The following is a 125,141-nucleotide window of genomic DNA, read 5'->3' as shown; positions in this document are numbered from 1 at the left end:
AACTTCTATTGAACCACGAGAGATTTTTGCCATGTTGAATCTGTAGGATTGCTTAATCTGGCTTTGTGCAGCGGTCTCCAGTTACTGAGTGGTCAGTGATAATATTTACGTACCTGATTCTGTTTCGGAATGAAAGCAGCCTTGCAGGTAGATAGGGTGGTGAAGATGAAGTTGGGCATGCTGGCCCTTCGTTAGACAGGGAACTGAGTGCAGGAGTTGGGAAGTTATGATGCCGTTATACAAGACCGAAGCGCCACTTGGAATATCATGTACAATTTCAGTCACCCTACACCCTATTATGGGAAAAAGTGGATTCTGGGGTGGAGATATGTCTGGATCAAAGGAGGTGTAAGGTGCTCCTTCCCTCCGTTAGCCTACCAGTCACCCTTGGGCAAGATGTAGCGCCTGCTTAGCCCCCCCCCCGATCAGGGTCACATGAAGCTGTGGGAGCAGGTGGTGGACGGTCATATGAACAGTTGGTGCATATCATGAAATGCATGGATAGGATCAAAGCACATAGTATCCCCCCACCCCCAATACAGGGTGCTAAAGAACATAAGCGAGAGAACATGAGCTTCTTCACGCAAAGGGTGGTGTGTATTTAGAACAAGCTGGAAAGAGATGGAGGCAGGTACATTAGCAACATTTAAAAGCCAGCTAGCTAAGTATCTGGAGAAGCTTAGAGGGTGATGGGCCAAACACAGGAAGATGACACTAACTCGATCACTGGGCAAGTCAGCATGGACTAAATGGGACGAAGGGACTGTTACCATGCTCTATGACTCTATGGTTAAAACGTGAGATATTTGGCATCGATCCCAATTTCACACAGACTCTCAGCTCCATCTCTACATAGAAGATAGTATAGAACACAGTATAGAACAATCCTGGCCAACTGGTCTATGTCAATATATGCTCTCGAGCTTACACCCCCACCCCCCCCACTATTCTTCCTAATATTCATCCCCATCCTCTCATCATCCACAACTTTGCTGGTTCTCCATAAAAGGAAGTATTTCTTCACCTCAGTCACTTCCTGTGGAGGAAAGATCCCAATTCCCAGTGAAAGGTGTTTCTCCTGAATTCCTTTGATTTGGCAGTGATTTCCTTATATCGATGCTTCCTAGTTTTACCCCTCAACATGCAGTGACGCTTTCTATCTAGATCAGAGATTCACAGCCTTTTTTATGCCATGGACCCCTACCATTAACTGAGGGGGTCCATGGACCCCAGGTTTGGAACCCCTGGTCTAGATGGCCCCAACCATCCCCTTAATGGAAAAGCAGTTACTCACCGGAGAGCACTAAATTAACGAAGAATCGACTGTAACAGCTATGAATGTATTCCTGAGGGACACACACAGTGCTGTCTGGTGAATGTCTGGGTGCTGAAAGTTATTCTGTGCTTCACTACTAGTTTATTAAACCACATTTAGTTTACTGATCAATGAGAAAAATGTGGAAGACCACTGAGTTGTGCAATATTCCAATAAAGCTTTTTACTATTGAGAATTATTAGAGATGGCTTATTTACACTCACATAATCTTCGGACTTGGGAGTCCTCATACAGGATTCCCTGAAGGTCAACTTGCAGCTGGTAAGGATGGCAAATGCAATGTTAGCATTCAAGAGGAATATAACACAGAAGCAAGGATATAATGCTGAGGCTTTATAGGGCATTGGTCAGACCATATTGGAGTACGGTAAGCAGTTTTTGTCCCCTTAGCTAAGAAAGCATTGGAGATGCAAACACAAGGAATTCTGCAGATGCTGGAAATTCAAGCAACTTTGATGTGTGAAGCATTGGAGATGTTCATGAGAATAATCCCAGGGATGAAAAGGTTAACATATGGCTCTGGGTCTGAACTAGCTGAAATTTACAATGGGGGGGGGGGGGGTTCTCATTGAAACCTATTAAACATTAAAAGGTCTGGATACAGTGGATGTGGAGAGAATGTTTTCTGTAGTAGGGGAGTCTAGGAACAGAGGGCACAGCATCAGAATAGAGATGAGGAATTTATTTAGCCACGGAATGGTGAACCTGTGGAATTCTTCGCCATAGACCAAGTCATTGGGTGTATTTAAGGCAGAGGTTAATATGTTCTTGATTAATCAGAACGTCAAAAGTTACAGGGAGAAGTTAAGTGAATGGGGTTGAGAAGGATCACAAAACATAATGGAATGGTGAAGTAACCTCAATGGGCCAAATGGCCTAATTATACTCATGGGTCTTACGGTCTTTAATTCTAGCTGTTTCCTCTCTTTCAGTCCAGACAATTTAAATTGGATCAAGATGTAGATCCACATGTAATGGATGAAGAGGGGTTGAGGAAGGAAGCTAGCCTGTGTCTCTGGACTTGCACAACTTAAAAGAATACATGATACACTGGTCTGTATTAGAAGTCACTCAAACATCTTCCACCTTTCTCCAAGGAAGTTCCTCTTCACTTGCATTACATAACATTGGGATTAAAGACAGCTTGTTCATAACAATCTCACTTGCAGTCCATTGTCCTGACAAAGAAAAATAATTACACAGCACCTACAAGGTCATTTGGTTGTTATTTCTTGAAGGAAAAACCAAAGAGCTCAATTAAAATAAAGAAGTACATTACTTCTGTGCTTATATCAAAGTGTTTGGAGACAAAATCTACATTATTAACTGGCCGGAATGTGAATGTGATAGATATCAAATTTACACAGAGGAAATTATATTACCCTTGGCTGATGTAATTCATACTAAAGGAGCTTTATTGGAATTCTATTCTCCTTGCTCTTCTTTCCATCTGCTGGCAAACTGTAAAGTTTGAGTTCGCAATGATGGCAATTATAGAGCATTAACACAAATCCACACACACACTTGAAAATGGCCCAAATTCACTCAACTTAGCTCCAGATAAATCAAAATGACTAAGAGTTTGGTAAGTCAGTAGTCTCTAAACTGTAAGCTATATAACATTGTTCACGTGTTTTCTTGAAGTTGGCATTTTCTCAGTACCCTGCATAAGCCACAGATAGTGTAAACACAAACAGACTTTTTGCACTGAAGTTCAGTGAAACTAGAACTAAAGATCATGGGTTGAGTGAAAGGTGAAATACTTAAAGGGAACATGAGGAACTTCTTCACTCAAAAAGTGGTGGGTGTGGAACAAACTGCCAGTGCAAGTTGTGGGTGCAGGTTCAACAGGGAAATGTGAATAGGTACATGAATGGGAGGAACTAGACAGCCCAATAGTTTGGCATGCACTAGATGGGCCGATGGGTCTATTTCTGTGGTTGGATATGGGTTCCATTTCAACATTTAAGAGAAATTTGTATAGGTACATGAATGGAAGGGATATGCAGGTCAATGGGACTAGACAGCCCACTATTTCTGCATGCATTAGATGGGCCGTAGGGCATGTTTCTGTGCTGTAGTACTCTACAACTCTATAACCCTTACAACACTCATTTTCAGCTGCAAGATAAACCCAAGCTCCACCCAGTGAGCAGACAGAAGCTCTGAAGCAAATATGCAAGTGAATGAGCACAAATTTCTTTGCACATGAAAATAACACAAGGAGATCCGATGTTGAGATCAAGTTTCATGGAGCCCAATAATGTTCAAGTGAAGATCTTTACTAGACCAGAAAGCACAAACATTATAAAAATCTTTCTTCAAACAAAAAAAACACTGGATTTTAAAAAGGGGAAAGAGAAAATGTGTTCACAAACAGGGAACCGTTCTGCCACGTTGAAAAGTAAGATCCAAGTTCTGCAAAGTAAGGACTTTTACAAAGTTGTACTGATTTCTGAGACCTGCTCATTTATTCCAGGGGAAATATGAAATAGAAACAGAAAATGCTGGAAATACCTTGCAAGTTGTGCAGCCACTTTGCAGAGAGAAACTGCTAATATTTATACTCAATGATTTTGCAGCAGATCTGATGATAGGCCATCAACTAAAAAATTAAACGTGAAAAAAATGCTGACTCTGACATCAGGGAGACTGAATTTAGAGCATTGTGTGAAATTCTGGTCACCTACCTACAGGAAAGACGTCATTAAGATTGAGAGTACAGCGAAAATTTACAAGTTGTTGGAACTTGAGGAACTGAATCATAAGGCAAGGTTGAGTAGGTTCTCCTCTGTGATCTCTGCTGCCTTCCAAATCTTCAGCCTTCTAGCTTGTCCTCCTTCCCCTCTCCGTCTTTTTATTCTGGCATCTTCCTCACCCTTTCCAGTCCCGGTGAAAGGTCCCTGTCCAAAACGACGACTATACTATTTTACAGCGAGGTTGGATACGGCTACAAGTCATAGGTTAAGGGTGAAAGGTGAAATATTTAAGAGGAACCTTACGGGGAACTTCTTCAGAGGGTGGTGCAAGTGCAGAATGAACTGATTGTGAAAGTGGAGGATGCTGGTTCGAATGCAACATTTAAGAGAAGTTTGGATTAGTATTGATGGGAGAGGTAAGGAGGGCTATGGTCCAGGTGCAGGTTGATTGGACTAAGCAGAATAACAGTTCAGCACGAACCAGATAGGCTGAAAGGCCTGTTTCTGTATGCTCCACAACTAATTCCAGTTTAAGATTTTTTTTATCATATTTCCAGCACCTGTAGTTTCTTTTCCTCCCAAGTGAAACACATACTGAGTGTGAGCATAGGGCAGTTTATCATGTGCTCTCTAACTACACACCAAACTGTTAGTGCAAACGTTATCAGAAGAGAGCAGCATGACTGTGTTAATCACTACTTTTATTACATCTTACTGGCGCACTTTCACCCACTGGTCTACAGTCCCGAGGCTGCCACATACCTTTCCCAACTACTCCCTCAGAACTGCTGCAAAAATCAGCAACGATTAGCTTCCAGAACACAAACCTCACCCTGGTATTTGAAAAGGTTATGGTTTATAAAGATGTCATCATAAAGAAAAAGTCAACAGTTTTGCAGGGAATTTGTTTTAATAAATTTCCAAAACTCACTTAGCACAATTTAGGCAGCACCGCACTGCCTCCCACAACCCCAACCCTTCTGTCCTACCCCACTGCTCTGTTTGAAAGTCAGGCAGTGGGACAGCCAAACACTAAGGTGAGGTATGTTCAACAAGGAGCTATGGACTCTAAGAATCAACATTCAGTGGATCATTCCCAAGCTTCCAAGAAATTCCGCAGCCTGGTGAACGTTGATGGGCTAAAGGGAAACCGCCTTTGCTGTTGATACCGGCGACTGGACAGGTCAGAAGCAGAGCAGTGAAACAGGATATGTCACAATGAGCTCTGGAACTTGGGAAGCCTACTGCTCGCCACTCTCGCTCGCTTCTGCAGAGCTGTCTGCAATTCTTAAGGTTCTGATGCACTTAAAACCCACCCCATTGTTTGGTAAAACAGTCCTGTGACAACGATCCTCAGTTCCCATCTTCTCCCGTGGTTAGGGTTTAGGCTAGTGTGCTTTGGCACGGAGCTGTGCTCGTTTCCCGGTGACGGCCTGGAAGCCGGTTTTGATGCTGGCCACAGAGCAACGTGAGTGACAGGTTTCACACTGCAAGAAATACAGACGTGTGTCCTTCTGCAAGATGGTATCCGGCGACCGGCAGGTATGGCAGGTAACATACTCCTCTGTGAATCGGGGTGTGGGTGTGAAGGAAACAAAAATACAGGTCAGTCATGTCGAAGAGCTCACACAGAAAATCCAAATCAATGTTAATCCTTTATCTGCTGTACATTTAAAAAAAATAATTTTAAAGTTCAGTTATATTTCAGAATATATGTGGGGGCAAACAGGACAATTAAAATCAGCTGGAAAGAATTCTCCCCGGATGAGACTGGAGGAACAGCTTTAGATCAAGGAATATGCAGTTTAGGTCTGAGAGCAGGAGATATTTCTTCACTCAAGAGTTCTGACTTTTTGGAATTCTGGAGGGTAGTGGGGAGTCAGTTATTGTGTTCACTGAAAACTAGATTAATAGATTTCTGGACTTCTAGTGTATCGGGGACATAGGAAGACTTGAGTGACAGCAGATAATAGAGTCGGGTACAAAAAAAACAAACTGAGAATCTCAGCAGCTTAAATCATATGAGCAGATGCAAAAGGATGGAGCACACAGGAAAATAGTCATGAGGTAGAAGTAACACAAAATGCTGGAGCAACTCAACATGTCAGGCAGCATCTATGGAAATGAATAAACAGTGAACATTTCGGACTGAGACCCTTCATCAGGACTGGAAAGGTAGGGGGAAGGGGGAAGAACAACAAGCTAGAAAGGGAGATCTGGTGGGTGGGAAAGGGAAAAGTCTGGAGAAAAAGGCATCTGCCTTTCCAGGTGAGGCAATACTATCTGAGAACCTGTTGGTCATCTATTGTATCCGGTGCTCCCAATGTGGCCTTCTCTATATTGGTGAGACCCAACAAATTGGGGAACTGTTTTGTTGAGCACCACTTGTCCATATGCAAAATGCAGAATTTTCCAGTGGCCAACCATCTAATGGTAACTTCATTATCATTCCAACAACATGTTGGTCCACGGACCCCTCTCTCACCCTGATGAGACCCTTCTCAGGTTGGAGGGGCAACATCTCATCTTCTGGTCTAGGGAGCCTCCAAACTGATAGCATGAGCATCCACTTCTCCTTCTGAAGAATTTCCCCCCTTCCTCCTCCTCGCCTGCCTTCCACATCTCCCTGGCACACCTCCATCTTCATGAGGCTATCTTGCGCCACATAGTTTCCAGATCAGTTTTCAAGATCCTCGATTTGGACCCTCTGAAGACCCCCAGACCATGCATTCAATCGACTGCTTCTCCTGCCACATTCGACACACCACGCTTTCCGCCATGAGAAGATACCTGGGGACCTTATCCCAGTCGCTTCCACAACTCCGGGATTATCTCTCTGCCCCCTGCAATGGACCGGTCTGATACTTTATCCTCCATCGGATCCACGCTTTCAATTGCCAGTTCTTCCCCTTCCTCACATCCAGCAAGGATCGGAAGATCCGCTGCCTTCAGACTGTAGTACCTGCCATCTCCAATGCCAGCAGCCATGGATGTCTCCGGATCACGATCCCTGCTGCCAACCTCAACGGTTCTAACAATCCCAAGCAGATTCAGAACCCGGACTCCATTGCCATCGATACAGGTTCCAATGATCTCAGAAACCAAAGTGCCTTTTGCACAAATTCCGACTCTAATTCCAGCCTGGACCTTGACCGACAGCACCTCCGGGCTGGGTATTTACGTGCTGCGGCTAGAACCCCAGTCTTCTTTTCGCCCACCACCACTCAGGTCCCAATGCCAGCTCTTGGGTCCTCGGAGACTCCATCTTCCTCTCGCCCCACCTTCCCTGAACACCCCAACTCTCCCCTCTCCTCAAACATTCCCAACCCTCTTTCCTCCCTCTCATCCATGCTGGGTCTTCACAATTCTCTCTGACCTTCCCCTCTCTAAGGCAGAATATTCTGTCCTCAGTAAGGGCCCCACCTTTGTCCCCCTGCACCCACACCTCAGTGAGTTTCACGCCCACCATGATGCTGAGCTATTCTTCAGCTGTCTCCAAGCCTACTTCTTTGGCAAGGACTCTCCAGAATGCGCTGATGACTCCTTCTGCCATCTCTAACTCTCCTCCTCTTCCTGGACATCCCACTCTGCTCTTCTACTTGCTCTGGATCTTTTCATTACTAACTGCCGATGAGACATCAACCATCTTGACTTTATTACTCCTCTCTCCAATTCTAACCACACTCCTTCCAATCGCATTGCTCTCCACACTAATCCTAACATCACTATCAAACCCGCAGATAAGGGTTTGCTGTATAGTAGTCCAGTGAACCGATCTCTACCTTGCTGAGACCAAGCGACAACTGTCAGACACCTCCTCTTACATATCCCTCCAACAGGACCCCACTAAGGCGTACCAAGCCATTGTCTCTCACACCATCACTAACCTTATTAGCTCTGGGGATCTCCCATCCTCTGCCACCAACCTCATAGTTCCCTCTTCCTGCACCTCCCGGTTTTACGTCTTCCCCAAGATCCATAAACCTGACTGTCCAGGTAGACTCATTGATTCTCCTTGTTCTTGCCCCACCGATCTTATATCTGTATACCTTGGCTCTGTTTCATCTTCCCGGTTCAGTCCCTTCCTACCCACATCTGTGACACTTCACACATTCTTGATCTTTTCAATAAGTTCAGGATCTGTGGCTCGGTCGTCTCATCTTCACTATGGATGTCCACCTCCGTGCCCCGTCAGGAAGACTCAAAGCCCTCCGCTTTTTTCTGGACACCAGACTCATCAGTTCCCCTCCATCTGGCCAAACTGGTCCTCTCAATCAATTCCTCCTTTGGCTCCTTCCTCTTCCTTCAAACAAAAGGTGTAGCCATGGGCATTCACATGGGTCTCAGCTAGCCTGCCTTTTGGTTGGCTACACGGAACAGTCTATGTTCCAAGCCTACACTGGTATCACTCCCCAACTTTCCCCTACACTGCTTTGACAACTGCATTGGCACTGCTTTCTGCACCCTTCATCAACTTTCCCTCCAAATTCCACCCTGCCCTCAAGTTTACCTGTTTCATTTCTGACACCTCACTCGCCTTTCTCTATCTCTAGACAGTTTATTAATATCTTTTATATACCCACTGATTCTCACAGCTACCTAGACTATACCATTTTCCAGACCGTTACTTGTAAAAATGTCGTCCCCTTCTCTCAATTCCCCTGTCTCTGCCGCATCTGCTCTCAGGATGGTGCTTTTCATTCCAGAACTAATAAGATGTCCTCCTTCTTCAAAAAAAGGTGCTCTCCTTCCTCCACCATCAGCGCTGCTCTCACACATATCCCTTCCATTTCGTGCTCATCTGCCTTCACCCATCCTCCTGCCACCCCATCAGGGATAGGGTTCCTCTTATCGTCACATACCACCCCATCAGACTCCTCACTACCATTCAGGGCCCCAAACAGTCCTTCCAGGCGAGGTGACACTTCACCTATGAGTCTGGTTGGTGTCATCTACTGTATCAGGTGCTCCCAGTGTGGTCTCCTGTACATCGGTGAGACCCGACATAGGTGCTTGATGGAGGGTCTACGCTCCATCCGCCAAACCCAATCCAATTCTACTTCCCATTCTGGCACGCCAATCCATGACTTTCTCTACTGATTCGATGAGGCCACACTCAGGTTGGAGGAGCAACACCTTATATTCCTTTTGGGTAGCATCGATTTCTCTAAGTTCTGGTAACTGCCCCCTACCCTTCTCCTTCACGATTCACATTTCCCTCTCTCACCTCATCTCCTTACCTGCCCATCATCTCCCTCTGGTACTCTTACCCCTTCCCTTTCTTCCATGGTCTTCTGGTCTCTCCCATCAGATTTCCCCTTCTCCAGCCCTTTATCACTTTCACCAATCAACATCCCAGCTCCATATTTCACTCCTTCCTCTCTTCCGGTTTCACCTATCACCTACTACCTTGTGCTTCTTCTTCTCCTCCCCCCCCCCAACCTTTTTACTCTGACTTCTAATCTCTTTTCCCCCGTCCTGATGAAGGGTCTCAGCCTGAAACATTTATTCTTTTCCATTGATGCTGCCTGGCCTGCAGAACTCCTCCAGTGTGTATTACTTTGATTTCCAGCACCTGCAGATTTTCGCTTGTTTGGGCTTTTCTTCCTGTTCTTCTATGGTCCATTCTCCTCTCCTATTGGATTCCTTCTTCTCCAGTCTTTTACCCTTCCCACCCCCCTGGCTTCACCTATCACCTTCTAGATTGTCTTCAGTCTCCCTCTCCCCACTCCCCACCCCTTCTTTTTTTTAAAACTCTGGCATCTTTCCCCCTCCTTTTCAGTCCTGGAGAAGGGTCTCAACACGAAACATCAACTGTTTATTAATTTCCACAGATGTTGTCTTGTCTGACGTGCTGAGTTCCTCCAACGTTTTAGAAACATAGAAACATAGAAAATAGGTGCAGGAGTAGGCCATTCGGCCCTTCGAGCCTGCACCGCCATTTATTATGATCATGGCTGATCATCCAACTCAGAACCCCGCCCCAGCCTTCCCTCCATACCCCCTGACCCCCGTAGCCACAAGGGCCATATCTAACTCCCTCTTAAATATAGTCAATGAACTGGCCTCAACTGTTTCCTGTGGCAGAGAACTCCACAGATTCACCACTCTCTGTGTGAAGAAGTCTTTCCTAATCTCGGTCCTAAAAGGCTTCCCCTCTATCCTCAAACTGTGGCCCCTCGTTTTGGACTTCCCCAACATCGGGAACAATCTTCCTGCATCTAGCCTGTCCAATCCCTTTAGGATCTTATACGTTTCAATCAGATCCCCCCTCAATCTTCTAAATTCCAACGAGTACAAGCCCAGTTCATCCAGTCTTTCTTCATATGAAAGTCCTGCCATCCCAGGAATCAATCTGGTGAACCTTCTTTGTACTCCCTCTATGGCAAGGATGTCTTTCCTCAGATTAGGGGACCAAAACTGCACACAATACTCCAGGTGCGGTCTCACCAAGGCCTTGTACAACTGTGTATGTTGTATGTTGCTCTAGATTTCCAGCTTCTGCAGAATCTTTTGTGTTTCTGAGGTACAAGGTAGCCACCCAGAAGGCACTGAAATAACTCATTGGGCCAGACCACTGAAGGAAATCGACTGTTGATGTTTTGGATCGAGACCCTTCATTATTACTGGTGTTCCATGAAGCTCAAATGAATGGTCTCAGCCCAAAATATCAACTGCCCCTTTCCTCCACAGATGCTGCCTGACCTACGGAGTTCCTCCAGCACCTTCTCTGTTACTCCAGATCCAAGCTCCTGCAGTCTGTAACAAACATCTACAATGCTCGAAACATGGGGTCTACAGACCCCCTCCATTAACGGTTAGACTCCGTGGTATAAAAAAGGTTGGGAACCCCTGATCTACTGGATGTTTCCCATAGTGGAGGAATCGAAAACCAAAGGGGACAGCATCAGAATACAAGGATGTCCCTTTAGAACAGAAATGAGAAGGAATTTCTTTAGCCAGAAATTCATCGCCACCAGCAGCTGTGTAGGCAACGTCACTGAGTATATTTAAGAAAGAGGTTGATAGGTTCTTGATCAGTAAGGGTGTCAAAGGTTACAGAGAGAAAACAGAAGATGGCGGAGCAGACTTGATGGGCCGAATTCTACTTCTATGTCCTATGGCCTTGTGTCTTTTTAAGAAATTCATGATGGTGATGCTCCACAAGGTAACATGGATTTGCATAACCACATAATAATGCTCATTTGCTATACTCACTGATGTATCTCCTCAACACATTTTCTATTTGTTTTTGCTGAAACCTTCCTTTGATTACGAGCTGGTTATTGCCATCAATGGATCCACTATTAAAAGAAAAAGAATAGCTCAAGTTACAATCAATAGGTACCTCGAATCAGGTTTAATATCACTGGTATATGTTGTCAAATGTTGTTTTGCAACAGCAGTACAGTGCAATATATAACATAAATAAGTATTTAAATTAAATAAGTAGTGCAAAAAGAGAGCAAAAGGGGGGGGGGAAAGGTGTACGTGTTCATTGTCCATTCAGAAACCTGATGGCACTGAAGAAGCAGCTGTTCCTGTTTGAAAGTAGCAAGGAGCAGAGGGCATGCCTTGAATGATGGGAATCCTTAATGATGAATGCAGCCCTTTTGAGGCATCGCCTTTTGAAAATTCCCTTGACGCTGGGGAGGCTAGCGTCCATAATGGAGCTGGCTGAGTTTACAACCATGTAACAATTACAGCATGGAAACAGGCCATCTCAGCCCTTCTAGTCCGTGCCAAACTCTTACTCTCATAAACCCTCTGCAGTTTTTTTTCTGATCCTGTTCAGTGACCCCTCAATACCAAATGGTGATGCATTGATTGCTCTCCACAGTACATCTGTAGAAATTTTTCAGTGCCTTTGGTGACATATCAAGTCTCCTCAAACTCCTAATGAAACATAGCTGCTGACCTGGTGAGTTCCTCCAGCAATTACTTGCAAAATCAGTAGCTGAAGACAGGTAAGAAAAAACAGATACTGCCATGGATTTTGGTAGGAGAAAAGCAAATTGGAACGATCCCCTTAAATTTCAAGGACTTCTAAGGACGAAGATGGAAAAACACATGCAGGGAATTACTGGAGCAAGGTAGGCTGAATATAGGCGAGGGTGGGACTGTGGTGGGGAACTGAGGTGACACGTTGCAAGAAGGCCAAAGTCAGTCTTGGGGACACAATGCAGGTCCTCAAAGAAAATCTATCAAAGTACGTATATGTCACCAGATACCACTCTGAGTTTAATTTTCTTGTGAGCATTCATAGTAGAAATACAATAGAAACAATGAAAACCTACACACAAAGACTGAGAAACAACTTATGTGCAAACAGCAAAGTGTGCAAATACAATGTTTATCACAGAGTTTTCTCCAATGTATGGACAACACATCCTGTACACCAAATACAGTAAACTTGCATTAATGCAATAGTATTTAAAAACACTGAGATTAGTTCGCTCAGTGAAGCAGCAAGCTCTTCCAGATTATTTACAGAAAAAAACAGGTCCTTTCAGCTCTACGAATCGCACTGCCCAGAAAACCAGCTATTTAACCCTAGGCCAACCAGAGGACAATTTACAATGACCAATTAACTTACCAACAGGTAAACATCTTTGGAATGTGGGAGTAAAGCAGAGGACCTGGAGGAAACCCACGCGCCCAATGGAAGGACTTACAAACTCCTTAAAGAGGACATCAGAATTGAAGTCCGATGCCCAGAGCTATAACAGTGTCACACTTACTGCTACACCACAGTGGTGGTCATTGTCGCTCAGGATCAGGGATAATGGGCTTCCACTCTGGTTCTGTGGGTTCTGAGGAATGACGAAGTCAGTGTGGGGACTCCAGGTTCTTCTACAGATAGGGGCAGGTAGCAAGCTCCTTCAATTGGTTTCAATGGGCTTCTGTGCCCCTAAAGCACTGACACGAGGTTCACAGTATGATCAACAAAACCTCTCTCCCCACTTTGGACATCAGAACTTGCAATACTTGCTGCCAGCATTTGGCCTAGTACACTGCAACTGATTAAATTTACTTGTTTATATTAAAGAAATCAGTCACGCAATTCTGCTTTCAATGCTCTGCTGGAAACTACCATCTGCATACATTTTAGAGAATTACAAAATCCACAAAGTTCTCATAGATAATGGTAAATACACGGACGATTTATTACAGTTCATCACATTAATTTCTTTCATGTGCTCCAGAGACATTCCACCTCAGTTTTTTGTTTATCCTGATGACATTTAAAAGCAGCTTTTTGGCAAGATTTGTAAGCTTTTTTTGGCTTGTTTATGGTGCTGTCAGGGTGAAACGCAATGATTTGTATCAAAGGCCAGCATGGGCAGTGAGCAGATGTTTACTGGTACTCTGCAGGCTTGAAACAGTTTGAACCTCAGCTCCTTTAATGGATTCTGGGAGGTAGCTAGGAACAAGTTGACTGCTCCCGAGGGTCAGATATATGGCATCCAGGATAAGCTAGCCAAATAGATACAGAGTTGAATGATTGAAAGAGTTAGATGGATCATGGAGGGTGGTTTTACAATAGGGTCTTTTAAGGGACCTTTAGATAGGTACATGGAGCTTAGAAAAACAGTAGACGATACAGTATTTCTAGCAGTTTCTAGAGTAGGTTACATTTTCAGCACAACACTGGGCCAAAGGGCCTGTAATGTGCTATAGATTTCTATGTTATAAAATGGAGGCCTGTGATCTGCAGTGTGCCACAGAGAACAGTGCTGCCCTTCCCTTGAGAAAGTTCTAGAACCAGAAATAGTGTTGACCGTGGCATCAGGGATGCAATGTACTGTCCTGAAATCTCACACACAGTAACAGAATCTGTGTTCTCCTTAAAGATTAGGTTCTTAAATATTAAGCTTTGTCAGATGTAAAACGAAATAGAAAAGTGAAACTTGCAATTTGTATCAATGACCAACACAGTCCAAAAATGTGCTTGGGGCCAGCCCACAAGTGTCACCATGCTTGCAGTCCCAACATAGCATGCCCACAACTTATTAAGACTAACCCATAAGTCATTGAAATGTGGGAGAAAACCAGAGCACTCGGAGGAAACACACACAGTCACAGAAGATCATAACTTAGAGACAGCGGCGGGAATTGATCCAGAGCCATTGGAGTGTTGTGCAGTAGTATCCATAACAGAGAAGGAGATAAGGTAATAAGAAGAGTCACAGCCGAGAGATGTCACCCCAGTGCTAAGCAAGATAGATTGATGAGCGTGCCAGGGAGAAACAGTGGCAGACAAATGGAAGGCAATTACGATTCTGGGCATAAAACGAGAATGTCAAAGGGAGGTTTACATCTAAAGCACTGGGGAACCAAGAAAATAAAACTAACAGCTAGACTGAGTAAATACAAAGCTACACTTTTGGATTTTAGAACTTTATGGATAATGATCAAGTCACAAGATGGACTTCATCCCTCCTCCCACACCCACCCACCTTCACCTGGTCTCAACCATCACTAGTCAGCTTGTATTCCTCCTTTTAGAAAAAAGGTACAAACAGAGAGAACAACTGTTGACAGTTCAGTTGTCTCCTCAGACTGTCTGGTGTGTTGTGTACCATTTACATCTTTAAACACAAATACAAGCCAGCATAGCTATTGGAGCACTAACGTTTTGAAAGTTGTAAGATGTGTCTGGCCTATCATTACAATCAACTGATACTGTTTTTGAACTAAGAAACCTTGTAACACTCTAACTAGCAGTATGGTAGAAGTTCCAGGTGCCAGGGTCACACATCCTGCACACCAAATGTAGTAAACTAGCAAAGCTGTTGTATTTCTTTGAAGTAGTAACAAGCAGCACAGATAAAGGAGAATTGTTTGATGTTGTGCACTTGGATTTTCAGAAGGCATTTGACAAGATGCCACATGAAGCTGCTTAACAAGCTATGAGCCCATGGTATTACAGGAGAGATTCTAGCATGGAGAAAGCAGTGGCTAATTGGCAGGAGGCAAAGAGTGGTAATAAAGGGAGCCTTTTCTGACAGTCACTAGTGGTGTTCCACAGGGGTTGTGTTATTCTTTTTATGTTAGATGTCAATGATTTGGAATGATAGAATTGATGGTTTTGTTGCAAAGTTTGCAGACGATATGAAGATTGGTGGAGGGGCAAGTAGTTCTGAGGAAGTAGGGAGGCTCCAGAAGGACAGACTGATTAGGAGAATGGGCAAATAAATGGCAGCTGGAATACAGTGTCGGGAAGCATACAGTCATGCACTTTGGTAGAAGAACTGAAAGGGTTGACTATTTTCTAAATGGAGAGAAAATTCCAAAAAAACTGAGACACAAAGGAACCTGAGTGTCCTTGTGCAGGACTCCCTAAAGGTTAATTTACAGGATGAGGAAGGCAAAGGCAATGTTAGCATGAATTTCAAGAGCACTTGATATAAAAGGAAGGATGTAATGTTGAAACTTTATAAAGCACTGGTGAGGCCTCAGATGGAATATTGAGGGCAGGTTTGGGTCCCTTATCTTAGAAAGGTCGAGCTGAAACTGGAGAGCGTTAAAAGGAGATTCACGAAAACGGTTTAAGGATTAAATGGCTTGTCATAAGAAGAGCGTCTACTGACTCTGGGCCTGTATTCACTAGAATTCAGAAGAGTGAGGGGTGACCTCATTGAAATCTATCGAATGGTGGAAGACCCTGATAGAGTGGTTGTGAAAAGGATGTTTCCTGTGGTGGGAGAGTCTAAGACTAGAGGACACAGAATAGAATCAAACTGGGTGGCAGGGTGGAAAGAAGAGGAGGTGTGAGGTGCTCCTTTTCTCACTAGCCTGCATGTCTCCCTTGGGCGAGGTGTAGCAGCTGCTTAGCCTCTCCCCTCTGATCAGGATGATGAGAAGCTGGTGCACATCACAAGTCCTGGTTATGCGACCACTGATGCCAGGCAGACAATCTTTGAAGAATATTGATAATAACTGGTGTCACCCGTCTTGTAAAGACACAGTCCAGAAGGAGGAAATGGCAAAAAATTTCTGTAGAAAAACTTGCCAAGAATAACCATGGTCAAAGACCATGATCGCCCACGTCACACAACAAGGCGCATAATGATGATAATGAATCTTTAACCTTTCCACTAAATAACTTACCAAAAAGTTAGCAAATTGTGGATAAGAGTTATTACAGATACAAATGGACGATTTCATTGAATGACCGCAAACACAAAACACATACTACCCCTAACTGTTTTGTGCACTGCAGCTGGTTTTATTTTCATCAGAGAAGCGGCGAGCATAAAAGGGCACCATTGGAGGAGGTAATGGGACAGAGTAGAATGCCGAGACACACTAATTGTTGTTAACTGAAGGACAGGGTCTTTTCCCCCACCCAGAGGTATTCTATAGGGCCCTTAGCATTGTCAGGGATCCCTCTCAACCGTCTCATAATCTCTTTGATCCCCAACCATTAGGCAGGAGGTACTGTGGCATTAGGACAAGGACTTTAAGAATGGGAAACAGCTACTTCTCTCCTGGCTGTGAGACTACCAAACTCCCTGCAACCTGGGTCTTATCGTTTATGAAGTACAAATATCATTAAACTGTTTAATTTTAAATTGTGTCAAAAATGCACCTTATGCTAAAAGTCAATCATCTGGAATACATTTGATTATTTTATTATTTGTGGTAATATTACTTTGCGTTGAAGTGTGTGAACTGTATGTACTGTGCTGTGCATCTTGGTCCGGAGGAATGTTGTTTTGTTTGGCTGTATACATGTGTGCAGTTGAATGACAACAAACTTGAACAACAAAGGGATCAGTCATTAGCTTCGATCATTCCTTCAAGCTGATTAAAATCTCTGAATTCAGTCAACATTTTCAGTAAAAATAGCCTGGAGTGTATTGCAGACTCAAAGGGCTAGAGTTTCAATATTTTGGTCAAGCTTCCAATAACAGAGAGAGCTCATTAAGATTTGTACCTTTCCTCCAGTTAATTAATCAATTACACATTTATTAAGATACACTCTTACCTTGTACCCAACTCAGCCAATAAAAATGCCAGGAGATGTTTAGGTTGACGATGTAACCTAGAAACAGAAGGGGAAAAATTGCGATGTTAGTTGCAAATCTTATTTCTACACTAAAACAAGTTAATTTTAAACACTAAGGTAATAAAACATTATCTTTGGTAAGTGGGTAACATTTCTGCGGCAAAGTGACAAGGAACGTGATAATTTGTGCTCCCCCAAAAATTATTGCAAAATTGAGATAAGAGGAACTCTGCCATGGATGGTTCCAACCCTAGCTGTGAGGCTCCATCACTGTATTATCTTCTAAATTATGTATTGCATTGAACTGCTGCTGCTAAGTTAACAAATTTCACGACACATGCCGGTGATAATAAACCTGATTCTGACTCTGAGGGGAAGAAGGTTGAGCATGGGACTAGCAACCCCCACCCTGTTAAAAACCAGAGCTACAAAAAAAAACCAACAGAAACTCCAAAGACCTCATCCTTGGGAGAGGAAGGATACACCGAGTAGATGGGCTACACCTGGAGACGTGAAAGACTGGCACAGGACAGAGGAGTCTGCAGAACTACTGCCAGTGGCCTATGCCCAGTAGGGGCAATGGGGTTTAAGTAACAGTTAACAGGACCTATAGAAAAGAGAAGCATGTAACAATATTGATATGCAACATCATAATTATTCCATAGTTTGCTTTTGTTTAAAGTCTGAAGAGCACACACTCACCAAAGCCTCAATAGTAAAAAAAGGATAAGCAGCTTCAAGTTCCTAGGTGTCAATATTTCTAAGAATTTATCACAGGCCCAATACTATGAAGAAGGCACACCAGCAGCTCTATTTCATTTTTATTAATGACCTGGATGTGGGGATAGAAGGGTGGGTTGGCAAGTTTGCAGACGACACAAAGGTTGGTGGTGTTGTGGATAGTGTAAAGGATTGTCAAAGATTGCAGAGAGACATTGATAGGATGCAGAAGTGGGCTGAGAAGTGGCAGATGGAGTTCAACCCAGAGAAGTGTGAGGTGGTACACTTTGGAAGGACAAACTCCAAGGCAGAGTACAAAGTAAATGGCAGGATACTTGGTAGTGTGGAGGAGCAGAGGGATCTGGGGGTACATGTCCATAGATCCCTGAAAGTTGCTTCACGGGTGGATAGGGTAGTTAAGAAAGCTTATGGGGTGTTAGCTTTCATAAGTCGAGGGATAGAGTTTAAGAGTCATGATGTAATGATGCAGCTCTATAAAACTCTGGTTAGGCCACACTTGGAGTACTGTGTCCAGTTCTGGTCGCCTCACTATAGGAAGGATGTGGAAGCATTGGAAAGGCTACAGAGGAGATTTACCAAGATGCTGCCTGGTTTAGAGAGTATGGATTATGATCAGAGATTAAGGGAGCTAGGCCTTTACTCTTTGGAGAGGAGGAGGATGAGAGGAGACATGATAGAGGTGTACAAGATAATAAGAGGAATAGATAGAGTGGATAGCCAGCGCCTCTTCCCCAGGGCACCACTGCTCAATACAAGAGGACATGGCTTTAAGGTAAGGGATGGGAAATTCAAGGGGGATATTAGAAGAAGGTTTTTAACTCAGAGAGTGGTTGGTGCATGGAATGCACTGCCTGAGTCAGTGGTGGAGGCAAATACACTAATGAAGTTTAAGAGACTACTAGACAGGTATATGGAGGAATTTAAGGTGGGGGGCTTATATGGGAGGCAGGGTTTGAGGGTCAGCACAACATTGTGAGCCGAAGGGCCTGTACTGTGCTGTACTATTCTACTACAAGTTTGATGAGAATTGGTATACCATCACTCTTGCAAATTTCTGCAGATGTATGTTGGAGAGCATCCTGACAGGTTGTATCACAGTCTGGTAAGCAGGCTCCAATGCATAGGATCGCAAGAGATTGCAGAGAGTTGTAGACTCAGCCAGATCCATCACAGGCACAAACCACCCCATCCTCCACCATCAGATTTCCGAATGGTCCATGAACCCATGAACACTACTACTTCATTATTTTGTTCTCTTTTTACACTATTTATATTTCGTATTGCACTATACTGCCAACACAAAACAGCAAACTTCACAGTGTACTGCTTCTACTAAAAAAAAACAAATTTCACGAGGTAATAAACCTGATTCGGAGCAGGCTTGACAGGCCAGATGGCCTACTCGGGCTATTTCTTATGCTCTTGTGTAACACTTCAAGAAAATAACAAGAGAATTGAAAAAGATTGTTTTGCTATTAATGTTTCTGCATTTATCATTTAATCAACCCTATTACCAGTGTCATACTTAAACAAAAACAGCTGATGATACCTTGGAGAGATAGAAACACAAAACTCTGAATTAAATAACTGTTCAGGCTTAAAGTCCCCTGTGATTACAACTGTTTTATATTTTATAATAGTTCTTAAAAGGTTTACCTCTGGCTTAACTTCCAGTAATATCTGGGAACTAATTGCTTTCAATTATTTCATTTTCTGTTCTTTTAAATGATAAAAAATAATCTTGATCATAAGACATTTTTCATATTGTTACTAACGAAGTATTGTAACAGATTTATAAGAGATTCTGCAGATGCTGGAAATCCAGAGGAACACACACAAAATGCTGTAGGAACTCAGCAGGTCAGCCAGAACTTATGGAGAGGAATAAACCACCATAATTTCGGGTTGAGGCACTTCATCGGGACTTGAGGAAAATCACCAGCATCTGGCTTCTTCCCTCTTCTTCTCCAGTCCTGAGTAGGTGTTTCAGATGGCGCCGCGGATGGCTGCCACGGTACTGCGCTCTCTGGTACTGTAGCTGTTTTTTCTGATTTGCCCTGTCTCCTGCGATTCCTCTCTGATTACGTACAGCCGAGAGGAACTTCTAAAGATTAGTGAATCTGCCACCAACTGTTCTCCACCGTTTATGGATAGTTTTACGGAGGTGTTGGTTCGAGGTGCTGCAGCAGCTCTGACTGGTCTGTGCGCGAGACGCCGTAGAGGGAAGCGAGCCGGCGCACTCATTAAACTGAGACGGCGGGGATTTCGATCTCTGCTCCTGTCGACTCACCTGGCAAATGTCCATTCTCTTCTCAACAAGATGAACGAACTGCTGCAACTCAATAAAACTCGCGGCCACTTTTCCAGATCCGCCGCTTTGTGCTTTACTGAAACTTGGCTGGGTGAGCACATCCCAGACAACTCGCTACAACTTCCGGGATTCCACCTCTTCCGAGCGGACCGAGATGCGGAACTCCCAGGGAAAGGGAGAGGAGGTGGAGTCTGTTTCTACATAAATGAAGTTTGGTGCACGGAGGTCATGGTGTTAGGAAAACCATGCAGTCCACATCTAGAGACAATTCTTATAAACTATAGACCATTTTATTCACCTCGGAAGTTCTCCTCACTTATTCTGGTCGGCGTCTACATTCCACCTCAGGCCTGCGTCAGGGAGGCGCTACAACACCTGGCTGACCAGAAAACTGAAGTGGAAAACAAACATCCAGTCTTCTTGCTCATTGTTCTTGGTGGTTTTAACAGAGCAAATCTTGGCCGCGAATTGCCAAAATTTAGACAACATATTAAGTGTCCCACCAGGGACACTAACATACTAGACCACTGCTACACGACAATAAAGGATGTGTATCACTCTGTTACACGGGCGGCATTGGGACTCTCCAACCACTGCCTGGTTCACCTTCTCCCGATATACAGGCAGAAACTAAGATCGGTTAAACCCGGTGTCAGGACAGTCAGGAGATGGATCAACAAGTCAAAGCTGGAACTTCAGGCCTGTTCCAACTGCACGGATTGGAGTGTCTTTGAGGCTGCAGCTACAGATCTTCATGATCTGTCTGACATCGTGACCTCAAACATCAGTTTTCGTGAAGACATGTGCAACCCAACAAAAACCTTCTGCACATTGAACAACAACATGCCCTGGTTCACATCACAACTCAGGCAGCTTTGTCGGGAAAAGGAGGAGGCGTACAGAAGAGGGGACAGGATTCTGTACGAGCGAGCCAGGAACACACTGACAAGGGAGAATAAGGCAGCGAAGAAGTGCTACATTGGAAAACTGCAAAACAGGTTTTCAGACAACGACCCAGTGTCAGTGTGGAAGGGGCTCCAAGAGATCACCAACTACAAGACACCATTCCCCCAGGCTGTGGAGAACCATCAACTGGCTGACGATCTGAACAAGTTTTATTGTAGATTCGACACCTTCATTCCCCCCAGCCAAAACACAGACCTATCTGCAACCCCCATCATCCATCACCCCGACATCTCAGTATCCGCTTTCTCACCCCACATTACAAAAACTGCTCCCCCTACCCGCCTTCACTTCAACCCTCTTGTACCTGCACTCAGGATCTGTGAGAGGGAGGTGAGTCAGCTGTTCCGGAGGCAGAAGACCAGGAAAGTACCAGGCCCAGATGGCGTGTCACCCTCCTGCCTGAAGACCTGCGCTGATCAGCAGGCCCCCATCTACACACGGATGTTCAACAAATCACTGGAGCTGTGTGAAGTCCCTCATTGTTTCAAGCGCTCCATTATCATTCCAGTCCCTAAGAAACCCACTATCAAGGGACTAAATGACTACAGGCCTGTTGCCTTGACATCTGTGGTCATGAAGTCCTTTGAGAGACGAGTGTTGGCTCACCTGAAGGACATCACAGGCCCCCTGCTGGACCCCCTGCAGTTTGCTTATCGGGAAAATAGGTTCAGTGGATGATGCAGTCAACATGGGACTGCATTACATACTACAACACCTCGACAACCCAGGAACTTCTGCGAGGGTCCTGTCAGTTGACTTCAGCTTGGCGTTCAACACCATCGTCCCAGAAATCCTCCACTCCAAACTCACCCAGCTCACTGTCTCCCTTGCCATCTGTCAGTGGATCACAAGCTTCCTGACTGACAGGGTGCAGCAAGTGAGGCTGGGGAGCATCATTTCTAGCACCCAGACAATCAGTACTGGAACCCCCCAGGGATGTGTGCTCTCCCCACTGCTCTTCTCCCTTTACACTAATGACTGCACCTCACAGGATCCATCTGTTAAACTCCTGAAGTTTGCAGACGACACAACTGTCATTGGCCTTATCCGAGACAGTGATGAGTCTGCATACAGACGGGTGGTGGAACGGCTGGCCCTCTGGTGTGGTCAGAACAATCTGGAGCTAAATACGCTCAAGACTGTGGAGATGACAGTGGACTTCAGGAGGAGCCCCCCACTCACTATACTCAACAGTATTGTCTCTGCTGTGGAGACCTTCAGGTTTCTGGGTGTCACAATCTCCCAGGACCTGAAGTGGACACCCAATGCGGACACTCTTATCAAAAAGGCTCAGCAGAGGTTGTATTTCCTATGTCAACTAAGGAAGTACAACCTGTCTCAGGAGCTGCTGATTCAATTCTATTCAGGAATAATCCAGTCTGTTCTCTGTTCGTCCATCACTGTCTGGTTTGGATCAGCTACCAAACAAGATAAGAATAGACTCCAAAGAACCGTCAGGGCTGCGGAAAGGATTATTGGTGTGAAGCTGCCCTCGATCCAGGACTTATATGCATCTAGAGTCAGGAAGCGAGCAAGCAGCATCATTGTAGACCCATCACACCCTGGACATCACCTGTTCCAACTCCTTCCTTCTGGTAGGTGCTTTAGATCACTGTATGCCAGGACAAATAGGTACAAGAACAGTTTCTTTCCATATGCCATCAGTCTTATGAACACTTGAATTTTAGTCTATTATAAACCAAGTCCACCTGTACATACACAGGTATACCTCACTGTATATAGTTCACGGTTATTTGCACTATTGTTTTGTTTGCTTTTTGATTCTGTACAGCGAGAGCTCAGGGAAACCGGCATCAAATTCCCTGTATGCGTCCACATACTTGGCAATAATAAAGGATTCTGATTCTGATTCTGATTCTGATCCCTCTCCATAAATGTTGCCAGACCTGCTGAGTTTCTCCAGCATTTTGTGTGCGCTACTTTGGATTTCCAGCATCTGCAGAATCTCTTATCTGTGTATTCAAAGATTCAAAGTACATTTACAGGCAGTCCCCGAGTAACAAACATCCGACTTACGAACAACTCATACTTACGAATGGCCTGCCACAAAGCCTATTATATTGAAAATTCGAGTTAAATACAATGGTGCGTAGAAACGAACGCACACACTAATACCAGATTGCCTGTTCCGACTGACGTGCAAATCCAACTTAAGGATGGACTCAGGAACAGAACTTGTTCATAACCCAGGGGCTGCCTGTATTATCAAATTATATATACAGAATACAACTCTGAGATTTGTCCTCCTACAGGTAGCCATGAAAAGACACCATGGCACCTATTCAAGAAAATATCAAACACCCAATGTGCAAAAAGAACAAAGAGTATAAACTGAAAAGCAAGCGAACAACACATAGAATATCACACATCAAACCAATAGTATTTCATTTAATTTAGTTCAGCACCACACTGCTAGCAGGCTGCATGCAGAGCCATTCTTCACCAAAGCATTCCAGTCTGAATCGATCAAATTGTTCAAAAGTAGTAAAATAAAAGAGCAATCAGAATCCAGAAATGCATGCACCATGAACCTCAACATCCCACAAAACGAGTCCACAGCCACGCTAATCAATCCTCGCACAATGAACCAAAGCCTCCTGCACTTTCCTCCCACAGCAGCTAGCGAGACGGAGAGAAAGACCAGTCACACGCAGGCACACGCGCCAAACACCCGCCCGTCCTCCATGACTTCAACCTTGCTGAACACGTCAATTGGAGAGAAATAATAGAGTCGATGACGGGTTCATGTCCTGTCTCCAAGATGCACACTCTGCTCCAAACCTCATCGAACCCCTCAGAGTCAGCAGAGCGTCAAATCACGCAATCAGTTCCCAAAACACATCGAAATATAACTCACAGGTTCTAATTGCACACAGCCTAGTAGAATTATATTTGAAAGAAGAAATGAAGTAGTTTTGTGAACTGCCTGCATGACATCGCCATTGGTTACATGGTTTACTGGTGCCATCTTGCCTAACTACAAGATATTTTATAACTACTGGGTATCTCAATCTTTCGAACTGATTATTGCATTTTGAAGTCAAAGTCACTATTTTAACAAATCAGCCAATCTCTGAATAACAGGCTTCCACACACAGCAATAAGATAGTAACCCACATTTTGTGTGAAGTGAAATCTGTTACACACTCTGGCCAGGCAGATCATATTGCCTTTCTTCAATTTTCACCCTTTAAAAGAGAGCTCTGCACACAATCCCAGATTCTGGCATACAGTTGCGAGAAAAAATTTGTGAACCCTTTGCAATTACCTGGTTTTCTGCATTAACTACTCAAAATGTGGTCTAATCTTTATCTAAGTCACAATAATAGACAAACACAATCTGCCTAAATTAATAACACTCAAACAATTGTACTTCTCATCAATACTGAATACACCAATTAAACATCACAATCTAGCTTTATAAAAATATTTGAACCTCTGGGGTAATGCCTTCTACAAAAGCAATTTGGAATCAGGTGTTCCAATCAATGAGATGAGTTTGGAGGTGTGCCCTGCCCTATTAAAAAAACACTGCTTGATCTGCTGAGTATCGCCTGTATTTTCTGCTCTTACTTCATATATTCAGCATCTCCAGTTTTTCTTGATTTCCAAATTGCAATTGACACAGACACGGACAATTTTGTTCCCTTATAGATGCGTTCATAGATTAGTTGCCAATTACCTGGATTTCTGGATACACTAGGCAAGCTCTTAGCTTTGACTGGAACTGCTGAATTTACAATTATGTTCAATGCTGCTTCCTCCCATGGTAGGAAGAGTCAGCCTACAATTTTTCTTCTTTCAGTAAAATGCCTTGGAAAATTTAAAAGATATGACATAGTAGTTAAATATTTCCCAGTCTTTCCATTGTAATTCATAAGAAAAAGAGATGCCAGGAATCCAAAGCAACACACAAAATGTGAGGGAACTCAGATCAGGCAATATCTACAGAGGGGAATATATAGTTGACATTTCGGACCAAGACTCTACATCAGGACTGGACAAAAAGAGGAAGAAGAAGCCAGAATAAGGTGGGGGGAGGGGAAAGAATACAAGTTGGCATGTGATAGGTGAGAAGCTGGGAGGGAGAGGTGGAAGAGGTAAAGGGTTGAGAAAAAAAGAATTTGATAGAAGAGGACAGTGGACATGAGAGAAAAGGAAGGAGGCAGCGCACCAGAGGGAGGGGACGATCAGGTGAGGAGAGTGCTTTCCCCCTTCCTTTTCATCGTATTGAAGGGTCCCCTGATGGAACGTTGATTGTTTATTTACCCTCCATAGATGCCGCCTGACACAATGAGCTCCTCCAGTGTTGCTCTGGTTATGCAACTGCAATATTTTCAGTCCCTTGAGAATTTTAAGCAGAAAAGCTTGCTTCACCTGCATAGCAATGGTGGGGAGATTTTAGTAATGCTACACAACCCCAATATTGACAAACTAATAGGAGTATTAAGATTTGTAATGAGGCAGACAAAATAAAACATGTCCCTTTAATTTTCAGTGCTGGTAGCACCTGCTTTATTTGTCTGAGGCAGAAATCCAATGTAGATTCCAGATGCATTAACCGGAGCTCCAGCTGGTTGGCAGCAGTTTATGGGACATGCTTCATCGAATTATTACCATAAAAAATTGTCAGAAGTTTTCACTTCCTATATTGGCAGCATACAGGACATTTCTGGGCAAAACTCTCCTTCAATCATCTTTAAAAACGCAAACACGAGGAAATCTGCAGATGCTGGAATTCCAAGCAACACACATAAAAGTTGCTGGTGAACGCAACAGGCCAGGCAGCACCTCTAGGAAAAGGTACAGTCGACGGTTCAGGCCAGGACCCTTCGTCAGGACTGAAGGGTCCCGGCCCGAAACGTCGACTGTACCTCTTCCTACAGATGCTGCCCGGCCAGCTGCATTCACCAGCAACTTTTGTGTGTGTTGCTTCAATCATCTTTTATTGCTTTGAATTTGAAGCTAGTGCGAGCAGGGGGAAAAAACTCAGCACCCCTTACGCCAACGAAGAAAAAATGCAAAGGCACATGTAGACTGGGCAGGGACGAGAACAGCCTGCTATGATTCCTTTGAAAATGGCTGGAAGAATTGATCTGATATGGTAACTGGAGTGTACTGTGCCAGGTCGGGAAGTATCAATCAATGCACAGAACAGAATAGCCTACAGAAAGTGGTGAATGCAGTCCATTCCATCACAGCCAAAGTCTTCACCACAATTGAGCACATCTACAAGGAGCACTGACACAAAGCAGCATCCATCAGCATCAAAGACCCCCTGCATCATCCAGGTCATACTCTCCTCTCACTATTACCATCAGGCAGGAGGTACAGGAGTCACAGGTTCCACACCACCAAGTTCAGGAACTTCAAGGATATTCAAGTGGCTAATTTCACTCACCTCAACTCTGAACTAATTCCACAACCTACAGACTTACTTCAAGGACTCTACAACTCATGTCCTCAGTATTATTTATTCATTTTTTATTTGCATGATTTGTCTTTTTTCACATACTGGCTGTTTTTCAGCCATTGTTTCTGTATAGTTTTTCATAAATTCTATTTATTTTCCTGTGAATGCCAGCAAGAAAAAAGGTGCAAAAGTCCAAGGCAGATATATAGAGCTAGGATGCCCAAGACATTTATATTGTACTGTCTATTATGTCTTTCCAGTTACCAAATAACACTGAATCCTACTGAACTAATACAAAGCTAAGTACCCTTATTTCTATTTCCCAACCACTATCCTAATTTAACCAATATACAGTACTGTGCAAGAAGTCTTAGGCACCCTAGTTATATGCATACGCCTGAGACTTTTGCACAGTATTGTATGTGGTGACGCACATGAACTTTGATAACACATTTACTTTGAACTTTAAAGTCCCGGGTTAAATACTCTGTAACTTGGTACATCAGCCAGAACAGAGATGCTAGAACTAGCCACAAAGCTATTAAGCCAAGGAGAAAGAATACAATGATTCTGCTGAAAAACAATGATCCACTTCCTACAATATCATCAGCTTCAAGAATCACACCTTCCAGACATTGGTGCCTCGTGATTTGAGTGTTAACAACTTCCCTCTGAGCACCAGTATAGGACCATACCTTCAATCAACAAGCTTCAAGTGTTAAAGAAGAGGGCTCAACAATACTGATAAAGGACCACTTAGCATTGGTATCAGAATAGATATATTATTGTCACATGTACAAAGATACGATAAAAGACCATAAAACATGGGAGTAGAATTAGGCCATTCAGCCCATCGAGTCTGCTCCACCAAGTGAAAAGCTTGTCTTGCATATTGTTTATTCAGATCAGTTCATTACAGAGTATTGAGCTAGAATAAGGTAAAATAATGCAGAATAAAGTGTAAAAGCTAAACTTCGTTCTGCATCATTACCGTTGACCTTATTTGAGCTCAATGCACTGTGTAATGATCTAATCCATACGAACAAGAAAGCACAGTGCAATAAACTAAATGCAAAATCATAACAAGCTAGATTGTGAGGACAAGAGTCTATTCAATCGTCTGATAACAGCGGGGTAGAAGCTATCCTTGAGCCTGGTGCTTTCAGACTTTTGTACCTTCTGTCCGATAGGAGAAGAATGAAGAGAGAATGTCCAGAATGGATGGGGTCTGTTAAGAGTGATTTTTGGGTTGAGGTCATTTCCATTTAGCAAATGGCTCTGGCTACCAGTCTTCTGTTCCTTGAAAATGTATTGTGGATTTAATTTGGAACAATGCATTCCCAGAAGCTGTGAATCCCAGTCCACAGACCTGCTGGCATCTGTGGGATGGATGTGAATCAGAAGGTGTGAAGTTTGTATGCAGCTTCATACTTTGTAAATATGGATTGTCCTTTGCGGTCAAAAAATAAATATTGGGCCAGCAGACATTTCCACCGAAAGCATCTCCATATGAATCCTGCTGTATCTTGTTTTGTCAAATAAAGAAGCTGCTTTCTATCTACCAGTAACTGTCTCCTGTGATTTCATTCACGCAACAACAGGGTCTTTGATTATGCTGCCTGCTTTATTGAGGCATCAAGTGTAGACAAAGTCCATAGAAGGGAGACTGGTTTCTGTGATGTGTTGAGCTGTGTTCACAACTCCCTGCAATTTCTTGCGATCACAGGTGGAGCAGTTGCTATACCAAGTCATTATGTATCCAGACAGAATGCTTTCTATGATGCATCAATAAAAATTGGTAAATCAACAGGGACATGCCTAATTTCTTTAGCATCCTGAGAATGTAGAGGTGTTACTGAGCTTTCTTGGCTGTGACATCAACATAATTGGACTACTGGTGATATTCACACCTACAAACTTGAAGCTCTCAACCTTAATACTACTGATGTATATATGTGCACTGCTCTAACCCCCATTTCTGAAGTCAATGACCAGCTCTTTTGTTGACATTGTGGGAAAATTTGTTGTCATGACACAGTGTCACTCACTAAACTCGCTATCTTCTATCACCCGCCTGTACTCTGACTTATTGTTATTTGAGATGTGCACTACTACAGTGGTATCATCATCCAACTTGTAGATAAAGCTATAGATGAAGTTAGTCCTGAAAGCAATGTTCAAAGTTCAAAATTTCAGAAAAAAAGACAATAGAATGACCTTGGGAACACGAGAAGAACAAACTGCATTTTATGCTTTTGTAACGCCCGGGTAAAGATTTTACTGCTAATATTGTAGGATATTTCATGTAATGGTTTACTGTAGAAGCAATGCATTCTGCTGGTACTGTTTGGGTTACCGTCAAAGATAAGGGATGCTTAGGTGTGTTGTATCATCCAATCAGGATGGGGGACCTGGGAGAAGGTTCAAGATAACACTGGGGAGAGGTTTTGTGACGGACACTGAGGTGGATTAAAGTCTTTTTTTGGCAGGAGATTGAAAGAGAGAAATTTGATAGAGCTCAAGAGGGGGAGTTCTACTGGGAACAGGTGAATAGCTGTTGGTGCCGTCAGTACATTGGACACAACAGCTTTTGGAAGATTTGTGCTCCAAACTATTTTAATTATGATGGGCCCTTGTGTTTTTTTCCACCTTTCTTTTCTTTAATAACTCTTTGGTTAAGCTAACATTCATAAATGTACTTTCTTTATACACCCTATCCTTGTTATATGAGTCTTCAGACTATGCGGATTCACAGTTATGCGAGGAACCTATTTCTACCAATGTCTCGTTATATGCGTCCAAAACTCAGTTATGCGAGGAGCACTGCCTTCCCACCAATACAAGTCACATGCGCACGTCTCACAGTCTCACTGTTGGGATGAAAAGCACCGCTTTCCCGCCAATACAAGTCAGGTGCGCGCGCCTCACGGTCTCACTCCTGCCAGTCTTGCATTGGTTTTGGCAAGGTGTGGATGCGCGATCTTAAACTTTTGTTGGTTTTACCTACGGTGCAGTGATTTTGTGCTTGAAATATTTAATTATGCCTCCTAAGCGTCTGATGTCATGTCTTGGGCCGTCAGCCGAGCGACAGAGAACCGCTTTAACACTTGAAAAAAAGTTGGAAATTATAAACAGCGCGGCATCAGCTGAAGGTAACACAGCTTTGGAACGCTATTGCCAGGAACAGAATCCTGCCTTTAAAGTTCTTTTGTTGCTTGACAATGCGCCAGTCCATCCTAAACATCTGGACAACATTCATCCTAACGTAACTGCGTTTCCTGCTGCCCAACACAACATCGCTGATTCAAGGTGTAATCCACGTTCAAGGAGTAAGTATTTTTTTTTACCACGAACTAGCTCTCAGATGCTGCAAGCAATAGACGATTTTGAAAATCCCGGGATTTTACCAACAGTGAGGGAATGGTGGAAGTCAGAACACTTGGCACAAACGATGATGGACATGGACCCAAGTTTAGAACGGAGTCAGCATTTCAGTCGTTCCCTGCCGTCAACCCTTCTTCCCTACAAGCTGAAAAACAAAATGCTGCCAAGCAAACAACCCTCACCACTTTATGCAAATAGCTGTAATCTTCTGTGCTGGCAGTTCTAAGAGTTCTGTGGGTCTTCCCTCACCCCTTGCTGTGCTTAATATTATCCTGATGACCACAACCATCCACCTTATCCATGTAAAGCTGCCCGACACCACAACAACCACTCATCTCCCGGAACGAAGACACCTGCCATTGTTAGTGAGTGCTGTGCACCACAGGATGTTAACTTTCTATGATTTATTACATTGAATATTACCTTGAATTGATTAAAAATAATACAAATGTTATCTTGTAGTACTGCTTGTGTGTCATATTGGTATAAAAATGTGAATAAGTTACAAATAAAACATATTTAGGAAACCCTCTGGAACGCATCCCTATTTTCTCTAGTTAAATTATTATTCACATTATGTGTCAACTTCAAGGAACGTATCCCTCGCATATAACGAGGATAAGGTGTAATTGTATGCAGCGTATGATCTGTTATTTCTTGCCGCCAGGTAATTGCATGGGAGCAGCAAGTTACACAGTATTCACACAAAACAGGGTTTGTGTAGGCGAGACATCCCAACCTCACAGATTTGGCGAGACACAAGTCATATCTACCCTAGACATATGGAGTCTGATAAAAGTGTGTTTCTTACTTCTGAATCCGGTGGCTGTTAGTGAAGGGCTAACGAGCCACATCTCTAGAGATGCCCAGTGAAAAGGGCATCCAAATGATTGGCCATGATGGATTTGACCTTCAGGCTATAACATGTAGTGCTTAAGTAATTATAACATGGTGCTTGTATAGTAACACAACTTGTGAATCATGGATTTGGACAAATGGACCTCCAAGTACAAGGTGAGTTTCACCTGAAATTGATCTTTACCAAGTGCTTCAGAATCCAATCAGAACCTCAAAAATCACATAGCACTCATAACTTCAAAAAAAATTATATGCCAGCCTTTCAACTTTAGATAAGGTGAACTTTAGATAATAAACACACATATAGTTAATTGAGCAATAAGTGTGACATGGCACATGGGTGTCCAGAAAGACTTATGGAGGACAATTATGGCTTCTTGGTCTTTTCCAGATTATCTCATACTTGCTCACCGCCCCCTCCCCCAATCAGCTCAAAACCTCTGTTAAGACTGTAATCATTTCAGTAACGGGACAAAGAGAAAATAGAAGCAAAACATTTTCCAGTGAAATCAAAACAGACAGGAGACAATACTTATAAGCTTATGTTAAGTGGAAGATGATACTTCACAGTGAGTATGGAATTATAACCCATCTAACTTGTCAGCATAATTCTCTATTCCCTTCTCCTCTGTATACCAGCCAGGACCATTTTCACAACTATCAACATTAAGCAGTTTCTTTTGAATTCCCCATTTGAGCTTTTGGTTAATATATTTACACTAGAAGGGGGAAAATGGCAAATGTCAAATGGATATTATCTTTATCTATTTTCATTGAAAGTAATATAGTTGAAAAAAATGCAGCAGCCTGAAGATGGTGAAGTGTTTAAATGAAAAAGGATTCGAGTCACAGAACACTACAGCACAGAAAAAGACCCTTCAGCCCATCTAGACTCTGCCAAACTGTTGATATGCCCAGTCCAATCAACCTACATCTGAACCATTGCCCTCCATACCCCTCCCATTCACGTTTATCCAACTTTCTCTTAAATGTCGAAATTAACCCCATATCCAGCACTTCTGCTGGCAGCTCGTTTCACTTTCGCGATCCTCTAAGTGAAGAAGCTCCCTCTCATGTTCCTCTTTCACACTTAACCCATGATCTCCAGTTGTAGTCTCACCCAACCTCAGTGGAAAAAGCCTGTTTACATTACCCCATCTATATACCTCAATTTTGAATGTCTCTAATCAAATCTCCACTCATTCTCATACTCCCCAGGAAATAAAGTCCAAATCTATTCAACCTTTCCCTGTAACTCAGGTCTTCCAATTCCCAGAAACAACATTGTAAAACTCCTCTGCCCTCTTTTCAATCTTAGTGATATCTTTTCTGTAGACTAGGTGACCAGACTGCACACAGCACTCCAAATTAGGCCTCATCAACGCCTTAAACAACTTGAACATAACCTTCCAACTGCTGTAATCAATACTTTGATTTATGACGGCTAACGTGCCGAAAGCTCTCTTTATGATCCTGTGACACTACTTTCAAGGAATTATAGATCTGTATTCACAGATCCTTCTGTTCTACCGCACTCCTCAATACCCTACTGCTCATCGTGCAAGTCCTATCGTGGTTTGTCCTCCAAAGTGCAACACCTTACACGGCTGCATTAAATTCCATCTGCCATCTTTTCAGCCCATTTTTCCAGCTGGTCCAATCCATGAGAGTCTTTCTTGCTGTTCACTACACCCCCAGTCTTGGTGTCAACCACAAATTAGCTGATCCAGTTTACCACATTATCAAGGTCATTGATATAGATAACTAACAACTGATCCCTGCAGCACTCCACTGGGGTACTATGCGGCACTGTTATTCTACCATGTCCTCTTGAAAACATACAAAAGACAACAATAAATCTCTATGATCTGGTTGTTTTATCAAGAGAATATCAAAACAGGAGAGAAGTTTAAGCAGTAACTTTCTACTTAACAAACAGATCTTTGTGATCTGTTCACCATTCCCATCAAATTTAAATTAACTTGGCCAATTAAAGTCAGTCTTTCAGCTAAGATGAAAAAGGGACTGGAAATCTATGACCTATGATCAAGTAACGCTGAGAACTTACAGTTTGCAGATATCAGTGAAATTCACAAATGACGTCTTCTTAGTTCCCACTCTGACCACCTGAGGTGGTTTCATAACAAACTTTCTCTTCTCCCCAGCCACCATATCAGGATTTTTTTCTCGCATTATATTAAATACACGGGTCAGCAACTAAAGAAAAAAAAAGGCATATAAATACTTCTGTCCTGAGCAGGACTTAGAAATATTCAAGATTACTTATATTTACTCTTCAGTATACAAATGCAAAGGAGAACAAATTGCTTGTTACTCTGGAACTAACACACTGCAAGAACACTTTGCAAGAAAACACAAATATAAATAAAAAAGCAAACCTATAAAACACACTGTACAAGAAAATGAATGCTATCGTATATACATACATTTACATGCAAGCTGCACATGCAACAGGACAGAAATATAACACTGTCTGAAGATTTATAAGACACATGCCTAACAATTATATCAATAAAGACAATAAGACATAGGAGTAGAATAAGGCCATTCAGCCAACTGGGTCTGCTCCGTATCCACCCCCAAAGCTCATTCTCCTCACAATCTTACTAATCAAGAACCTATTAAAATCTTGGCTTTAAGTACACCCAATGACTTTGCCTCCTCAGCCACCAATTCACCACCCTCTGGCTAAAGAAATTTGTCGCTAAAGGCACTTAATTCTATTCTGAAGCTGTGTCCTCTGGTCCCAGACTTGCACACTATTGGGGAAGTCTCTCTCTCTGTCCATTCTGTTTAGGCCTTTCAATATTTCTGGTTTCAATGAGATTCCCCATCCTCTAAACTCATGCAAGTACAGGCCCAGAGCCACCAAATGTCCCTCATATATTAATCCTTTCATTTCTGGGATCATTCTGTGAACCTCCTCTGAACCCTCTCCAATGTCAGCACATCCTTTCTTAGATAAGGAGGCCAAAACTGTTCACAATATTCCAAATGCACATTATAAAGCCACAGGAATAAATCCTTGCTTTTACATTCCAGTCCTCTTGCAATAAATGCTAACATTGCATTTGGTTTTCTTACTTCTGGGCTCAACCTGCAAGTTAACCTTTAGGGCATCTCCATGGTCCCCCAAGTCCCTTTGAACCTTGGATTTCTGAATTTGCTCCCTGTTTAGAAAATGTCTTTATTCATTCTACTAAAGTGCACATCTATCTGCCTCTGTGAAGTCCTCTCTCCAACTTTAAACTTGTCCTTGGAGCAGTCAAATCACACCTTATTTTATGGATCCATCTCCCCTGGTACTACAGAGCTGGTGAGCTACACTTGACACAAGCTTGGCCAGGCAGAATGCCATCATTGACTTCAAATGCCCTGCGACCAGGCAAACAAATTTCTCCCCAAGTTATTTTTAGAAAATAAAAGAGCATGTCCAAAGAATAACAATTACAAATACTACCTCCTTGCCTTCTTGCAGTTCTTGGGAGTTTGCAGAATGATCCCAGATAGCTAGCAGCACAAGTTGAAGGGCTAACAGATGGGGAATAGATGGGCCATACATATTCAGCACAGCATTGTGGGCCGAAGGGCCTATATTGTGCTGTAGTTTTTCTATGTTTCCAGAACATAGACATGACATGATTCTAACCCCACTTTATATTCATCACTCAGGAATTCATGATCAAAATATAAAAATTCCAGTCATAACACATATGCAAGAACCCAGGCAGTACTTAATTATAGCAGCAACATTATAATTCTTCCAGTGGCAAGTAATTAAAGTACAAATCCATCCTACAATAGAAACTCCTTGAAAATGAAGCTATTGGAGGTTGCGTTAGGTAAAAATATATGATTCGTGTGAGTGAGCTGTGGCACACTGTATTGGCTTCAGAAACATAGTAACATTTATAGGCTGCCCAGCACAATCCTTGCTGATTTGATCTGACACAAACAACGCATTTCACTATCTTTCAATGTACATGTGACGAATATGGCCAATCTTTTTTGATAGAATTAGCATCTGAATATGACAGAACATGTACACAGATGTCATTTCATATGTGCACACATTTTGCATCAGATTAGAGTCAACTAAAATGTCAAAAACTGTCCAAATGAAGTTAACATTTATTTCAATTCAATTACTATGTCAAGTATAAACTGCTTCAGCTACAGTGCGTTCCTGCTGTGAAAACACAAATACGACAAATTCTTCAATAAACCACTCAATCTGGTTTCAGTTATATTATTTATGGCTGTAAGACAGAATAACAAAATTATAGGGTGCACATGGGAAAAGTTTCTTCCAAAATAACATCCAGACTCTCTTTTGACTAAAGATGCACTGCTAGCCAGGTTAAACCTAGCCAACTATAAGCTAAAAGCAAGCTGAATGTTTGCATCAAAGATTAGTACTTCTAAGCTGTTTTACATTTGCAAATTAAATGGCTAGGACAAAGCGAGAGTTTGTGCACACGCAAGTGTGCTATCCTGGAGAATCACAACTAAAAACTACATGACACTAAATTTTTTTGTAACAAATACAACCTACAACATAAATAAATTGTCAGGCAGCCAAAACAGCCAACAGGCACAATGGGAAAAGTAAAAGGAGGCTAAGAGTGGTTGTAGACGGGTCATATTCTGCATGGAGGTCGATGACCAGTGGTGTGCCTCAGGGATCTGTTCTGGGACCCTTACTCTTCATGATTTTTATAAATGACCTGGATGAGGAAGTGGAGGGATGGGTTAGTAAATTTGCTGATGACACAAAGGTTGGAGGTGTTGTGGATAGTGTGGAGGGCTGTCAGGGGTTACAGCGGGACATTGATAGGATGCAAAACTAGGCTGAGGAGTGGCAGATGGAGTTCAACCCAGATAAGTGTGAAGACATTCATTTTGGTAGGTCAAATACGATGGCAGAATATAGTATTAATGGTAAGACTCTTAGCAGTGTGGAGGATCAGAGGGATCTTGGGGTCCAAGTCCATAGGACGCTCAAAGCAGCTGAGCAGGTTGACTCTGTGGTTAAGAAGGCACAAGGTGTATTGGCCTTCATCAATCGTGGAATTGAGTTTAGGAGCCGAGAGGTAATGTTGCAGCTATATAGGACCCTGGTCAGACCACAATTGGGGTACTGTGCTCAGTTCTGGTCACCTCACTACAGGAAGGATGTGGAAACCATAGAAAGGGTGCAGAGGAGATTTACAAGGATGTTGCCTAGATTGGGGAGCATGCCTTATGAAAACAGGTTGAGTGAACTTGGCCCTTTCTCCTTGGAGCGACAGAGGATGAGAGGTGACCTGACAGAGGTATATAAGATGACGAGAGGCATTGATCATGTGGCTAGTCAAGAGGCTTTTTCCCAGGGCTGAAATGGCTGCCACAAGAGGGCACAGATTAAAGGTGCTTGGGTGTAAGTACAGAGGAGATGTCAGGGGTAAGTTTTTTTTATGCAGCGAGTGATGAGTGTGTGGAATGGGCTGCCGGCAACGGTGATGGAGGCGGATACAATACGGTCTTTTAAGAGACTTTTGGATAGGTATATAGAGCTGAGAAAAATAGAGGGCCATGGGTAACCCTAGTAATTTCTAAGGTAGGAACATATTTGGCACAATTTTGTGGGCCGAAGGGCCATGTATTGAGCTGTAAGTTTTCTATGTTTCTAAAATGTTTTGACTAGATGGCATCAGCCTTTAGCAGGTTGACAGTTTATTATCAATCAGCTGCCAACTTCTATTCTGTGTTTATTGTTACAATTTGTAAAAGTGCTACAACTTCAAATACCAACAACGTAAACACGTTGAAGCTCTAAAATGCTTCAAAGTAAAGGCTGTGGTATGAAAATTTATGGATTATATTTATTAACACCTAATTAATTACAATATATTTCACAATTATATTAACATTACATAAACGAAAACTCCAGCTGTGCGGTAACAAAGACAATGTGCACAGGAGCATTTCAGTCACTGCTTGGCCACACAGCTCTGAGCGAACAGTGCTTACTGCATTTGCAGGTAGCATCAAAAGCTTCACCGGAGGGTTGTCTTTCTGACTGGAAGCCTGTGAACAGTGAAATTCTAATTGCAAATGTGACAAATGTCGCAGATACACTTGATTTCTAAGGGAGAGAAGGAAAAGACTGACACCTCCATAACCCAACTGCAGCCCAGAAGGCAAATGGGAGCCGGTAAGAGGATTCAACATTGCTGGAAGTTCACTTCTAAGTTAACTCTCTAAGTCAGAAAGTTATCATGAACCCTGCACTGTAGCCTTCAAGCAACCCGGAATTCCTAACACCATGGTAGTCCCTTCAAAACTGTGGCAGTTTAAAATGGCAGCCCACCACCACTTTCTCAAGGTTAACTGGGAGGTGCAAGAACTGCAGCCCTTGAAGACTCATCTCAAATTATGCTCATAGACAAGCGGACAAAGCTTTTGTGATGAGTATAAATTATGGCACAATTTGTGCTAGTTGGCAAAAAAAAAAGGCAACATTTCATTTCAGTTGGAAATGTTGTTAAGACTCAAAACAAACCATGCTTCTTGCTGTTAACAGTCATAAGTAGCCAGAAGATTAGAAAGTGCAGTGGATTTGACACTTAAACTTAACTGATTTAAGTCAGCCTTTCAGCTGAGATGAAAAGGGGACTGGAAATGGGATGGATGGGAAGTGTATGGAGGGATATGATCCGTGTGCAGGTCAGTGGGACTAGGCAGAAAATGGTTGGGCACAGCCAAGAAGGGCCAAAAGGCCTGTTTTTGTGCTGTAGTTTCTATGGAAATCTACAACCAAGTAGTGCTGAGAACTTAAAAGGCCTGTTTCTGTGCCGTAGTTTCTATGGAAATCTACAATCAAGTAGTGCTGAGAACTTAAGAGTTTGCAGATATCAATAAAATTCGCAAATGATATCTTCTTGGTTCCCACTTTGACAACCTGAGGTTATACTCCATACTAATGAGAAAAGCAGGCAAGTACATGCCCACCCCACCCACCAAAACAGATGAACTAGCTTTGTATAATCTAATCTAAATGAAAAGTTTAGCTTTATTTGTCACAAGTACATCGAAACATTCAGTGAAATGTGTCATTTGTGTCAGCAATGAATACAGTCCAAGGATGTGCTGGGGGCGGCCCACAGTTGTCACCATGCTTCCCAAACTAGATGCCCAAAACTCACTAACACCAACTCAATTATCTTTGGAATGTGGGAGGAAACTGGAGCACCTGGATGAAACACATGTAATTTTAGGGAGAACGTATAAACTCCTTACATTGATGGAGATCTCACAGATGGTGCAGTAAAGCATTATGCTAACTGCTATGGTACTGTGCCATGATAACACTGCATGGATGGTCTGGTAAACATCCCAATAATATGAACATTGAAGACATAGGTTTTTCATAATAAAGAATTGAGCAAGACAACAAGGTCAACAAGGTCCAGTTAAAGGAATGGTTACCAGAACAATTAAAATAAATCATAATTGCAAATGGTAGTTATCCACTGATTCAGCTATACACAGCATAACTAAAACCCCGTGTGTAGCACTGCATAAAGTATTCGTGAATAGACATCATTGCATTGAAAGCAATTCAGACAAAAATATTACCTTTTAGAGATACAGCAGGGTAATAGAGCCCACACTGCCCAATTACACTCCTGTGACCAACTAACCAGTACATTTTTGGAATGTGGAAGGACACCAGAGCAACCAAACAAAACCCACTGAGTCAGAGGAGAACATACAAACTCCTTACTCCTCAGTGGCTGCAATTGAACCCAGGTTGCTGGCACTGTTACAGCATTGTGCTAACTGTTATGCTAATGTGCCACTCAAGAGTAACAGCAGAATTGGGAGACAAACTAAAGGGAAAACACTGAATGAGCAAATCATAAAGAGGTGTGGGAAATCTTGAGACAGACAGACAGACAGACACACACACACACACACACACACACACACACCCACACACCAAGGCTGGAGGAACTCAACAAGCCAAGAAAGCATCCTACGGAGGGGAATAAATAGTTGACATTTGGGCTGAGATGCTCTATGAGGAGAACAACAACTTGAATGCATTGAAATTTAGAAGGAGATTGAAGCAACATGCTGGACACAAAAGAGCAGTAAACAACCTGCTGGATGAACTCAGTGGATTGAGCAATATCCGTGAGGGAGGAAGGAAACTACAGCTATCCAAGTTGAAGCACTGCATAGAAACTGACAAAGGAGGGAAATTGCCAGTATAAAGAGGAAGGTATAAAAATGTCAATAATTCCACTCCTCTTCCCCTCCCACCCCCACCACAACCAAAGATGCTGCTTGATCCACCAAGTTCCACCAGTACATTGCTTACAGCTTCACATTCCAGCATCTGCAGTTTCTTGGATATAATGAAAGTGTTTCATTGAGGGAAAATCTGGAACTAGGGATTACATTTAAAGACAAATGAGATGTCTATTTTCTCTGATGTTTACGAATCTTTAAAAATTCCTTCCTCAAAGGGCAATGGAAGGTTAGTTTAATACATTCCTTGAATGTATTTTAAAAAGGATGGAAATAAACTAAAGAATAAAAGTCTCCACTCTTTCACCCTGAAGAAATTGTGTTTCTTCACCTTCATTCCACGAGAAGTGGACAATGGAAAGATAATGAAGTACAGGTCAACACGTTAGGGCAGTGTTGACCTGTACCTCACAGGTCAACACTGCCGTAACACACTAACACACTATACTTCACAACAACACTGTCACAGTTCGGGCTGTTCTGGACTTGGTAGATCGATTCTGACGCCATCTGTAAGGAGTTTGTAGGTTTTCCCCATGAACTGTGTGGGTTTCTTCCAGGTACTTTGGTTTTCTCCCACAATCCAATTCATACCAGTTAGTAGGTTAGTTGGTCATTGTAAATTGTCCTGTAATTAGGCTAGGATTAAATAACTGGGTTGCCAAATGGCGCAATTGTTAGGCTGATGGGGCCTGTTCCATGCTGCATCTCTAAATAAATAAATAAAATATAACTAGTAGCCACTTTTACCTCATCATAAGTGTAGTCTCGTTCTGATCCTGCCCAAGCTGGGCCACTCGAAGAGGAGAAAGTAATACCATCATCCCTTTTGTTTTCATCGTCGTCCATTACTGTAGAAATAAATCACAAGCTTGAGGAAGATGTTAACCTCCAAAACAACAGGGGAAGAAAGGTGGAGAGGCTTTCAGTAAAACTTTCTCCTCAAATGTGGGCAATACTGTGTAAGTATAACATTAAGTATAAATAGAGAAACAGGTTTTTAGCCCATCTAGTTTATGCTGTACTATTAATCTCATCAACCTACACCCAGTCCACAGCCCTACATATCCCTCCCATCCATATACTTAGCCAAACTTCTTACATGTTGAAATCAAACCCGCATCCACCAGTTCTGCTGGCAGTTCATTCCACACTCTCACCATCCTTGAAGATCCCCCTCATGTTCCCCTTAAACATTACAGTTTTTATCATTAACCTATGACCTCTAGTTCTAGTCTCACCCAATCTCAATGGAAAAAGCCTGCTTGCATTTACCCTGTCTATACCCCTCATAATTTGACTCAAGAAAGAATAGCATCAAGTGAACTTGAAGGAAAATATGTTAAATGTCAGGTTTCATTGAAATCTAAGTTCATTCAGTGCTGTACCAGCTAATTAGCATGCAGGTAACAGCAGATTGTTTGTTAGCCTCAACACCTCCAGCTTAAGAGAGGAAACTGAAGCACCAGGGCTTATTTCTGGTAATTAATTGCCAGATGATGCTGGAGGATGCTAGGGCGTATTCTGGAGCAATAGTGTATCACAAATACCAATTTCAACAGCAACTAGCAGATTGCAGATTGAATTTAAAATGCGGCTCTGAACAATGGTCTTCCTGGAGCTGCAGACTGGGGTTGATTGGAAACCAGGAAACACCCATTGACCCGAGACACCTGCACATGTATGAATGCAGCTAGAGTCAGTGCGGATAAGCATTCACTTTGCGTGTCTGGAATGTTGGTGTGAAAATGGAGGTGTTTGAAAAATCAAAGCACTGTGTGGATACTTTGTAACTATGGGATTTGTCCTGCTGTTACCTTTGGCCTTTATCATATAAAAATGTCATGCAATATTGGGTCAGGGAGGCCTCTTCTTTCAAGAGTGATTCATGTATGATGTCTGCTGCTTGTTTTGCTGAATAAAGACTTCTATATCCATCAGCTTCAGTTGTCTCCAGTGACTCTGTTCAGGCACAGCAGGAGTCTTGTGTGGGCATAAACATGCTAGACTAGTTGGCTTGAATGGTCCACCTCTGCTCTACAACATTGCCATTTCATACACATGCACAGATGTAGGAAGACTGTGACCAAGTAATCTGGAAAAGAAAGGCCATGCGGACAAGTACCCATGTCTGTAAATTGATGCCTTCGAAAGCTCTTTCTTGGGGAAAGAAAGGGAAGGAAACTCAGGCATATGGAATGATTCACTAGATTCTCAATACTTAATGCAATAAATTCTTGGCTTATCATAAGTGTCCTGGGCTCTTCAAACTACATATGGACTCTTGGCTTCAAAGAAATCTAGTGCTTATATGAAAAGTATGTTGAGAATTCCAGCAAATTAAATTATCAAGCAACAATTTAAAATCCGCACTACACGTCAACATTCGAAAATTAGTTTGCATATTTTAGTTCTATACTTTTACTTTGTTAAAAAGCATTAGGTTTGTCAATCTTTTGAGATCTCCTTGGATAACCTTGAGGGTTTTAATCTTGGAAAAGTAAAGAAACATTTGCAAATGAGAGCTCATTCAGTGACTTTGATTACCAAGATTACATAGTATAAATACGGGGAGACTTATATTATCCCAAGTATAAACAATTTAGAGGTACTTCAATACTTTGATGTCAAAAATAATTGATTGCAAGCAAACATTTGAGTGTGCAGAGATTCCAGGTAATCTTGTCATCGGGAGAAACCCACACCAGTGACAGCAATGTTACACATGCACAGTTTACAATGACAATAACAGTGCACCAAGTTTAACTAATGATTGAAACATGTTTTGAATTCATAGTGCAGATTTGTGCTAACTACCTGTAGTAGTGCAATCACTCAAGTCGAGTATGAGGTTCTCCTAATGGATTGTTTATTGGTGGGTCTTCAAGTGGTGGTAGAGGCTGACCTAGGATCCATATATCCTGGTGCAGTGTGGGCTTCCAAACCTCTCAGCCCTGCCTCCTTTGCCACCTGCTGATCACTACGGGACTTAGTCTGTGACATTAGTGTGCATTCTATTAATAGAAAACACTTCTGTGAGACTTTGTTTAATGTGGGAAGGCTGCCCCACCACGGTCCTTGACAGATCATGGTTAGGGTCCAGTTCATGGAATGCAAGACTGCGACAGCCTTCCTCAGCCACTGAGATGTGTCATCATCTTCCGTCAGCTCCACGGCTGAGGTCTTGGCTATATTGCCATTTGTCTGGACCCCCCCCCCCCCCAACCGACCTTACCACCACAGGTGACACCACCAGCACAACATGGCTGTTGGGATCTCAGGAACTCACAAGCCTTCCCACCACAGCAAGATGACTACCCTTGAAGAAGTGCTACCAAACTAATTCTAACTAAGACCTCAAGTTGATTAAGATCTGTACTAATCTACAGTTAGTACAACTTTGGTGATCTCAGCCAATAGTGTTTCTGACTGCTGACTCGCAGACGGTTCTTGAAAAATTCCTACTGTCCTACCATTTTTAAAAAGATCAGTTGCTCTATTCAGATGATTAGCAAGTTCTTTCTGTGGTCAGACTACTCTCTTCTCACTGCTGCCATCAGGTAGAAGATACAAGAGTCTGAGGACTTGCACCACCAGGTTCAAGAACAGTTAATACCCCTCAACCATCAGGCTCTCCAATAAAAGGGGATAACTACACTCACTAGCCCCATCACTGAAATGCTTCCACAACCAATCATCTCACTTTAAGGACACTATCTTGTTATCTCATGCCATCATTATCTATTGCTATTTATTTATATTTGCATTTACACAGTTTGTAATCTTCTGCACTCTGGTTGATCTTTCAATGATCCTGTTACAGTTACTATTCAATAGATTTACTGAGTATGCCCATAAGAAAATGAATCTCAGGGTTGTATATGGTGACATATGTATTTTGATAATAAAATTAACTTTGAACTTTTGACCAAAGTGTTTTCAACACTAATCTGTATTACATTTCCCGTTGTTTTCACCCCGCCCTATCCCACCCTCCCACTTTCCCCAACAGGGCTCTGTTCACCCACCACAATCCAATCTTCTTATGTTTTACCTGATACCCATGACATGTAGGGGATTGGAGAGGGTGGGGAAAACCAATAACAGTAGCTTGTACTCACAGCCATCTGTCCTTTCATTTACTTTCTCATCCTCAAAGGTTACAGGTTTTGGTTTCTTCTTTTTCATCATGCTGATGTCAAAAGCGTCATCATCATCTTCCCCTTGCTCAGGTAGCTCATTTTCAATCTTCAAGTCCTGGAAATAAAAGCCAAATCTCCCATAAATTAAGCACCTCACACCATTATAGACGACATCAACAGGGATCAAAACAACTTTTCTATGTTAGCAACTGCCATAGAAACCATAGAAAACCTACAGCACAGAAACAGGCCCTTTGGCCCTTCTTGTCTGTGCCCAACCATTTTCTGCCTAGTCCCACTGACCAGCACACGGACCATATCCCTCCATACACCTCCCATCCATGTACCTGTCCAATTTATTCTTAAATGTTAAAAAAGAACCCGCATTTACCACCTCATCTGGCAGCTCATTCCATACTCCCACCACTCTCTGTGTGAAGAAGACCCCCCTAATGTTCCCTTTAAACTTTCCCCCCTTCACCCTTAACCCATGTCCTCTGGTTTTTTTCTCCCCTTGCCTCAGTGGAAAAAGCCTGCTTGCATTAACTCTATCTGTACCTATCATAATTTTATATACTTCTATCAAATCTCCCCTCATTCTTCTACGCTCCAGGGAATAAAGTCCTAACCTATTCAATCTTTCTCTGTAACTGAGTTTTTCAAGTCCTAGCAACATCCTTGTAAACCTTCTCTGCACTCTTTCAACCTTATTAATATCCTTCCTGTAATTTGGTGACCAAAACTGAACACAATACTCCAGATTCAGCCTCACCAATACCTTATACAACTTCATCGTAACATTCTATCTCTTATACTCAATACTTTGATTAATAAAGGACAATGTACCAAACGCTTTCTTTACGACCCTATCTACCTGTGACACCACTTTTAGGGAATTTTGTATCTGTATTCCCAGATCCCTCTGTTCTACCGCACTCCTCAGTGCCTTACCATTTACCCTGTATGTTCTACCTTGGTTTGTCCTTCCAAAGTGCAATACCTCGCACTTGTGTGTATTAAACTCCATCTGCCATTTTTAAGCCCATTCTTCCAGCTGGTCCAAATACCTCTGCAAGCTTTGAAAACCTTCCTCACTGTCCAGCAGAACCCGTACAAGGATTGTAGACATCAGGAAGGTTGCTGCCACTGTTGGCGTAAAGGTGTGCAGGACTCTCATTGGGTTGCACGCATATACAATATGTGACACTAAGTGCTTTTGCAGGCAAAGGGAAGACAAGTCCCCTAAAACTTCTGACCAGCAACAGGGAAACTCAGGACACATTCTTAGTGTTGGGTCAGGATGGGACCTCTCCCCAGAACTGATGGACAAACTGGAGGCATTTACATGTCTCCTGTATGCCCCAAAAGCATCGACCACCAAGGTCAATAAGCTCAGGTATCACCTTTTCTGTGTGAGAAAAGGTAAAATCGAAAGTCATCTACTCCCACCATGCAAGGACTGCTTAACAAAACATGCACAGCGAGCCAACTACTAGGCTGGTATATGGAGAAAGTGTTTGGAGAAGGACCCACAAGTGCCAAGCCCCGTTGGCAGAGGATGTAAGATGGAGAGAGAAGAGGAAGCTGAACAGTTGGTGGTGCACTGGATGGAAGGCCAGCCAGCACCCGATGCCGTCCTGGATCTACTGGCCTGTAACTGTCCAAAAAAATGTTCACTCTCAAGATGTATGAGTGTTGCAAATGGCCTCAGGTGTGCTGACATGTTTCGACTGGCAGACTGAGAACCAGGCATCCACCTCAGAGAATGTGGAAAGTTCAGATGAAGATGTGGAAGACCTGGAAAATTATTATGATTGTTAATAGGTTATAAGAGTATGGAAAACAAAGTATGGAAAGCAGACTTCAATTAAATATATTCATTGTACAAGCAAATGGGGCCTAGGTTATGGCCATGTGGAGCCCCACATTTGAATTATTGTACTGTAATTCTACATGCTATGACAAAAGCTTAAGATTGTTTTGATTTGATTCAGTAATATGGAAAATATCATGACATTGATAAAACTCCAGAAATCTCTCCAAACGAGGTTTTTTTTACCTTTTGGGAGGATGGGGTAACGTTTTCTGCTGTACTGATGTTAATATGGAAAATATACAAAAAGTGATTACTTATTTGAAGTAATAAAGCTACCACTGGTGCAATGCCATCACATATTTTCTAACTCTAGAGGTGTATACCTTGCCAAAACTCGCTATGAGCATTATTCCCCTAAGATGGTACCGACCAATCCTACTGGCTCATGGACTATATGGCATTGAAGCTGTGCTTACAGTCATCAGCCATTGTGGTGCACTTGTACTGATGAAGATTTTGGAGATGTTATTGCCAATCCAAAATGACTGGTGTTTGCAAATAAGGAAATCGAGAATCCAATTGCACAAGGAGGTATTGAGGGCAAGGTCTGTAAGATTACTGATTAGTTTTGAGGGAGTGATGAAATTGAATGCAGAGCTATAGACAATAAAGAACATACCAAAGTACGCACCCTTGCTGTCCAAGTGCTCCAGTGTTGAGTGAATAGCCAACAAGTCCGCCAACCAATGCAACATCCGTGCTAATTTCCTCTGCACTCTTTCCAACATAATCACATCCTTCCTACAGTAAGGCTGACCAGAAGTGCACACAATAATCTGATTGCTTTGTCTAATCACTGTTTTGCAAAACTGCAACATAACATCCTAACTATTCCATGTCCCAACCTATGAATGCAAGCATGCTATATGCTGCCTTTACCACCTAGTGTTGCTGCTTTCAGGGACCTCAAAAGGTCTCATCGTTTATCAACATTCCTTTGCACCCCACCTTCAAATGGATTCATCCCACATTGAGTCGACTTCCCAAAATGCATCCTTGTCAGCATAACATTTCAACTGCCAATATTCCATTGTTCTAAATCCCACTATAGACAACCTTCCTTGCTAACTTTGGATTGGACTGTATTATTTAACTTTCTTTGGGCAGTTGGAGCTTGTCAGACACAGATGGCAGCTCATCGTAGTTGGAGTAGGTAAACTGATCTCAAATTTCCACTGCCTTATGACTATACCCCCTCAAGGTGAAGGCTTCAGGAGTAAATCTTGTGGAAAAATCCAAAGCTCGAGCTCCTAAGGCGGTCCTACATTGAGTTGAACTCCTGCGACGCCAGTGGTGCCAAATTGTATCAGATCTGTCGTTCCTTTGTATTCATCAGCTGGGTGGAGAGGGGGAGCCTGTTATATGGGCAACAGCTGGCTCTCCATATCGTACTGCCCAGGCTTGCACATCACATAGACAGATACCCATGGTCAACTTTGACCAACAGAACACCTCAAGAATTTAACTTTATTGAGCTTAGTTGTAATAACTACCTATATACATGTATTTGTTCAGCATGTTTTTTAATGGTTGTAGTTGTCACTTTCTGGAAACAACTTAGTTTTAGTTTTAGAGATGGGTATTGCATTTCTTGATTAGGGGCCATCTTATTGGTTAACTTTTATCAATGAAAATTCAATAGAATTCACAGCCTGGTATAAAAGGACCAGACCGCATTGATTCTTTCCTACTTCCCACTCTCTCTCTTGCAATGTTTAATAAATGATCATAAGCAACACATTTTTGAAGAGCTTCAGATCAAATACATCTGGATCCAACACTATGCATAATACTGCCAACTTTCGTGTCATCAAACTTATTAATCATACCTTCTATATTCCTATTCAACTGAATATATAAAGCATCGACATCACTTGCTGTATAAATTGTAAGCCGTACGTTCTGTCCCGCCTGTTTCCATAACTCTCTATTTCCATACGGGGCCGAAAAGAGCTGAAGAAACTGGAGGTCCAGAGGTCCATCAGCCAGTCCTCATTAGGGGGTGGGATGCAGAGAGGGGCAGTAACTTTAAATTCTGTGGCATTGTCATTTCAGAGGATCTGTCCTGCAACTAATTTCAAAGGCAGCACAGCAGCACCTCTACTTACTTTGTTTACACAGGTTCAGCACATCATCTACAACTCCAACAAACTTCTAAAGATGCACAGTGGGAAATATCCGGCCTGGTGGCATACCACCAAACATCTATAGATCTACAGTAGACAGCATCCTTACTAGACCCACACGACCAAGTTCAATAACAATTATTATCTTTCAACCGTCAGGCTCCTTGACCAGTTTGAACAGCTTCACTCACCTTAACACTGAACTGACTCCAGAATCTAGAGACTCACTTTCAAGGGTTTTACAACTCACGTTCTTGGTATTATTTATTTTACTTTTTTTGTATTTGCTCAGTTTGCCTTTCGCACATTTGTTGTTTTGTCCGTCTTTGTTTGTCATTTATGACTGATACCAATTGTATTGCTTTATTCTACTGTGAATGTCCACAAGAAAAATAATCTCAGGGTAGTATATGGTAATAAATTTACTTTGAAAAACCACAGCCTCAAACATATTCAGTAACTCGGCCTCCACAGCTCTCTGGAACAGAGAATTCCAGGGATTCCTGACCCTCAGAGTAGCTATTGCTCATCACCACAATAAAGGGTGATCTCTTATTTTGAAAAATATGCCTTTATGACTTTAAGACATACGAAGATGAACATGTGCTTTCAATTCAGCTCACATCCATCCAAATAACCTCAGTCTTAAATATAGCAGTCTATTGCTTTTGAAATGATTTGAGTATTGTCTTCATTACCACATTCCAGAGCCTACTCCATCCGTTGATTATACTTTGTGAAAAATTCCCATTTTACAACTCAAAAGTAGGCCAAATTACTTAGGCCTAAAGAGTACTTTAAACCTGTTCTGAAGTATCTGTACCCATTCCCTGTTGAATTCCTGTCCCTCTAGAAACAGACCAAGGCATTTCTGTCGAGATTCACCCTAATGCAAACTTTATTCTCCCCATCATATATTCTGCACAAGATAAGAACCGTCAACGTACACACCTCATTTTAATTACTTTAATTACTTAAAATTCATTAAATGAAACAGTCATAACTAATGGCCTTTATAAATATCTGACAAGTGAAGTAGCACATCACAATGAAGGAAGCTTGAGTGTGCTTCAGTTAATGGGACTCTTTGGGACCAACTTTGGGAAAAAAGGTAGGTGTCTTGTTTACATTTCTATTTCAGATTAACAAAGTTGCATTTCTTAATTTTATTTATTTAGAGATGCATTGCAGAACAGGCCCTTTCCATCTACTAATCCTAGGCTAATCATAGGACTAATTAATCCACTAACTGGCAAGTCCGTGGGAAGAAACTAGTGCACCTGGTGGAAACCCAAAAATATATACAAACTCTTTACAGAAGATACCAGAATTGAACTCCAAACTCTGAGCTGTAAAAGCATCATGCTAATTGCTACACTACTGCAGCACTCATTTCGTTTGTATTACCTGTTCTCTGGGATACTTGGGAAATAAAAATAACAGTAAAATGAAAAGCAACATACATCAAAGTTGCTGGTGAACGCAGCAGGCCAAGCAGCATCTATAGGAAGAGGTGCAGTCGACGTTTCAGGCCGAGACCCTTCGTCAGGACTAACTGAAGGAAGAGTGAGTAAGGGATTTGAAAGCTGGAGGGGGAGGGGGAGATGCAAAATGATAGGAGAAGACAGGAGGGGGAAGGATAGAGCCGAGAGCTGGACAGGTGATAGGCAAAAGGGGATACGAGAGGATCATGGGACAGGAGGTCCGGGAAGAAAGACAAGTGGGGGGGGGGTGACCCAGAGGATGGGCAAGAGGTATATTCAGAGGGACAGAGGGAGAAAAAGGAGAGTGAAAGAAAGAATGTGTGCATAAAAATGAGTAACAGATGGGGTACGAGGGGGAGGTGGGGCCTTAGTGGAAGTTAGAGAAGTCGATGTTCATGCCATCAGGTTGGAGGCTACCCAGACGGAATATAAGGTGTTGTTCCTCCAACCTGAGTGTGCAATATATAAAAGGCCACATCGGGAGCACCGGACGCAGTATATCACCCCAGTCGACTCACAGGTGAAGTGATGCCTCACCTGGAAGGACTGTTTGGGGCCCTGAATGGTGGTAAGGGAGGAAGTGTAAGGGCATGTGTAGCACTTGTTCCGCTTACACGGATAAGTGCCAGGAGGGAGATCAGTGGGGAGGGATGGGGGGGACGAATAGACAAGGGAGTTGTGTAGGGAGCGATCCCTGCGGAATGCAGAGAGGGGGGGGAGGGAAAGATGTGCTTAGTAGTGGGATCCCGTTGGAGGTGGCGGAAGTTACGGAGAATAATATGTTGGACCCGGAGGCTGGTGGGGTGGTAGGTGAGGACCAGGGGAACCCTATTCCTAGTGGGGTGGTGGGAGGATGGAGTGAGAGCAGATGTACGTGAAATGGGGGGGATGCGTTTAAGAGCAGAGTTGATAGTGGAGGAAGGGAAGCCCCTTTCTTTAAAAAATGAAGACATCTCCCTTGCCCTAGAATGAAAAGCCTCATCCTGAGAGCAGATGCGGCGGAGACGGAGGAATTGCGAGAAGGGGATGGCGTTTTTGCAAGAGACAGGGTGAGAAGAGGAATAGTCCAGATAGCTGTGAGAGTCAGTAGGCTTATAGTAGACATCAGTGGATAAGCTGTCTCCAGAGACAGAAAGATCTAGAAAGGGGAGGGAGGTGTCGGAAATGGACCAGGTAAACTTGAGGGCAGGGTGAAAGTTGGAGGCAAAGTTAATAAAGTCAACGAGTTCTGTATGCGTGCAGGAAGCAGCACCAATGCAGTCGTCGATGTAGCGAAGGAAAAGTGGGGGACAGATACCAGAATAGGCACGGAACATAGATTGTTCCACAAACCCAACAAAAAGGCAGGCATAGCTAGGACCCATACGGGTGCCCATAGCTACACCTTTAGTTTGGAGGAAATGGGAGGAGTCAAAGGAGAAATTATCAGTAAAATGAAAACATCAAATTAAATGAGTACAGACCGGGAAAGTTCAAATCTGTAGTTCATCTGAAATTGTACAAGAAATGCATAGACAAAAGCCATCACCGTTGAGCTAAGATGGCACTGGGCTGACAATCGACGCAGTACTTGCCTGCACAGTGCTGCCCTTTCTCTATAGGTCCAATGTTAACATTCACTAGGCAAGTTAAAAGAGTATTCCAAGCCAGAAGTCGATGTAAAGGACCTTCTGGACCTGTATACTAACCTTAATACCATCATCAATATCAAAAGCTTTCTTGGGCTTCTTCTTTTTCTTCTTTTGATTGAAGAAATCCAGATCATCTAAATCATCTGTTGTATCTACAATTAAGCAAAAATATCCTTAGTTGCTCATGCACATCAAATACATTTTGGAAAGTTAATGCAAACACATATGATAACACACAGAAGAAATCCCGCAGCTACCCACGTGATAATTTATACTCCAAAAAGCTGTTGCAAATGAATGTGCAAATATACACAATCATACTTCCGTGAAAGCTAACCATTCAAGAACTAATCTTATAAAGAAAATAGCCAGCAAACAATGCAACCAAGGGTGACACCCCATGGTTCACAAAACTACTTCTTTTACAACTGTAATTCTGCTACTGTTGGAGCCTGTGGTCTACATTTTGGTGGTGTGTTTGAGTGATCTGGCGCTTTGCCATCTCCGAGGGTGTTCAGTGAGGTTTAGAGCTAAGTACGCAGACTCGAGTCCCAGAAGCCTGGAGACAGGGTACGAGCTCACGATTGACTTTATTCCTCGATTTCACTGATTAAAGTGTTGAAGCGGATTGAAGTCATCAAGGCGAGAGTGGAAGGCGAGCGGGTGTTCAGCGCCATCTACCAGCCTCTTGCTCACTGCTGCCAGAGGAAGATGTCTGTGTGAGACACACTCTCTCCTGCTCTCGCTTATTGCTCACAGACAGAAGTCCCTGCGTTCAAATGGTCACCCCCGAGCCTGCCAGAGGATTACGTAGGAGTCCTGGGTCTTGGGCAAGTTTAATGAACACGGTTTGTGGATTGGACTCCATAGTTCACGTTATGACGTGTTTCTGGTCATTCTTTTGTTGCTATTTTGGGTGATTTTGATCAGGGCAGCCTGCAGATAATGAATGAACCAGGTCTAGAATTAACTGAGCTGAATATGCCTGAACATTCTTGATATTTTGTGTTTCATATTCTGTGTTTCTCACTCTTTTTCTTTTGCTGTTTACATGATGTGTTTTTTCGCTCATGGGGGGCGGGGAGTTTGATGTTTTTCTTTGAACAGGTTCCATGGTTTTCTTTGTTTATTGCATCACACACAAAATGCTGGAGGAACTCAGCAGGCCAGGCAGCATCTAGGAAGAGTACAATAGATATTTTGGGCCGAAACCCTTCAGCAGGTCCCTCCCAGTTGTATATTGCATACATACTTTGATAATAAATGTACTTTGAATCTTTGAACAGTACAGCACGGGTACAGGACCTTCAGCCCACAATGAAGCACCAAACCAATTAAATCAGTAATCAATCTTATTTTAATATCCTCAGATTTCTGACCAATAGCTCCCACAGCCCGTTTAACATTTTTATCTTATCACTAATAAATTAATCACAAATTTCAGAGTTGGAATCAGACCATTCAGTTCAATTGGCCTATATTTGACTCATCAATTGTAGGGCATTTGAACTGAATAGTATAATTCCTGCTCCATGAACCATCATTGAACTCAATGAGTATAGAATATCCTACAGTGGCTTGAAGGTACATGTTACCAGACCATCGATGGTGTAGTGGCATCAGCACTGGACTTCAAGGCAGATGGTCCTGAGTTCGAACCCAGCCTGAGCAGCAGCAGTATCTATGTGGAAGAAAGGCCTGGCAATCATGAAAACCCTGTGGACAACTGCACTATCCATAGAGTAGCCAACAGTCAATTTACCATGGACAGCATTCAACACCTGGTATTGGGGGGGGGTTACTGCACAAGATCAAAACTTGTAAAATTAATCAGCTCCATCATGGGTACTAAGGAGCAGTGCCTTAGGATGGCAGTGTTCATCAAGGAGCCCCACCGCCCAGACATGCCCCCTTTACACTGTTATCATCAGAAAGGAGGTACAAAAGCCTGAAGGCACATAGATTCAAGAACAACTTCTTCCCCTCTGCCATCCAATTTCTGAATGGACACTGAACCCATGAACACTTTGTTTTTAACTTAACTATTTAATACATATATACTTAATGTAACACAGTTTTTTCTGTATAATTATCATGTATTTCATGTCCTGGGTATGACTCTAAACTGCAACCGGTGATGAGGCTCTGATTGGGGACTTTCAGAGCTTTGGGGAAAGTGGAATTACTCCTTAGTCATTCATTGTTCCCAGGGCTGCTCTGACCCGGAACAGCAGCACCTGCAAGGGTTCCTGCTCAGAATACGAGCGAAGGCCAACGGCAGATCCGGCAGGTTCAGTAACTGAACTTATGACAGAGAAGGCGGATGAGCTAGGACCTCAAATGTCAACAGCTATAGTACAGGTGGATGAACATTTGGGAAGAGAAATGGTGATTTCTTTAGTTCGCCCAACGGTAGGCAATAGCAAACCACCGTTGCTAGATACTAGGTTTCCTAAAATCTATTTGCTAAGTAAACCATGGTCGAACTCACAAAATGTATCACACAACAACAGCGTCAAGAGGATCTTCAAGACAATTCTGAAGATGCTTCGCTCAGTAGGGTTGATTCTGGTCAGCAGGGGATCCCCAACCGTCATAAAGCTACTGCTCATAAAATTCACAACACAAAAGAAAATTATTGCCACTTGGAATGTAAGAACTCAGTATCAAGCAGGAAGATTGGACAATGTGATAAATGAAATGGAAAGACTAAAGATCAACATCATGGGAATTAGCGAAGTTCATTAGATAGGTGCTGGAACATGTTAGAATAGAAATAAAACACCAATTTATTCTTGTGGAACATCCCGTACTAATGGCGTAGGAATTCTTATGGATGAAAACATGGCAAAAAGTGTTTTAGGACATTGGGCAACAACAGAAAGAGTGCTCCTTGTTAGATTCAGAGGACAACCATTTGATTTAGCAATTATACAGGTATATGCACCAACAGATAGAATTTATCTATATCCTCATTTGTTCTATGAAGAGCTTGAACAAGCAAAGAATGGATGCAAATCTCAAGATATTGTTATTGTCATGGGAGATCTAAATGCTAAAGTAGGACAAGGTGCTGATGGAAATATCATAGGAAAATTTGGACTAGGGGAAAGAAATGAAAAAGGTGAGAAATGGCTAGAATAGTGCAAGATGAATAATCAAGTCATTATGAATACCTACTTTAAAAACCATCCAAGACACCTGTGAACCTGGAAAAGTCCAGGTGATAACACTAAAAATCAAATTGACTTTATTACTATAAACCAAGGCTTTAGAAACTCAGTGACTCAATGCAAAACATATCCAGGTGCAGACTGTAATAGTGACCATAAATGTCATGTAAAAGTAAAACTTAAAAAAACTGAAGAAGCAAAAACCTGAACAATCCCTTGACCACTTGCAATTAATTAAAGAAGAAAACTTACGACAAAAATTTACAATTGAAATAAGGAATAGATTTCAAAGTCTAGAAATAGAATCTGTTGAAAATGATAGCAATCATGTAGAAATGAAATTTAACTCTCTAAAAGATGCCTTGGTAGAATCAGCAAAGTCAGTGATTCCTAAAAAAGAAAAAAGCACAAAGAATAAATGGATGACAGATGAAATCAAAAATCTAATGGAAGAAAGAAGACGGAAGAAAGCAAATCCGATAGAATACAAGTCCTTAGACAAAAAAGTTAAAAACTTATGTCAAAAAGCCAAAGAAGAATGGTTACACCAGGAATGTGAGCAAATAGAAAGAATCCCTACTACTGATCCAAAAAGGTTACATCAACAAATCAAGAATATCACTGGTAAAAAGCACGTCTGTTCTTCAGGTGGATGTTTGAAAGCAAAGGACGGTACCATTATCATGGAAAAAGATGAGATTATGAACAGATGGATTGAGTATATTCAGGAATTGTTTGAGGACGATCGAGGCGAAAAACCAGAAATTAAGAAAAACATTGAAGGTCCAAGTATTTTAAAATCTGAAGTTTGTAATGCAATAAATAAGATGAAGAAAGGAAAGGCAGCAGGTCCTGATGAATTAGTAATAGAACAAATTATCACCCTTGAAGATTATGGAATTGAAAAACTTACTGATTTAATCAATGACATTTATAAGACTGGAATAATACCAGAAGAGATGAAAAAAAATCAGTATTTATCACTCTTCCTAAGAAACCTGGAGCAATAGAATGTGAATTACATAGGACCATAAGTTTAATGAGTCATATCACCAAGATACTTGTAAGAATTTTGATGACAAGAGCTAAAAGTATGATACAAGCTGAAATAGGTAAAGAACAATGTGGTTTTGTGAACGACAAAGGAACAAGAAACGCAAGAGTGGATAGGGGAGAACCAGTGGATGGGGTATATTTGGATTTTCAAAAGGCTTTTGACAAGGTCCCACACAGGAGATTAGTGTGCAAACTTAAAGCACACGGTATTGGGGGTAAGGTATTGGTGTGGGTGGAGAATTGGTTAGCAGACAGGAAGCAAAGAGTGGGAATAAACGGGACCTTTTCAGAATGGCAGGCGGTGACTAGTGGGGTACCGCAAGGCTCAGTGCTGGGACCCCAGTTGTTTACAATATATATTAATGACTTGGATGAGGGAATTGAATGCAGCATCTCCAAGTTTGCGGATGACACGAAGCTGGGTGGCAGTGTTAGCTGTGAGGAGGATGCTAAGAGGATGCAGGGTGACTTGGATAGGTTGGGTGAGTGGGCAAATTCATGGCAGATGCAATTTAATGTGGATAAATGTGAAGTTATCCACTTTGGTGGCAAAAATAGGAAAACAGATTATTATCTGAATGGTGGCCGATTAGGAAAAGGGGAGGTGCAACGAGACCTGGGTGTCATTATACACCAGTCATTGAAAGTGGGCTTGCAGGTTCAGCAGGCGGTGAAAAAGGCGAATGGTATGCTGGCATTTATAGCGAGAGGATTCGAGTACAGGAGCAGGGAGGTACTACTGCAGTTGTACAAGGCCTTGGTGAGACCACACCTGGAGTATTGTGTGCAGTTTTGGTCCCCTAATCTGAGGAAAGATATCCTTGCCATAGAGGGAGTACAAAGAAGGTTCACCAGATTGATTCCTGGGATGGCAGGACTTTCATATGAAGAAAGACTGGATGAACTGGGCTTGTACTCGTGGGAATTTAGAAGATTGAGGGGGGATCTGATTGAAACCTATAAAATCCTAAAGGGATTGGACAGGCTAGATGCAGGAAGATTGTTCCCGATGTTGAGGAAGTCCAGAACGAGGGGCCACAGTTTGAGGATAGAGGGGAAGCCTTTTAGGACCGAGATTAGGAAAAACTTCTTCACACAGAGAGTGGTGAATCTGTGGAATTCTCTGCCACAGGAAACAGTTGAAGCCAGTTCATTGGCTATATTTAAGAGGGAGTTAGATATGGCCCTTGTGGCTATGGGGGTCAGGGGTTATGGAAGGAAGGCTGGGGTGGGGTTCTGAGTTGGATGATCAGCCATGATCGTAATAATGGCGGTGCAGGCTCAAAGGGCCGAATGGCCTACTCCTGCACCTATTTTCTATGTTTCTATAATATTGATGTTAAGGATACTTTCAGAACGAGGTATTCAAGTGCAAAAAGATTTGTTTGTTTGTTTTATTGACTACATAAAAGCATTTGATAAAGTGAAGCACAATAAGTTATTTGAAATATTACAGAAAACTCTAGATCTAGATTCAAAAGACCTCCGCCTAATCAGGAATCTGTACTGGGAACAAACTGCCGCTGTAAGAATAGATGGAGAAGTGAGTCAGTTTATGAAAATCAAGAGAGGCGTTAGACAAGGGTGTGTTTTCTCCCCTGATTTATTTAATGTGTACAGTGAAACAATATTACAAAAAGTAAGAGACATCTTGGGAATCAAAGTTGGTGGTGAAAACATGAATAATTTCAGTTATGCAGATAACACTGTGTTAATTGCAAGTAAGGAGGAAGAACTACAAAACTTAATTGATATAGTTGTTGAAGAAAGTGCAAAAATGGGTCTATCAATTGCAAAAAGGCAGAATGTATGGTGATATCCAAAAAGAAGGAGAATCCTATCCGCATGCTGAGAATAAACAGGAAAGATAAAAAACAAGTACAGAACTTTTGCTACCTAGGAAGCTGGGTAACATCAGATGGCAGGTGCAACATGGACATCAAAAGAAGAATAGGGATGGCAAAAGACACTTTTCTGAGAATGAAGAGTAAGGCATCCGTTAGTCTTGTGAGACCATGGATCTGCGCCTGCGAAGTCTTCACTCTCCAGGGCGCACGCCTGGGCAAGGTTGTATGGAAGACAGGCAGTTGCCCATGCTGCAAGTCTCCCCTCTCCATGACACCGATGTTGTCCAAGGGAAGGGCAAGGGCCGATACAGCTTGGCACCAGTGTCGTTGCAGAGCACTGTGTGGTTAAGTGCCTTGCTCAAGGACACAACACGCAGCCTCGTCTGGGGCTCGAACTCATGACCTTCAGGTCACTAGTTCAATGCCTTAACCACTTGGTCACGTGCCCACATAATGAAAAGTACACTGACCAATACTAAACTAGGCATGACAACCCACCTCAGAGTACTGAAATGTCACATATATTCAGTTATGGCTCAGAATGTTGGATAATATCTAGTAACATGAGGAAATGAATTGAAGCAGCAGAGATGTGGTTTTTGAGGAGGATGCAAAGAATATCATGGATGAAACGAATATCTAATGAGGATGTCATGAACAGAGCAAACATAAAAAGAGAAATAATGTATGAGATCATGAAAAGGTAAAGTAACTTCATTGGACATGTGATTAGGAAAGAGGAGTTAGAATGCAGGAGTTAGAATTATGGGAAAGACTGAAGAGAAGAAAGCAAGAGGAAGACAAAGACAAATGATGATGGAGACAGCAGCCAGAGAACTGGAAATGAATACCAATGAATTGATCCACTTGACCCGAAACAGGAGTGTGTGGGCCATGGCAGTCAAAGCTCAAACTGGGCACGGCACCTGATGATGATGATTTCATTGTACTGCTGCAGTAAAGTTAACAAATTTCACATTTGCCAGTGATATTAAACCAGATTCGGATTTATGGCACTGCATTCTGAGATTACAATCCAGTACTGAAACTTTCACCTGCATCTAGCACGAACATCATTTCCCCCACTTGATCCACTGCCAACAGCAGGAGTCCTAACTCAAATGTAACTATAATTTTGTGTATTAAGTGTGGAAAGGTTTTCCAAAAGCCAACAAAAAGGAACCTCTAGCCACATTCAGTACATCGAAGCTGCAGTTTACAGCTATGCACCAAGGCCAAAAATGTAAATTTTTTAAAAAACAGATGTGTGATACATACCTGTCAAAATTACTGAACAGAAATTCAAGCTGTGTGTGAATGATTATTGAACATAATTATAAAGACTCTGGGTAGCAACAAGTACTTTTACACCATTATGACAGCCTCACATGCTGGTTGAGCATTAAAACGAACCGGCAAACTCTTTCACTGTACAACATGGCAACAAGTCTTTGTCATCATAAATCAAAGTTCAGCAATGCTACTCTGTTAAAATGAGTGTTGTCTGTTAAAGCCCCAGAGGCTATCACTACACCAACAGAGAATTAGGCTCAAACAACAGGAATACTGCAGATGCTGGAAATTCAAGCAACACACGTCAAAGTTGCTGGTGAATGCAGCAGGCCAGGCAGCATCTGTAGGAAGAGGTGCAGTCGACATTTCAGGCCGAGACCCTTCGTCAGGACTAACTGAAGGAAAAGTGAGTAAGGGATTTGAAAGTTGGAGGGGGAGGGGGAGATCCAAAATGATAGGAGAAGACATGAGGGGGAGGGATAGAGCCAAGAGCTGGACAGGTGATAGGCAAAAGGGGATACGAGAGGATCATGAGACAGAAGGTCCGGGAAGAAAGACGGGGGGGGGAGGGGGGGGGACCCAGAGGATGGGCAAGAGGTATATTCAGAGGGACAGAGGGAGAAAAAGGAGAGTGAGAGAAAGAATGTGTGCATAAAAATAAGTAACAGATGGGGTACGTGGGGGAGGTGGGGCCTTAGCGGAAGTTAGAGAAGTCGATGTTCATGCCATCAGGTTGGAGGCTACACATTCCGTCTGGGTTGGACTTTGTTGACAGTGATTTTTCTTGGATTATATTGTGTTTCTTAGTTTTGTGACTTCAAGAAGATGAATCTCAAGGTTGTATAGAGTATATATACTTTCATAATAAACTTTGAAATACACGCAATACATACAAAATGCCAGAGGAACTTAGCAGGTCAGGCAGCATCCAAGGAAAAGAGTAAACAGTAAATGTTTCAGGCCGAGACCCTTCATCAGAACTGGAGGAAAAAAAGGTGAGAAGTCAGAGTAAGAAAGTGAGGGAGAGGAGAAAGAAATACAAGGTAGTAGGTGATAGATAAAACCAGGAGGTGGGGGTGGGGGAGGGGTGAAGTAAAGAGCTGGTGAATTGTTGGTGTAAGAGATAAAGGGATGGAGAAGGGGGAATCTAATAGGAAAGGACAGAAGACTATGGAAGGGAGGGAAGGGGAGGTGCACCAGAGGGAGGTGATGGGCACTATAGGTTCTAAACAGGCATTATAGAAATATTGAATGAGATGGAGTGATATAGAGTTGATATATTCTAGATAGACAATAGGCTATTAATATTCCCTTCGAGCTAAATCAATCAGCCTTTTATTAACAAACACTTCGGATGCTTTGTGAGAAAGGCAGTACACAAGTGTATCAGTGATTTTCATTATAGTTGATCCTTAATTTAGAAATATTGAACATACAAATTTTCACCATTGATAGAATCACGAAGAAGGCACGCCAGAGACTTTACTTCAATAGGAGCTTGTGAAAACCCAGTGTGTCACCAAAGACTACAAGACCTTAAGAGATAGGAACAGATTAGGCCATTCAACCCATCCAGCCTGTTCCACCATTCCATCTTGATTGATCCCAGCTCCCGCTCAACCGCATACATACCCTGACCGATCAGGAAATGATCAACTTCCGTCTTAAATAAATCCATGGACTTGGCCTCCACCACAGTCTGCAGCAGAGCATTCCATAAATTCACTACATTCTGTCAAAAAAATTCCTCTTTACCTCTGTTCTAAAAGGTCGCCCCTCAATTTTGAGGTTGTACCCTCTAGTGCTGGATACCTCCACCAGAGGAAACATCCTCTTCACATCAGCCTTATCGCGTCCTTTTAACGTTCGGTAGGTTTCAATGAGATCCCCACATTCTTCTAAATTCCAGTGAGTACAGGCCCAAAGCTGTCGAACGCTCCTCATATGTTAACCCCTTCAAGCCTGAAATCACCATTGTGACCTTCTCTGGACTCTCTCCAATGACAACACATCATTTCTGAAATAAGGGGCCCCAAACTGTTGACAATACTCCAAGTACAGCCTGACTAGTGTCTTATAAAGGCTCAGCATTATCTCCTTGCTTTTATATTCTATTCCTCTTGAAATGAATGCCAACATTGCATTTCCCTTCTTTACCACAGTCTCAACCTACAAATCAACCTTCTGAGAGTCTTGCACAAGAACTCCCAAGTCCCTCTGCGCCTCTGATGTTTGAATTTTCTCCCCAATTAGATAATAATCTGCACTTCCTTTGACAGAAAAGATTTTATCATACATTTCCCAACACTGTATTCCACCTGTGACTTTTTTGCCCATTCTTCTTTTGTCTAAGACCTGCTGCAATCGCATTGCTTCCTCAGCATTACCTACCCCTTCACCTATCTTCATATCATCTGCAAACGTTGCCACAAAGCCATCAACTCCATTATCTAAATCACTGACAAACAATGTGAAAAGTAGCAGTCCCAATACTGAACCCTGAGGAACAGCATTAGTCAATGGCAGCCAACCAGAAAAAGCCCCGGTTATTCCCCTTGCTGCCTCCTGTCAGCCATTCCTCTATCCATGCCAGTACCTTTCTTGTAATGCCATAGGATTTTATCTTGTTGAACAGCCTCATGTGTGGCACCTTATCAAATGCCTTCTGAAAATACAGGTAAATGACATCTACTGCCTCTCCAAAGTCCACCCTGCTTGTTACTTCCTTGAAGAACTCGAACAAATTTGTCAGGCAAGATTTCCCTTCAAAGAAACCATGCTGACTTTGACTTATTTTATCATTAGTCTCCAAGTACCCCAAAACCTTGTCCATAATAATGGACTTCAACACTTTCCCAAACACTGAGGTTACTCTAATTGGCCTATAGTTTCCTTTCTTTTGCCTTCCTCCCTTCTTAAAGAGTGGAGTGACATTTTCAATTTTCCAGTCCTCTGGGACCTTGCCAGAATAAAGTGATTCTTGAAAGATCATGACCAATGCATCTGCCATCTCTTCAGAAACCTCTTTCAAGACTCTGGGATGTAGTCCATCTGATCCAAATAACTTATCCACCTCAAGACTTTTGAGTTTGCATCACACTTTTTTCTTTGTAATAACAATGGCACTCACTCCCGCTCCCTGACACTCATGGACCTCTGGCACACTGCTAGTGTCTTCTACAGTGAAGACTAATGCAAAGTACTTATTAAAAGTTCATCTGCCATTTCACTGTCCCCCATTACTACCTCACCAGCATCATTTTCCAGTGGTCCTATATCAACTATCACCTCTCTTTTATACTTTACCACTCTGGCTAAGAAAATTCCTCTTTACCTTTGTTCTAAAAGGTTGTCCCTCAATTTTGAGGCTGTGCCCTCTAGTTCTAAATACACAACCATAGGAAACATCCACCCTATCTGGGCCCTTGAACATTCGGTAGGTTACAATGAAATCCCCTATATTCTTCTAAATTCCAATGAGTACAGGCCCAAAACTGCCAAATGCTCCTCACATGTTAACCCCTTCATTCCCAGAATCATCTTCGTGAGCCTCCCCTGGATTCTCTCCAATGACGACACAACCTTTTGAGATAAGGGTCAAAACTGTTGACAATACTCACTTGGAGTATTGTCTAATATCTGACTCCTGCCCTACCCTCTCCTGACTGTTACCCACTTATCTGTTTCCCAAATCCCCGGTGTGACTACTTGCCTATAGCTCCTCTCTATCACCTCCTCACTTTCCCTGACCATTGCCTCCATGTTTTTATATTCTATTCTCCTAGAAATAAATGCCAACATTGCATTTGCTTTCTTTACCACAGACTTGACCTGTAATTTAACCTCCTGGGACTCTCGTACAAGGACTCCCAAGTCCCCCTGCACCTCTGATGTTTGAAACTTCTTCCCATTTAGATTATTGTTCCTTTTACCAAAATGCATTATCATATATTTCCCCACACTATATTCCATCTGCCTCTTTTTTCTCATTCTTCCAATTTGTCGAAGTCCTGCTGCCTCCTCGTTTTTTCCTCAACACTACCTACGCCTCCACCCATCTTTGTATCATCCGCAAATTTTGCCATAAAGCCATCAATTCCATTATCCAATTCATTGACAAGCAATGTGAAAAGCAGTGGTCCCACTAATAACCCCTGAGGAACACCACTAGTTACTGGCAGCCAAGCAGAAAAGGCCCTCTTTATTCCCGGTCACTGCCTCCTACCTGTCTGCCATTCCTCTATTCATACCATTATCTTTCCTGAATTGGATTTTACCTTACTGAGCAGCCTCATGTGTGGCACTGATAAAGTTTTAAGGGAATGGGGGGGGGGGATTCTCAGATCCCTGTAAACAATGAATTAAGTATTGACTATGTCTGTGACTGCAGTGTGTTTGAATAATGTCTCACAGCTGCTTTCTTTGGAGCAAGGTAAGGGTTTAAGTTCGCCCAGATCCACATAAGATCTCTCTGGGCTTTTCACACCTATTGATTTTGACAAAAAGCAGTACCTGATGGAAATTAGACAGAACATTCCTTTTTATTTAAAGCATAAATTTGACGGATGTCCTATAAGTTGTGGCTCCAGCAAACCAGGTAGGACATTCTTTTCTTTAATTAAGGTGGCTGGAGTGTCTAACAAATTGACTGTACTTTTGTATCAATAGTCCATTGACTTGGCCGGAATGGTTATCAAATTGATTGTTCTTTGTATCAATAGTCCACTGACTTGGCCGGAATGGTTATCAAACTGATTGTTCTTTGTATCCATAGTCCACTGACTTGGCCGGAATGGTTATCAAATTGATTGTTCTTTTGTATCAGTGGCCTTATAACCTCTGACAATTCTGACATCGGGTAGTGAACTTGTAGAACCGCCGGGGAGATGAGAAAGGTTCTCTCCCTGATGTCGGGTCCAAGTTCACTCACCAGCTGAGCTCGAAGAAATAAACGGGTGAAAAGATAAGTAACGATCTTTTTGTGCTGTCATTATTTGATCCAGCAAAGTTACGTTTACAGCACCTTATCGAACACCTTCTGAAAATCTAAGTAAATGACATCCACTGCCTCACCTATGTCCACCCTGCTTGTTACTTCCTCAGAGTTCTAACAGATTTGTCAGGCTAGATTTCCCTTCAAAGAAACCACACTGACTTTGACTTATTTTATCATTTGTTTCCAGTCACTCCGAAACCTCATCCTCCACAACCTCTGGCTTATAGGTGATTCCAACACTTCCCCAATTGCTGAGGTTAGGCTAACTGGCTTATAATTTCCTTTCTTTTGCCTTCCCCCCTTCTTAGAGTGGAGTGACATTTGTAACCTTCCAGTCCTCCAGGACCATGCCAGAATCAAGTGATTCTTGAAAGATCATGACCAACGCATGTTATCTCTTCAGTGACCTCTCTCAGGACTCTGGGATGTAGTTCATCTGATCCAGGTGACCTATCCACCTCAAGACCTTTGAGTTTGCCTAGCATGTTCCTTTGCAATGGCACTCACTCCTGTTCCCTCACACTCAGGGACCTCTGGTACACTGCTAGTGTCTTCCACAGTGAAGACTGATGCAAAGTACCCATTAAGTTCATCTGCCATTTCTCCCCCCCCCAACCAATTACCTCACCAGCATCATTTTCCAGTGGTCCAATATCAACTCTCACCTCCCTTTTACTCTTTATATAACTGATAAAATTGTTAGTATACTGCTCTATTGGCTAGTTTGCCTTCATATTTCATCGTTTCCCTTCTTATAGCTTTTTTAGTTGCCTTTCATTGGCTTTTAAAATCATCCAACTTCCCACTCACATTTGCTATCTTTTATGCCCTTTCCTTGGCTCTTATTTCCTTTCTTGGCTCCTTAATTTCCCTTGTCAGCCATGGTTGCCTACCCCTGCTATTTGAGAACTTCTGTGGAACATATCTATCCTGCACCTTAAGAACTATTCCCAGAAACTTCTTCCATCTCTGCTCCGCCATCATCCACGTCAGTATCCTCCTCCAATCTACCTTTGAAAGCTCCTTTCTCGTGCCGCTGTAATTCCCTTAATTCCATTCTAATACTGATACATGTGACTTATGCTTCTCCCTCTCGAACTGCAGTACAAATTCAATTATATTATGATCACTGCCTCCTACATTAAGCTCCCTGGTAAGATCTGGGTTATTACACAACACCCAATCTAAAATGACTTTTCCCCAAGTAAGGTTAAGCAAAAGCTGCTCTAAAAAGCCATCTTGTAGGCATTCAACAAATTCCCTCTCTTGCAATCCAACACCAACCTGTTTTTCCCAATCCCCCTGCATATTGAAATTTCCCATTACAATTATATCATTACTCTTATTACATGCCTTTTCGAGCTCCCTTTGCAAACTCAACCCCACATCTTGGCTGCTATTTGGAGGCCTATGTATTTCCATTAATGGTTTTTTTTCTTTCAGTTTCTTCACTCCACCCACAAAGATTCAACATTCTCTGACCCTACATCACTCTTTCAAAACATGCAATCCCATCTCTTACCAACAGAGCCACACCACTGCCCATGCCTTCCTGCCTTTCTTTTCGATACAAAGTATAGCCTTTGATCTTAAGCTCCCAACTATGGCCTTCTTTCAGCCACAACTTAGAGATGCCAGTCATATCAACCAATCTCTAATTGCACGAGTTCATCCACCTTATTCCGAATGCTACACACATTTAAACACAGCACTTTCAGTCCTTCATTCTTTGCCCTTTTGAATTTTGCCTCTGTGGTACAATTTATCTCTTTACTCTGTCTGCTTTTGTACCCAATCATTGGCTTGTGCTTTCTTAAATTCATGTTACATCCATCATCCACTTGTAAACCTGCTGGTTCATCCTCGGCTCTATCATCCTGGTTCCTCTCCCCCTGCCATATTAGTTTAAACCACTCGCAACAGATTTAGTAAAATTGCCCGCAAGAATATTGCTTCCCCTTGGATTCAAGTACAACCTGTCGCTTATGTTCAAGTCCCACCTGCCCCAGAAGAGGCCCCAATTATCTACAAATCTGAATCCCTGACACTTGCTCCAATTCTTCAGCCACATCTGGTCTGGTACCACATTTATCTGGTCTGCATAACAATCCTTGCAGCACTTCTGTCAGACAGAACTACTGAAAGCTCCATGTGCTTCCCTTCTTGGACTGGCAGGAAAAAAAATATCAGAAGGCAAGTTGCTCATCTGCAACACCAAACTTCCCGCACTCAGTCTTTTAAAGGACTCCTACAATTCACCTACCAACACAACCATCAACAGATGATGCAACAGCCACAGCTATACACACTGTCCTTACACATCTGGAGAAGGAGGATGATTATGTGAGAATGCTGTTCTTGGACTACACTTCAGCATTCAACACCATAATTCCCTCCAGGCTCGACAAGAAGCTCATAGATCTCAACCTTCTCCCCGCCTTGTGCAGCTGGATCCTGGACTTCCTGTCAGATCGCCAGCAGGTGGTAAAAGTAGTCTCCCTCACCTCTGCCCCTCAATACAGGAGCCCCTCAGGGCTGTCTACTAAGCCCCCTCCTTTACCCTCTGTATACCCATGATTGTGCCGCCACCCACAACTCCAATCTGCTAATTAAATTTGCTGACGACACTACACTGACTGGCCTAATCTCAAATAATAATGAGGCAGCCTACAGAGAAGAAGTCATCACCATGACAGAGTTATGTCAAGAAAACAACCTCAGCCTCAATGTTACAAAAACAAAGGAGCTGGTTGTGGATTTCAGGAGGAATGGAGACAGGCTAGCCCCTATTGACATCAATGACCTGTGGCTGAGAAGGTGAACAGCTTTAAGTTCCTTGACATAAACATCGTCAAGGCTATCACATGGTATGTCTGTACATACCAGCTGTGTGGTGAAAAAGGCACAAGTTTGGTATAAGCCCCCCAAATCCTAAGAACTTTCTATAGGGGCACAATTGAGAGCATCCTGACTGGCTGCATCACTGCCTGGTATAGGAACTGTACTTCCCTCAATCGCAGGACTCTGCAGACAGTGGTGTGGACAGCCCAGCACATCTGTAGATGTGAACTTCCCACTATTCAGGACGTTTACAAAGACAGGTGTGTAAAAAAGACCTGAATCACCCCAAGCACAAATTGTTCCAGCTGCTACCATCCGGGAAACGGTACCGCAGCATAGAAGCCAGGACCAACAGGCTCTGGGACAGCTTCTTCCACCAGGACATCAGACTGCTTAATACACACTGACGCAACTGTATTTCTATTTTAGACTGACTATCCGGTTGTACAATTATAAATCACTATATATTGCACGTTAGTCAGAGACGTAACAAAGAATTGTACTCCTCATGTATATGAAGGATGTAAGTAATAGTCAATTCAAGTGGCTCTGTATGGAGTTTTAGGTAGCACAGTAATCAGCGTAATGCTTTACAGCGTCAGCGATCAGGACACAATTCCCACTGTGAAATATAAGGAGCTTGTACATTCTCCTCGTCACTACGTGGGCTTCCTCCGGGAGCTCCTGTTTCCTCCCACATTCCAAAGACATACAGGTTAGGAATGGCAAGTTGTGGGCATACTACGCTGGTTCCAGGAACATATGAACACTTGTGGGCTGCCCCCACCACTGGATTTGGACTGTGTCAGTTGTTGACGAAAAGAACACATTTCATTTCGTTTTAACATCTCAGCGTACATTTGAGAAATAAAGGTGATACTAAATGTTAACTGTTAATCTCTAGGACAGCAGGTTCTAACTGAAAAAAAACACAACTGTTTTTCAAAACCAAGTCCCTGAACAAACCACACCAAGACGAACTCAGATTGGCATTGAATGACTTGATTGACTGACAGTTTATCCCACTGAAGGTGAAATATCAGCAGATGGAAGTCTTTAACTGCCAATACTTTCAGTATTTGTAAATAACCGGAGACACCAAATTTAAGGTTGTGGGCAAAAGTAATGGAGTGCTGGGGAGTTGCTGGAATTTGTCGAGAACTCAATGACAAAAAGAAGCAACAACCATTAGCACCTGATGTTATTGAACTTAACTTTCCCATGGGCAAGAGCTGGTAAATTGGATTAACCACACATTTCATTTAAAGCAAAAATTGGCACTGAGAAGATAATGCTGCAGTGTAACTTCTATTTTGATATTTTATTTATTCTTTTTCTGGAATTTGGGCTTTGCAAGGCCAACACTTATTGTTGAGGGTAGGTGGTGAGTTCACCTTCTGGTGAAGGTACACCTACAATGCTAAGGGAGGATACTTGAGGACTTAAACCCAGTGACGATGAAAGGGCAGTGATGTGCTCCAAGGCCAAGATGGTGTGTGACATGGAGCAGTGGTCCCCAACCACCGGGCCGCGAGCATGTGCTACCAGGCCACGTGGAAGCGATATGATTTGGCGATATGAAACGACATGAGTCAGCTGCACCTTTCTTCATTCCCTGTCACGCACTGTTGAACTTGAATGCGCCCCCCCGCCCCCGGCCCCCACCATCGGCCAGTCCGCAAGAATATCATCAATATTAAACTGGTCCGCGGTGCAAAAAAAGGTTGGGGACCCCTGACGTGGAGGGAATCTGGAAGGGCCAGGATCCCAATGTACCTTCACGACATCTACCACAAAAGGTAGGATCTTGCCGATGGCTACCCATTTCAATTCGACTTCCCATTATGACATGTCTGTCCACGGCCTTCTCTACAGCTCCAAAGAGGGCACACTCAGGATGGGTAGCCTGCAACCTGGTGGTATGAATCACGATTTCTCTAACTTGCAGTAATTTCTTCCCCCCTCCATCTTCTCGCTTTTTCCATTTCCCATTCTGCCTCTCCTCCTACTGCTTCTCATCTCACCTGCCCATCACCTCCCTCTGGTTCTCCTCCTCCTTCCCTTTCTTCCATGCTCCACTCTCCTCTCGTATCAGATTCCTTCTTCTTCAGCCATTTACCTCTTCTATCTATCATTTCCCAGCTTTTTATTTCACAGCCTCTCCCTCACCTGGTCTCACTTATCATCCGCCAGCTTGTACTTCTCACCATCCACCCATCTTGTTATTCTAGAAAATTGGTTGGCAGACAGGAAACAAAGAGTAGGGATTAATGGGTCCTTTCAGAATGGCAGGCAGTGACTAGTGGGGTACCACAAGGCTCAGTGCTGGGACTGCAGCTATTTACAATATATATTAATGATTTAGATGAAGGGATTAAAAGAAACATTAGCAAATTTGCAGATGACACAGCTGGGTGGCAGTGAGAAATGTGAGGAGGATGTTTTGAGAATGCAGGGTGACTTGGACAGGTTGGGTGAGTGGGCAGATGCAGTTTAATGTGGATAAATGTGAGGTTATCCTCTTTAGTAGCAAGAACAGGAAGGCAGATTACTATTTGAACGGTGTCAAATTAGGAAGAGGGGAAGTACAACGAGATCTAGGTGTCCTTGCTCATCAGTCACTGAAAGTAAGCATGCAGGTACAGCAGGCAGTGAAGAAAGCTAATGGCATGTTGGCCTTCATAACAAGGGGAGTTGAGTATAAGAGCAAAGAGGTCCTTCTGCAGTTATACAGGGCCCTGGTGAGACCACACCTGGAGTATTGTGTACAGTTTTGGTCTCCAAATTTGAGGAAGGACATTCTAGCTATTGAGGGAGTGCAGCGTAGGTTCACATGGTTAATTCCCAGGATGGCAGTACTGTCATATGTTGAAAGATTGGAGCGACTGTGCTTGTATACACTGGAATTTAGAAGGATGAGAGGGGATCTGATTGAAACATATAAGATTATTAAGGGATTGGACACACTCCAGGCAGGAAACATGTTCCCGATGTTGGGGGAGTCCAGAACCAGAGGCCACAGTTTAAGACTAAGGGGTAGACCATTTAGAACGGAGTTGAGGAAAGACTTTTTCACACAGAGGGTTGTGGTTCTGTGGAATGCTCTGCCTCAGAAGGCAGTGGAGGCCAATTCTCTGGATTCTTTCAAGAAAGACAGAGCTCTTAAAGATAGTGGAGTCAAGGGATATAGGGAGAAGTCAGGAAAAGGGTACTGATTATGGATGATCAGCCATGCTCACAGTGAATGGCGATGCTGGCTCGAAGGGCTGAATGGCCTACTCCTGAACCTATTGTCTATTCTAGCATCTTCCTCCTTCCTTTCCAGTCATTATGAAGGCTCTTGGCCCAAAACAACTATTTATTCCCCTCCCTAGATTAGCTCCCTGTTGACCACGCAATAAACATGCAGTCCTCCTGCTGCACTGCGAATATGCAAAATGCACTGAAAAACCTTTTTTTAATAAAAAGGCTTTTCAGTGCATTTTGCATATTCGCAGTGCAGCAGGAGGACTGCATCTTTATTGTGTGGTCAACAGGGAGCTAATCCAGTGCACTGCTTTGCCTAGATGGTGTTAGGATGGTGTACCACTTTACAAATTCCATTGCATCAAAAGTTATTGCACCCTTCAAAAGCCTCACATTCCCTTCAAGACCTTGCCAAAGCTTTATAATAGCTCCAGAGGTGTCATAAAGCAACATTAAAACCAAAATATATACCAACTAAGTATTCAAAATAATATCCTGCACCAATAAACAATTAGTTGTTCAAATTTCCCAAATTAATTCCAATTTTTAAAAATAGGTTTGAATACTGAACCATTTCCTATTGATTATGAGAATATAGTAAGTGCGTATGTGGACGATTAATAATGTGGTGAATCGATTGGACCTCTACGGAAGGCTCTCTTTCTTTTTGAACGCAAGAAATAGGAGGAGTAAGCCATCTAACCCGTTGAGCCTGCTCTGTCATTCAATAAGATCATGGCTGATTTAACCATGAACTCATCTCCACCTACCTGCCTTTTTTCCCCATAACCCTTATTTCCCTACTATGCAACCTTGTCTTAAATACATTTAGTCAAGTCAAGTCACTTTTTATTGTCATTTCGACCATAAGCTGCTGGTACAGTACACAGTAAAAACGAAACAACGTTCCTCCAGGACCATGGTGCTACATGAAACAACACAAAACTACACTAGACCAAGTGAGACAGCACAAGGCTGCACTAGACTACGTAAAACAACATAAAAACTGCACTAGACTACAGACCTACATAGGAATACGTGAACTGCACAAAACAGTGCAGGGCAGTACAATAATTAATAAACAAGATGATAGGCACAGTAGAGGACAAATTACAATATAATAATAAACGATGTAAATGTCAGTCTAGACTCTGAGTATTGAGGAGTCTGATGGCTTGGGGGAAGAAACTGTTACATAGTCTGGTCGTGACAGCCCGAATGCTTCTGTACCTTTTGCCAGATGGCAGGAGGGAGAAGAATTTGTATGAGGGGTGCGTGGGGTCCTTCACAAAACTGTTAGCTTTGTGGGTGCAGCGTGTGGTGTAAATGTCTGTAATGGCGGGAAGAAAGACCCCGATGATCTTCTCAACTGACTTCACTATCCGCTGCAGGGTCTTGCGATCCAAGACGGTGCAATTCCCAAACCAGGCAGTGATGCAGCTGCTCAGGATGCTCTCGATACAACCTCTGTAGAATGTGGTGAGGATGGGGGGTGGGAGATGGACTTTTCTCAGCCTTCGCAGAAAGTAGAGATGCTGCTGGCCTTTCTTGGCTATGGAGCTGGTGTTGAGGGACCAGGTGAGATTCTCTGCCAGGTGAACACCAAGAAATTTGGTGCTGTTAACTATCTCAACAGAGAAGCCGTCAATGTTCAGCGGAGAGTGGTATCTCCGTGCTCTCCTGAAGTCAACAACCATCTCTTTTGTTTTGTTCATATTTAGAGACAGGTTGTTGGCTCTGCACCAGTCCGTTAGCCGCTGCACCTCCTCTCTGTATGTTGACTCATCGTTCGTGCTGATGAGACCCATCACGGTTGTGTCATCGGTAAACTTGATGATGTGATTCGAGCTGTGTATTGCTGCAGTTGTGGGTCAGCAGAGTGAACAGCAGTGGACTGAGCACACAGCCCTGGCCCCCCCCCCCCCGTGCTCAGTGTGATGGTGTTGGAGTTGCTGCTTCCAATCCAGACTGACTGAGGTCTCCCAGTCAGGAAGTCTAGGATCCAGTTGCAGAGGGAGGTGTTCAGGCCCACCAGTTTCAGCTTTCCAATCAGGTGCTGAGGAATGATTGTGTTGAATGCTGAACTGAAGTCTATGAAAGTATGTGTCTTTTTTGTCCAGGTGGGTGAGGGGCCAGGTGGAGGGTGGTGGCAATGGCGTCGTCTGTTGAGCGGTTGGGACGATACGCGAACTGCAGGGGGTCAAGTGAGGGAGGCAGCAGGGCCTTGATGTGTCTCATGACGAGCCTCTCAAAACATTTCAAGATGATGGATGTGAGAACAACGGGACAGTAGTCGTTGAGACAGGACACTGAAGACTTCTTCGGCACAGGGACGATGGTGGCGGCCTTGAAGCACGTTGATTTATTGTGGTAGCCTCCACTGCTTCATTGGGCAGAGAATTCCACGGATTCATCACTCTCTGGGAAAAGCAGTCCCTCATCTCCATTCTAAATCTACTCCCCTGAATCTTAAGGCCATGTCCCCTAGTTCTAATCTCACCTTCCACTGGAAACAACTTTCCTGCTTCTATATGTTTCTACAAGTCTCCTCTCATTCTTGTCAATTCCAGCAAGTACAGTCCCGGACGACTCAATCTTTCGTCATTGTCTAAACCCCTCATCTCTGGAATCAACCTGGTGAACCTTCTCTGCACCACCTCCAAATCCTGTATATCCTTCCTCAAGTAAGGAGACCAGAACTGCACACAGTGCTCCAGGTATGGTCTTACCAGTATCCTGGACAGTTGTAGCATAACCTCTTGCTCTTAAATTCAATCCCTCTAGCAATGAAGACCAACACTCCATTTCCCTTCTTGACAGCCTGCTGCACCTGCAAACCAACCTTTTGTGATTCATGCACGAGCACAACCAACTCCCTCAGCACAGCAGCCTGCTGCAATTCACTACTTAAACAATAATCTGCTCTTCCAGTTTCCTTCCAAATTGGATGACGTTGCAATTACAGGTTTCCCCTGCTATCCGAATGTAGAGCATTCCTATGAAACGGTTCGTAAGCGGAAATGGAGTAAAGCGAAGAAGCAATTACCATTAATTTATATGGGAAAATTTTTTTGAGTGTTCCCAGGCCCAAAAAAAACCTACTAAATCATACCAAATAGCACATAAAACCTAAAATAACACTAACATATAGTAAAAGCAGGAATGATATGATAAATACACAGCCTATGTAAACATAACTTTGCTGGATCAAATAACGACAGCACAAAAAGATCGTTACTTATCTTTTCACCCGCTTATTTCTTCGAGCTCAGCTGGCGAGTGAACTTGGACCCGACATCAGGGAGAGAACCTTTCTCATCTCCCCGGCGGTTCTACAAGTTCACTGCCTGATGTCAGAATTGTCAGAGGTTATAAGGCCACTGATACAAAAGAACAATCAATTTGATAACCATTCCGGCCAAGTCAGTGGACTATGGATAGAAAGAACAATCAGTTTGATAACCATTCCGGCCAAGTCAATGGACTATTGATACAAAAGTACAATCAATTTGTTAGACACTCCAGCCACCTTAAGTAAAGAAAAGAACGTCCCACCTGGTTTGCTGGAGCCACAACTTAATTACAAAGATAAGAACATCCATCTAATTTATGCTTTAAATAAAAAGGAATGTTCTGTCTAATTTCCATCAGGTACTGCTTTTTGTCAAAATCAAAAGGTGTGAAAAGCCCAGAGAGATCTTATGTGGATCTGGGCGAACTTAAACCCTTACCTTGCTCCAAAGAAAGCAGCTGTGAGACATTATTCAAACACACTGCAGTCACAGACGTAGTCAGTACTTAATTCATTGTTTACAGGGTTCTGAGAATCCCCCATTCCCTTAAACTTTATCACCTATATAAAGTAGAAATAATGTATGTACAGTGTAGTTTCACTTAACAGAATCGGTAAGTTTGAGCCAAAATCAATTTGTCGAAAAAAAAATCGGCATGTACACACATGGGCACACACCTGCCCGTGCAAGGCTTCATGGTCATGGTAGTCTTTCTCGAGGTAAACACAAGTTTAAAGCGAGCGCCCTTTTTCGTAAAAGTGAAAATCCTCTTTCAGTTAACGAAAACAGGTACTAATGTAGGTCTTTCGTAAAAGCGAAATGTCGTAAAGAGAACATTCGGAAAGCGGGGGACACGTGTACCAACATTGTATTCCATCTGCCAGACTTTTTGCACACCTTCAAGTGCATGTTTTTTATCTCAGCGGGCCCAGCTCATCACTACTGCTCTGTCAGTTGCTCAGCATGTACCGTGGCCAACTTGGCTCACTAAAAGCATTTAATCCTACTACCCCACTGTCATTCCGCTCCACACATATGCAACAAATACCAAGTTAAAGATATTGAACTACCTTTCTTCTTACTGTCCTCATCATCTGCCTCTGGAACTTTCTCCTCCAAGTTCTCAGATATCATGGACTCCCTGGATTCCATTGCCGGCGCCTCCTCCGTTTGCTGTTCCATGCCATCTTCTTCCAACATGAAAGGCTTCTTCTTTTTCTTCTTCTTCTTGGTCATAGTGGGATCGAAAATCATCTGTACAAGACAGCAGATCAAACAAAGCTTCAGAACAAACGTTAGCACGTTTAAAAATATTTCCTCTATTATTCACTCAAGAAATAATTAAGCATGTTACAAATTGAGATTAACGACGTTTGAACTAAAGCTTAGTACCTTTCCTCAAGTATTATTTAAAACTTGGGAGAAAGGAAACTGTAACAAATAAATCAAAAGTGATTGGTGATACTTGTCATTAATTCCGCCTATTTTGCAACCATCAAATTAAAGACTTTTATAAATATACGATTTAATTCCACTCTTAATCTGTCTAAAATCAAGAATGATATTAGACAGATCAATTAACGATGGGATGGGATGGGATGGTAGCATAGTGTTTAGCCCGACGCTTTATAGCATAGGCAACCTGGGTTCAATTCCTGCTGCCTTCTGTAAGGAATTTGTATGTTCTCCCTATGACTACATTGGCTTCCTCTGGGTGTTCAGGTTTCCTTTCACAGTCCAAAGATGTACTGGTTGATGGGCTAATTGGCCCCATGATTAGTCCAGGATTAAATAGGAGGTTGCTGGACAGTGCAGCTTGAAGGACCAGAAGAGCTTGTTCCGCACTGTATCTCAATTAAAAAAAAATTTTTTAAATCAACACCATTTCTGAACCACAAAGGATCTCCAGTAAGGAACAGCGCTTGACACCACTCAAACTTTATTAAGGGAAACAATGGTGTGATAAAAGTAGGGAACATTGTTCAGAGATTGAGACTGACAGAAAATGCACGACAAATGGATTTTGCAGTCACTGTTCATGTTTGATATAGTACATGATCATCACGAGGTGTACTCCAGGAAACAAGAAAAGGATGCAGAAAAGGTCTGTATTTCCATAAGACCATAAGACAAAGGAGCAGCTATTCAGCCCATCGAGTCTGCTCCGCCATTTTATCATGAGCTGATCCATTCTCCCATTTAATCCCACTCCCCCGCCTTCTCACCATAACCTTTGATGCCCTTTGATTTCACCTCTTTAGAAGAAAATAACTGCAGCAATTGATTTGTTAAAGGGATCATTTAAATGGCAGTTGATATGTTGTTCTTGGAGCCAATATCCTGAGGGATCTTGGTTAGTTAAGAGCAAATATTTTCATATTTGGGAATTAATTGAAATGTCATAAACTACCCATCGTGCATCTTAGTTACAACAGAAAACAGACATGCAGGCAGGAGAAACAGGCCTAGGACACAATCTCCAGATCCTGAAAAGTTATAGAATTGAAACTACTCAACCTTGCTCTCACCAATCAATCTACCCTTTGGTGATGGATGTCTCTCCATCACAGCACAGCAAAAGTTCAAGTTCTGTGGCACCAACATTGTGCTAAATGGGACAAACATCGATCAGAACAAAGTATCCACAAAGTACCGTAGACATTCATCAGCACAAGGTGAAGCAACAGCATTTGAGCTACAATTAAACTGGGGCCAGTCCCAGCTCAGTAAGGTTGAAGTCCAGAGGTAGAAGCCTGAAGGCCGAAGACCAAAATGGAGACCTGAAGGAATCACAGCCCAGGTGACTAGGGTCAGAGCTCTGTGCAAGTCCAGAAGTCGAGGCTCAAAGGTCAGACCCACGACCAGACTCCTGAGGCAAAGTCCTAAGTGGGAGGCCTGATGCCTGAGCGTCCAGGCCTGGTGGGTGGCCTTAAAAATGAGTTGTGATCTGAGCAAAACTTGAGATGCTGCAAAATATTTAGTGTCTCTATGATGAAGCTCAATCTGCCTTATGTCAAGGCAACATTTGACCAAGCGTAACATCAAGCAGCCTAACTAAGTGGACCAGCAAGAATATAAAAAAGGGTCGAGTCAGGAATGTTCATATCGTGACCCGGTTAATCCGAAAGGAGACCAATCCTGACACCGCGCGCCAGACAAGAATGGCTGACTGTCTGGTGCGACACACTAAAAAAATTCTTAGTTGCTTCATCAGTGACCTTAATACCATTGGAAAAGGAGCAAGCCATTCAGCTGCTCAAGCCCGCTCCATCAATGAGTTCATCCTCACACCATCTTATGAAGTCACTCAACAGATCGAGCTGAGCAACAGAGAAGCTGAAGGCAGTGTGGACAGGGCCAACGAACTTAACCTGTTCTTTAACAGATATGACATTGTGGCCCCTGCCCATCCCCCACATGAGCCATCTGTTGTCGGCCCCCAACCAACACATATTCCACTCTCCCCTCCTACCCCTCCTCACAGTCCCCCACCCTGCTCTCATGACTATACCCCTTCCCCACACGAAACCACCACGGTGTGCTTCACAGCTGAACAGGTGAGAAGACAGCTGAAACATCTCAACCCAAGCAAGGCTGCAGAACCGGATGGTGTCAGTACCAGGGGGCTCAAAGCCTGTGCCCCTCAGCTATGTGGAGTACTTCGCCATGTATTCAGCCTGAGCCTGAGGCTCCGGAGGGTTCCTGTATTGTGGAAGATGTCCTGCCTCGTCCCTGTGCCGAAGACGCCGCGCCCCAGCGGCCTCAATGACTACAGACTGGTGGCATTGACCTCCCACATCATGAAGACCCTGGAGAGACATGTTCTGGAGCTGCTTCGGCCTATGGTCAGGCCACACTTAGATCCCCTCCAGTTCGCCGACCAGCCCCGACTAGGAGTTGAGGATGCCATCGTCTACCTGCTGAACCGTGTCTACGCCCACCTGGACAAGTCAGCGAGCACTGTTAGGGTCATGTTTTTTGATTTCTCCAGTGTGTTCAACACCATTCACCCTGTTTTGCTGGGGGAGAAGCTGACAGCGATGCGGGTGGATGCTTCCCTGGTGTCATGGATTCTTGATTACCTGACTAGCAGACCACAGTACGTGTGCTTGCAACACTGTGTGTCCGACAGAGTGATCAGCAGCACTGGGGCTCCACAGGGGACTGTCTTGTCTCCCTTTCTCTTCACCACTTACACCTCGGACTTCAACTACTGCACACAGTCTTGTCATCTTCAGAAGTTTTCGGATGACTCTGCCATAGTTGGATGCATCAGCAAGGGAGATGAGGCTGAGTACAGGGCTACGGTAGGAAACTTTGTCACATGGTGTGAGCAGAATTATCTGCAGCTTAATGTGAAAAAGACCATGGAGCTGGTGGTAGACCTGAGGAGAGCTAAGGTACCGGTGACCCCTGTTTCCATCCAGGGGGTCAGTGTGGACATGGTGGAGGATTACAAATACCTGGGGATACGAATTGACAATAAACTGGACTGGTCAAAGAACACTGAGGCTGTCTACAAGGGTCAGAGCCGTCTCTACTTTGACTGAGGTCCTTTAACATCTGCTGGACGATGCTGAGGATGTTCTACGAGTCTGTGGTGGCCAGTGCTATCATGTTTGCTGTTGTGTGCTGGGGCAGCAGACACCAACAGAATCAACAAACTCATCGTAAGGCCAGTGATGTTGTGGGGATGGAACTGGACTCTCTGACGGTGGTGTGTGAAAAGAGGATGCTGTCCAAGTTGCATGCCATCTTGGACAATGTCTCCCATCCACTACATAATGTACTGGTTGGGCACAGGAGTACATTCAGCCAGAGACTCAGTCCACCGAGATGCAACACAGAGGAAGTCTGTGGCCATCAAACTTTACAACTCCTCCCTTGGAGGGTCAGACACCCTGAGCCGATAGGCTGGTCCTGGACTTATTTCATAATTTACTGGCGTAATTTACATATTACTATTTATGGTTATATTACTATTTATCATTTACAGTGCAACTGTAATGAAAACCAATTTCCCCAGGGATCAATAAAGTATGACTATGACTATGAGCAGCGTATGTGCACTTTACACATCCTTTTGTACAGAAGTTGCTCCTTCCCTCCACTAGCCTTCAGCTCAGCCCTGGACAACGTGTAGTGCCTGCTTAGCCCTCCTGATCAGGGTCACTTGAAACCACAGGAGCAGGTGGTGAATGGTCATACAAACAGCTGGTGCATATCACAAATCCTTGTTTATGCGACCACTGGCGCCAAGTAGACAATCTCTGACGAGTACTGATAAAGGTTGGGGTCACCCATCTTGTAAAGACACCGCTCAGAAGACGACAATGGGAAACAACTTCTGCAGAAAAATTTGCCAAGAACAATCATGGTGGTGGATAGAGAAAATAAGCAGATCAAGGATAAATAGAAGACCATGATCACCCACATGATACCACACAGCAGAAGCTGATGGAATCAATGACGTTTTAGATTGAAAACCTGTATCAAGCCCTGACGCAGGCCTTGACCTGAAAGAGTGATAACGCTACTGGGTAAGCTGAGTTCCTCCAGCAGATTCCAGTATCTGCAGTCTCGTGTCCCTCTGCTGATTCTTCATTTCCTCAAAAGCCAGTCTATTCTTCATTAGGAAAGGAAGACAAAGGTGTATACCGAATGAAGTAAATAAAATTGAGGGGGACAGATAGAAAGTGGGAACTTTTCCCCAAATCAGACGTGTCTAAAACCAGAGGACATAAGGTGAGGGCAAAGAGGAAGAAACTCAGGAAGAATGAATGGAGACCCAGAGGCAGCTGGCCCTGGGGTAGGAGGCCGGTGCAGGCACCTACGTGGGAAATGGCTTCTTTTACTGTTACTATCTTGTTTTGTTATGTTGTTCCTGCTGCTTGCGTTGTTCCATGGAATATGGTGGACATGCTAAGCTGGCACCAGAGTGTGTGGCGCCACTCACGTCTCACTGTATGTTTTGATGTACATGTGAAAAATAAATCTGAATCAATGTGTTTGTTTTCTATCCAGGTTGTAAACTGGAATGCACTGCCTGAGGCAATGCAGAAGACAGATTCTCTCACCAAAAAATATCACTAAGTCATAGACCAAACATGAGTAAATAAGATTGCTATAAATGAGTTATTGAGAGTTGGCTTAGACATAGTGAAATGAAAGAATCTGTTTCTGCATGACTATGATGCAAAACCAAGTAGGAATGTGTGTATGATAAAGAATCAAAAAGATTTCAGGAGAATAGACATGCTACAGCAGGGGTTCTTAACTTGGGATCTCAGGGGTCCATGAACTTGGATGGGAAAAAAATTTACACCTTTATTTTCACTAACTTCCAACTGAAACTTAGCATTTTCTTCAATTATGAATGTAGGCAACAAACCACAGTAGTATTAGCAGTAACTGTGACTTTGTCACTGATATAAATCACAGATATTTTCACATCACATTACAGTTGTTACAGGTATCGCAAAAGGTAAATTTGAGATGTGTACGATCTCTATTTCGAAATTATGCAATTAGGCCTGCTACTAGATCAAATGTGATTGCAGTCTTCCTGGATGCAGACACTTGTGTGACGAGCTGGCCACCTATCGGGCCGCCCTGCGATTGGACGTCCAACATGACATGCATGTTGCTTTGCCAAAGACCAGTCTACAATTTAATGTTCCAATTCAAGCTAAACAACAGCAGTCTTCACACTAAGACTCTTAAAAATTAAATTTTAACTTGCCTACATTTTAAATGTATAGTCTTGTGATTTGTGTTAATAAAGCACATATGTTACTGTATCAGAAATTTGTTTTCTTTATATTTTGATAACTGTATTTCAATATAACTGGTTTCTTTTGTAATTTTATGTATTTTATTTGATAATACTTAAATACATGTTCTGAGAAGGGGTCTGTAGACTTCACCAGACTGCCAAAGGGGTCCACAACGATTAAAAGATTGAGAACTCCAGTGCTAAATGAAGCAACATTGTTTGCCAAAGGGCCTGTGCTGTGCTGTCAGTTCGGAAATTTTTGATCCATTTTGATTGAATAATCAGTTTTCAGGTTCATTACTTCATTGTAGTTTTATTTTTAGTATTTATTTGCATGTATCTTGTAGCTTGTATCTTCTATGAATTCAAAGTATTTGTCTCTGATGGCACTTCCTTCCCTGATGTAAATCCTCTCATTTGTGTTGGCAATGTCAATTTCACTAGTCTTTTCCCCATTTACATCGCCAGGGAAGCTTGGTGCTAGTAAGGACACTGTGTGCCAACTCCATCTCCAAGGACTGAAGTCAAGGTGATAGTTAACTAGCTGAAGGTCAATTGAAAATGGCAACACACACTGGAATTTCCCAACAAAACCCACACCGCCCAAAACGAATAATGGGGAAAAAAATCTCCAGAACCCAAGTCAAATAGCTGAAGTAACAAGAAGGGTCCAGAACAGAGAGGTATGAGAACGACCAGAATGAAAGATTCGGATGGCAGTGTGGGAAGGGTTTTGGGGAACCAAGACTGGAGAGTAGAAAGGAGATGGCAAGCAGAGGCAGGAATCAGAATCAAGATTTACTATTACTGGCACGTGCCATGAAATTTGGTGTTTTGCAGCAGCATAACATTGCAATACATAATAAAACAATAAATTACAATTAGTATATACATAAAAATAGTGCAAAGAGAGCAAAACAAAAGTGAGTTAGTATTCATGGGTTCACACTGAGAAAAATGTCAAGGGGTAGGCAGGCAGAAGGAAAGGTAGTGAGGGAGAAGTTGCAAGAGGTGATAGTGGAGGAGAGGGAACAGAGTGAAGTGATCTGAAATCCAAACCTGGCATTGAGACACACTACCCAAAGGACCACCCCTCCAACTTGATGCTCCTCCCCCAGATCATCCCTCTAAAGCCACACTAGTAGCAGCTCCATGCTGGGTCCCCCACTACTCAGGAGCACCTCCCCCTCTCAACCCCAACAGGGTTTCTCACTACCCAGGGGCAGCTCCCTGAGGCTCCTCCCCCAGATCTTACCCCCCCAACAGGCTCACCAGACCCCCCCCTATCATGGGGGCACTTCCTGGCGGGGTTCCCTACCACCCAAAGCCCTCTCTCACCGCGGGGGCACCTCCCCACAAGGATCCCCCACTTCCAGGGGCATCTCCCCGTAGGGTTCTCCCTCTCCCCCAACATCCTCACCAGGGGCACCTACCCACAGAATTCCCCTACTACCCAAGGGCCACCTCCCACTCTCCGCAGATAAACCCCCAACGTCCTCACTGGGGCCCTCCCTCACCACGGAGGAACCTCCCCGCAGGATTCTCCCACTACATAGAGGCACCTCCAAATCCCAGTCCACGAGGAAAGCTCTCCATTGGGCTAACCACTTCCCCGGGCCTCTGTCAGGGTACCGCCACCCATCGTCCGGGCCACACACACCGGGCGTGGTGTCGGGCGGCACGCGGCCCGGGTAGGCCTCAGGCCCGCCTCACACATCCACTCAGCGCAAGGAGCTAGTAGCCCTCTCCCTATCCATCCATACTTCCCGGCAGCGCCGCCACATCAGGACCCTACCTCATCTCCAGACATGACGGCGCCTCTGGTTTAAAAAGCCTCCCGTTCGCTGCCCGATTCCTGTCACCACTAGAGAAGGAGTGCAACACCCGCAGCCCAACAGCCAACCTCTTCGCCCCACCCTCTTTCCCCGTCATGCTCCACCATTGGCCAGTTTTACCGACTCTTCCATTTCTATTGGTTAACTGCTTTGCCAGCCAAATTACGTCATGTAGGCGACAGCCATCATGCGGGATCTTCTACCATTGCATCATCTTTCCTCTGCAGTTCAGACTACTGCTGCGCATGTGCCAAACCTAAATGTTATAACGCATGCGGGGAGGTAATAGTGTAGTTGCTCTTCTATATTTCAGGACTGAATAAACGCAAAATCTGAATATCACTGGCAAACGTCGTACAATGTGTTGTTTTGCGAGAGCAGCACATTGCAATAAACTATATATTACAATAAGAGTATATTAAAAATAAATCGTGCAAAAAGAGAGAAAAAAACAATAGTGAGGATTATGGGTTCATTGTCCATTCGAAATCTGATGGCAGAGAGGAAAAAACTGCTCCTGAAACGTTGAATGTGGGTCTTCAGGCTCCTGTACCTTCTCCTTGATGGTAACAATGAGAAGAGGGCATATCCTGGGTGTTGGATGTCCGAATGATGGATGCTGCCTTTTTGAGTCATCACCTTTTGAAGGTGTCCTGAATGCTTGGGAGGTTGGGGGCAGTGCCCATGGTGGAGCTAGAAGAGTTCACAACTTTCTGCAGCTTCTTCAAATCCCGTGCTGTGGCCTGTCCGTACCAGACAACGATGCAACCAGTTAGAATGCTCTCCAGAGTACATCTGTAGAAAGTTACGAAAGTCACTGGTGACGTACCAAGTCTCCTCAAATTCCTACTAGCCGCTGTCGTAACTTCTTTGTAATTGCGTTTATTAATAATAACCTGGGCTGCGGTTGGGGAATTAATACAAGGAGCAGGAATATTCTCTGCTGTACTCTAGGTCATCTTCAACACACCTGTCCTGACAATGCCATCTTGCATCATTGTTAAGATTTGGAACTTACTGTAAGGATAACGGAAGTAGAATGAATTACAAAGCAATAATCAAACTTTCAGGTGGTGGCATGGAGATATATCTCTACCAAAGGAGATATAACGTGCTCCTTCCCTTTGCTGCCATACAGGTCACCCTTGGACAAGGTGTAGCACCTATTTAGCCCTCCCAGTCAGGGTCACGTGAAGCCACGGGAACAGGTGGTGGGTGGTCATATGAGAACTGGTGCATATCACAAGTCCTGGTTATGTGACCACTGATGCCAGGCAGACAATCTGTTAGGAATATTGATAATGGCAGGGGTCACTGGTCTTGTAAAGACACTGCCCAGAAGAAGACAATGGCAAATGATTTCTCAGAAAAATTTTCCAAGAACATTCATGGTGATAGAAAGACTATCATCACTCACATTATACGACAAGGCACATAATGACAATAATGTTGACGTATCAAACTGAGAAAGATTGCACAGATTTGCGAAATGATTGCAGTAAAAACCGACCAATGGTTACCTCGAGCTGCCATTGACACAATAATAGAATGGCCCCATCTTGTATTGTAACAATTCTTTGACTTCAGAAGAATTTGCAGTGGGAGGGGAAAGAGCCGCTTGTCATGGTTCAACAACATAGGTAGAATGAGGAAAGAGGTTCTGCTGAAGGAATTTGAACAGCTGGGGACTAAATTAAAAAGCAGAACTAAAAAGGTGGTAATCTCTGGATTACTACCTGAACCACATGCAAATTGGCAAATTGGGGTGTATGGGGTGTCAGGGAGAGGTAGCACCTCCGGTGGGGGAACATGTCCCGTCCTTTTCAAGGCAGTTAGTCCACCTTTGGTCCCCATCTGGTACTCAGCTCTCACCTGTGGCTCCCCGTAGCTGTTTGCATGCGATAGCAGCCACACCCCGGGCAACAGCTTCGACAAGCTGGCTAAACCAGGTGAGGGTAGCCGACGGGTCTCAAACCCTTGGTGAGATAGGGAGTTGTCTATCCCAGCATGTGAAGACAGACTCCAGTGGATTGAGCAGACAAGATCAATGGTCACAAAGGTGGTCTCTGCAAGCGTCGTGGAACGTGTAGACCAGGACAAGACACAGAAGGCGTCCTGGTCATCCACTGCACCTAGTCCCATCTCCAGCCGTCTCGACTCTGTCTTGCCACTGGATCCAGATGGAAATTGGGAAGAGAGAGTGAGGCTGATGCTGCGCAACTCTCCCTCACTTAAATCCAAATCAAGCGCTCGCCTCGACACCATCATAATGGTGTCGAGGTCCTCATCAACATTGACAATGGACGGACACAAACCTGAACCACATGCAAATTGGCAAAGGGTCAAGAATATTTACAGAGTTAAATGCATGGAGTGGTATGGGAGAAATGGGTTTGAATTCATGGGAAATTGACACCAGTATTGGGGAAGAAGGGAGCTATTCCATTGGGACAGGCTCCACCTGAACTGTGATGGGACCTGGATCCTGGCGAATCACATAACTGGGGCTGTGGATAGGGCTTTAAACTAAATAGTGGGGGGGTGGGTTCAACAGATTGGAGAAGTATGGGAAAAGTAAAAGAGAAAAATGTGGATAAAGATAAAGAAAAAACAAAAGATTAAAAAAGAGAAAAGTAAGGGTGGGGTGCAGAAAAGTCAAGTGCAAAAGAGCCAAAGATTACTAGATTTTAAAGGCATAATGAGTGCAAGGGCACTTTATTAGAATGCCCGTACTATTCGAAACAAGGTCAGTGAACTTGTGACTCAAATCAGTACAAAGGGGTATGATTTAGTGGCCATTACAGAGACATGGATGCAGGGTGGAGAGGATTGGGAATTAAATATCCAAGGATATCAAGTAATACAGAAGGATAGGCAAGAAAGTAAGGGAGGTGGGGTAGCGCTCTTAATTAATGATGAGATCAGGGTGATCGTGAGAGACAATATAAGATCTAAGGAGTAGAATGTTGAATCCATGTAGGTAGAGAATAGGAATAGTAAAGGGAAAAAAATCACTGGTGGGAGTTGTCTATCGGCCACCGACTAATAACACTACAGTGACACAGGCAATAAACAGAGAAATATCTGAGGCATGTAAGAATGGGACAGCAGTTATCATGGGGGAATTTAACTTGCACATAGATTGGGTCAATCAAGTTGGCTAAGGCAGTCTTGAGGAGGACTTCATAGAATGCATCCGTGATGGCTTTCCTGAACAGCACGTTACTGAGCCTATAAGGGAACATGCTATCTTAGGTCCTGAACAATGAGACAGGTAAAATTAGTGATGTTGTAGTTAGGGATCCTCTTGGAAAGAGTGATCACAGTATGATTCAATTTCTCATACAAATGGAGGGAGCAATACTACAATCTGAAACCAGTGTATTATGCCTTAACAATAGAGACTACAATGAGATGAGGGAGGATTTGGTTAGTGTAGACAGGGAACATAGGCTATATGATGGGACAGATGAGGAACAGTGGAAGATTTTCAAAGAGATTTTTCATGGTGCTCAAAAAAAGTATATTCCAGTTAAAAGCAAAGGTAGTAAGGATGGGGAGAGCCAGCCTTGGATAACTAAGGACATAAAGGAAGGCATCAAACTAAAAGCTCATGTGTACAAAGTCGCCAAGAGTAGTGGGAAACTGGAAGATTGGGAAAATTTTAAAAATCAACAAAGTACTACTAAGCAAGCAATAAAAAAGGAAGCTAGATTATGAAAATAAACTAACAGAAAATATAAAAACAGATAGTAAGAGTTTTTATAATTATATAAAGCGGAAATGGGTGCTTCAAGTGAATGTAGGTCCCTTGGAGAATGAGAAGGAGGAATTGATGTTGGGTAATGAGGAAATGGCAGAGGCTTTGAATGACTACTTTTTGTCAGTCTTCACAGTGGAGGACACATCTAACATGCCAAAGAGAGATGTTATGGATGCGGTAGGAGGTGAGGACCTCGATACAATAAATATCGCTAAAGAGGTGGTGCTGAGCAAATGTGTGGGTCTGAAGATAGACAAGTCCCCTGGTCCTGATGGAATTCATCCCAGGATATAGAAACAAATGGTAGAAGTTATAGTAGAGGCTTTGGTGATGATTTACCAAAATTCTCCAGACTCTGGGCAAGTCCTGGTGAGTTAGAAGCCAGTGAATGTCACGCCACTGTTCAAATATGGATGTAGGCAAAAGGCAGGTAACCACAGGTCAGTTAGTTTAACATCTGTAGTTGGGAAAATGCTTGAACCTAACATTAAAGAAGAAATAGTGAGGCATCTGGAAAGAAATGGATCCACCAGGCAGACACAACATGGATTCAGCAAAGGCAGGTCTTGTTTGAACAACTTTGAGGATATAATGAGTGGATAGAGGGGAACAGATGGTCATTATTTAAGGTGCCACATGAAAGACTTATCCATAAGGAGGCAGAGAGTTGGGGTGATGTATTAGCATGGATAGAGAATTGGTTAACTAATAGAAAGCAGAGAGTTGGGATACATGGGTGTTACTCTGGTTGGCAATCAGTGGTGAACGATGTGCCGCCGGGGCCAGCAACAGCTTAGGGTATACGTTAACGATCTGGAAGAGGGACTGAGTGTAGTGTATCTAAGTTTGCTGATGATATAAATTGAGTGTGCAGAAGATGTGGAGAGTCTGCAGAGAGATATAGATAGGTGAAGTGAGTGGGCAAGGGTCTGGCAGATGGAGTACAATGTTGATGAATATGAGGTCATCCACTTTAGAAGAAAAAGTGAAAAAGCAGATTACTATTTAAATGCAGCATGCTGCTGTGCAGAGGGAGTTGGGAGTGCTTGTGCATGAATCACAAAAGGTTGGTTTGCAGGTGCAGCAGGCTATCAAGAAGGTAGATGGGATATTAACGCAAACACGAACAGGGAGGTTATGCTGCATCTGTACAGGGGTACTGGTGAGGCCGCACCTGGAGTACCGTGTGCAGTTCAGGTCTCGTAACTTGGGGAAGGATATACTGGCTTTGGAGACAGTGCAGAGAAGGTTCACCAGGTTGATTCCGGAGATGAGGGGGTTAGACTATGAGGAGAGATTGAGTCACCTGGGACTGTACTCACTGGAATTCAGAAGAATGAGAGATCTTATAGAAACATATAAAAGTATGAAAGGGATAGATAAGATAGAAGCAGAAAAATTGTTTCCACTGGTAGGTGAGACTAGAACCAGGGGACATAGCCTCAAGATTTGGGGAGTGGATTTAGGATGGAGATGAGGAGGAACTGATTTTCCCAGAGGGTGGTGAATCTGTGGAATTCTCTGCCCAATGAAGCGGTGGAAGCTACCTCAGTAAAAATATTTAAGACAAGGTTGGATAGATTTTTGCATCGTAGGGGAATTAAAGGTTATGGGGAAAAGTCAGGTAGGTGGAGATGAGTCCATGGCCAGATCAGCCATGATCTTATTGAATGGCAGAACAGACTCAATCAGCCAGATGGCCTACTCCTGCTTCTATTTCTTATGTTTTATGTAAGGCATGTAGATAATACTATTGTCAAAAAGACAGGTTTAAGGAACATCTTAAAAAAAACAATAAACACAAGAGATTCTGCTGATGCTGTAAATGTTCAACAGGACACACTAAATGCTGGAGGAACTCAGTAAATCAGGCAGCTTCTGTGGAGGGAAATAAACAGTCAGCTGATCCCACCTATCACCTGCCACATTGTACTCCCCCACCTCTCCGCCTCTTTATTGTGGTATCTTCCCCTTACTTACCAGTCTTGATGAAGGATCTTAGACCAAAATCTCGACTGTTTATTCTCCTCTTTAGATGCAGCCTGACTTGCAGAGTTTCTCCAGCACTTTCAAAGTCCAAAGTAAATTTATTATCAAAGTACATACATGTGAAAGACCACTTGGGCGTTCAACCAATGTGCAAAAGACAACGAACTGTGCAAATACAAAAAGAAAGAAAGAAATAATAAATAGATAGATAGATAGATAGATAGATAGATAAGCAATTAATATCGAGAACATGAGATGAAGTGTCTTAGAAAGTGAGCCCATTGTGGGAACATTTCAATGATGGGGCAAGTGAAGTTAAATGAAGTTATTCCCTCTGGTTCAAGATCCTGATGATTGAGGTTTCTGAACCTGGTGGTGTGAATCCTGAGGCTCCTGTACCTCCTTCCTGAAGGCAACAATAAGAAACGAGCATGACCTGGGTGGTGGGAATCCCTGATGATGGATGCTGCTTTCCTGCGACAGTGCTCTGTGCAGCTGTGCTCAATGATTGGGAGGGCTTTACCCATGATAGACTGGGCCATATCCACTATTTTTGTGGGATTTTCCATTCAAGAGCATTGGTGCTTCTGTTCCAGCCAGTCAGTATAGTCTCCAACTCACAGCTATAGACGTTGATCAAAGTTATAGAATCTTCGTAAGCTCCTAAGGAAGTAGAGGCACTGCCATGCTTTCTCCATAATTGCACTTATGGGCTGGGCCCAGGACTCATTCTCTGCAATGATAACACGGAGGAATTTCATGTTGCTAACCCTGTCCACCTCTGATCCAATGAGAACTGGCTCAAGGACCTCTGGTTTCCTCCTCCTGAAGTCAGTAATCGGCTCCTTGGTCTTGCTGGCATTGAGTGAAAGGTTGGTGTTATGGCACCACTCAGCCAGATTCTCAATCTCCCTCCTATATGCTGATTTGTCACCATTTGTGTGCGTTGTAGAAGAAAACAAAACATAAACAGCAAGATTTAGAAAGGGAATTTCAGAACTTAGTCTCTGTGGCCAAGGAAACAGCTACCAAAACCGAAATGATTAGACTAAAGGCTCCTACACATCTTGAAGGATGTTAGCATGGTCACCAGTGGAAAGTGTGAGCAGTTTCAAGTTCCCAGGTGTCAACATTTCTGAAGGTCCATCCTGGGCACAACATATTGGTGCAGTTACATGGAAGGCACGACTGCGGCCTTGTTTCATCACAATTTTGAGGAGATTTGGTATGCCACCAAAAGCACTCGCAGATTTTGACAGATGTACTGTTGAGGGCATTGTAACCGGTTGCATCACTGTCTAGTATAGAGAGGCCAATGCACAGGACTGGAGAAAGCTGCAGAATTTTGGCAGCTCAGCTTGCTCCATCATGGGCACTAGCCAGCTCAGCATCCAGGGCACTTTCTAAACACAATGCCTCAAAAACACAGCATCCATGATTAAGGGCCCCAACACCCAGGATATGCCCTCTTACCATTGCTACCTTCAAGGAGGAGGTACAAAAGCCTGAAGATACGCTCAACGATTCAGACACAGCCTCTTCCTTCCAACATCATATTTCTGAATGGGAAATGAACCCACGAACACTACCCCAGTGTTCCTGGCCTTTCTCTTTGCTATACTTCTTTAGTTTATTTTTTTAATATATACTTACCATAATTTATAGCTTTTATTATTATAGAAACATAGAAAACCTACAGCACAATACAGGCCCTTCGGCCCACAAAGCTGTGCCGAACATGTCCTTACCTTAGAAATTACCGAGGGTTATCCATAGCCCTCTGTTTTTCTAAGCTCCATGTACCTATCCAGGAGTCTCTTAAAAGACCCTATCGTATCCGCCTCCACCATCGCTGGCAGCCCATTCCATGCACTCACCACTCTCTGCATAAAAAACTACCCTGACATCTCCTCTGTACCTACCTCCAAGCACCTTAAAACTGGGCCCTCTTGTGTTAGCCATTTCAGCCCTGGGAAAAAGCCTCTGACTATCCACACGATCAATGCCTCTCATCATCTTATACACCTCTATCAGGTCACCTCTCATCCTCCATCGCTCCAAGGAGAAAAGGCCGAGTTCACTCAACCTATTCTTATAAGGCATGCTCCCCAATCCAGACAACATCCTTGTAAATCTCCTCTGCACCCTTTCTATGGTTTCCACATCCTTCCTGTGATGAGGTGACCAGAACTGAGCACAGTTCTCCAAGTGGGGTCTAACCAGGGTCCTATATAACTGCAACATTACCTCTCGGCTCCTAAACTCAATCCCACGATTGATGAAGGCCTATGGCTAGTAAGGGCCCAGCAATCTCTTCTCTTGCCTCCTTCAATAACTTGGGGTAAGTCCATCAAGCCCTGGGGTCTTATCCACCTTACATTCGTTAGAACCCCCAAAACTTGCTCCTCATTGACCACTAAACATCCTAACATATTTATACACTCAACACTGATCTCCTGGTCCTCCATTTAATTGGCAAATACTGAAGCACCGTACTAGTTAAGTACCTCACTCACATTCTCTGCATCAAAGCAGATATTCCCCCCCTTTATCCTTGAGTGGTCCCACCATCTCTCTAGTTATCTTTTGCTCTTGATGTTTGTATAGAATGCCTTGGGATTCACCTTAATCTTACTTGTCAAGTAACCCCTCCCCCCCCCGCCGGCTTTCCCATTTCATGGCCCCTCCTGTCCTTCTCATTTAATGCCCCCCCCCCCACCGGCTTTCCCATTTCATAAACCCCACGGTTTTCCCATTTCATAGACGCCCCCTCCTGGCCTTCTCATTTCATAGACCCTCCCCCCCTTGGCTTTCCCATTTCATAGACCCCCCCCTCACTTTCCCATTTCTTGGCCCCTCCTGGCTTTCCCATGTCATAGAACCCCGCCCCCACCCCGCTTTCCTAATTCCTTTCCCTGGTTCTTTTCTGGTTTCTTTATAAACCCTGTGTGCTTTGTTTGATCCAAAGCTTTACATACTTTTCCTCTCATCACCTCTCTGGACATCCACCTTTTCTTTATCTTTCTATCCTTACCCTTCCTTCTAACAGGAACATACTGTACCTTCCCTGTACTCTGTGTAATTGATCTTTCAACACCCTCCTTATGTCTGATGTGAACCTGCCAGAAGAATGGTGTTCCCAATTGGCACTTCTCCGTTCTTGCCTAATGTCCTCGTAATTTGCCCCACTCCAACTTTAAAATTATTCCAAAAGGACCAAACCTATCTTTATCTATAGTTATCCTGAAAGATAAGGAGTTGTGGTCACTGTTCCATAACTTTTCAGCTAGTGAAAGCTCAGTCACTTGGCCAGGCTCACTACCCAACAACATTTCCAGTGCAGCTGCTTTCTCAATGGAGCGTCCACATATTGATTTAAGAAACCTTTCTGTATACACTGAACACATATTGCCCCACTGAAACCCCTTACACTAAGAAGGTAAACAACAGGAATTCTGCAGATGCTGGAAATTCAAGCAACACACATAAAAGTTGCTGGTGAACGCAGCAGGCCAGGCAGCATCTCTAGGAAGAGGTACAGTCGACGTTTCAGGCCGAGACCCTTCGTCAGGACTGACGAAGGGTCTCGGCCTGAAACGTCGACTGTACCTCTTCCTAGAGATGCTGCCTGGCCTGCTGCGTACACTAAGAAGATGTCAGTTTCTATTCAGGAAATGGAAATCCCACATGACAACAAGCCTAGTATTTTTACACATTCCATCATGTGATTACATACTTGTTCCTCAATGTCCCAGCCAGTGGGATTAAAGGGATCCTTTTCTGGTTAGCTGCCAGTAAGCGGTGGTGTTCCGTAGGGGTCAGAGCTGGGACAGCTTCTTTTTATGCCGTATATCAATGATTTAGATGATGGAGTGGATGGCCGTGTTGCCAAGTTTGCAGATGATACGAAGATTGGTGGAGGGGCAGGTAGTGTTGAGGAAACAAAAGGACTAGACAGATTAGGAGAATGGGCAAGAATGGCAAATGAAATACAATGTTAGAAAATGCATGGTATGCACTTTGGTATCAAAAATAAATGTGCAGACAATTTTTTAAATGGGGAGAAATCAAAGAATCTGAAATGCAAAGGGACTTGGGAGTCCTTGTACAGAACACCCTAAAGGTTAACCTCCAGGTTGAGTCACTGGTGAGGAAGGCAAAGCAATGTTAGCATTTATTTCAAGAGGTCTAGAATGCAAGAGCAGGGATGTGATGCTGAGGCTTTATAAGGCACTGGTGAGGCCTCATCTTGAGTATCGTGAACAGTTTTGGCTCTTCATCTAAGAGAAGATTGGAGAGTGCTCAGAGGAGGTTCACAAGGATGATTCCAGGAATGAAAGGGTTATCATACAAGGAACGTTTGATAGCTCTGGGTATGTACTCGCTGGATTTTATCAGGGGGGAATCTTATTGAAACCTTGCGAATGTTGAAAGACCTAGTATTGGTAGATGTGGAACAGATGTTTCCCATGGTGGAGGTGTTGAGGACAAAAGGGAACAACCTCACAATAGACAGGTGTCCATTTAAAACAGAGCTGCAGAGAAATTTCTTTAGTCAGGGTGGTTTGTATTGCATTGTACTGCTGCCAAAAACAAACTTCACAACATCTGCCAGTGATATTAAACCTGATTCTGAAAGAGACTGTCATTTTAGTAGTGCATTAGCTGGGCTTCTCTAGGGTGTCTGAACAACATATTACAGCTGGTGCTTTTAAAGTGCCAACATTATTAGATCTAGGAAATACCACATGCTAATCGCACACAGCAAACAACCAACATAGAAATGAGATGATAACTGAATAAGCTCTTAAAGTAATGTGGTAAGAAACACCAAGGACAGTTTCCCCGTTGCTCTTTTTTAGCTGTGAATCCAGATGGGATCTCAGCTTAACACCCTGAAAGTTTCATTCATTTAACAGAAGGATGTACCTCCAGCAACAGAACAATGCTGATCATCATGAAAATCAGTGACAATCTATATTTAACCATAAGGTAAGGGAGCTGAATTCGACCATTCAACCCATTAAGTCTGCTCCTCCATTACATCACGTCTGATTTATTATCCCTCTCAACCCCATTCTCCTGCCTTTTTCCCATAATCTTTGATGCCCTTATTAATTGAGAACGTATTATCCTCTGCTTTAAATATACCCAATGACTTGGCCTCCACAGCTCTCCATGACAATGAATTCCACAGATTCATGATCACCTGGCTAAAGAAATTCCTCCTCAACTCTGTTTTAATGGGATGTCCTTCTATTCTGACGCTGTGCCCTCTACTCCTAGACTCTCCACATCTACTCTATCCAGACCTTTCAATATTCCATGCATTTCTAATGACATCCCCCTTCATTCTTCTAAACTCCAGCAAGTATAGGCCCAGGGCCATTAAACACTCCTCATACATTAACCGCAAACAACAGGAATTCTGCAGATGCTGGAAATTCAAGCAACACACATCAAAGTTGCTGGTGAACGCAGCAGGCCAGGCAGCATCTCTAGGAAGAGGTACAGTCGACGTTTCAGGCTGAGACCCTTCGTCAGGACTAACTGAAAGAAGAGCTAGTAAGAGATTTGAAAGTGGGAGGGGGAGGGGGAGATCCAAAATGATAGGAGAAGACAGGGGGGGGAGGGATGGAGCCAAGAGCTGGACAGGTGATTGGCAAAGGGGATATGAGAGGATCATGGGACAGGAGGCCCGGGGAGAAAGACAAGGGGTGGGGGGGAACCAGAGGATGGGCAAGGGGTATAGTCAGAGGGACAGAGGGAGAAAAAGGAGGAGAGTGAGAGAAAAAATATGTGTATAAAAATAAATAACGGATGGGGTACGAGGGGGATGTTCTTTCTCTCACTCTCCTTTTTCTCCCTCTGTCCCTCTGACTATACCCCTTGCCCATCCTCTAGTTCCCCCCCCCACTTGTCTTTCTCCCCGGACCTCCTGTCCCATGATCCTCTAATATCCCTTTTGCCAATCACCTGTCCAGCTCTTGGCTCCATCCCTCCCCCTCCTGTCTTCTCCTATCATTTTGGATCTGCCCCTCCCCCTCCCACTTTCAACTCTCTTACTAACTCTTGTGACGAGAATACACATAAATTAAGATGTTTGCTGGCCTGGGCTAGCACCAGTGGCATCAGCAGTTGGTCTGCCACCTGTCCTCAGGGGAGGGAGAGATAAGGAACACAATGAAGCAGCATTTGGAGATGTTAATGAAGGAGCCATCAGGCTGGGTATTGTCAAGATCGGCTCCCCCTTTGAACCCTGAACTGTTTGAAGTGTGATGGACAGGCGATACCCCAGCAAGGGGATAAAAAGGGACAGGTTCGCTAAGGCAAGACACACGACACCACGAGGTAACGAGACCCTGGAAGCGGTGCCCCCCCCGCAAGTCGGCGGGAGTCGTTTGGAAGGCTGGTTGCGGAACCAAGCCATAGACGCACAGGGTGGAAAGGTACGATCAGCGGGAACCCGGTGTGTGTCCACCCTTGCCTGGGTGCCGGGTTCACTGCAGAGGATCGACCGCATCTGGAGGAGGGGTCACAGTCGGTGACCTCAGGTGACATCACAAAGGACCCGCCCGAAAGCTGCTTGTGAGCAATATCGCAGGTCTGTGTGTGGAAGCCGTTTTGAATGATCATTCGTTCTCGTTCTCTCTCTCCTTCCCCCCACATTGTCCATCGCCACGGCAACGATTACTGCGAACTGAACTAAATTGGACTGAACTTTGCGTCACTTTGAAATTGGTCATTTACCCCTAGACAACGATAGAGCTTGATTGATCCTGTTATCTTAATTCTGTGTACATGTGTGTTTATCATTGCTGAACTGTTGCATTTATTATCCTTTCGATTACTGTGTTGCTTGTTTCTTTAATAAAACTTTCTTAGTTCTAGTAATCCAGACTCCAACTGAGTGATCCATTTCTGCTGGTTTGGCAACCCAGTTACGGGGTACGTAACACTCTTCCTTCAGTTAGTCCTGACGAAGGGTCTCGGCCCAAAACGTCGACTGTACCTCTTCCTAGAGATGCCGCCTGGCCTGCTGCGTTCACCAGCAACTTTGATGTGTGTTGCTCATACATTAACCCTTTCTTTCCCAGGATCATTCTTGTGAACATCCTCTGGACCCTCTCCAAAGCCAGCGCAAGCTGTCTTAGAAAAGGGCCCAAAACTGCTCACAATACTCCAAGTGTGATCTGACTAATATCTTATAAAGTCTCTTGCTTCTAAATTCAATATTTATTCAGTCTCCCCCAGCCTTCAACACCTAGGCATTTCAAGTCCTTGTCCAGATGCCAATTAAATGATGCCATTAATTCTGCTTCTACCACTCCCTCTGGCAGTACGTGCTTTCAAGATACCAAGCAATCTCTTGATGAAAGTAGTCTCCCTCAGACAAATAGTCTACCCTATGTAGATTGGGGACTGCTTTGCAGAACTCCTATGCTCCATCCGCCAGAAAAAATGGGATCTCCCAGGAGCCATCCTTTTAATGCCACTTCCCATTCCCATTCTGACATGTCCATCCATGGCCTCCTCTGCAGTCGTGATGAGGCCACCCTCAGGTTGTAGGAACAACACCTTATATTCTGTCTGGGTAGGCTCCAGCCTGATGGCATAAACAATGCTTTCTCAAATTTCTGGTAATGCCCTTCCTCCACCATTCCCCAGTCCCTTTTCCCCCTCTCACCTTGCCTGACCATCACCTCTCTCTGGTGTTCCTCCCCCTTTTTCATTCTTCCATGGCCTTCTGTCCTCTCCTATCAAATTCCCCCTTCTCCAGCCTTATAGCCCTTTCACCAATTGACTTCCCAACTTCGTCCCTCCCCCTCCTGGTTTCATCTACCACCTTGTGGTTCTCTCTCCCCTCCCCCCACCTACTAACTCTAACTCCTCACTTTTTTTTCTCCAGTCCTGATGAAGGGTCTGGGCCCGAAATGTCAACTGTATTCTTTTCCATAGATGTTGCCTGGCCTGCTGAGTTCCTCCAGCATTTTGTGTGTGTCCCTCAGACAGAGATGTCAGATTCATTTCAGATGTATTTATTTATTAGTCACATGTGCATCGAAACATACAGAAATGTAAAATACATAACTTCTGTTAATCTAAGGACGTGCTGGGGGCAGCCCACACATCTCGACATATATTTCAGTGCCACCATTGCATGCCCACAATACAACAGATCAACACAAACAGCAAAAAAGCCACTTTCCTCTTCCCCCACCCCAACCTGCGCAAACGTCACATTTCACTGTATGTTTCGATGTACATGTACAGGGAATCCTTCACCTCTATGGATCTGTGCACACACACACACAGAGTTCTCCCGGATCCCCTCTAGCCTCTCCACCACGACAAGATGACGATCCTCAGAGAAGAATCCCACACACTCCTCACCACCCTCTCACTCACTGCATCTTCCCTTGGAGACACAAGAGACCACAGCTGCTGGAATTCAGAGCAACAAGTGGTCCGCTTGAGGACCTCAGCTGCTCGAGCAGCATCTCTGGGTAGAGGACTGGAAAAGAATTGACAAAGGTTTGGATTAAAACATTGGATCGGAACCCAATGTCCTGATGCAGGGTCTCGACCTGAAGTATCGACATCAGTAACATCATGGAAGGTCCCACCCACCCTTCTCATGGACTGCTTGTCCCACTCCCATCAGGGAGAAGGCTACGTAACACCCACTCCAGGACCACTGGACTCAAAAACAGTTACTTTCCACAAGCGGTAAGGCTGATCAACACCTCCACCCTCTATTATTATTGTGCTCTTTATCTTGTAGTGTTTTTTTGTGCTGCATCAGATGCAGAATAACAGTTATTTCATTGTCTGTTACACTTGTGTAATGGAAATTACATTAAACAATCTTGAAACTCCTGAAACTCCTGAATCTCTTGACAGTACATTTCCTTCCTTTCTCGACTTGCTGAGTTCCTACTGCAGACTGTCTGCTGTATGGCCTCGTTCTACCACAAAATGCACCACCTTACACATCTTTGGATTTAGCTCCATTTGCCACTTTTCTGCCAACTGACTGGACCATCCATGTATCTTCCCGTGATCTGCCAGCTTTCCTCCACGCTTCATGAAAAATTTGCAGGTGTTGGAAATCTGAAGTAAAAAATGCTGGGATTTTCTTTCTGAGCATCTGAGGAGACGAGAGAGAGCAGAGTTTACACTCAGCAGCCACTTTATCAGGTACACCCATACATCTTCTCATAACAGGGATATCTCATCAGCCAATCATGTGGCAGCAAATGTTCTCATAAAAGCATGCAGATATGGTCAACAGGTTCAGTTGTTGTTCAGTCCACAGATCAGAATGGGGAAGAAATATGACCTAAGTGACTGTGAAATGATTGTTGGTGCAAGATGGGGTATCTCAGAAACTGCTGATCTCTTGGGATTTTCTAGAATTTACAGAGAATAATGTGTAAAACAAACAACATTGTTTGTCTCACAAACACGAGGAAATCTGCAGATGCTGGAAATTCAAGCAACACACATAAAAAATGCTGGTGAACACAGCAGGCCAGGCAGCATCTCTAGGAAGAGGTACAGTCGACGTTTCGGACCGGGACCCGTCGTCAGGACTAACTGAAAGAAGAACTAGTAAGGAATTTGAAAGTGGGAGGGGGAGGGGGAGATCCAAAATGATAGGAGAAGGCAGGAGGGGGAGGGATGGAGCTAAGAATCCATTTTGTTTGTCCATCCAATTGGGTGCAGGCTTTCATTTATTCTACTATGTTTCTTGGATTTACTCTGTATGCCTGTAAAAATGAATCTCAGGGTTGTATATGGTGACATATGTGTACTTTAATAATAAATTCATGATGAACTTTGAACATCTGGTGTACACCAGTTCTGTGGGCAAAAATGCTTTCTTAATGGGACAGTTCAGACGAGAATGGCCAGACTGGTTCAAGCTGACAGGAAGACAACAGTAACTCAAATAACCACCTGTTACACAAGTAGTGTGCAGAAGAGCATCTCTGAATGCACAACATCTCGAACCCTTGAAGTGGATGGGCTACAGCACCAGAAGACTCACAAACATACATTCAATGCCCATTTTATTCGGAACAAGAGGTATGTAACAAAGTGGCCACTGAGTGTATGTTTCAGGTTTGAGACCTTACATCAGAGCTGGGAAAGAGAGAAAACAGGTTAGTCTTCAGAAAATGCTAGAGGACTATTAAAACAAAACCTTCACGCCATCGTAAAAGTTTCATCCCCCAGGTAGTTAATCTGATCAACCATTCTAGTTAGCCTCCCCCAACCCCGCTATTTGTATTTGTTTTCTGTCTGTATTGTATTTTGTGGTGCAATTATTATGGTAATCTGTCACGAGAATTGTGGCGTGGCAGAAGCAAATGGGCATAGTTACACATTCACGCTTAGTCAGTCTAGATGGGGGAGTGAGTTGGGGAAATGATATTTTTTGTTGACCACTAATCGAGACGTTATTGGAATGCTAACTAGATCACTAATTAGAATGCTAATAGAACGCTTACTTATGCTACTCCAATATAGCTATTAGACTACAATTTAGACCGTTATATCACTACTTCAGTTTTGTTAGCTTTTTATCACTACAGGATCGTTTGTCTTTGCTGATTTCGTAATAAAGGATTGAACCATCCTTTTTTGATTTGGAAATTTGTTATTTGGAAGCACATCACACGGTGTCGATCACCTTGGCTCAGTCTATCAGTGGTAAGGTTTGGTTTAACCATTATACTGTCTATCTATTACCTCAGTCACTGCACAATACTGTGGGCACATTCAACCACTTTTATAATGCTGTTTATATTGTAAATACATGCTGGTATTTATGTATTTATGCACATTTTATTCCATATCCGTATTTTAACCTCTGACCTATTTACTTATTTGGAGATACAGCATGGAACGTGGTCTGGGTAGGCAGGTCAATGGGACTAGGCAGGTTAGATAGTTTGGCTGGACTAGATGGGCTGAAGGGCTTGTTCAGAGCTGGAGTTTCCTATGACTCGAATGGGCCCTTTTGGCCCAATTAGCTACACTGTGCAGCAACCCATCCATTTAAACCTAGCCTAAGTACAGGACAATTTACAATGACCAAATAATTGACAAAACGGTATGCCTTTGGACTATGGAAGGAAACCCAGGTCATTACAGCAGAACCAACAACCTCCTTACATATGTCACTGGAATTGAACTTCAAACTGTGCTGGAATGGAGGCCAGCTAACCTATTTTTATATATTACCTTATTCTTTGTAATTATTTTTTGCTGCTCATCTCACCCTGACCAACACACCACAGAAAATTCCTAAAATATGGGTAGGAGAGAGAGAATATCCCTGATAAGAGGAGACTAGATAAACTACTGTGGCAGTTAGAATCTGTCCCAGTAATCCAGGTTCAATTCCCACCACTGTCTGTAAGGACTTTGTATGTTCTCTTGTGACCATGTGGGTTTCTTCCCATATTCCGAAAAAGATGTACGGGTTCGTGTTAGTGAGTTGTGGGCATGCTACATTGGCGCCGGAAACGTGGTGACATTTGCAGCCTGCCCACAGCATGTCCTTGGACTGCGTTGGTCGTTGACACAAGCTATATGTTTCAATGTGACAAATACAGCTAATCTAATTGCATCTAATTTTGCTTGACTTGCAAACAAATCTTTTGGACCATCCATGTGAGCTACATTGCCCCTGCAAAGGTGTCTGTAGATGCAGGGATTCCTGTCAGTTTCACTGTAATGATGCCATTGTAAATGCAGAATCTGTTGGAACCATTTGTCATACACCACATATTGGAGTAAGCAAGGCACTGGTAGATATTACATATTATCTTGATTCTTAAGATAATAAAACTTAATGTACCGTACGTTTGAGGAAATTCCATTAGGGGATTTCCAAGAGAATGTCTGTTTGTTGTGATATTTTTATACTTTTTAAACTCAAAAGCAGCAATACAATTTAAGTACAGTTGAAATGCTTCAGTGTTTCCTGTTCCTATTCCTCCCCACTATTACAGTGGCATGCAGAAGGTTTGTGCACCCCTGGTCAAAATTTCTGTTACTGTGAATAGCTAAGTGGGTAAAAGATGAACTGATTTCCAAAAGGCATAAAGTTAAAGATGACACATTTCTTTAATATTTTAAGCAAGAAAACTTTTTTATTTCCATCTTTTACAGTTTCAAAATAACAAAAAAGGAAAAGGGCCAGAAGCAAAAGTTTGGGCACCCTGTATGGTCAGTACTTAGTAACATCCCCTGGGGCAAGTATCACAGCTTGTAAACGCTTTCTGTAGCCAGCTAACAGTCTTTCAGTTCTTGTTTGGGGGATTTTCACCCATTCTTCCTTGCAAAAGGCTTCTAGTTCTGTGAGATTCTTGGGCCGTCTTGCATGCACTGCTCTTTTGAGGTCTATCCACAGATTTTCGATGATGTTTAGGTCGGGGGACTGTGGGGGCCATGGCAAAACCTTCAGCTTGCGCCTCTTGAGGTAGTCCATTGTGGATTTTGAGGTGTGTTTAGGATCATTATCCTGTTGTAGAAGCCATCCTCTTTTCATCTTCAGCTTTTTTACAGACGGTGTGATGTTTACTTCCAGAATTTGCTGGTATTTAATTGAATTCATTCTTCCCTTACCAGTAAATGTTCCCCCTGCCACTGGCTGCAACACAAGCCCAAAGCATGATCGATCCACCCCCGTGCTTAACAGTTGGAGAGCGGTTCTTTTCATGAAATTCTGCACCCTTTTTTCTCCAAACATACTTTTGCTCACTGCAGCCAGTAAGTTCTATTTTGACTTCATCAGTCCACAGGACATGTTTCCAAAATGCATCAGGCTTGTTTAGATGTTCCTTTGAAACTTTTGAATAGAATTTTTTAGATGATAAACATCATCGAGAATCTGTGAATTCAGCAGAGGCTCAGCAGAGGTTGTATTTCCTATCTCAACTAAGGAAGTACAACCTGCCTCAGGACCTGCGGATTCAATTCTATTCAGGAATAATCCAGTCTGTTCTCTCTTCGTCCATTACTGTCTGGTTTGGATCAGCTACCAAACAAGATAAGAATAGACTCCAAAGAACCGTCAGGGCTGCGGAAAGGATTATTGGTGTGAAGCTGCCCTCGATCCAGGACTTATATACATCTAGAGTCAGGAAGCAAGCAAGCAGCATCATTGTAGACCCATCACACCCTGGACATCACCTGTTCCAACTCCTTCCTTCTGGTAGGCGCTTTAGATCACTGTATGCCAGGACAAATAGGTACAAGAACAGTTTCTTTCCGTATGCCATCAGTCTTATGAACACTTGAATTTTAGTCTATTATAAACCAAGTCCACCTGTACATACACAGGTGTACCTCATTGTATATAGTTCACGGTTATTTGCACTATTGTTTTGTTTGCTTTTTGATTCTGTACAGCGAGAGCTCAGGGAAACCGGCATCAAATTCCCTGTATGTGTCCACATACTTGGCAATAATAAAGGATTCTGATTCTGATTCTGAATAGACCTCAAAAGAGCAGTGCATGCAAGACGGCCCAATAATCTCACAGAACTAGAAGCATTTTGCAAGGAAGAATGGGCGGAAATCCCCCAAACAAGAATTGAAAGACTCTTAGCTGGCTACAAAAAGCGTTTACAAGCTCTGATACTTGCAAAGGGGGGTGTTACTAAGTACTGCCATGCAGAGTGTCCAAACTTTTACATGCCACTGTATGTAGTTGATCTTTTTTTCCCAAAAACTTGTCCTTCTTTACCATGCCCCCTGCATTTAGATCAAAATCCAATATGCACTTTAGATTGAGCAAGGGAACCAAGGTTTCCGAATCCCTGTCGGTAGTTGTCTTCTGGTCTCCAGCACAGCCATCAGACTTTGTGTCCAGCCACTAAGCCCATTTTGGATCCAATTTTATGCCTTTCCAAGGATCCCAGGACCTTTCACTTTACTCACAGGTGAGGCATTTTTAAAAACTTTGCAAAAATATGCACAGACGATATTATATGCACTTCCCTCATTAAACATCTGTGTTACCCCGTCAAAAAAAAATTAATTGTTAGTCAGACACAACCACCCCTGAGCAAGTCCATGCTGACCAATCAGTTTCTTAATAAAAGTTTATTGTGTTCCTGCAAATAGTTTCAATGATTCTCGCACCATAAGAAGGTTAAATAATTGGCCTATCATTTGGGCTTTGTTGGTTTTATCCCTTCCTCTCTTCTAAGGACGGTCCAACAATAACAGGACTTAATCCTCTGGTGTTTGTCTGCCACCAAAGACATGAGCGAAATGGTGACTACAGCCTCTGCAACATCCTTCCTTGTTTCTTTAAACTCTAAAATATACATCATCCACACTGTTGTCTATTTAATATTTGAGTAATCTTGGTTGATTAAGCTTTGATTAATTGATTATGAGCTGGTTAATTAATTTCGAGTTATGTGTAAAAATACACAAATTGCATACATCGTCACACAACCACGTGCACATCGCACTTAAAGTAAACCCGACGTTAGACTTATATTTCGGACTCCTGTGTCTTCCTTTGAATTAGTTTAATGTTTTGAAGTTACAAAACAGAACAGACACCTTCTGATTTTATCGCCTTTCAAAGATGCTAAACTACTTGCAACTCCCTCATTAACTGCGAATTTCTTATGAAATAGTGTATACATCAAGGATCAAGGATCAACTTTATCTGCCATATACATTTGCATGCATTAGGAATTTGTTGTAGTATTTTGGCATGACACACAACAGAAAACAACACCATTCAACAATTATATAGAATAAAGAATTTATATAAAATAGAGGCTAAAGGATGGATATGGAATAAAATGTGCATAAATATATCAATAGCTGTATGTATTTACAATGTAAACAACATCATATAAAGTGCAGTGATGGGGTAATAGATAGAGGGGGTGAGGGAGGGGCAACTGAAATGGTTGATCGGATCAAATGCCCGGGGGAAGAAACCTTTAAGATGGCGTGAAGTTTTCTTGTTTCAGCAGCCCTATTGTGCTTTTCAGAAGGGAGCTTCTGGAAAAGGTAATTTGCAGAATGGGTCCTGTCTGTAACGCAAGTCCTGTACTGACGGTAGACTGCAGCTGATGACTTTTCTGCTGACCGGACTGTTCACTGTGGTTTTTGTATTTTGTGAGAGGATGCTGTACCAAACCAGACAGTAATGGCTGATGAGAGGATGCTCTCTGTGATGGTGGTGGGGAATGTCACCAGGATGTTTTGGAGAGGTAGAATTTTGCCATATATTTTACAGAATTTGAAACGTATTCTTCTTCTGTAAAGTGTAGACTTACATGACAAAACTCTTTCCTAAATTAGTGCTACATTTTTAAAAATAATCTCTGTACACTTTATGTACTTAGACAATATCTTATTTTCTTTGATTTAAATTGCAGAAATTTCTCAAGCTCTCTGCTTGCTTACCTAATTAGAGATATCGAGTTACACAACACAGAAACAGATCCCTCAGTCCAATTTGTCGGTGCTGCTTCATTCTGTTTGGTCGATATCCTTCTAAGTCTTTCCTATTCATGCCACGGTAGTGTAGCAGTTAGTGTGAGTTCTGGAGATCAGAGTTCAATTCCAGCAACATCTCTGAGGAGTTTGGACGTTCTCCCCGTGAACCATGTGGGTTTCCCCCGGGTGCTGCAGGTTTCTCCCACAGTCCAAAGACAAACTGGCTACTAGGTTCACTAATCATTGTAAATTGTCCTGCTGAGTTCCTCCAGCATTTTGTGAGTGTTGCTTAGGATCTCCAGCACCTGCAGATTTTCTCTTGTAGGTGTCCTGTGATTAGGCTAGGGTTAAATGGGTGGGTCACTGGGCGGTGCCTCTCGTTGGACCTTGAGGGCCTGTTCCATGCTGTACCTCTTAAAAAAATTGTCCAATGGCCTTCTTAAAGCAATATTTGTACTCACTTTAACCACTCCTCGGGCAGCATGTTTCACACATCTACCCCCTACCCCCACACCCTACCCTGCCCGCAAGAAGAAATTGCCTTTCCACTCCATTTAAAATTCCTCCCCTCTCACTTTCTCACTTTAAACCCATGCCTGCTTGGTTCTCTCTCCCTCACTCTGGGGAAAATTACTTTTAAAATTCACTTTATTTATGCCCCTCATGGTTATATGAACCTCATTAAGTTCAACCCTCCGTCTACTCTACTCCAGGGGAGAAAGATCAGCCTATCCCGCCTCACCTTATAACACAAACTGTGCAGTCCCAGTAACATGGTCGTAAATCCTGTTTGCACCCTCTTCAGTTTAATAACATCCTTCCTATAGCAAGGTAACCAGAACTGCACGGCATACTCCAAATGTGCATTTACCAACCTCTTGTACAGCTGTAACATAATGTCTTAACTCCTGTGCTCAGTCAAATCCACCTCCCTTTCATTGTCCGTCTATAGTATGAATGCAGTATTGAGAGTGATCCTTTCTTGGTTTTTAATTTCAATTTTTAAAATCCCATTTCCTCTTCCTTTTTGCATAGCACAGATTTTTGTGGTTTAAGCAACATGGTGACAATGTTACTTGTACTGTTATTTGTTAATATATTCCTGTGCGTTCTTTAGTCCAAACTAAGAATGTCAGGGTAGTGTAGCAGATAGTGGAAAACACCTTACAACACCAGCTAAAAGACTAGAGTTCAAACTCCCATAAGGTGTTTGTATGTTCTTCCTGTGACCATGTGCGTTTCTTCTGGGTTCTCTGGTTCCAAAGACATACAGGTTAGGGTTAGTGAGTTGAGGGCTTGCATTGTTGGTGCTAGAAGCGTGGCAACACCTGGCAGGCTGTACACAGACATCTCGGACTATGTTGGTCTTTGAAGCTATCATGTGTGCATGTGTGACGCCCAGCAGAGGTACCGGACTGATGATGCTAATGAGAGAGATATGAAAGACAATGGAGAAACATTCAAAATGCTAATAAGGGAAAAGAGAGGGATTAACGGGAAAGGAACACAATTCAGCTATTGACAGACCGGTTGCTTTGAACCTGAACTGTTTGAAGTTTGATGGACAGATGATACCCCAGCAGGGGGATAAAAGGAGCAGGTTTGCTAAGGCACTCGACACCACGAGACCCTGGGAAGAGCGGTGTGCCCCCACAAGTGGTGGGAGTTTGGAGGTCTAGTTCGCGAGAACCGACCAGAGGCTCACAGGGTGTAAAGGTATGATCGGTGGGAACCTGGGGTGTGTGTCTGCCCTTGCCTGGGTGCCGGGTTCATGGCGGAAGAACGATCGTATCTGGAACGGAGGGGTCACAGTCGGTGACCACAGCGGGATAGAAGACATCAAAGGGTCTGCCCGAAACCAACTGCGAAGACATCCAAAAGGTCTGCCTGAATCAAATTGCATCTCTCACTCTCTCTCTCTCTCTCTCTCTCTCTCTCTCTCTCTCCAACGGTACAACAACAGCGATTACTGCGAACTGCACTAAAATGAACTGAACTCTGCTTCACTTAAGACTAATCATTTGACCTCTAGACTGCGATAGATCTTGGTTGATTCCTATTACCCTGGTTCTGTGTATATGTGTGTATTATCATTGCTAACCTGTTACATTTATATCCTTGCGATTAGTGTACTGTATTACTTATTTCTTTAATAAAACGTTATTAGTTCCTAGTAATCCAGACTCCAATGAGCGTTCCATTTCTGCTGGTTTGGCAACCCAGTTACGGGGTACGTAACATAAGTGGAGATCTCGTCCGGGATTTTGAACACCAAATTTGGGACTGGGTAAATAGATTGGGTTAAAATTCCCGAAAGAAAGAAAGGGCAAACAGCAGAAATGGAGATTGGGGAATTTCTAAAGGCGCCAATCTTGGAGGCATTGGAGGATGCCAGGAAATCAGAATTGGCGACTGTTGCAAAACAGTTGAATCTTTTTAAGGGGAAGTCGACAATGAGGAGAGCGGAGATGCACAGCGCTATCATTGAGCATTATGTATCTAAAGGTGTGTTTCCCCACGGGGAGCTGGAGGTGGTGTCTATAAGCAAACCTGGTGGAGAAGCAGTGCAGCTGCAGATGGAAAAATTGAGACGTGAGCACGAGTTCCGAGTCAAGCAATTAGAACGAGAAGAGAAGCTGTTAGAACAGGAGGAGAGAGAGAAGGAAAGAGAGTTTGAGCTGGAGAAGTTAAGGATGACGCTAGAGAGGGGCCACATGCCGAACCAAGGTGGAGGGTTCAGGGCGACCCAGGAGTTTAGGTCAATTCCCCCATTTGAGGAGGCCGATGTTGATCGGTACTTTCTACATTTTGAAAAAGTCGCTGCAAGTCAGGACTGGCCGAGGGATAAGTGGGCTGTTTTGCTTCAGAGCGTACTTAAAGGGAAGGCTCAGCAAGCTTACTCGGCATTGTCCGCAGAAGATACCCAGAGGTGTGATGTGGTGAAAGAGGCTATACTCAGGATTTATGAGTTGGTCCCGGAGGCATACCGGCAAAGGTTCCGGAATGTGAGGAAGCAGTGGGGCTGCATGTATTTAGAGTTTGCCCATGAGATGCAGATGTATTGTGAGCGTTGGTGCGCCTCGAAAGGGGTCACTGGAAATTATGACAAACTGCTACAGCTAATACTGATTGAGCAGTTTAAAGGTTGTGTCCCTGAAGGTATGAGGCCCTACCTAGATGAGAAAGAGGCAGAAACCATAGCCGCAACTGCTAAGTTAGTGGCTGAGTACGCGTTAACACACAAAGTTTACCCCGAGTAAGAGCTACCAGAAGGGTAGTCGAGAGGGCGGAGAAAGTCCGCTGGAAAAGCCAGAAAGTAAGCCGGGGACTAGTGAGAAGGATAAGGAAGACAGGAAGCAGTTTGGTAGGGAGTCTCCTGGGGTCGTATGCTATAATTGTGGGAAAGCCGATCACATTGCGTCCAGGTGTTTTGCCCCAAAGAAGGAGACGGGGAAAGAAAAAACGACCACTCTGACTGGCTGTATTGAGCCGGCAAACAAACTGCTAGGGGAGAAGAGGTCTGATAGAGTTCAGGAAGGGCGCGAGAAGTTTATTTCGGCCGGATTGATGTCGGTGAAGGAGGGGTCCAACCCAGTTCCAGTGCGGATCTGGTCTCCGGACCGGTCATGATAGGGGTGAGGCCCGAATTACCGATGGAAGACCCCAGTGAAATGCATCATTTCCATCAAATCAAATCATCATCGACTTCTCTAACTTCCGCTAATGCCCCACCTCCCCCTCGTACCCCATCTGTTATTTATTTTTATACACACATTCTTTCTCTCACTCTCCTTTTTCTCCCTCTGTCCCTCTGACTATACCCCTTGCCTATCCTCTGGGTTCCCCCCCCACCTTGTCTTTCTCCCCGGACCTCCTGTCCCATGATCCTCTCATATCCCCTTTGCCAATCACCTGCCCAGCTCTTGGCTCCATCCCTCCCCCTCCTGTCTTCTCCTATCATTTTGGATCTCCCCCTCCCCCTCCCACTTTCAAATCTATTACTAACTCTTCCTTCAGTTAGTCCTGACGAAGGGTCTCGGCCCAAAACGTCGATTGTACCTCTTCCTAGAGATGCTGCCTGGCCTGCTGCGTTCACCAGCAACTTTGACGTGTGTTGCTTGAATTTCCAGCATCTGCAGAATTCCTGTTGTCAGCGAGGATTGTGTTGGGCAGGCCACAAGTGTAGCCATGCTTCTTCTCAATCTAAATCTTTATTTGTCAGATGTACATCAAAGCATACATTGGAATGCGTGACTTGCATCAACAACCAACACAGCCCGCAAATGTCGTTCTTTGGAATGGGTGAAGAAACTGGAGCACCTGGAAGGAAACCCACAAGATTACCGGAAGAACGTACAAACTTCTTACAGAGAGTGGCAGGAATCGAACCCAGATCTTACAGCTGGAAGTTATCATTACTAGAAGTATGTGTATCTCACTATTGTGATCCCAGTACATGTTACCAGATAATTAATGACCCCAGGTGAATAAACTTCAACAAAATAAAAAACAGGGCTAATGTGTTTTGCCTTACCATACTGTATGTTAGTAAACCTCATTCCTTACAATACATTCACTCTGATATTTGAAGTCACACACATCTGCAGTTACTTAAGCGAAAAAATAGTCTCCTAAGTATTTATAATAAACCGGTAGAGGATAACACTTGTTATTTCTCTGAAAACATTTTGTTTTATAACAGTCCATAAAAAAAAACAGTGTCACTTGTTCAGTCATTTTCAAAGGCTTGACGGAAACTTTTGACCCGTAGTGAACAGTCCCAAGGGCTGGGCTACACTGTGCAAGGTCATAACTAGCAGCAAGGAGGACATAATTTCTTGCTTTAAATAATGCCTTTAAAATGAACTTCAGGAACTAATTATTTAAAACTGCCTCTAAGTACCTCCCAAGAGATTTGCTTGGCCACTACACAAGATCAGAAAAAGCTGCAGAAGGTTGTAAACTCAGCCAGCTCCTTCACAGGCACCAGTCTCCCCAGCATTAAGGACATCTTCAAAAAGCATCTGGAAGATGGGATTTATCATTAAGAATTTTCTTGCCCTCTTCTCATTGCTACCATAAGGGAGGATGTACGGATGCCTGAAGACACAGACTCAGCATTTTAGAACAGCTTTTTCTCCTCCACCATCAGATTTTTGAACAGTCTATGAACCCATATACACTACCTCACTATTTTCACTCTTCTCTTTGTATTATTTAGGGTATAGACACAGCACAGATTACATATTTCTTATTGTAATTTTATAGTCTATTTTGTGTTCTGTACTGCTGCTACAGAAATATACAATAAATGTCACAACATATGTCAACAATAATAAGCCTGATTCTGATTAATTTTGCTGTATTTTTTTTTCATCAGTTAACTGTCTCTAATCCACTTAAAATTTCCAGCTCAACAATTTCTTTCTCCCCTGCCTGATCCTGTGGTAAAGAACTTTGTAATCCTTGGCAGAAGATTCTCAGGGCTTTGGCGCAGAATGCCAAATTAATTAATTAGTTAATTAATTAATTAATTGAGATACAATGCGGAATAGGTTCTTCCGGCCCTTCGAGTTGTGCCAATCAGCAATCCCCCAATTTATCCCTAGCTGAATCGCAGGACAATTTACAATGACCAATTAATCTACTAAATAGCCTTTGGACTGTGGGAGGAAACCGGAGCATCCAGAGGAAACTCACACAGTCACGGGGAGAACAGGCAGTGGCGAAAATTGAATGCGTTGTGCTAACCACTACGCTACCAAGCAATGGTTGACCTGATGTGAAAGTTACTTTTGCATCAAGTCAACTGAAGAGTGGACTTCATAGGGAGAACTAGAGCACCATCCCAAACTGAAATCAAGAGGGTTGGCCTGGCGATTAGTGCAACCGTTTTACAGCACCAGCGATCTCTGATCATGGTTTGACTCCTGCCACTGTCTGTAAGGAGTTTGTACATGACCTTCCGTAACCATGTAGGGATTCTCCTGGTGCTCCAGTTTCCTCCCACATTCCAAAGGCGTACCTGTTAGGTTTAATACGTTGTGAGCATGCTACATTGGCGCCGGAAGCGTGCTGACATTTACAGGCTGCCTCCAGCTCAACCTCGGACTGTATTTATCATTGACGCAAGAACGATGCATTTCACTGTATGTTTCAATGTATGTGTGACAAACAAAGCCAACCTTTCAAAGAACATGCAGCAGTGCTGGAAATATGCTAAAGGTCGAGCAGCATTTGTGGAGAAAGAACCTGAATTAACAGTAGGGAAATGGTCTGCCGCCCTCCAGCATTGACACCTTTGGCTTTGCAACTCTTTGCTGCTTTCTGAAGATGTCAGGTACAATTTCCCCTGCACCAAACCTGGCTATTTCAATCTGCTGATGCTGAAAATCCAGGCAACACACACAAAATCCTGGAGGAATTCAATGGGTCAGGCAGCATCTATGAAAAAGGGTACAGTTGACCTTTCAGACCAAAACCCTCTGGCAGGGCTGAAGAAAAACAATGAGGAGTCAGTGTAAGAAGGTGAGGGGAGGAGAGGGAGGGTAGGAGGAAACACAAGGTGATAGGTAAAAGCAGGTGGGGGAGAGGTGAAGTAAAGAGCTGGGAAGTTGATTGGTGAAAGAGACACAGGGCTAGAGAAGAGGAACCTGACAGAGGATGACAGAAGGCATTGGAAGAAAGAAAATGGGGAGGAGCACCAGAGGGAGGTGATGGTCAGGCAAGGAGATAAGGTGAGAGAGGAAAATGGGAATGGGGAATGGTGAAGGGGGGATATCATTAGAAGTTCGAGAAATTGATGTTCATGCTGTCAGTTTGGAAGCTACCCAGATGAAATATAAGGTGTTGCTCCTCCAACCTGAGTGTGGCTTTATTGCACCAGTAGAGGAGGCCATGGATGGACATATCAGAATGGGAATGGAAAGTGGAATTAAAATAGGTGTCCACTGGGATATCCTGCTTTTTCTGGTGGATGGAGCATAGGTGCTCAGTGAAGCAGTCTCCCAATCAATGTCGGGTCTCACCGTTATACAGGAGGCCACATCCGGAGTACCGAATACAGTAGATGACTCCAACAGACTCACAGGTGAAGTGTTGTCTCACCTAGAAGGACTGTTTAGGGGTCTGAATGGTAGTGAGGGAGAACGTGTAGGGGCAGGTGTAGCACTTGTTCCACTTGCAAGATAAGTGCCAGGAGGGAGATCAGTGGGGAGGGACAAATGGACAAGTGAATCACATAAGGAGAGATCCCTGCAGAAAACAGAAAGTAGGGGGAGGGAAAGATGTGCCTGGTGGTGGGATCCCACTGGAGATGGTGGAAGTTACGGAGAATTATGCACTGGACGTGGAGGCTGGTGGGGTGGGTGGTGGTGAGGACAAGAGGAACTCTATCCCTGGTGGGGTGATGGGAAGATGGGGTGAGGGCAGATGTGCATGAAATGGAAGAGATAGGGTTGAGGGCAGCATTGATAGTGGAGGAAGGGAAGCCCCTTTCTTTGAAGAAGGAGGACATCTCTTCAGCTCTGGAATGAAAAGCCTCATCCTGAGAACAGAAGTGACAGAGACGGGGATGTATTGAGAGAAGGGGATGGTACTTTTACAAGTAATAGGGTGGGAAGAGGTATAGTCCAGGTAGATGTAAGAGGGTATCTTTCTCTTCCCCTCCCTCCCCGCTTTCTGTTTTCCGCAGGGATCACTCCCTATATGACTCCTTTGTCCTTTCGTCCCCCACCCATTGATCTCCCTCCTGGCACTTGTCTTTGCAGCTCAAGTGCTACACCCGCCCCTACACGTCCTCCCTCAATACTATTCAGGCCACAAACTGTCCTTCCAGGTGAGGCAACTCTCCACCTGTGAGTGTGTAGGGGTCATCAACTGTATCCGGTGCTCCCGATGTGGCTTCCTATATATTGGTGAGACCTGGAGTAAATTGGGATACCGTTTCACCGAGCACCTATGCTCTGTTCAGCAGAAAAAGCAGGATTGCCCAGCGGCCATCTACTTTAATTCCACATCCCATTCTGACATGTCAGTCCATAGCTTCCTCTACTGTCATGATCAGGTCACACTCAATCTGGAGGAGCAACGCCTTATGTTTCGTCTGGGTAGCCTTCAACCTGATGGCATGAACATCGATTTCTCAAACTTCCAGTAATACCCCCCTCCCTACCGTTTCCCATTCTCCTTTTCCCTCTCTCACCTTATCACCTTACATTTCCACCTCCCTCTGGTGTTCCTCCCCCTTTTCTTTTTCCCATGGCTTTTTGTCCTCCGTTATCAGATTCCCACTTTTCCGGGCTTGTATCTCTTTCAGCAATCAACTTCCCATCTCTTTACTTCACCTCCCCTCTCCGCCCCCAGTTTCACCTACCACCTTGTGATTCTCTCTCTCCTATTAAATCTACTCCTCAAATGGAACCAAAGAGATCTTGTCATCCAAATATTCTCATGTTCCTCTTTTCATCAGAAACAGGACAATTCCCCACTCGGTAATTTACAATTGGCCTTCAGAACTAATCTCAGAAGTGGCTTGATCCAAACCTGAAGATTTTTGAAGAATCGCAAAGATCCCTGCAATTTTTTTCATTTGTTGAACAATGAAAGTCAACTCACATTAAGATTCATTTTATTTATCATTGTACATCAGAACATACAATGAAATGTGTCATTTGCATTAACAGCCAACACAACCTAACGATGGGGGGGGGGTGCAGCCCACAAGGGCCTTGTGTTCTCAGTATTATTTTTCTATTTGCATAATTTGTCTTCTATTTGCTCATTGGCTGTTTATCAGCCATAGTTCATGTATAGCTTTTCATAAATGTTATTCTACATCTTTATTTTCCTGCGAATAGATGCAATGAATCTCAAGGTGGTATATGTTGACATACGCATACTTCAGGAATTCTTTTCTGAGGAACGTCACCTTGTCGTGGTGCAAGTTCCTGAGATCCCAAGGACGATGCCGTCTGGAGTTTAGCCATCTGGTGCTTAGCTCATGATAGGGTCACCCATGGTGGCAAGGTCAAGGGGGATGTTCCAGGCAAAGTGTGATCCAACTGGGACCCCACTGGAGGAGCTGGTGGAAGACGATGAGACATCACAACGACCGTGAAGGTGGAGGAAGGCTGCAGCAGTGAAGGGTCCTCAGTCATCTTGCATTCCATGTCACTGGACCCTGACCCCGATCTGTCAATGACCATGCAATGGCTGCCCATGCATCAGCCTCCTCACATTAAACAAAGTCATGCCTAGGTTTTTGCCATTAAGAGAATTCACCCTGACATCCCATTGTGATCAGCAAGTGGCCAAAGGGGCAGGGCTGGATCCCAGATCAGCCTCTACAGCCACCCGAGGACCCAGTAATAGACAACCCTTAGGAGAGCATTATACTTGACTCGAGTGATCGCAATACCACCACAGTGATTATAAATTTTATTTTAACTTTGACTTTTAAATTTTACTGCTAAATGTTGCAAAACTCACTGAATGATTTTCCAGAAAGCTGTAAAGAGATTTCAGTGAAGTGCAACTCAAAGGAAATCCCAGGGAAGTTGATGAAGGCAAGGCAGTGGATGTTGTCTACATGGACTTTAGCAAAGCCTTTGACAAGGTCCCGCATGGAAGATTGGTCAAGAAGGTCCAGTCTCCTAGCATTCAGACTGACATGGTAAATTGGATTAGACATCGGTTTTGTGGAAGAAGCCAGTGAGTGGCTGTAGATGGTTGGAGGCCTGTGTCTAGTGGTGTGTCACAGGCATCAGTGCTGGGTCCGTCATTGTCTGTCATCTATATCAATCATCTGGATGATGATGTGGTAAAGGAGATCAGCAAATTTATTGATGACAACAGGACTGGGTTGCAGTGGACAGTGAGAAAGACTATCAAAACTTGCTATGGGATCTGGATCAGCTGGAAAAATGAGCTGATAAATGGCAGATGGGATTTAATGCAGACAAGCGTGAGGTGTTGCAATTTGGGAGGACCAACTAGAGTAGGTCTTAGACAGTGAGCAGTAGGGCACTGGGCAGTATGGTAGAACTGAGGAGTTTGGGAATACAAATCCATAATTTGTTGAAAGTGGTGTCACAGGTAGATAGGGTTGTAAAGAGAGCTTTTGGCACATTGGCCTTCATAAATCAAAGTATTGAGTACAGAATATGGGATATTATGTTGAAATTGTATAGGATGTCGGTGAGGCCTAATTTGGAGTATTGTGCACAAGTTTGGTCATCAACTTACAGAAAAGTTATAAATAAAATTGAAAGAGCACAAAGAATATTTACAAGGATTTTGCCAGGACTTGAGGACCTGAGTTAATAAGAAACATTGAAAAGGTTAGGACTGTATTCCCCAGAATGTAAAAGATTGCGAGGAGATTAGATGGAAGTATACAAATTTTGAGGGGTATAGATTGGATAAATGCAAACAGGCTTTTTCCACTGAGGCTGAATGAGACTACAACCAGAGGTCATGGGTTAAGGATGAAAGGTGAAATGTTTAAGGGGAACATGAGGGAAACTTCTTCACTCAGAGGGTGGTGAGAGTGTGGAACGAGCTGCCAGCGCAAGTGGTGGATGCGGGTTTGATTTCAACACTTAAAGAGAAATTTGGATAGGTACATGAATAGGAAAGGTAAGGAGGGCTATGTTCTAGGTGCAGGTCGATGGGACTAGGCAATTAATCGTTCAGCATGGACTAAGTGGGCTGAAGGTCTGGTTTCTGTGCTGTAGTGTTCTACGACTCTATGACTGTAAAGAATATTTGTGCAATATGTTGCTGAGTGAGGAATAGGATTGTCATGGTCCGAATTGGGGTCCCTTTAAATTTACCTTGTTTATGTTACGATCCAGACTGTTGATTCCCTGTTTTCCTGTGTCCCTCGACTTTGGTGATTAGAGGCAATTAACCCTCGGCTGAACCGGTAGTTTATAGTCTCCGGCTTTCAGCCGTTCGGACCGGGAGCGTCTGCAAAGTTTGCAAAGTCACCAAGGTACAGCGTGCCAATGTCATCTGGCCGGAGCAAGCCTAGTCTCTGCCTGAAGCGAGTGCCGGTAATTCGCCTTTCCTCATCGGAGAAACCTTGTCAAGTTATCTCGCCAAAGCGAGCCTGCAAAGTTTCCTCACCGAGGTGGGTCTGTCAGTTAACCCGCCAGAAGGAATCAAGAACCGCTGTCTACTGTTCCCAGGCCGAGTCGAGAGCTCCACTACCCGGAGGCTCCAAGTCAAGTCCTGGCCCTGGCAGCTTTCAAGTACCAAGTCGAGTCCTGGCACTGGCGGCATTCAAGTGCCAAGTCAAGCCCTGGCCCTGGCGGCTTCCCAGTTCCAAGTCAAGTCCTGGCCCTGGCAGTCTGTGATTCCTGTTCTACCCCACTGTCTGAATCCCTTCTCTGCCCCTCTCGCCTCTAGCCCTCGTCTGCAGCCCTCACCTGCACTTCGGTCTAGTTCCATCACCGGAGCTAGATGGGTACTGTCTGGTGTGCTTTCGTGTTGGTCTTGTCTTGTCCTCGCCTCCGTGGGGTAAGTCAGGCCGTCTTGCCATTGTCCTGCGGGGAGTCATGTCTTGTCTTGTCCTGTCCTTGCCTCCGTGAGGTAAGTCAGGCTGTCTTGCCATTGCCCCGCGGAGGGTCATGAGTCCCGGCCTTATGTCCAGTACCCAAGGAGGGGTCCTGGCTCTCTGTTCTGTGTGCGAGTCCCGGCCCTATGTCCTGTACCCAAGGAGGGGTCCCGACTCTGTGTTCTGTGTATGTGTCCATGGTTCCATGTACCTGCTCCCCGTGACCTAGGCTCTGTGTTCCCATGTTCCTCCTCTCCCTAGCCCATGTCATGTCCTTGCCTGATTCTGGGGTCCGAGCCCAAGGCAAGACCCAGATACTGGGTCCTTGCCCAGTCTCTGGCTCAGAGGCCATACCCTAGCCTCTTCATGTCTCCTCTAGTTCTGGGAGCCGATCCCGAGTCCTAGCCCAGACTCTTGGTCCCAGCCTAGTCGTAGTCCTCAGTCCTTGTCCAGTTCGCTACTCCTGCTCCTGCCTAGCTCTCCTGGTATCGTACAATAAGCTAAATTTCATTAACCTCACAAGATGTGTCTTGCATTTGGGTTCACCCTTGCTCCTTTGTGACAAGGATAATCTAAGAGTTGGGTGAGGGGGTGGTGCATTTGGGCATACTCTTGCAAAGACTTGAGCCAAGGTCACATGGTCTTCACAAAGCACTGCAGAAGTCACTGAAGCAAAACAAGCAAGCTGGACTTTCACAGTGTTCAGCTTAATCAGTGCCAAGAGCTATACCTGTGGCATTTATAAAACAACATTATATTTGTCAATTTCAAAGATTTGGGAAGGAAATTAGATTGGTATGCAGAAAATGTATATGGATTTCAGCAAGGCATTTGACAAGGTACCCCATGCAAGGCTTATTGAGAAAGTAAGGAGGCATGGGATCCAAGGGGACATTGCTTTGTGGATCCAGAACTGGCTTGCCCACAGAAGGCAAAGAGTGGTTGTAGATGGGTCACGTTCTGCGTGGAGGTCAGTGACCAGTGGTGTGCCTCAGGGATCTGTTCTGGGACCCTTACTCTTCGTGATTTTTATAAATGACCTGGACGAGGAAGTGGAGGGATGGGTTAGTAAGTTTGCTGATGACACAAAGGTTGGGGGTGTTGTGGATAGTGTGCAGGGCTGTCAGGGTGACATTGATAGGATGCAAATCTGGGCTGAGAAGTGGCAGATGGAGTTCAACCCAGATAAGTGTGAAGTGGTTCATTTTGGTAGGTAAAATATGATGGCAGAATATAGTATTAATGGTAAGACTCTCGGCAGTGTGGAGGATCAGAGGGATCTTGGGGTCTGAGGCCATAGGACACTCAAAGCAGCTGTGCAGGTTGATTCTGTGGTTAAGAAGGCGTACAGTGTATTGGCCTTCATCAATCATTGAATTGAATTTAGGAGCCGAGAGGTAATGTTGCAGCTAGGGGAAGCTATATAGGACACTGGTCAGACCCCACTTGGAGTACTGTGCTCAGTTCTGTTCGCCTCACTACAGGAAGGATGTGGAAGCTATAGAAAGAGTGCAAAGGAGATTTACAAGGATGTTGCCTGGATTGGGGAGCATGCCTTATGAGAATAGGTTGAGTGAACTCGGCCTTTTCTCCTTGGAGCGACGGAGGATAAGAGGTGAACTGACAGAGGTGTATAAGATGATGAGAGGCATTGATCGTGTGGATAGTCAGAATCTTCTTCCCAGGGCTGAAATGGTTGCTGCAAGAGGACATAGGTTTAAGGTGCTGGGGAGTAGGTACAGAGGAGATGTCAGGGGTAAGTTTTTTACTCAGAGAGTGGTGAGTGCGTGGAATAGGCTGCCGGCAATGGTGGTGGAGGCGGATATGATAGGGTCTTTTAAGAGACTTTTAGATACATACATGGAGCTTAGTAAAATAGAGGGCTATAGGTAAGCCGAGTAATTTGTAAGGTAGGGACATGTTTGGCACAACTCTGTGGGCCAAGGGGCCTGTATTGTGCTGTAGGTTTTCTATAACTCCTAAAATGAGAATTTATGTGCAGTGTGTGTGTGTGACTAATCAGACAGACCATTCAAAGTGCCAACTTGGCATGGTGATCCAATTTTAAGTGTAATTGTCATTCAACCATACACATGTATACAGCTAAACAAAACAGTGTTCCTCTGGGGCCAAAGTACAAAACACAGTAGATGCTGTCACACAGACACACAGTAACATCCAGCCCATACAGTCACAAAATAACATGAGCACAAGTCGTTGAGTGGCCCGCCTGAGGATGCGATGCTGTCTATTGTGAAATCGTAAGGTCAAATCTTGCACATAAATCTTGCAACAGTTTGAAATAGTATCCTCAAACTCAGTGGCTATTTAACAGAACACACACAGTAGGCAGATCTTAATGCAAATTTGAGTAGCGAGAAATGGAAAATAAAGGTAACAAAAATGTTTTCACAATATTATTAGCCTTTCTATAAAAACGCATTAACTTTCGACCTGTTGGAGTGATTCAAAATCTCTCTTCGAACATGAGCAATGTCTGTAATTACAACGGGCAGGTTACAGGCCTATGAATTCCCTTTTACGAACAATACAAATCGTGTTCTCGATATTTATTCACAAACAAGAGAAAATTTGCAGGTGCAGGAAATCCCCAAAACGTAGACTGTACACTTTCCATACATGCTGCCTGGCCTGTTGAGTTCCTCTAGCATTTTATATGTGTTGTCTCGATACTTATTGCTTATTTATTTATTTGTTTATTCATTTATTTTTATTATTTATTTTTTCTCAGCTCAAGCTGGTAAAACCTAAGGTAGAAGCACAGCCAAGCATGCTCATTTGTCAATCCCTAGGAACTATCAGACTATTCTGGTGGTGTTTAGTGTTGTGGCTTTCTGAAGATTTACATAGATAGTACAGTGTAGCCCTAATTGTTTAATGCTATTGTGTGGTGCCAGTTGTAGATATTACTATCCGGACAATGCATGTTCATGTTCCAAAGTCATTCAATTTCTTCTTTTAATTCAGCATTTTTCTGTATTTTTCACTTACATAGAAACATAGGAAACCACACAGGCCCTTCGGCCCACAATGTTGCACCTAACATGCCCTTACTTTGAAATTACCTAGGGTTACCCATAGCCCTCTATTCTTCTAAACTCTATGTGCCTGTCCCGTAAAAGCCCCTATCGTATCCGCCTCCACCACCGTCACCGGCAGCCCATTCCACGCACTCACTACTCTCTGCATAAAATATTTAGCCCTGCCATCTCCTCTGTACTTACTTCCAAGCATCTTAAAACTGTGCCCTCTCGTGCTAGCCATTTCAGCCCTGGGAAAAAGCCACTGACTATCCACACAATCAGTGCCTCTCATCATCTTATCCACCTCTATCAGGTCACCTCTCATCCTCCGTCGCTCCAAGGAGAAAAGGCCGAGTTCACTCAACCTATTCTCATAAGGCATGCTCCCCAATCCAGGCAACATCCTTGCAAATCTCCTCTGCACTCTTTCTATGGTTTCCACTTCGTTCCTGTAGTGAGGCGACCAGAACTGAGCACAGTACTCCAAGTGGAGTCTGACCAGGGTCCACTATTGATGTCTGTATGTTATGTAAGTTTGGAATGGCTATATCCATTAAATAAGTTGTTCTTGTTTGTTTATCCTGTATTATTATATCCGGACCGTTATTATGGATTGTCCTATCTGTAATAACCGATCGTACTTGCAAAGTCAGTCGTCTTTTGCACATTTGTCCGTCTCCGTTGTGTGCGGTTTTTCATCGATTCTTTTGTGTTTCTCTGTACTTACTGTGAACGCCCATAAGAAAATGAATTTCAGGGTAGAAAATCGTGACATAGATGTAATTTGATAATAAATTTATAACTTTGGGTTTTTTATTATTTATGCTGACTCTTGCACATTGAAAGGGCACGGCAACGAACGCACGCAGATCGTTAAATAATTCACATAAAACGGCAAGGCGAATTATCTACCCGCAATACACCGTGCAAAAAGCGTCTTACTTGTGTCTTACCACTGAATTGAAGTGAAGGATGATTTACAGTACACCAATAAATGTATTCGCTAGAGGAGTGAAGTTCTAAAACTTTTGAATAATTAGATTGAAGTAACGTTGAGAATTGGTGTACGTTTGACTGCCGCCGCGAGCAATGCGCTGATCATAAATGAGAAGCAAACTTTGAAAATGTCCCGACAAATATATTTTCCTTTCGACGGAACTTTGAGAATGCTCTGAATGTCCAGCATCCGTGGAATCCCTTGTGTTTGAGAATTGAGGATCCGATTTGATATATGGTCAACTTAGTTATTCCAATCTCCTTAACAAACAAATCTTGCCAATAGACAGTTACTCCTTTAAAAAAAGTTTTAAAAATTGCGAACATCGCAACTGCCTTTAGCTTCTTTGTTGAATTACACTGAAAGCTCGGCCTCGCAATTTCAAATTTCTAAGCCCTTGCACAACAATTTCCTTTTGTCGTCCTGTCTCCAAAACATTATTTTTAAAAATTATAGAGGCACAAGGCAGAGAAAAAATAAAACCGTTAATTCGTTCCTTGAAACAACCGTATAAGGGTGTATCACATGTCCTTATATTCTTAAACAAATCGATATTTTAAATTGATAAGCTTCAAAGTTCAAAATAAATTTATTATCGAGATGCGAATATGTCGCTACAGCTGAGATTTATATTCCTGCGGACATTCGCAGTAGAGCGGGCAGGGAAACAGGAGAGTCGATGCAAAACTGCACACAAAGACTGACAAGCAACTCCTCTGCAAAAGACATAAATGGTGCAAATCCAGGAATAGATAAATAAATTATAAAAGAAAATGTGTTAGAGTCCTGCTCATTTTCTTATTATTAAGGTTAATCCACTTTGTCCGCGGTTTAAATCAGAAGTCGGGCGTGAAAGCAAAGATTTGCAAAGTTGTGTGCAAAAGACATAAATGGTGCAAATCCATATATACATACATAAATAAATAAATAATACGAAGCTTGTTACAATCAGACTCTCGGTTTAACGGACTTTAATATTGTGGATTGTTCGTTCCTTCAGAAAGCATTAGCAGTTATTACAGCAAGTCACAGACCTTTGGTGCTGTCCTCGAATTTATCGTGTAATTAAAGTAAATCAAATCACCATCGGTGGAAGGATCTGCGGAGTTTTCAGATTTCGTTGATTTGTTGTGGGTCGCCCAGGACGCAAATGTAATCCAATATAATCCAACAGCCAACATGGTTAGAGCTTTCATCACACGAATAAAACCAGACACGTTACATTTGTGTACTGGAAATGACATTAAACAATCTTGAATCTTGAATTAGGTACTAATATTAGAATATTGACGGAATTCTTCTGACGACGAATTTACTAACAGACAATTGCTTCGCCTTGAATATTAATTTTTTCTATTAAGATGTGGGCCCAACAATGCAAGGCGGAATGTGAATAAACATAAAAATGTACTAATTTACCTATTTGTCAAAAATGTATTTAAGATTTTGTGAAATCTTGTCCAATAGTTTCTGTTTCTTTTTTCGATAATCGTAATAATATTTTAAAAATACATTACATAGAAAAATACTGTGAATTATGCCAACACTTGCAAATAAAATTTAGCAGGTTTCTCGGGATCTTGCGGCCACCGTCCCCGACCTTAATGACGCAGTTACAATAATCTGTTTTCTTGTCTCTCCTTGCAAACACCGTTCATCTTTACTGCGTGTTTCCGAATCGCCTTTCTGTAAGTTCAGATCCTCAGTGTCTGCCGCATGAACTCAATACTTTAGTTGTTTGCCAGTAGGGGTTCACTTAATGGCAATAACACTTCATTTCTGATGCCCGTCAGATAATTAGCCGGTTCTCCAAACTTTGCAAAGGCATATCATTTCATAAGAAGCCGCAATTTGCCAAAGGGAATTGGAAACATTATTTACTAGCCAAGGGTCAAGTCTTCTCGCTAGAAATCTGTTGGGAAGTGCATTCCAATTAGATCTCTCCCTTATCTATTGACAGTATTTTTCTATTTAACGTACTTTTAAAATATCATTACAATTATCAAAAAAAAACAGAAACTATCGGACAAAATTTCACAAAATCTTAAATAAATTTTTGACAAATAGGTACATTAGTACATTTTTATGTTTATTTCTTGGGAGGGTTTGATTGAAAATCAAATTTAATATTTACTGTACAAAACAAGTTTTTATTATGAGACACACACGCACACACAAAATGCTGGAGGAACTCAGCAAGTCAGGCGACAACGATGGATGGGAGACAAACAGTTGATGTGATGTTTCTGGCAGAAACCCTTACTATAAATATTTTCAGAATTTATTTATTTAATTAGAGATACTGTGCCCAATGACTGTACTGACCTATTTAACCCCAGCCTAATCACAAAACAATCTGCAGCACCCATTTAACCTACTAACCAGTACGTGTTTGGACTGTGGGAGGAAACTGGAGCACCCAGAGGAAACTCAAGTGGTCACGGGAACGTCTAAATTCCTTACAGACAGCACCAGAAATGAACTCTTTGACAGCCTGAGCTGTAATAACATCATTATAACTTCAATGATGAAAAAGACAGAATTGCAAAAAGATTGCTTCTTGAGGGGTGCTGGATGTTCTTACAAATTTGATCTCCAGATAAATTTTCAGACTGATGCCTGACCAACTCTTTGTCTTTTTCTTGAGGCCCTTAAGCTTGACAAGGCAGCCAGTCCAGGAAGTCGGTAATCCCACAACTCCAGGGGGTGCTGTAGGAAGGGTGGAAAGCATCTCATACAAATATTATTATATCCTGGGTTTGTGTATGTCAATTGTCATGCCTTCCACAGGAAATCATCTGGGTCTCATCTAGTTTACAGAACAAAAGGTCTTTATTGCTAAGACACTATTCCATAGGATCTGAAAAAGAGCTTTTGCAAAACTTTGAGGAGGTTGATGTTGTGGTGTAAGCTTGCAGACAGTTGAGGTGACATAGAACATAGAACATAGAATAGTACAGCACATTACAGGCCATTTGGCCCACAATACTGTGCCTCCCATATAACCCCCCCCCACCTTAAATTCCTCCATCTACCTGTCTAGTAACCTCTTAAATTTCACCAGTGTATCTGCCTCCACTACTGACTCAGGCAGTGCAATCCACACACCAACCACTCTTTGAGTAAAAAACCTTCCTCTAATATCCCCCTTGAACTTCCCACCCCTTACCTTAAAGCCATGTCCTCTTGTATTGAGCAGTGGTGCCCTGGGGAAGAGGCGCTGGCTATCCACTCTATCTATTCCTCTTATTATCTTGTACACCTCTATCATGTCTCCTCTCATCCTCCTTCTCTCCAAAGAGTAAAGCCCTAGCTCCCTCAATCTCTGATCATAATGCATACTCTCTAAACCAGGCAGCATCCTGGTAGATCAGACATCCTCAGAGGGCAGGTGTTTCTGCTCCTCCCTGGGAGTGCTTAACTTTTCACAGGACCCCATTCGCTTGCTCTGGTCCTGATTGGATTCCTTTTCAGTTCACCTCTGAATTCTACTGGCTCGCATTTTCTTTTGGCTGTTGGGGGTTTGTAGATGATGTCTATTTCGATATGTTTGCTTAACGGAGTTATCAGAGGAGAACCACTCTTCTAAAAGCTCTCATGCCTGCTTTGTGTTTGGCTGCGCCAGAACCTCCGTCGTGTCCTCGTCAAAGTGGTGCCCTTCTCGGTCTTCATGTACCGAGAACAGCCAAGTTCAGCAAACACTGCAACATTAAATGCGTCACCCTGAGCTACCAATATTCACCACCATGCTAAACTGTCAGGTATTACATTAAAAGTTGTGAACCCAGGCAGCTCTATCATGGGTGCTAGCCTCTCCCAGTTGAGAGAAACAGGGCCGTTTCCGTCATAAGACCATAAGATATTGGAGCAGAATCAGGCCATTCAGCCCATCGAGTCTGCTCCGCCATTCCTTCATGGCTGATCCTGGATCCCACTCGACCCTATACACCTGCCTTCTCGCCATATGCTTTGATGCCCGTGACTGATCAGGAAACTGTCAACTTCCGCCTTAAATATACCCACAGTCTTGGCCTCCATCGCAGTTTGTGGCAGAGCATTCCACAGATACACTACTTTCTGTCTAAAAAATTCCTCCTTACCTCTGTTCTAAAAGGTCACCCACAGTTTTGAGGTTATACCCCCACCATAGAAAACATCCTCTCCACATCCACCCTATCTAGTCCTTTCAACATTCGGTAGCTTTCAATGAGATGCCCTGCATTCTTCTAAATTCCAGTGAGTATAGGCCCAAAGCTGCCAAACGCTCCTCATATGTTAACCCCTTCATCCTCGGAATCATCCTCGTGAACCTTCTCCGGACTCTCTCCAATGACAACACAGCCTTTCTGAGATAAGGGGTAACAAACTGTTGACAATACTCCCAAGTGTGGCCTGACTTGTGTCTTATAAAGGCTCAGCCTTATCTCCTTGCTTTTATATTCTATTCCCCTTGAAATAAATGCCAGCATTGCATTTCCCTTCTTTACCACAGACTCAACTTGTAAATTAACCTTATGGGGGTCTTGCACAAGAACTCCTAAATCCCTCTGCACCTCTGATGTTTGAATTTTCTCCCCACTTAGATAATAGTCTGCAGTTCCTTTTACAAAAATGCATTGTCATACATTTCCCAACACTGTATTTCCATCTGTGACTTTCTTGCCCATTCTTCCAATTTGTCTAAGTCCTACTGCAATTGCACTTCTTCCCCAGCACTACTTACTCCTCCACCTATCTTCATATCATCCACAAACTTTGCCACAAAGCCATCAATTTCATTACGTAAATCATTGACAAACAATGTGAAAAATAGCAGTCCCAATACTGAATTCTGAGGAACACCACTAGTCACTAGCAGCCAGCCAGAAAAGGCCCCCTTTATTCCCACTCGCTGCCTCCTGCCTGTCAGCCATTCCTTTATCCATGCCGGTATCTTTCTTGTAACACCAAATGATTTTATCTTGTTGAGCAGCCTCATGTGTGGCACCTTATCAAATGCCTCCTGAAAATCCAAGTAAATGACATTCACTGCCTCTCCTTTGTCCACCCTGCTTGTTAGTTCCTTGAGGAATTCTAATAGATTTGTCAGGCAAGATTTCCCTTCACAGAAACCATGCTGACTTTGACTTATTTTATCATTAGTCTCCAAGTACCCTGAAACCTTGTCCATAATGATGGACTCCAACACTTTCCCAACCACTGCGGTTAGGCCAACGGGCCTTCTTTCTTCTGCCTTCCTCCCTTCTTAAAGAGTGGAGTGACATTTTCAATTTTCCAGTCCTCCGGGACCATGCCAGAATCAGGATCATGACTAATGCATCCGTTATCTCTTTAGCAACCTCTCTCAGGATTCTGGGATGTAGCTCATCTGGCCCAGATGACTTATCCACCTTAAGACTTTTGAGTTTGTGTCACACTTTTTCCTTTGTAATAGCAATGGCACTCTGGCATACTGTTAGTGTCTTCCACGGTGAAGAGTGATATGCCAAGTACTTATTAAGTTCATCTGCCATTTCATTGTCCCCCTCACCAGCATCATTTTCCAGTGGTCCAATATCAACTCTCACCTCCCTTTTACTCTTTACATAACTGAAAAAAACTTTTAGTATCCTGTTTTATAATATTGGCTAGACTGCCCTCATATTACATCTTTTCCCTTCTTATAGCTATTTTAGTTACCTTTTGTTGGATTTTAAAAGCTTCCCGATCATCCAACTTCCCACTCTCTTTTGCTACCTTATATGCCCTTTCCTTGATTTTTATGCAGTCCTTAATTTCCCTAGTCAGCCAGTTGCCTCCCCCGTCATTTGAGAACTTCTTTCTCAGTGGGACATATCTATCTTACGCCTTGGGAACTATTCCCAGAAATTTCAACCATCTCTGTTCTGCCATCATTCCCACTAGTATCTTCCTCCAATCCATCTGGCCAAGTTCCTCTCTCGTGCCTGTGTAATTCCCTTTATTCCATTGCGATACTGATACGCGTGACTTATGCTTCTCCCTCTCAAATTGCAGTATGAATTCAATCATATTATGATCACTGCCCCTTAAGCATTCCTTTATGTTGAGCTCCAAAATAAGATCTAGGTTATTACAAAACACCTAATCTAATGTAGCCTTTCCCCAAGCAGGCTGAAGCACAAGCTGCTCTAAAAAGCTATCTCGTAGACATTCATCAAATTCCCTCTCTTGCCATCTGACACCAACCTAATTTTCCTAATTCCCTTGAATATTGAAGTTCCCCATTATAACTGTGTCATTACCTTTATTACATGTCTTTTAGCTCCCCTTGCAATCTCAACCCCACATCTTGGCTACTATTTGGAGGCCTATATATGATTCCCATAATGTTATTTTATCCCTTGCAGTTTCTCAACTCCACCCACAAAGATTCAACATTCTCTGATCCCATGTCATCTCTTTCTAAAGATGTAATTCCATTTTTACCAACAGAGCTACACCACTGACTCTGCCTTCCTGCCTGTCCGTTTGATACAAAGTACTGTATATCCTTTGATGCTAAGCTCCCAACTTTGACCTTCTTTCAGCCATGACTCAGCGACACCCATAATGTCATACTGACCAATCTCTAATTGAGCCACGAGTTCGTCTACCTTATTCCGAATGTTATACACATGTAAATACAGAACCTTCAGTCCTGCTTTCTTCGCCCTTATGACTTTTGCCTCTGTGATACAACTTAACTCTTTGCTCTGTCTGCATTAGTACCCAATCACTGGCTTGTCCTTCCTTACGTTCTTGTTACACCCATCATCTACTTGTAAACCTGCTTGCTCATCCTCAGCTCTATCGTCCTGGTTCCCATTCCCCTGCTATATTAGTTTCTCTCAACTGCTCTAGTAAACATGCCCACAAGAATATTGGTCCCCTTCGGATTCAAGAGCAACCCGTACCTTTTCTACAGATCTCACCTGCCCCAGAAGAGGTGGCAATTATCCAGAAATCTGAATCCCTTCCCCCTGCTCCAATTCTGCAGCCACACATTTATCTGCCATTGCATTCTATTCCTATCCTGGGCACTAGTCTCTCCCGCATCAGAGAGACAGAGCCAACTCCATCAGGGACTCCATCAGGTTAGTCCTGACGAAGGGTCTCGGCCTGAAACGTCGACTGCACCTCTTCCTACAGATGTTGCTTGGCCTGCTGCGTTCACCAGCAACTTTGATGTATGTTGCTTGAATTTCCAGCATCTGCAGAATTCCTGTTGTTTCCATCAGGGACTCTAGTCTCTCCCTGATCAGAGAAACAGAGACATCTCCTTCATGGGCACTAGTCTCTCCCTGAACAGAGAAATGGAGCCAGTTCCATCATGGGCACTAGCTTCCCCCCACAAGGACATCTTCAAAAGGCAATCCATCATTAAAGACTTCCATCACCCCAGATATACCCTCTTCTCTAGGAGGAGGTACAGGAGTCTGAAGACACACTCAACAATTCAGGAACAGCTTCTTCCCCTCCACCATCAGATATCTGAATGGACAATGAACCCATGCACACTACCTCATGATAGTTTTCCCTTTTTCTGCTCTTTTTGCACTAAATAATTTATTGTAATTTATAGTTTCTTATTGTTTTGTATTGTAGTGTACTTCTGCCGCAAA

At 43.3% G+C, this 125,141-nt stretch overlaps 1 protein-coding gene across 1 annotated transcript; it reads right to left on the bottom strand.

Moving 5' to 3' along the window:
* Window positions 1-3,585: 3,585 nt before the first annotated feature.
* On the bottom strand, window positions 3,586-80,762 carry eif2s2 (eukaryotic translation initiation factor 2, subunit 2 beta). Its single transcript, XM_063041042.1, has 9 exons — window positions 80,638-80,762; window positions 73,138-73,321; window positions 50,380-50,474; window positions 43,185-43,320; window positions 39,814-39,914; window positions 32,813-32,961; window positions 17,030-17,086; window positions 11,254-11,339; window positions 3,586-5,599 (listed from the first exon to the last, which is right to left on the bottom strand). Exons 1-9 carry the CDS (start codon window positions 80,650-80,652, stop codon window positions 5,424-5,426), a joined length of 999 nt encoding a protein of 332 aa, XP_062897112.1. The 5' UTR covers window positions 80,653-80,762; the 3' UTR covers window positions 3,586-5,423.
* Between the last annotated feature and the right edge of the window lie 44,379 nt (window positions 80,763-125,141).

Source organism: Mobula hypostoma, chromosome 2 (assembly GCF_963921235.1).
Source record: "Mobula hypostoma chromosome 2, sMobHyp1.1, whole genome shotgun sequence".
Taxonomy (NCBI): domain Eukaryota; kingdom Metazoa; phylum Chordata; class Chondrichthyes; order Myliobatiformes; family Myliobatidae; genus Mobula; species Mobula hypostoma.
Note: the sequence above shows the minus strand (reverse complement) of the source record. Positions and strands in the feature narration are given on the sequence as shown.

Excerpts from the sequence above, each read along its gene's own strand:
- eif2s2 (XM_063041042.1), bottom strand. Across the intron at positions 50,475-73,137 it reads TGAGGACAGTAAGAAGAAAG|ATACAACAGATGATTTAGAT; the intron begins GTAGTTCAATAT and ends GCTTAATTGTAG. Across the intron at positions 17,087-32,812 it reads TTCACTGATATCTGCAAACT|GTTACATCGTCAACCTAAAC; the intron begins GTAAGTTCTCAG and ends TTCTGTTTCTAG.